This window comes from Pempheris klunzingeri, chromosome 18, assembly GCF_042242105.1.
Source record: "Pempheris klunzingeri isolate RE-2024b chromosome 18, fPemKlu1.hap1, whole genome shotgun sequence".
NCBI classification, from domain to species: Eukaryota; Metazoa; Chordata; class Actinopteri; order Acropomatiformes; family Pempheridae; genus Pempheris; species Pempheris klunzingeri.
In genome coordinates, this window is record NC_092029.1 from 8,252,854 (window position 1) to 8,397,032 (window position 144,179).

At 41.0% G+C, this 144,179-nt stretch overlaps 5 protein-coding genes across 13 annotated transcripts; 2 read left to right on the forward strand and 3 right to left on the reverse strand.

Moving 5' to 3' along the window:
• Positions 1 to 11,006: 11,006 nt before the first annotated feature.
• Positions 11,007 to 59,812, reverse strand: epb41l2 (erythrocyte membrane protein band 4.1 like 2). 8 transcript variants are annotated; one of them, XM_070849382.1, is made up of 25 exons: positions 49,843 to 49,930; positions 49,126 to 49,429; positions 45,118 to 45,356; positions 44,839 to 45,024; positions 43,430 to 43,687; positions 40,111 to 40,215; positions 39,893 to 39,935; positions 35,839 to 35,914; positions 34,270 to 34,366; positions 34,006 to 34,130; positions 33,705 to 33,792; positions 30,900 to 31,052; positions 30,698 to 30,795; positions 30,002 to 30,174; positions 28,845 to 28,924; positions 24,562 to 24,612; positions 24,328 to 24,360; positions 21,624 to 21,791; positions 19,727 to 19,795; positions 18,683 to 19,339; positions 17,330 to 17,458; positions 16,900 to 16,998; positions 16,588 to 16,668; positions 15,028 to 15,142; positions 11,007 to 14,681 (listed from the first exon to the last, which is right to left on the reverse strand). In XM_070849382.1, the coding sequence occupies exons 3-24, from the start codon at positions 45,340 to 45,342 to the stop codon at positions 15,038 to 15,040; spliced, it is 3,099 nt and encodes a 1,032-aa protein (XP_070705483.1). In that variant the 5' UTR covers positions 45,343 to 45,356; positions 49,126 to 49,429; positions 49,843 to 49,930; the 3' UTR covers positions 11,007 to 14,681; positions 15,028 to 15,037. The 8 variants fall into 8 exon arrangements, with proteins under 8 accessions (XP_070705483.1, XP_070705482.1, XP_070705484.1 ...); XM_070849381.1 differs by lacking the exons at positions 49,126 to 49,429; positions 49,843 to 49,930 and adding an exon at positions 59,700 to 59,812; XM_070849383.1 differs by lacking the exon at positions 49,126 to 49,429 and having other exon boundaries at positions 49,843 to 49,916.
• Positions 59,813 to 72,284: 12,472 nt separating this feature from the next.
• Positions 72,285 to 92,153, forward strand: itpkb (inositol-trisphosphate 3-kinase B). 2 transcript variants are annotated; one of them, XM_070849389.1, is made up of 11 exons: positions 72,285 to 72,432; positions 72,998 to 73,163; positions 73,918 to 74,202; positions 75,204 to 76,151; positions 86,743 to 86,842; positions 87,234 to 87,271; positions 87,383 to 87,558; positions 88,303 to 88,507; positions 89,949 to 90,050; positions 90,499 to 90,570; positions 91,237 to 92,153. In XM_070849389.1, the coding sequence occupies exons 1-11, from the start codon at positions 72,395 to 72,397 to the stop codon at positions 91,444 to 91,446; spliced, it is 2,340 nt and encodes a 779-aa protein (XP_070705490.1). In that variant the 5' UTR covers positions 72,285 to 72,394; the 3' UTR covers positions 91,447 to 92,153. The 2 variants fall into 2 exon arrangements, with proteins under 2 accessions (XP_070705490.1, XP_070705491.1); XM_070849390.1 differs by having other exon boundaries at positions 73,001 to 73,163.
• Positions 92,154 to 95,947: 3,794 nt separating this feature from the next.
• coq8aa (coenzyme Q8A, genome duplicate a) lies at positions 95,948 to 112,845 on the forward strand. Its single transcript, XM_070849459.1, has 17 exons — positions 95,948 to 96,000; positions 99,988 to 100,087; positions 100,335 to 100,417; positions 100,549 to 100,817; positions 100,915 to 101,107; positions 101,219 to 101,285; positions 104,018 to 104,092; positions 104,924 to 105,052; positions 106,428 to 106,513; positions 106,926 to 107,066; positions 107,436 to 107,517; positions 107,750 to 107,843; positions 108,343 to 108,484; positions 108,821 to 108,928; positions 109,088 to 109,153; positions 109,419 to 109,505; positions 109,879 to 112,845. The coding sequence occupies exons 2-17, from the start codon at positions 99,994 to 99,996 to the stop codon at positions 110,173 to 110,175; spliced, it is 2,013 nt and encodes a 670-aa protein (XP_070705560.1). The 5' UTR covers positions 95,948 to 96,000; positions 99,988 to 99,993; the 3' UTR covers positions 110,176 to 112,845.
• A 9,778-nt stretch (positions 112,846 to 122,623) lies between these two features.
• On the reverse strand, positions 122,624 to 133,561 carry stum (stum, mechanosensory transduction mediator homolog). The gene is made up of 3 exons (XM_070849873.1): positions 133,090 to 133,561; positions 122,747 to 122,929; positions 122,624 to 122,634 (listed from the first exon to the last, which is right to left on the reverse strand). Exons 1-3 carry the CDS (start codon positions 133,298 to 133,300, stop codon positions 122,624 to 122,626), a joined length of 405 nt encoding a protein of 134 aa, XP_070705974.1. The 5' UTR covers positions 133,301 to 133,561.
• A 4,483-nt stretch (positions 133,562 to 138,044) lies between these two features.
• Positions 138,045 to 139,612, reverse strand: LOC139218165 (C-C motif chemokine 4-like). Its single transcript, XM_070849723.1, has 3 exons — positions 139,444 to 139,612; positions 138,782 to 138,896; positions 138,045 to 138,445 (listed from the first exon to the last, which is right to left on the reverse strand). The coding sequence occupies exons 1-3, from the start codon at positions 139,523 to 139,525 to the stop codon at positions 138,349 to 138,351; spliced, it is 294 nt and encodes a 97-aa protein (XP_070705824.1). The 5' UTR covers positions 139,526 to 139,612; the 3' UTR covers positions 138,045 to 138,348.
• Positions 139,613 to 144,179: the final 4,567 nt, after the last annotated feature.

The window sequence follows — 144,179 nt, forward strand, 5'->3', positions numbered from 1 at the left end:
AATCTGCAATATATCCTGTGACATAAGAGAGGATGAGTCCAATAATGCCTAAGAACATTGCCTAGAATAGGATATATAACGTCAAACCAATTTGGCAGTGATAATACAACAGTCAACAGGTTAGATTCGACACTGAACTATAAATCGATTCCCATGCCAGGGGCTTCTACAGAGAGGCCACCATAACACCTCCATGTGGGAGCATAAATCCACCTTAAAACCCCTGACGCATTTACTGACAGCAGCTATTCGGCAGGCATTTGGCGTCACAGAAGTTGGTGTTTTTTTTGCCTCCTAGCTCTCCTTTGTGTGTGCATCAATACCCGTCAATATCTTAGTGAATGCTTACTCCAGCAGAGTGCCTGTGATTGTAGGTAAATGTCACACATACACGTCTTACATAATGCTGGAAGCATCCGAATCTCATTAACAAAGCCCCGGTAACTATGGCAATGAGCATCATCAGCGATCCCCGATGTAACTTATCCTAAAAAGGCCAAGAGGTTGCTATGACAACTGGAAGGAAAACAAGAAAGAGATGGAGAAAGTTGGAGCCGGTTTCTTGAAGACTGCATACGTTCACACTCACACTCACACACACACACACACAAAAACATCTCTAGGCATGCAAACAAAACAAAAGGTACTAATTACTGATAAAAAACAGTTAGCATGGTAGTTTTATACTTTCAGTCTCTTTTTTTATCATTATGTTCTGCTTCAAGTCCATCCCCAAGCATGTACACACACACACACACACACACACGCAAACATATTTGTACTTCTATCTTTGTGAGGACACTCTTTGACATAATCTATTCCCCAGGCCCCTAACCTTAACCATCGGAACTAAATGCCTAACCCCTAGCCCTAGCTCTAATCTTAACCTAAACCTAATTCTAACCTTTACCTTAAAACCAAGTCTTAACACTCACACGGCCCTTTGAAGTTTGAAGTAAAATGTGTGTCCTGGTCCTCACTATGTAGCAAGTACAAGCACACACACACACACACACAGTGAGATTGTAGTGACAGCCTGACAGCAGCTGGTTAGAGCAAATTCAAATGAATGCTGATTAGGAATAATATATGAACATTTTGTTCTGCTGTGAAAGAACCTGCTCCATCCTGTCACCTCAAAAAGTGTGAGTTTTCATTTCCTGGAAGCTCCTCTCTCTTGATCTCTCTGCAGTCTCTCTATATCACTTCATCTCTTACATCATCTTTATGGTTGCCGTTCTCCACTGAGCATAAATGACTCGTACTCTGTGTAACGTCTGTGCTCGTTCTGTGTCTGTTTCTGTAGAGATGTATCACAGACCATCCAGAGGCCTGTCTGTGCCTAAACATCCAACAGCCTCCTGCCAACTGTTTGTGCTAATTAAAAGATACGGTAGTGACAGAAGTCTCTCATCTTTTATTAATGGCCTGCCAGAGAGTAAGCTATTATAGGTTATAACTGGACAGGTCATTAATTGCTGCACCAACCCAATAAAACCAATAACGCTAACTTTAGTTGCTCGAGCATGAATTCAAACACATGTAGAGACAACTAAAGAGAAAAAGAAATAAAATCTGCTACAGCGGACGACAAACACCAGACACAGTCATACCAACGAGAGGTTCCTCCTATGAAAACAGAGTATATTAAGTTAAGAGATGTAAATCAATTAGGATAAGTGAATTTACAAAAAGGATGGTAGGGTGTAAATGAATTGAGTCAGTCTGAAATAAAAATAACAGATACATGGATGGATGGATGGATGGACAAAGCCCAACAGCTAATGATTAGTCAATGTTGATCAATCTGCCAATAATAATTTCATCCTGTGCCAAAGCTAATATTTTCAAATTTGTTGTCGGCTGTCCAGTAAAACCAAAGAAAAAACAACACCAAAGAAAAGCAGCAAATCATCACATTTTGTTTTTTGATAGATGGACAAATGGACGGAGAGACAGACAGTAACACAGACTGCTAAACAAAACCAGTACTTCTGCCATTTTCAAACGCAAACTGCCTCATGATAAATAAATACATGATTCTTAATAGGAATTAAGGATGAAAATACTATTTGATTTTACATCCTTTTACAAGTCTTACTGTTGCTGTTAAAGGCTTGTTAAATGCTTACACATTGTGACAACCAACCCCACGATCATGAGAATTTGTTTCCCCAAAGTAATCAATGGGGTTTCAGTAAAATCTTTTGGATTTTTTAAGCTAGAGACACCAAATCAATTTTAAAATGAATAGACTCAAAATCTCTATAATACTCATTGTATTTGTCTAATTGTTTAAACAATTAATGTGAATAAATAACTGACTTATTCTGTATAAGAAGCACAATGAAAATACTTTTATTAACGCCATAATTTCATGACAGCTCATAAATAATGTAACTTCTAATGTGACATGTGACTACCAGCCCCACCTGACCCACTGACCCACCTTTAGCTAGCAACTGAAAAGCAGATTAAAATCAAAGCCATTAGCTTCCTCTTTTTAATAAATGTTTTTTTATGAAACGCCTCATCGCCTACAAACATAATATGAAATGATATGAAAAATTACTGACCCATAAAAAGTCCTAAATTTCTTTTCACCTCGGTGTTTTTACACAAAATGGCCTGACAGCAGTGAGCATGACATCGCGCCAAATGTTTGATATCAACATGATGAAACAGCGCCCTCTAGTTTAGCTGTAACCAGCACTGTCACAAGCAACCCCTTTCTCCCCTAAATAATCTGTGAAAATCAAACCTATGTGATCATGTGAGCCCAAATAACTGTTGCAGGGAATTCTGCCTCCCAAAGAACTCTCAACACTGTTGTCTGCTCCATTTAAAATCTTCATTACATTTTGAGTCCAGATTGGCTCCTCATCAAGTACAGATAGTACAGAGAATCACTCAAAGTGGGAGCTCCTCTGTACTTGATGAAAAGCAAGTTTGGGTTACAAACGTTGTCACTTTCCTAAAACAGTAAAGAGCACATTGAGGGGAGGAGATCAGAGTACTGCTGGTCCTTTGTGAGATGGAAATATGTGATACAGTTTAGGCATTTATTAAACAGCCAGATTCTCTTTAGTGCAATTTGTTTTGGGCATTTATGGATTTGGAAGCAACGCATCACTAACACGAATAATTTTCAAGCACACAAACATCTTACATAACCAATGTCAGAAACACACATAAATTGTCCCATATCTTTTGACAGATGCGTATTTGCAACAACCATTTTTTTCCCCTGTTTCCTACCAATTAGAGAGCCTTGGTACCATGAGAAAAAGAGAGTGTTGAGCTGTTTTCATCTCACTGTACAATCAATGAAACACAGGATCCGTTCCCACAGTACTGACGACACACACAGACAACCACCCACCCACACATCAGACCACACTAACACACAAACACATACACACACACACACGCTCGCACCTACACTTATCAAAGTGGATGCTGTCTCATAACCATAACAGCCAGACAGTGGGAAAGAAAGATGAGGGAGAATTTCTGATTCTGAGTGTTGAAAGAAACATACAGGAGGCAAAGCATCATGGGATACAAAGACCCAAAGTGTTGAGATTAACACTCAGGACAAGCCCTCTTCCCAAAACCTTAATCCTTCCCTGATGGAGCTCTAGTGCAGCAGCTCCCCGTCTGTTGATTCTCTTCTGATCTCTACCGATTCGATTTGTTTTGCAAAAGTTTATCACTAAATAATTGATGCAATATGGTCCTGTTTTGTGCTTGTGTACATTGTCGGTAAATCTTATGAATATCTACAAGTGCTTTGGCAGCATCAGTGCACATGAGAAAATGAGAGATAATGAGCGAGAGAGCAAACTAACTGAAGGGCTTGTTAGCCTGAAAGAAATGCTGGTGCTGCAAGGAGCCAAAAGCAATTCTTTTCTTTTTTTTTTGATTTTACTGGTCGTTCCAGGCCAGCAGAAGATTGCAAAATGATCCAAACTTCCTCCCGGGCATCAGGGGGCCGTCTAATCAGATCTGGAGGAAACATTTTCCCAGAATTATGGCTGCTCAGAGGATGCAAAAGATTTCAAACTAGAGTTTCACTTACCACAAGGGCCACTCAGATGTTTCATCAGTCATGTATAATAAATAATGAGCAGCTGTGCAATTTATCTCTTATATGTTTCTTACTCTTTTTTTTTTTTTAGCTATTTCACTTTGTTGTTCAACTGATTTGATTAAGCATACCGTTTTGGAATATTAAGTAAACTTATGAGTAAAAAAAATCATATTAAACCAATATATAAAATACCACAAAAACTTGGATGTGATGACTTCAGAGATGCCTCTGTCTTTCTCTCACAAGCCTCCACAAACTGATCAATTACAAACACGCACACACATACAAGGTGGTATGTGTAAATTCTTCAGAAAGAGCTGCACTCTCGGGCACATAAACACACAAAAAGACCGAAACACACACTCACTTCTCCAAAAATAAGCTCATTATCTCCTGATCAATCAGAGAAACAACAAAGCCTATCAATTCTATTGACGTTGATGACAGCATCACTCAATTAGCCATTACTTCTCACCGGCCAGAGCCAAATTACTCTTGTGATTTTATCACCTATAGCCTGGTTTGTCTGTGAATACTGGAGTGTTTAACCCTTCGGAGTCTAGGACCGCCACACAGCGTCAAAGTCACATGTCGCACGTTTGAAAACGTGAAGCTGTGACACAAGCATGCAGGTGCTCAATTCAAAGACTGTTGGAAAGCGGACACTTCAAACTTTTTACAAGTGTTTGAATTTTGTCGATCGGCCTATTAAGACTAAATTTATGAAGAGCCGAAGTCGCGCACTACAGCTCTTCTACAAGTTAGAAGATGCTGAATCTGGGGAAAAACTTTCTGATTCTGAGGAAGACTCCTCCACTGGAAGACTCTGACTCCAGTTTCAGAGGATGAAGTGGATGCTGCGCGTGAAGACGAACGAGCGGAGGTGTCCGCGCAGACCCCCGCTCCTCCAAAGATCCAACTAGTTCCTACTCGGATTTTGTGTTTCTTTTGCACTTTTACATACAGTGTGTCCATATATTATGTCAAAATAAATAAATACTTGTAGAATCACATAGGTGAGGTTGTGCTGAAAAGAAAGACACAAAGAAAGGCAAGCTAAGCAGTTTTAATGGGAAACACAAAGGTAAAATGAAAAGTAGTAAAAAACGCCGTTTTACCCCAGACTCTGAGGGGTTAAAGGAGTCTCCACGTGACAGCAGCACTGATGCTGAAGTCTGAGTGAGTGTCAGACTAAACTGAGGGCTGCGACACTTTTGTTTTTCCAAGTGAGAACAAAGATGACATAACATCAAATAAAAAACAACAGCCCTCTGATGTTTACTGGGAACCTCAGAGCAAACACAACCTGCTTTTGGTTTAATTCCAGCTAATTACAATCAAATAAAACTGCAGGTGAAAACATATGGTTTCTTGTAGACTTAAAGCTGCAGTTTGATTGTTTTGGTTTTCACACCCACTGCTTTACTGTTTTGGTTCACTCTCAGCTCTCAGAGCGTCGTTTTCAACAAAAGGCTCTGAGCCTCCCTGTACACTACTTTGTCTGTCTAATGTCTCACTAGACAGACAAAGTTAGACACACGCTGGTGGACAAAGTAAAGGATTTACCAGCTAAAATGGTGGAGACCAAAACAGAGCTAAAAGGAGAGTGAATATTGGACAGAAACATTAAAACACTATTAAAAAGTTCGCCTACAAATCAATTCATAATACCACAGCTGTGTTTACAGCTGTTTTCCACTGACCCCTAATGTCCAAAAATCAGGTGTAGTGGGTTTAGTATGGGGAGTTGTGTAAAAACTCACATTTAAGCCCTGCAGTAACTGTCATACACCTTGAAAGTCATGTACTAAAAACAAAAATGAGTGTGTGTGTGTGTGTGTGTGTGTGTGTGTGTGTGTGTATGTGTGTTCTTCCAACAGGGGGCGTTACATTACAGTTTGGACTTACTTCAGTATTGAACTGATGGTTGTCTGTCCTCATTTTGTTGAAACAAAACAGTCAAGGTTGATGCTATCAGTTCCATTTTAAACTGATCAATAAAACCACCGATCAGAAGGGCATCAGTGTCTGTTGGTGAAGATAAACAAAGAGTAGACAGAGAGAGAATAGTTGGAAGAAGAGACGGAACAAGATAAGAGAAATTAGAAACTCCCCAACTGGAGAGTCGAGAAACCCTGTGAGTGTGTGTCAGTGAGTGGTGTGTGTGTTATCTGACATACTGAGTGCAAAGGTCTAAGGTTCGATGATCAAACTTTTACTCCAGGCTCGAATGCACACATACACACAGGATGAAAAGCACACACACACACACACACACACACACACACACACACACACACACACACACACACACACACACACACACACAGGCCTGGCCAGTATGGCTAATCTTCTTAGCAATCACAAGGTTTGACTGTTGGAACTGAACAAAGTTCACATCGTCAACACCAACAGTGTTTGTATTTGTACCAGTGAGAGGGAGACGGGGAGGAAAAGAAACCTAAAGATAAAAAAGAAGGACTGACATAATAGAAAGACGAGGAAACATCAAGAGAATGACAACTTTTACCTGTGGACTGAAACGCCCATATGTGTTTCTCTCTGGGGAATTATTCTGTGGATTATATCCCGATAAGCTCAGCAGCAAAACCTGAACTGGAACTGACTGAATTGTAATTTAACATCATTTCAGCTATATGACTGCCAGCGACAAAACTTCACCTTTGACCTCCACTTCTATCCCGGCTGGTGAAGACAACTTAACATCAGTGAGGTCAACTCCTGGGACAACTGTGTATTAACTCACTGATAATATTTCCACCGTTTTGGGGATCCTGAAAACTGTAAGTAATCTTTTTTTAAAAATATACCATCTAATAACTGTGGTGCTGTTTTTGGACAGTCTGACCCTGCTCGAGCGTGTTTCACTATATTTGATTTTAGCTTGAGAAGTTTAGCACGTCACCATATTTTCCATGGGTTCATGTATTCCATGAAATTCCACACATGCAAAATCTCAAAGGCTAGCTGACTAGATTTCAATGTGCGCTGGCATTCAAAAATGATCAAAAAGGCAAATGTGACTTCATCATTAATAAAAACTGGAACAACCCTTTCTGAAGTGCTGCACCCTCAAAATCTGACTTGCTGTTTGAATTAGGGTTGGATGACATGGTTGGAATGAACATCATGATAAACATATTTACTCAAAATCAGTGTCACAGTATGTTTCGTGTATATATAAAACCGCATAGTAACATCCAACTGATGTTCACTGGACTGAACTGCATGCTGATGTTAGTTGACTTCAAAACAAATATGATAATGAATTAATTTAAAATGTTTCCTACACTTTAAAAGTATGTTTCATCTCCACAGAAAACCAATGATCTGATGGATTTTTGCCAGTCCCCTGATTCTGCATTTCTCTATACTTTCTACATCACTTTCTACTATCAACATAGTAGAGATGACACATAGCTTTTCCTACACTTCTAAATCTATTTCCCCTGTCTCACTTTGAATGGTAAATCTGGTGGTTTTCACAGTAATAAAGACCATATGTGCCACCCTCTGACCCTTTTTCCTTATTCAACAATCATTGTCACACTGCTAAGTAACATTTATTTTACTGAAGTAACTTCAAAAAGGGATTTACTCCCACCCTACTGTCCTTTTCAATTACTACATCTCAACATGTAGGAAGGACCTGCTTCACTCTAAAATACAGACATCTGTATGCCATTAAAACACCTGTTATGTAACACACGGTGGATGTCTGAACATCTTTGACTTTTCAAGCATCGCTTGTCTTCACATCACTAAATTGATGCTCACTGATGCGGTATCTGATCATGTCTCAGGTCCTCATATTATCACAATTATCCTGACTTCCTCTTCGCTTCCTCTCATGCAGAAGCAGTATGGAGGTGCTGAGTGGCCCCTGGGCTAATCTGGCTCTGATCCTTCGACAGACCCTCACACAGACGGACGGAGAGACAGACAGCTTTCTTCCTCTCTGGCTGTTTAGCCTGCTGCTGTTCCTGTCTGTCTGTCTGCTGCTGCTGCAACTGATCATCTACCTCAGCTGGAAACTCAGACAGGGTAGGCGAGTCATCAACTTTTCATGTCTAGCCCATGTGCAGACCTCTTGCTATGTTATATTTACTACAGTGTTGTGTAGCTAAATGCATACTGTAGGGAGATGCTGCTCCTCAGGACCATGCTTACTGAACATGTTTCTGCATGAAAATTTTGTCCAAAGGGGAGATTTTACTGCGTGCTATGAATCACTATGGCTACAACTTCACACCATTTTGTCTATGTCAAATGAATACTCTCATTTCAAACCAATTTCAACAGCAAAATCAAACACGAAACGCACCGATGCATCTGCAAGTGCACAAACAGACATATTCAAATTATGTTTTGAGCAATATCTGACAGCTCATATCGCTCACAGGTAGAAAAACTGACAAAGTGCCCTGAAGCCAAGCAACACTTGAAAGAATGAAAAACATCCAGAATATGCCACAAGAAAAAACAAACAAAAAAGAACTTTGAAAAGCAGTTTTTAGGTTGAAACTAAATTTGACTGGGAAGATACTGAACGGTGAGACAATGAGTTATAATGGCCTGGTGTGTGTGTGTGTGTATGTGTATGTGTTAATACACACATCACACAAACAAGATCATAGGTCCACTTTCACCATCTGCCCCCACTCGTACTGGATATATGAACATGAACGACTGTTGCACAGACTTTCCTTACATAAGCCTTTTAATTTTGGGATGAGTTTGTCACCAATAAGAGCTGGCAATTTAAATCCACATTTATTGTATATTTCTTGTTATTGTGAACAAATAGAATAAAAATACCAAAACCAACTGTTCCCACTAACAATTATAGTGTGTGAATCCAAAGCCTGATTTATTTTTTCCTCCGTACCACAGACCTCCAAACTTTTAAAAACACGTGAATAAGCAACATTATAGGGTAACATTTTTCCTCATTAAAGTGTACAAACACAAACACTAGTTGATTTGAGTCAGTCCTTCAAACACAGTCCTCCTTCTGTGCACCCAAATGTGCATTAATCCACATCTGAAAATAGTCACCAAAAAAAAGGCATCTACTCCTGTTTTGAACAATGTTTGTTCAAAAACAACAGTGCCCATCTGTTTGGAGAAGCTTCTTTTTCTAATATGTGACCTGTTTTTAGAGATTTACGTCTTCTGTAGGAACGAAAGGGTTTGAATCAGTGAACAAGGAGGGAAAGCCAGAAAGTGTGTGTGTGTGTGTGTGTGTGTGTGCGCATCATCTGCTGTTTATTCTGAGGCAAATTATAATCAATTACAACTAATTTTACTCCTGCAATTTACTGCTCGTCAATGGTACACAAATTACAGAAAACTATGTTCAGTGTTTTACTGCCTTGGTGAGAAATACTTCAGTCTGCATCTGCCCTGGACTGATTAAATCACTAGCAGGCAGATGCTAAAGTTGCATTTGAGGTGAACTTTAGGTGAACACAGTTTTGTACTAATGAACTCACTCAGTAATGTGGTGGTCCTCCTCCTCCTCGCTGCCTTTCCCCGGTTGGTTTTTGAGAAGAGACATCCAACCATTACCAAACCTCAGGGGCAGCTTTGATGTAAACCATTAAAATCCAGTCTGGTTTTAATAAAACAGGCCTATTTCAACCAATTACTAAACTAACAAGTTAAAAACAATGGGACTGACTATTCAGTCATGTTTATAATAGTTCAGGCTGCATTTTATCTGCTAACACAACTTTTGTGTTAAGCTAATGCTAGCTTAAAAAAAAAGATAGCATAGTGGCGATTAATGCAATATACCTTTTAAAGTGAGTTAGCTAGCTCAAGCTTCTGTGGTGGCTTTCACAGGGGAACCCTTCCTGTTTAAATGTGACACTACAGTCACATTTAAAAAGTCAAACTATGCACATTTTATTAGCTGCTGTCTCACCTGTGGCAGCGGGAGGACGAGAACTCACTGCGCATGCGCTACTATTAATAGCCATTACTTAGAGTTTTTGATCATTAAAACTAAATAATAAAAAACTTTGCAGACCTAAAAGATGTATGATTATATATTTAAAAGCTAGACACCTAAACCATTAATACTAAAAAAAAGAAAAAAGTTAAAATCAATGGCTTACTACTACCAAGACGTCATGCTGCTTGAGCTCCAGTGCGGTGATAACACCATTATCCATGGGTTTTTTTTTTTTCTCGACAGCGTTTCAAACATTGCTCTTGGTTTTTTTCCTCTCATCCACAGTTGAGGCGGATCTGTCGGGGTTTCCACAAGACAGAAGCGCCATCTACAGGCAGGTACACAGAAGTGCACACCTGGGGAGGAGGAGGAGTGTTGGGTCGCACTCACACACCTGACAAGGACGCACGGGCCGAACAGACACTTAAAACCTGGTGAAATGAACTCCGTCCTGACGGGTTCGAGCAGTCCTGCCAGCCAACGTGAGCATCTGTGGAGAACAACGTGACCACTGTTGGAAAGATCTCTGGCAAAAAACCAAGGCGCCTTAAGAGGACGAACACTGAGGCCTGTAAAGAAAGGACTCAAAAGAAGATCTATGAAAATCACTAGTCTGTTCTACATCTTTAAAACACTCAATACAGCTGTGTCCAACCTCCTCTGAAGAGACTCCTGACATCATTATGAATCTAAAGGCATCTTTCAGACCTCTGTTTGGTTTTTACCCTCTAAGCTTGGGACAAGGATGAGAAACTGTCACCATGAAGTTACTAGTTTTCATATCTGGTTATAATAATAATTATACTATGTTTCATTACTAGACTGCCTGATGGGCTTAAAACTGTTCATTTTAAGTGCACGAACATACAGGACTTCAGTTTCTAATCAATGAATGAACCAGTGACTGAATGAAGAAATGACGTGACCAGCAGATTTCAGAGTATAACAATCCTTTATTTAAACAGTGTTACACAGGGGAGGAGTGGCTGTGTGGGGAGACACAAGACGATTAAGCTGCTAGATAGAAAAACCCTACCGCTGATCATTGGTTGGCTACCAGGGAGCGATGGGGCAGCTGTGGCTGGTTTTCCAACATTTGTTTGCTTACAAAGTTTTGAGTTTGAAGTAGTTAAAATACAAAACGGTGCTGGTATTAAATCAAGTCAGTCTCACCTGTCTAGTCTGTTGTATACAGCCTGAGATTTATTTGCAATTTTCCAATTTGTCTTTTAAAACATCTGCTTCATCAGCCTCATGCAGAAGGAGAAGTCATTGTGCGAGTTAGATATAATCTAATGGCAGTGTGTTGTTGTTTTTTTCTGTGTAGCATCGCCCTCCGTAATGTCGAGATCCCCGACGGTTTTAAAATCAGCTGGCGTTGAATCATCATCAGTTGCTTGGGGGTGACATTATGGAGTTGCCATGGTAACCACTGAAAACTTCATCAGTCCAACTCTGTGAATTGTTTCATCTTAATAAACGTTACTGATGGCGAGATGTACATTTTTGATTGCATTTTTTTTTGTGTGAGTAACCTCAAATAAAATTCATGAGACTTTTTTTTTTTTTTGGAAAACCAGACCTGGCAGCCCCCAAAGCTCCTGTGATTGGTTAAAACAGAGCCCAGACCCTCGGAGAGGAGGTTAAACCTGGGGCTAAAAAGTACAAAAAGCAAATGGTGGCAGAAAGAAATTTGATTTGTAGTGATGTTCCATCAATGTCAAAAACACTGTGACAATATTACAAATATCCAAGAGGGCGCACAATGAATCCCACCTTTCAACAACTAGATCAATTTCACAGAGAAAAAGACGACAAATTATGAGAAAATCTACAAATATATGTTGTGATATCACCCATGCTTTTTAAAACTGTTTTTTTTGGAACAGCAAATGCTTCCAAAGCTGCCTAGTGTTGCACGGTTTGTTTATTTTAACATGTTTTTCTGCTGTTTTGTCTCTTTGAAAGAGGGTTAGAGGTTAAAGCTTCGCCCTCATCTGGAATGTCATTTAACTGCATAGTAGAGGTCAGACCAGTGTTTTCCCAATAGAAAGCCTAGACAGTCATCACTGCTCCATTGTCTGGACGCAACTCAGTCCAGGGAGAAAGCTTTAAACTGGGGTTAAACTAACAGGCACGTACTATGTGTGTCGATACATCTGTGTAGAGTCAGACTGGAGGGTTAAAGACAAATCTAGGCAGGTACAGGTGGAATGTTTTTATATTAACCTGTGGCACTTCTTTGTTTACAATCAGTTAAAATTTAAGATTTTTTTTTTTTTTCTGTGTCAACTAAACGCATTAGACCAAGCATCTTGTCCTAACCGATTTAATGCCAAAAACATTTACACAAAGTCACCTTTTTTTGTGTAATTCTGCTGAACATTGTGTAAAAAGGACACAGAAAGTGAATAAAACATTAAAATATTCCATTTAGGGGCTTCAAGAGCACTTCAAACCCTCAGATACACTTCCCTTTAAGCTGCATTTTACTGTAATGTTGCGACTGTTTCCCTGTTTGTTTGCAGTGCACTGGCAGATCGAGTGTGTCATGTTTTTGCGTGGTAGAATTCTGTCATTTTAAAATTGGAAAAACATGTAGAAAATCACTTTAATGCTGAAGGTGAAACAGTTACGACACAGCCAGCGTCGGGTCAAAGACGGCCTCATCTAGACGTGCTGCATGAGCCGAGATAATCCGAGGTTATCCACACACTCTCAAACCAATCAACACAGTAGCTTTCTATCTAGACTCGCTCAGGTTACCCTTGCGAGATAAAAATGTGTGAGGACAAGCTGAATTTAAACCCAGGTTACATCTAACAGGTTGTGTTGCTACAATCTAGTCTGGTATGAAAAGAAGGTGGGAGTGAAATTAAGTGCTGAACTTAACAGGCTCTGACGTAGAGTTAGCAAACTGGTAGAAATGACATTATTCTGAATTCTAGTTTGTTCCAACTGTATGTCCTCATTTTGGTACTTCTTGAATCCTTTAAATTGAAGTTTATTCATTAAGTATTTGTCCTAAGAGTATCAAAATAGCTTTAACTCACTGCAGGATGCAAAGCAACATGAGTGAAACTTGCCCTTGCCGTAGAGTAAGGCCAACATGCATAAATGTTCACATTCCTCTTCACTCCACGGTTGTTAGTTGGCACCGCACAGCGCCACGTCTATCTCCCAATTATCCTACAGTTTACTGGTCCTCTCTCCCAATCAGACGTCTGCTCCCTCGCTTCCCTGTGGCCCAATAGGAATGGCTAGTGTCGTACAGGGGGCGGGCCCAGGGAGAGCGTTTAGCTAAAGACAAGCTGCATTACTGCTCCCGACTAATAAACTTCATCGTTACTGCACAGAAAGTTGTTTACGCCGGCTTTTAAAGTCGGCTCATTTTCAGCTCAGATCCACTCCCATTCTGTAAAAATGAATTCTAAAATACAATGAAACTAAAACAAATATATCACAACCTGCATCATTTGGCTTCTTGAGCTTAATTAATTAAACCCACTAACCCAATTAAGATTAATTCCGTTCCCACCTGGTAAAATGTCCTCTTTCCTTAGAGCCGAGTAAAAGTAAATTGAACTGAAAATGAACTCGTTCAGCCGCCGGTCAGCACACGAGGAATGTGGATGAATAATAACTATACATACAAGAAAAAAAAAAAAAAAAGAAAAAATTCAAAACCCTGGTTGATTGGTTTTTACTGCAATGTTTTAAGTTACAGCTCCCTATTTTCTGCAGTCATTAGTAAATGTGATCATGTGACACTGCTGGTTCTACCGTTCATCTGACTGTGAAGGGTTTTTTTTTTTAACGAGACGGTTTGATTCTGTAACATACACACAAAAAAAAGAAATACACCAAGTTATGTCCCTGTTTCCTGTAGTCCTACGTGTTACTGTAAAGTATTGAAATTACTGTTATATTATGTTACTCTCCATTTACACAATAATGAAGTGAGGGAGGGAGCTGTAATTTAACAAATAACTTCTCGTTTTTTAGGAATGCACCACTAACACTTTTCCATCGCTGATACAGATTCCAAGTGCAAATAAATCACTTTTTGACAGGAATGATGAAGATAAAAGCTCTCTCTGTAGTGAGAAAAAAAAAGCAGAATTTGCCTCGAGTGTTACTGAAGGTCACTGGCACAATAATCAGTTTTAGCCTTGCATCTCATCAGGATTGGTTGTCGGTGCATCCCTACAGCGTTTATGTTCGCAATACAAGACAGACACACTATCTTCTCTCTTTTTGTAAAACATACAGTTAAAGAAAAAAAAAGAAAAGAGAAAAGAGCACTATTAAAAAAAATAAGAACACGCTACAAATGTTAAGCTAACAAAGTGGTTCTTTTTTGTTCCCTCAGGAAGAGTGAGGATATTATTTTTCTTTCGGGATTTAGATGCACCACAGACATGTAAGAAAGACCGACTGGGAAGAGATTGGCAACTTCTCTTCGTTTGTCTACCCCTTCTCCTTCTGTTTAATCACCTCCTCTCCTCCTCCTCCTCCTCCGCTTCAGTCAGTCAAGGTTGGTTGTCGTGGGGTGATGGAGGTCGTAAGACGGCAATGGAGAAAACAGTCACGATGGGCCCTTCAGCTCTGGGAAAAATAGAGGTGAAGGCAATCAGCCTGGGCGGTGTGATGATTGGCACTCAATAGTTTCCTACTCAAAATATCTCCTTTGTACTCCACACACAGACCTCCAGTCACTGCCTACCTTCCTAAGTTTAATATTCCTTTTTCTTCGTTCAGCTCTTTTCACGTATGTGATGATGTTTTAGCAGCTTCATGTGTGGGAGTTTTTAATTTCAACTCAGTGATTTTGTGTTTTTGTCTTCAGTAAATAAACCTCTGTGTGCACCTCCACTGTTAATAAAGACCTCTAATATTACTTTCATCATGAATAATAATAATAATAATGATGAGTTACTATTATTATTATTACCTGAGTTCAGTCAATCCTCCTCCTCAGCCAGTTCAGTTTCTTTATGAACCACCACTCTGGTAACAGACATGTCAGGATGTTGCTCTTTGGCCTCCTTAATGGCCTGGGCCAGTGCCTGCAGTACCGAGGGGCAGCCACACAGTGGCAGCACCGCGCACAGCGGGCAGTGGAGGACAGGGAGGAAGGAGAGGAGGAGGAGGAGGAGGAGGAGGAGGGGAAAATGGTGGCGTTAAATGAAAAATTAAATAAGAAGCATAAAGAAAATGACAAGAATGCTGGATTTACAATTAATGTGCTATTTTACTTCCTTGGGTTAACTGAGTGTGCGGGATGTAAAATGGGTGAAGTAAAATGGCCTCAGATGGAGCGGACACATCAAGTGGAAAAAGAACTGTTAAAAATAAATCCCATTTCCAGCTTCATGTGACACAAATCTGTTTCTCTTGTAAATCCAGCGACTCAAAACAGACAAGCAACTTAAACAAACCAGCAGATGAGGGATCATGCACGAAGATCCAGACCTGAGCCAAATGCTTTTTTTTGTTCCTTTGTCAAATATTTGAGGTATTTTGAGGACACTGCTTTGCATTTTGACACAGAAGTTCTTCTCTTTGGACTGTAGAGCCTGTGGCCGCGTGAAAGCCAGCCATTAAAAATTATCAGCAGAGTCCCATTTGAGAAATAGATATTAATCACCCATCACTTTAAATCTAAATTTATCTTTACATTTATTTGCATTGTTAATTGTAGGCTGGGGTGTATAAATCAAATTTTACTGAGCAGTCTGGATGTATAAGGACAATGAGACATTTCAAGACTATTTCAACATTTAAGTGACTATCACAAAAAACAGGGCTGGCAGAACTAAATTTATGGGTAACATGTGATTGACATGTGACTTTAGGGGAACTCATCAGGATGTAGAGATCCTTCAAGTCTGAACTTAACAGCCTCCATTTAAACTCCAATATGCTACTGAACACAACAAAAACAACGTCATTGTCCAAATACATTTGGACGGCACTAAGGCAAATGTGATCTCGTCAGGGCGGCTTTAGCATGTTGTATTCATCACATCTGGGGCACCAAAAGGTACACAATTAGATTTTCTGCGGAAATTTGATGATCAAAGACAAAAGACAGAAAAAAGGCGAACAACAAAATCAGACACAGCGTGGCAAAAAAACAAAAAGTTAAGACACCATTCTCTACACGTGAGGAGGATTAAACGAAGAGACAGATGTGCAGATTAGAGTGAGTGGAATCTGAGTGGGTCTAATGGCATGTGGGCTCCTCTAATCAGTGATTAATAAATTACATTGGGCATTAGAACTGCGAGCAACATGATAGACATGTCACCAGATGCCTATTTGTTCCCTTACGTCTAACAAACCAGAAGAAGCTGGGACTGAAGTTTCAGCAGCTTCATCGTTTCCCTGACAATGTTTTTGGACTCTGGATTACACTTTTGCAAAACTTCTGCTACTTGGGGACCCATTACCCGTGCTCCTGAAACATCAAATAGGGCGTAGGGACGAGCTGTGTGACTGGAAAACTGACCTGGTCGTGGTCGATGTCACAGTCGCCAGTGATGACGATGCGTTTCTCAATCCTCGTCTCCGATAGGCCGCCTTTTAACGTCTGCAACAAAATATAAGAACAGCGATGCTTTGATGGCGGTTATAATGGTCTAATTATGAACTACCAAGGCCTGCCCGGGTGCTGATGGAGCCACGATGAAATGCGTTTCTGTTTGCACAGCTTTCATACGTTAATGTGTATTGTGGTTATATTACATACACTGTTAGGGGGTGATTGTTTGTGAAGTCATAATGCTTTAAGATGAGGGTGTGTGTTTGTGGGTGTGTGTACCTTGGTAATGTGTGTGGTTGTGGTAGTACACAGAGATTCAGACGTGATTGTTTGAGCAGTCATCAACACTCCAGGCTCGCCATCACCGTTACCATCCAACTGATAACAGAGGAGAGAAAAGAAAAAGGGATCATTAGCTGTACATGACCACTGGAATATTCCCGGTGGATGCTCTAAATAAACTCTTTTGTCACGAACTTAGTTCTTCTAAAAATATGATTTTCCTGAGGGAGAAGGAATGAATCACGACAGCATGCACTGTTGCTAGAAAGGAAGCTTATTGGGACATGCTTTCAAGCACAAAATTAACATCAATAAGCCTTGAAATAACGATTTAAAAAATCTAAATGTTCAATACAAATACAATATAAATGCTGACACACGCAAGGAAAAACTAAATAAAAGCTCCCTGTGTTTCTCAAGTGTGCACCTGTGCGGCCTCGTATGTGATGGTCTTGGTTTCCGTATGTACGATGGGCACTTCTTTTGTAGCTATCTCAGTTTTCTGGGCTGCAAAGGTGTCTGATATAGTCACCATTTCTGTCTTTACCACAGGTGGCTGGGGAGGGAGGAGAGAGAGAAGTGAGGGGGGAGGAAAGAGGGTTAATACATTAAACAGTGAGACAGTTAGGGAACCATAAAGAAACATGTTTGTATCAATGCACTAGGGTTGGATATTCACTTCCTAGTCAATTAGTTACTAAACAGTTCATTTTAACTTGTAAATAGTATGTAAATATGAATGTGTGTTTAATTATCATCGAAGTGCAGATTCCAATTGCATTCAAATGTTTTGCATTGAAAGGGAAGTGATGCAGCAGTGTTTGTAGATGTATAAACATGGAGCATGCAAGTGAATTCATGCAAAAAGGAGAAAAAAAGGGAAAAAAATTAAAAGTGTTCATCACGAAACGCAGAATATGACAACTACTACTTTCAGCAATATACAAGCAACATCCACAACAGCAGCACGACTACAAAAACACCTTTGGTGTCAACATGCAACCCGTACGACACGTCACGAACATGCATAAAACATGAGCCGATGAAACAAACAACACTGGCAATCCAAACAGCAATTGATATGTAAGCAGCATGCAAAGATGACATTCAGATGAGCGGCTGGTATTTCCTAAGTGGTTGGCAATGATGATTTCCACAATACTGTTACCAAGGTGACCGTGACAAGCCAATTTAACAGAACGAGAAGCACCACTGCCAAACACATGAAGGACACAAACACACACAAACACAAAGGTGAAATACGGCGTGCAGAGCAAAAAGCAAATATACACCTAAAAGCATTTCCCGCCTAGGCCCCATTTACTTCACAACACTACAATACAATGCAGAGTAGGAGGCAGTAACAGCCACACACCACACTACGTGGGGAAGGAGTGAACTGGGCATGTTGGTGATGGTATGAAAAGTATGATAATAGTAATAACAAAGAAATTAACATATATGAATACGGTGAAAATCAAAGTAAAGAATGGCATTTATTACGTAGGGGGGTTTCGTGATCCCAACACCAAAACACTGGCAGTGAATTGGATGATTAAAGGGCTCTTCTGTCTGTTTATAGCTTCATTTTAGGCTTAAACGAGTTTTCACAGGAAAAACTTGAGTGTAAGGATGTACATGGGGCTTAAATATTCACACAAGCAGCAAGGAAACCGGCACTGAGGTAAGCAGGGAGGAGAAAACAAGTAGGTATTTCTATAGTTGGTAGGAGGGATCAAAGCCCAGGGAAGATCCGCAGTCGGCCCAGTGAAGACTTTACCTCAGAGCAACAAATAACCTGTGGCCGTGCTTCTGCTTCAGCCAGAGAGGCTTCTCCGTTTATTTTAGGCTCGTCCTCTTCCTCTGCAGGGGCGACCATCCCGGTCACACTCTCCTCAGGCAGGGTGAGACCATTAGGAGCTTCGTCTGGTGTCATCATTGGATCATCGGTGCTTTCCTCTGTCTCCCTCTCGCCTTCTTTCTCCTCTGCATTCTTCTCCTCTGCCTCTGCGTCCTCTTTCCTAGACTCCTCTCCCTCTCGACTGGGAGCCTCTGCAGGTTGGCTGACTTCAGCTGGGAGGGAAGGAGCATATTGAGCCGACAAGTCCTGCTCGGCCATCTTTTCCTCCTCTATCTTCTCCTGCGCCTCCTCCTCTTCCTTCTCCTCTGGTATTTGTGTATGAGAGATGGACACGGAGACATTGGGATGGTATTCTGCTTCTTCTTCGCTCTCGCTCTCGGATGAAATGCTCTCCTGCTTCACCGCTTTTGGTTCCTCCGCCGCTGCTACTTCCTCCTCAACTTTCACTGTCTGCTCTCTTGTTTCCTGCTCTGTAGGGCCAGCAGGGGAGCTGACTGTAACTGTGACAAGTCCAGGTTTGGGCGCTTTGGAAACCTCTTGGACGACAATGGTTTCTTCAATTTCAACTTCGGTTGTCTACACACACGCACAAACACACGCACGCATGTACACATCGTGCACAGACATACACATAATGAGGTGCACACACATACAGAACAAACGCATGGGGGACAAAAAAAAGGCATAAAATGATCATTGAACATAAATAACAAACTGCCTTAAATGAAAATAAATCAATACACAACAAAAATCAGGAATAAGAAGAAGATGAAGATGTTCAACTGTGGACAAAGAGACAAAGATGCACGAAAGTGAGCGGAACAACTAGGAAGACAAACAAGTAGTCAAAGAATGGCTGTAGTAAGACCACGAAATTTCAAGCTGGAGGTGTGAAGGAAACGATGGATGGAAAGCGTCATGAATGGAGGGCTGGATGAATTAATAGAAGAAAGTTAGGACCACCTTCGCAGGTTCTTTGGTATCAGAGATCGCGTTATCAGCAGCAGCTGCTTCCGTTTGGGGCACACTCTCCTGCGTGACAGAGAAGTTACCACGGTCATCAATCACACACCAGTAAGGACATCATCGTTTGTTAGCACTTAACGCCGCCTTAGCCATATTACAATGCTTGTTACACAGCACAGGGGAAAGGGCTAAATTTGTTTTTTTCCTCCCTCTCTTTGATTCTCCCTCTCTGTCCCTGGTGGACTGTCTTTCATGCACAAGTCAATTTCCATACAGTATCATCATCAGTGCAGCAGGCAGTAAAAGAGATGGGATGAAAGAGTTGAAAGAACATAAAATAAAAAGATCCATGGAAGATGGATTAAAGAGAATATCCCATCAATGAACATCGAATAAAAGACAAAGGACACATAGTATTGAAATCAGCAGTTTGTTTGAGATGTCTTTGCCCACAGAAAACATTGGAAACTCTAATGAATTTAGTTCAAAGTACAGACTTAATATCTTATGTAAAAATGGTCAATACATTATATTTTCTTGGTTGTTTTCCATGCTTGATGCAAACTGCTGCTTCAATACTTGGAGTTATTTTTTTTCCTAAAGGAGCTGGTAAAGAGCAGATTCATAGAAATGCAGAGCAGATTATTGCATTTGCATTCAACCCACACACACACAATTAAAATCACAAAACAAACAGATGACATCCTCACATCCATGCCATTCACAGCTGTTAGTTGTTTTACATTGGAGCTATCATGCCCTTAGGATGAATGGTCCCTGATACAAAATGGAGGATTAGTGCCATTCATCCAGCATCCACAGCAGGCGTTATGGACGGCTCGCATCCCTTTAATATAGTTTGTGTACACATCTGGCAAGCATCCTCAATTAACTGCAGCATTAAAGGATGTCAGTTCACTTTCAAGGTGACCCACGTTTGGAGAAGACAAACTGTCCACAGGAAGGTTTCTAAATTTTGTCGGTGCAACATTGAGTACATCACTGGTTAAACAGTAAATAAGCAGGGTTGAATTGAAAGTAAACTGACTCCTAAATGTCCAGTGGTAGCAGCAGCACCTCAGTGGCAGTGAGTGCAGCAGTTGGGGAAGTAAGCAGCCCATGCAGTGCAGCCGCACTGCAGACGGCAGTGGAAGTGGTTGAGCATGAGGTTGTAACAGCATCTAGTGTCGACTCAGGAATACTGCAGGCAGACGCAGCAGTCGAACAAAAGCCAGTGCCAAAGTGTCTACTGAAAAGTACAGAAGCTATCTCCTCTTCAAGGCTCTACAGCAACACACAAAGAAGTAGAGAAAAAATGGGAACATTTGAGAGAAGACAGAGAGAAGAGAAATCTCTATAAACACAAAAGACTTAATCACACATACAGAGGAAGTTTAGCACAAATTAGACGGAATGAAGTGAGAACCGCCAAAATATCGCATGGCATTCAGAGAAATGTGATATGAGTCCAGCTGAAAAGGGATAAACGATTTAAGCAGTGCGACGGTGAAAATTAGGTCAGTTTAAGGAAAGAGTTCCCACAGAGGAAGGAAAAAAACCCATAAAAGTGCATCAAGTGATGAGTGAGTTGTGAACAACAGGTAATGAAAACCCCACCGTGGCAAAAGCATCAAATGAACGTGCCCAAGAGAGAGGAGAGGAGTGAAGATGAGACGAGAGTTTTAAATCTGGTGTACACACATGTGGGGACAGGTGTGCTTCTTGGTATCAAAACCACACTGTAGTTTCTTTGCAGCAAATTGTGTAAACCAGTTTAGAAAGACTACAAACATTTGCAAAGAGAGCATTTCACCTGAACAATCTAAGTAAAATGCCCTGCAATTCATGCATCTTTTCTCAAGCTGCTGACACAGAAACATCCAGACAGACGTACCACTTGTTGCTGTTGAATACGTATCGTTGGAGCGGGAGAGGAGGTGAGACGTTTCTCCCACTGGTTGGGCTGAGGAGGAGAGGGGGGTGGCGCCTCCATAAAGGAGCGTTTTAGCTGGCTAATGCTAGCTTGGTGTTTCAGAACCTCGTCTTGGGTCTTATCATGGTCCTAATGAGGGAGTGGAGGGGAGGGAAGAGGGAGGGGGGGGGGGGTAAAGGTGGAGAGTAAATGAGATAAGTATGGGTAAATGAGGGATGATGGGTTGAAGGGATGGGGGGGTAAAAATAAGGGATGTGGGGCAGAGGTGAGAAGGACAAGAAGGAGAGGATGAAGGAAAGGAGAGGGGAAGAGAAAAAAGAAATAGATAGCAGGGAAGTGTAAGAAAACATGAATAATGATAAGAGAGTGAAACGGAGGGATGGCAGAGACAGAAATGTAACGTGAAAAGCAATAATAAAGGAGAAAGTAGGAAGGAGAGGGAAGAAAGAAGGGAGGATAAGGGGAGAGAGGGATGGGGGAGGGGAAAAATTTGGTTCAACAGGTCAAAGGAACATTAGTCTGTCAATCAGGAGGAAAACAAGATGGACGCCATGTCTCACTGAAGCCTTATTTAAGGAGTCTGAAATTTCAAATTTGTCTTGTCACACATATTTTGTTCAAGTGTTTGTGTGTGTGTGAATTTGTGGGGCTTTAGGCAGGCTGCAGTGAAATACAGCCTCTCCATCTTGTTGAGGAGTTTTTCCTTATAATCAGGCCACGAACAGCAGTGCACACAGCAGAGCACGGAGCTGATAGTGATTCATCCTGTTTTCTCTCCTGTTTCTCTGCTCTTTTCTCAGACTGTCTTTCCATTTCAACTCCATCTATATTTCTACTTGGCTGTCACTCACAAATATTACAGGATGCAACAGTGCTATATAAAGTACTGTACTGCAACAGATACCTGCTGGCAATGCATCACTATCAGCCCCATGTTGCATAAAAAAAACATGTTGTTGTTGTTTTAGTAGGTTATCAAACCACGCATCACTCAACGCTGGCAGCCAATCACCAGAAAACAGGAAGAAAGCTCCTCGTGTGGGTTAGGGAGGCAGGATTAGTCAGGTTAGACGCAGCTGCCTGGCAATAATCAAACTCTTTGAACAACTGAGATTTGGAAATGTAACACAATAAAACACAAAACAGCGTTCACCATGCACAGAGCATGCATAAAATTCATGTTTGCACACCGCTGACCATATGCACAAAGCAGTCGCTGTGAACACTCGGCTTGGGAAATTTCCCGAAAGGGCAAGTCTCAGCGGTACTGTTGTGTAACAAGAAGCATATCAAGTAAATGTTTTGCATTTCATGGATTCGATACTGAAAACATTTTAGCTCTCACACATACTCCTTCAAAATGACATCTAGTCATTTGATTCATTGTTGACAATACTGATAAGTGCAGCTTTAAGTAACATTTGTTTTATTCATATATCATTTATGAGAACGCTCAGTCAAGCTTCCTAGCCCATGTGTTCACAAAGGCTGCCATGTGAATTGGTACAATAAGCACTGAAACCATTTAATACCAAAATCATACTATAATTACTACGGGAAAAAACAGCAATAGCTGGAACTGAGTGTAGACTTGATATACAAACACCCACACACATAAGCACACACAGGCATGCACACAGAGCCTGAGAGTGCGAGAGGGCAGCAGTCTTATACAGTATAGTACAGTACAGAGGAAGTTGTAGTTCTGATGGCGTCAGAGTACACAGAAACATGTAGTTCTTTTTTTCAGCCATCAGCTGAAGCCAGTACCAACCTCCAACATTAAATTACTGTGCCTCACATAAATATTGTCCCCATGCACTCTCATTGGACTCTGGAAGGTAGACATACAGTGAAAAATTAAATGGAGGCAGCAAATTTAAAATGTAAAAATAAACTTAACAAAATAAAATGTAATGAATGGACTTTGTTTTAACTCTACAAAATAAAACTAAATCTGGAACAAAAATAACAACAATTTAATGAAATAAATAATTAATAATGAAAACAATCAAATAAAATAATGGAATATAATTTTTTTTTTTTTTTAAAGAGAAAAAAATAGGTGGTGACACGGCTAAAACTGTGAGGAGGGCTGGAAAATGGGCACAAGCACAAATTAAAAACATTCTAGTTTTTCTCACTAAATGTTAGCACTTGTGCCCATGTTAACACATACAAAATGTAAAGCTTTCAAAACATCACAGCACCAGCAGACACAAACCAACAAACCCAAACGTGCTGTTAGCGCAACCCCAAAATAATGATGAACCACGGATATGAACCAGACACCAAAGTGAACCTGTGAAACCATAAACCACAGCAAAGCAACCAAGAGTGAAGTTTTTGGGTGAAAGTGCCCATTCAAGATCAGTTTTTGCACTCAGGCCCAACCTGAAAACAAAGTGTATGACTGAAGACATATTTATAACTAAATATTCTTTGTTTTAGATGTAAATATATATATATTTTTTTTTTGTACAAAATCCAGATTGGCACTGTAGTAGCTGAGAGGCTCAAAAACCGACTCTGTATCATCATGAGAGGGCAACTTCACCCTAAAAGAGTGAACCAAACCACCAAACCAACAAACCAACCAACGCATGTAGAGCAAATGATTGACAGACCAAATACACAATCAAATAACCAATAACAGTGTATGAACCTGAGAGGGAGCAAGACCACTGGCTCCAAGCGACTGTTGAAGGAGTAAAGTGAGGGAGAAGTTAGGGACAGGTTAGGTTTACTGCACGTGTGCTCCACTACACCACAAAAACCATTTCCATTCAATATCCATCTTTACACTCATCCTCAGCTAAGTTATATCACCCTTTATCATTCCTATATTATTCTCCCAAGAATTTGCAAAGCATGCTGGGTAAAGACAGGCCCTACAAACCTGGGTGGGAGTGGCTTCGGCATCACCAGGGCTTAAGTCCACCTCCTTAACCTTCAGTGTCGTAGTCATGGCGATGGCAGTCATGACAAAATGAGGAGGGTGGGAGCACGAAGAAAGAAACATGTGAAATGGATGATGGGTAAAGCTAGTTTTCTTCCCTGGCAACCTTGGTGTCAGGGAGTACTGCTGGTCATGTGACCTTTTGCGCCAAACCCACGCACGCAGTAACACGAAAGGAGTCAATAAAGGGAGACAGCTGGTGCTACTGACTGCTCTAGTGCTGTATTAAAAAAGGGTTCACAGTCTGTGTCTAAGCATATCCTATGATGTGTTTATGTTTTTATATCTACAGCTGCAAAACATCACACCTTGCCAACTGCACTGCTGCTGACGAGTCTACAATACAAACGGTCCAAACCCAGGTCAGATTTACTGTAACTACAATGAGTAAAATGCAGTTACTACTATAGTTTTCATGTAGGTTTTTAGCACAAAAATGCTACTTTTTATTCAAAATGACAGACTACAGAGCTCTGGCTAATATGTGCTGCAGTGTTTTCCAATGGAGGCCAGCTTTTACTTCTTTCCAATCTGCCTTTTGATCACATATCTGTTCAATAAGCGTCCACAGCTTCATACAACCAAGAAAAAGCCACATAGCAACCTCAAAAATGCCACTATCGCTCGGCTTAAAACAAAACAAACAAGGTTGAAGAGAGAATTCTGAACCCCAGGGATCAGGGTTAAGTGTAACACTGTTTACTGTTAACATTCATGAGCAGTAACACACAAACCCAAATGTTTTAAGTGCTATAGGTTGAAGGGGTTACTGTGTTTATCCTGGGCATCTATCTGTATGCGCAGTAACATCTAATATACAACTAACCTCTCAGTGCTGCCCTTTCTCTACACTACAAAAGGCAAAAATGCAGCAAAGGTATTAAAAAATAAAATTAGTTTGCTGCTTAAGTGCTCATTTATTTTTCATATTACAGATTTATGTCATTATGTCACTATTAGTGGGGATGCCTTCTTGGGCATGACAACTGATAATGACACGTTTTAGAGAGTTGAAACACTGGTTATAACGACTCTGCACAGCACAAAATACTATTCTATTTTGCCATTTTAAGTTAAATCCTGCAACTCTCTCTCCTTCCCAGGCACTCTCTGTACAGTATTTAAATCTCTTAATAGTAATAATATTTTCTCTATATTAACAATGTAATGATAATTTCTCTATTTTAACATTGTTTATCCTTCATCAACTCTATATACTATGTTTTATCTTATTTATTCTAATCTTTTTTCTGTATAATAAACAATATAGTGAGGTTGGCAGGGTGCAGGGATGGTAAGAAAATATCAGGTAAAGGAAGTGGTGGCGGGGGGGTAAATGTGGGGTGGTAACACTCACAGACAGTTTACACATTCAAACATAGAGGGGGGAGTGGAAGAGGGTTTAGCGGTGTGTGGTGTGTGTATCTATGCGGCAGGGTCGCACATCTCTTGCGTCCACGTAGCGCTGTTGTGAGTGTGGTGCCTGATGCGTGGAGGTGTGTGTGTCGGTGTGAGAGGAGGAGCCTGCTTGTTAAAACCAGAGCTTAGCTGATTGTCAGGCTGATCGCCGGGTATTTCACTGATAAACATCGGCAACACTGCCCTCCGTTGATTGGAGACCACGTTCTCTAGGTAACAGAGGGTCAGGCCGAGGGGTGTGGCTAAAATCAGGGCCAAGACTAAGGACTGGCTTGCTGTCAGCATCACAACTAATAGGAAGACGACTAACAGGCAGGGCAAGAACAGGGGGGAAGGATTAAGGAGGTAGCGATGTATAGATGGCGTTAGTTTGGAGCAGGAGAAGGGGGAGGGAGTGAGGAGAGAGGAGCAGGATGTGATGGGAAAGAAATAAGAAGGCAGGGAGGAGAGAGAAGGGAATGAGGAAAAGGAGGAGACAATTGGTGGGCAGGAAAGAGAAGAAATTGAGGGGAAATGTAGTCGTGTTGGGTGCAAAAGTACAGCAGGAACCCAACTAATAAATTTAATGGGCAGATAGCTGGTAAAAAATGCCACAAGATTAGTCAATTTTAATGCCAAACTCTTTTGATGTAATCTGGGTGTCAGATTGGAACTGACAGAGAAAATCTTAAATTTCCCTGCTGATTTAGAAGTGAGCTTGGACACAGTGAGAGTTAAAAAGCTCAGTGTCTTTGTTAATCCTGAGAACAGCTTTGTTGGCAGACACCTGTTTCCACTCTTCCCGAAAAGGGAGAGAAAACACAGGATGAAAGAAACATATTTCACCGCACCCCTCACAGAGAACCAGCTCCACCTATTTGGTAATCCAGCTGTTGCTCTGGTTTCAGCCTGGCGGCCCTCCTCAGCTGCCAAGAGCTCTGAGCTGCATGTTTGGGAGCTCGTGATTGAGTAAGAGGCAGGAGGGTTTTGTGCGGGGTACTCGAGATCGGCCAACTGCTGATCAGAGAGAGGAGAGGTGTTTGAGGGGAGGGTCCAGAGTGTGTGTGAGGCGGTCGTGTCGTCGATGAGGTCGTCGTCTTCGGAAATGTCTGACAGGCCGTGGTCGAGCTCAGATATTGAGTCGAGGGAAGGGGGGAGGGAGGAGAGTGAGGATGACGAGGAGAAGGAGAGAGGAAACATGAAGATTGACTGATGGAGGTGGATTGCAGAAGAGAACACACACACACACACACAGACAGACACACAGGGAGAGAGGAAGAAAGAAAGAGGGAGGATAAAACAAAAAGAAAGGAGAGAAGGAGAGAGGAGAAAGGAGACTCGCACACACACAACCACAAAGCGCAGGAACAAGCAGTGAGGAAGTAAGTTAAACAAAAACAACCGATGCAATGTGCATTAAAACATCATTTCATTTTCATTTACATGAAATGATGACAAAAATGAGAGCGTGCCAGAGGGGAGTGATAAAAGTAAAGCAAAACAAATGGGAGCGTGTGAAGGAGAGAAGAGAGAGGGAAAGAGACATGACATTAGTCAGTGAATAACACAGCAACAGAGGTTAAACGTGAACACAGCAGGGCTGAGCATAGTGAAGAGTACAGTTGTGTGCAGACACGGTATCAACAGGGTGCCACCACTGAACGAAGGCTGAGACAGAGGTCAACTCCACAGTGCTGGGGTGCGAGCGTGGGTTAGGGAGAGAAACGGGAAAGCGAGGAGTGGGCGGTGCAACAGGAGGCATGCATAACATACTGTAATACTCCATTTAAATACTCCGGACTGTCTTTGTTGGGCACAAGTGGGCACAATCCCACTAGTGGACATAGATTCTTGCTACGGTAAGGACATTCAGCAGAGTCGAGCCAGAAGAGGTAGAGTCAATGTCAAATCGACGACACCTAGCTAGCTGCAGCCGCTAAGGTTAAAATCCAAAGAAAACCATTAAATCTAAATCATATTCATCAGGTAAGTGAAACACTTGCTCCGTCAGCCTTGTTGGTCTGTGTGCCCCTCTCACTCACACACATATTCACATCTTAAACGGAGGCTCGAGTGTGGCTGCCTCCAGGTCCAAGAGGAGGCAAAGGACTCTTATCGTCTACATCTGTAGCTGATTTTAAGTCTTCTTTTTAATAAGATGAAAGAACTGCAAGTCTCCTTAATAACCCTGGTATGGCTGTGATTCTGTTAATTGGCCCTGACAGTTGAAGGTCTTGAGGGAATTTTTGGTTGTGGACGACAGTGAAAATGGCTGCTTACAAAGCCATGACTGTAGGCTTTCATTTCACTTCTGTTGCCAGTTTTAAAATGTCATTGTTCCTGCACAAATTTAAGCTACAGCCCATCACAACTTCAGATGGTCCTGTGAGACAAGCCCTCAGCAATACTGCCACATGATTGTTTTCATGTGTTTACCATCAGTGTACAAACCTAGAAAAAAATGCTTGTTGTTATGTTAGAATTAATAAAATGTTGACTTAACACACACGTGAATGCAAAACTAAGCTGTGAGATGCTTGTATACACACTTTGAGGAAAATTACCACAGCTACAGACATGTTGATTTTTCCATCACCCACATACATTATGCCTCTTTGATACACACATGAACCGTTCCTGTGGGACAATATGGATTTCCAGCATTAATATGAAGACAACAAAGTAATGAGAAGACTTGCTCACCAATATTAATCTTACATATTTTCTTTTTGTCTTGTTTTCTATTTTCTTCTTTTTCTGTATGCACAAATCCACACACGATGAATGCAACAAATATTTACATATAATGTGGTATACACACACACCTTAGAGTCAGAGTGGAGCTCCAGGTGGGGCTCACGTCCGTTCTCAGCTGTGCTGGCCTCGGTTACACTGATCATTGGTGCTAAGGAAGGAGGAACACGGACAAAACAAATTAATTTAAAAAAAAAAAAAAAAAAACATACTCCTTAAAATTCTCTTTACTTTAACACGTAATAAAAACTGTGATTATTCCACTGAAAACTTCTGAGTTAACTTGTTCAGTTCGAGATCTTCGGTTTGTTTTACTCCAGGTGCGTAAAACACTTTCTGCACATGAAGGTCAGAGCCGACTCTCAATTCAATCCCACACAGAGGCAAACTAAGGGGATTCCTTTCCTCTATTGAATGATTTGCAGGTACTGTATCTTCTACTTTGGGCAAGACAGGACATAAATGTTACAGCTGTATTAAAAGACTTAGTTTGAGGTACAAGACGACTCGACAAGGATGTGTTGCAGTGGTTGACTTGCAGTGGAATAATGTGTCCAGCAGGGGACAACGTACGACAGTGGAACAACCTGACATGTGAAACAGAGGTGCACAACTGTATGAGGTGGGATCTGTAAATCAAATCCAGAAAACCATGAAAATACAGTGTGTACTGTTTTCCAGACAAGTCAGTAAAATATGTATTTGACGTGAAAGTAGCTCATTGGTTAGGTAGAAATTAGAATGATATAAGTTAAATAATTAAATGTGATCAGTGATTTCTGAATTTTGTGCTGCCCACGACGAAACATATAAGGATTTGGGGAACTATGCTTTAGTTTTCCATTTTGTTTTCTGCCATGACATGAAAGTGACATGAGACCCCCTGACTGTACATTCTGTCTAGATGCTGTATTTGTTTCTTTTTCTTTTTGAAAACACACAACATTCTTTCTTTCCATCTCTTTCTTTCTCCTTCTCCGTCTCACTGTGTGACAGGAAACATATGCTGCAGCTATTTCCTGTATCAGTTCAGACACTAGTGTTTAATATCCAAACACACACCGAAACACAGACACAACCACGTGCAAACCCTCCATCCATGGCCCCCCACTGACTTCCCATCATTCCCTTCACTCCTCTTCCCATCTATCTATCCTTTCATTTGATTTTGTTTAGAATCAAGCTGGAGCGTCTTTCTGTGTCTCTCTGTGAGTTAAGTGTGTGCTACCTCCATCCAGACTGCGGCTGATGCGCTTGGATGAAGTGCGTTCAAAGCTGGGTGCAGGTCGGTCTATGAGGGAGCTGGCCATGCGGGTCTGGGCTTGGGTTCGCCCGCTGTAGCGGAACTTGGAGCCCAGAGTCAAGAAGCGGGCCTTGGTAGGAGGTTCTGGTGCGTTTAACCTGGAGACAAGAGACAGAGATAGAGGGAGGGAGGGAGGGAGGGAGGGAGAGAAAGATGGGGGAGAGGAACATGAATTCGAAAACTTATTCAGAGGGTTTAGCTTGCAATAAACAGTCATAACTATACAGTATGTTCATGTGCAGGACAGGCAAAAATGTTTCCAGGGAACTCAACAGGATATTAAAGCTTATTCCTTTCCACGCTTACACACACACACATACCTGCAAACATGCCGACACAGCACACATAAACAACAATGATGGGCATCTGGTTCACCTTTGTGTGTGTATGTGTGAGCTTATTAGTGTGCGTGTGTGTATTAGCCCTGGGCATCAGACTGCTTAGACAATTACAAGATGCTCTCTTGACTTTCTGTCTGGAAAGAGACCCAGCTGAGCTAAACGCATTTCTTTATTGAACGTTTCATCTAGCCAGCCGTTTCAAGCACTCTACACTCTGAGATCCATATGCATACACAGCATGTTTGCTTCATAGTGAATACTTGATTGTGTGTATTTCTACCTGAAGAAACTGTGATTCTCCACACAGACTTTCCACAGCCTTTTGGCAGATCGATGATTCTGGAGTTTGAATCCCACCGTGCTCTCAAACTGCTCCGTCTAAAAGAGGAAGAGCAGTACGTTATGTTTACTCTGTTATTTTATCATTATGAGAATAATTTCATGTGTTGCATTCTTTTGCGTGGGGTGGGGAGTAAATATACCTCTCCTGGTCTGATCTTGATGTAGAAGTTGTTCCTCTTGTACGAAATCTTGAGTATTTTGGGCCAAGCAAATCGGTTTATCCGAAGTCTGTCTTTGTAAACCAGGAGTCCGTTGGCACACACACCTAGCATGATGTCCACACCCTCAGAATCCTGTAACAGTCAGATTCAAATGAATAAAAATTATCATGAAGTAACGCATTCATCTGGGTGAAACATTTGTATATGCTGCTTGTTTGTCTAAATCTGATCTTGATGTACATCAATTGATTTCTACAGAAGTCTGCTAAAGTTCTACAGATTACCACGCATACAAGCGCTGTCACTCAGTACAACTCTAACATGGTTAGCTGGCAGACTAACTCACTGGCAAAGCTTTTAAGTCCAAGGCATGTGGTAATGGTAAGGGGGGTATTGATTACAGTAGCAAATTAACAGGAAAAATCTGTTGGACTAATGGAGGATGCAATATATTGATAATGGACAGTTTCACTTGGATGTACAAACATGTCACATGGCCTTTCCATGCTCTCAGCTGGTAATCGATCTCTGTGCACCGAGTCGAAATACATTTTTAGCACTTTGGATTGGATACACCGACAAAATGGATGTATTAGTGCTTTTTGTGGTTTCTGTGAGTGACTGCGGTCTTCAGTGACTCCAGCAAGAAGTGCTTGATGCAAAAGTTACTTGTGATCACTATCACACAGTTATTCACTCCAGAGGAGTGGGTCTCAATTTTGAAAGTAATGCCAAATAACTGAACGCAGAATTAAAGAGGTCAGCCAGCTATGTTGTAACAGTCCAGGCTGACTTTGAATAAATCCTAATGCATACAAAAATGAACTGAAAGCTACAGTATCTGAACAATCCACTCAAGAATACTTTTAGGTATCATACTTTGAATTTTTATTGGATTCAACGATTCTGTGAAGTGTTGCAATGTGCTTTATCAAAAGGTCCCATATTCTGAAGTTCATACTTTATACGCATTATCTTTATGATAGCAGACGTGGCTGCAGCAGCTATTTTCAGCCTCTGTCTCTGCTCCGTTTTAGAAGAACAGAATCTGCTGCTCAACATCTTTGTGTTACCGGGAGCAGACGTTATGACATCGTAAGGGGAGCCAAATCTTAATGGAGCGTTCTCACACAAATTTAGTGAAAGATGGAGCAAGAGAAAAAATGAATGGGTGGTCTCTCGGTAAACCAGCATCACACATTTATGTTGAAAAGAAATTAAAAAGTGAACTTTGCATAATATGGGACCTCCTGTATCCAGGTATTTTTGTCCCTGCTGCTGCCAGACTACTCAGTGGACCAAAACAACAACTGTTCCCTTCTGCAGTACGGCCTTTGCACCATCAGACACATGCTTTACAAGTAACCTTGTTTTTTGCGGCTTGAAGAGCAACAAGCATCTTTCTTACTGCCAACACCCGATTAAATTCCCTTAAAAGTTTTGTTCAAGTTCAATTTTTGTACATAATTGGTTTGCAAGTTGCTTGTGGTCTCCAGACTTTTGTGACTATTTTTTGTCTCAGTACATCTTAACCCTTTCATGCACAGAGGTCACTACAGTGTACAGCTATTCAAAAGCTGTTTTCTTGTATATGCATGAGTTTTGATGGCATAGTTGCACATCAGCCACTACAGTGGATGCTATTGCATCATCTCATACACTGCTACCCAGCGGCAAGCCATTGCAAGTGAAAAAAAAAAAAAAAGAGTGAATCCAAGATGGTCAACAGAGAGCCAGAAACACCAAGTTGCTCATTTTTTTCCGTTCAAACCTGGATTAAGTTACGGTATTGTTTAATGCCAGTGTAAAATGATCCAGAAATCCAGAAATATAACACAACACTTCAGTATGTAACAATGAGGCCCCATGCACAACACTAGGACCTTACAACTGGAGCAGCTTATTGGAATTCAGCCATCACGACTTTTATTATTTATACCTGTGCTTTTCTTACTCCATGCCAACATGTCTTCCATGAGAAGGTCTCGTAACACTAAAATATCATCAACATTTTATTGTGTCTGTTGTTAATGTGTCAAATTTTGTTTCAATTAAACCTCTTTTCTATTGAATGGCTCTGATATACAGTATTTGACATACAGTATTTGAAATGGTTTCTTTGTGGGCCTTGGAGTCATGAAAGTTGCACAACATATTAATGGCACAGGACAGAAATAGACCTGCCCCTTCAGTTCCCACAACTTTGGTATGCCAAAAAAAAAAAAAAAAAAAAAAGATTTTCAACATTTTGAAACACACTCTCTGCTGCTCTCATCTATCCCCCTGGTCCTCTCTCTGTGTTGCAAACAAGTGGAGCATGCCATTAAAGGGGACTCGCCTCTTTCTCTCTTTCATGAATATGTCCCCGTCTCACCCCAACCTCACCTCTGTCCTCCACATCTTTGTCTTCTCTATATCCTCAATCTCACATCCTCTCCTACTATTTTCAGACTCGCTCTCCCTCCCTCTCCCTCTCTCATGCATATTTCCCCCATTTTTTCTGCCCCTCTTACACAAAGACACACAAACGTGCTCAGACACACATGGAAACTTGCATGCACTCTGCTGATGACCCGCTATCCCAGTGAGAGAGACTGGCTGTTCCCATGGCAATGGCCTCCCTGAGTGTTTGTACAGCTGACACACACACACACACACACACACAGATACAGGGACACAAACATGCAAACACTCTTCCCACATCAAAGAAACAGTGCTAATCCCCTGATGTCAACAACAATGGAGATGAGAGCAAAAAGAGAGGATTCATTCAGTTATTCATACCTTAGCATGGTGCAGATCCACCCCGTACATGGACAGTTTCTTGGCATTTTCTAGAAACTGGGTGTCGGCTTGTGCTGGTGTCATTCCCCTAAACACAAAAAAAGCTAATTACAACAACACCCTCAGATAAAAAAACAGTATAATGGTATAAATCCAGAGTGTTTGAGATATATGGTAAATAACATGACTTACTAAAGCAGTTAGAAACACAACCAAAGAGTCCACAGCCTTTAATGACAAGAAAAAGCCATATATACTTGACCCAGACTACTTCTGATGGCATGACCCTGTTCTCTCTAACCTGTGAGACTTGTGCAGTTCAAGAATCTTCTCCTCCATCTCTTTGTTCTGATTGGGCGCAAATGTCCGCTGACTGATGTAGTCCAGAGGCCGAGGCTGGTCAGGTTCAAAGTCCCCAAACTCTGCCTGTAAACCAGAAGGAGACAGACCGGTTCATATACACTACAGAGACATATAGGCAGGCCAAGTCACATATGGAAACAACACATTTGCTAGCTTCTTGCCTACATGTACATACACCAGCACAGACACGTGTGCGTTGTACCTGCAACGTGTATGACCCCAAAAGAGCGTGAGTGACAAAAGAGCAAGGCAGTCGGCCCGAAGCCACGTCTTCACGGAGCTGCAGACATAAAAGGTACCTACAAGAGAGAAAAGGGGAAACAAATTGGGTTTAGTCTACTCTCAGCGAGAAAAAAAACCAAACTCATTCTAAGCCTTTCTTTGATCGGGAACCAGTTTCATTGTTCATGATAATAGTAAGGCAATCCCAGTAGCCAAATTGCCTCTCCTCGTGTGAGGGTCAGCTGGTGCGGATTAAATGTCTTTGTTGGTGCAGTGTTTGTTGTACAATTTTAGTGAGCCAGTACACTGGTTTGCTGGTATAACTTTGTTTAATCCTTTCCATGACATACCGACATAACGTGTACGTTTGCGGCTGTGTGTGGATTTACGTTAATGTAAGCTGTCCTCTGCAGTGAATCTTTATGGAAGAATTCTTGATGTGAATGGAGCCTCTGTGTGTGAATGGCTAAGTCAGACACTTCAGGGTGCTGGTAAATGCATCATCCTGACTCCTGAAAAATGTCATTCAAAGCCACTTCAGTGGGACGGAAACTAACTGACATGGAGGCTTAAACCCCAGTCATCCAGTTACAAGGTCTCACTTCACTGGACAAATATATTGTACCAAAACAATACTGTAGTTTACCATGTTAATATGGGTAATTACAGAATAACAGAAGTAAAAAAATCTACTATGTACATGAATACATATAATATGATACATAATATATAACAATACAGTATTTGGCAAATTCTGTGGGAATTCTGTGGCAATGAAATTGCATTTAATCTGTCTATTGAAATTTAACAAAAGATAAATGAGCACAATTACACACCTGTAGTGATAAAGGATAGCAGTTAATGTAGCCACTCAATGCAGGGGAGTTGTTGGTACTTGTCTGACTGAGTGTATGCACGTTAGTGAGTGTGTGTGTCCTTGATTAGCCTTTAGCTACAACCATCAGAGAAGCTGTTCGCTCCATTAGACATACACTCCAACCTAAATGCTGTGTGCTGGGAGCATGCCCGTGTGTGTGCATGCATATGTTCAAATACAAGTGATTTAACAATGTTCACATTGCCAGCTTGTCTTTTTTCTTTTTCCTTGTTCTGTTTTTACTTTTGATGTGTATTGTCGGTCTTAGGAAAGCAAATCAACTTTCCAAAGTGAAACTGTAATTTTACAAAGCTACACTAATCAGTATGTTTATATCAACAATAAGTCAAGTAATTATATGTAATGTGAAGGGGGTCACTAACAGTAACATCACCGCAGAGAACCACCCAATGGTGCACTTTGCCTTTCAGCATCTTTCACGTCATTCTTTTGTTTTAGAGCCCAAAACTTGAATGTTTCAGTTCACTCTCACTGCTCTCAGCAACCTTGTTTCCAGCAGCAGTTGTCAGCGGTTTTCAGCGAAAAAAAACCTCAGACAAACAGACAACACCTGCCCTGCAAACTCAGACACAGATGGCAACTAGGTGGACAAATTTGTGTGACATTTTGGACAAATGCCATTTAAAAAAAAAATAACGCAGGTTTAAGTACCTGGTAATGTCTTCAGTGAGCAGGGAGGGGTCAGGAGGGTAGAACTTGACGTTGAAGGCAAACTGCCAGTTGTTACCTGGATAAAAAGAGTGATTTACAGCTTAGTAACATTACATATGTACAATAAGTACAGGAGTTTTCTGTATTTATATGGAATTCCATCCATCCCGCTGCCCATCTCACCCATCAGTGTGTGTGTGTGTGTGTGTGTGTGTGTGTTTGAGAGGCACTGAGAGAGAGACAGAGAGGTGGGTGTGAGTGAGGGCAGCTAATGCAGAACAGCTTTTAGCTAGCGCTAAGCCTGGTACATCACACATGCATGCATGCACACACACACACACGCGCACACACACACACACACACACACACACACACACACACACACAAATACACAAGCAGATCTGGTATTGCGTAACCCCATTCTGGCTTGACCAAATACCAAACTGTAATCTTTATCATCATCATCATCATCATCATCATCATCACAGACACGATCATCACCAGAAACATCGCCATAATATCTGCATCATAGTGTCACAATACGGTTTCCTTTCGGAGAGCACTCACTTCACATCAAACATCATTTGGCACCAATTTCCTGTTCTCATTCCCACAGGAGACCATATTGCTGTGCCTGCCACCTTCTCCATCTGCACTCTTTCTGTACTGCTGCCTGGCTCCACCCAATAACACTCATGCACATGCACTCAATATAAGATGGAGATCACATCATCTGGAAAATTCTATCCGGGAAAAGCTGACATCACATCGAGAACACTTCCTCCTCCAAGGTCATACACGCATCCGCATGTACACACATGCAGTGACAAAATCCCCCCCCACACACACACACACACACACACGCACGCAGACACAGAGCCATTACAGCAGAAATGACGTGAGGAAAAACATAGAAAAGGTGCAACACAGAGGTGAAAATAATGTGCAACATTAATTTTCCATGTCAGTGATGTGCTGCTTTTTCTTTTTCTTTCCACAGATTCCACTTTTGTAACTTAATGTACAGAAATGGAAACTCCTCGGTGCAAACCTACAGCACCCTGCTGTGTCCAAGCCTGTGTGTCTGTTGGTGTGGGGGTATGGATGTGTGTCGATGCGTCTGGCAGTGAGATTGAGTTTGTGTGTCTTGTTAGCAGCACTAAGTGCTTTGGGAGTCTCTCGTGACTCTTTCATCTTTCTACACAACCACGTGTCCGCCCCATGATGCATAGAGTTCATACATACTGATAGATATACACATCCTATCCCTCACCTCGCTCGCTCACTACACTCTGTCTGGCGACAATTCCTCACCTCTCCTCTACTCCTTTCATATTAGCACTTTCCCTTTACCTCAACCCAGCTTTCTTCTTATTTTTTCAGTATCTTATTCCTTCAAATGGATATTTTTATATACAATACTTAAAAACATGTTTCAAAGGGAAATTTCGCCACGTTTACAGTGGATGTCCAATCAGCATTGATGTTAAATGTAGTCAATTGAGCCAATAAGGCCCACATGGCTAACACAGCTGCAGTTTTTCTTTAGCCATATTCTCGAATAAATATGGTACCCAAGTCAGCCAAAACATTGTAAGATGCATCCTCATCCATAACATCCTCACTCTTGGAAATTTAGCCAGTTTGCAATACAAGGGAAGAGAACAGGGAAGTTTTGTTTGGAGCGGTGTCTGGGGCACATCCCTGTTCTCCCCAGATTGGAAATCAAAGCTGAAATAGCTGGAATTTCTTCCTGGTCACCAATCACGTCAAATGACGCCGCTGGGGACCTGGAAGAACCGCTCAGCTTTCTCAGTCAATAAGCACGCACTGAGGTTTTTACTCCTTCAATTGAATTCATCTAACATCCACACTGATTGGACAGCCACATAAAGTGGTAAAATGTCCCTTAATCAAACGAAAGCAGGAAATTGGCTATAAATCAGAAAATATGCTAAATATGCCCTTATGATCCTATTACTTTAGCAGCTGCTGTTTGTTTTGATCATATGAGTTGTAATGGCTGCACATGTACGATGATAATACTAGTTAGTTTGACTATGGGGAGAACATGTAGGCTGCTGTTGAACATTAACAGAAGCCACAAGCACTGCAGAGGTCCTTTGACTGGACTGAATCCAGGCTCTTCGGACTTTCTGCTTCCAGTGACATTCAGCCCGACTTAAGAGACGGAGATGAAATCTTTTTCTCATTTTCTATCAAAGTGAAACCTCGGACAGTTTTACTTTCAGTGGTGCTTATTCTGGTATCATTGCGGGGCAGCTTTATTTGTCCCGTCTGTTACGACTGCAGACAGCCAAGATTTTTGGGTTTAAGTTTCATTTTTATTGGTTCTCCAGCTTCTTGGAGTAAAACTGTCCCTCATATTTTGCTCCTTTTTTTTTTTAAAGTGCTGTCACAATTACCTAATTTTCTATTATCTATTTTATTCTGATCAGATTTACCTAATTTGTAGTTTTTTCCCCCATTTTTTTATTCCACCATCAAACCACGGACACAAAGAGCAGACACACCCACAGTTTTGGCCGTACTAAGCTGCATTGTGGGTGGGAGTCTCTCAAGATGTAGGAGCATACACAAACCTCCATACCCACAGTACAAAACAAGGACACACTTCACTTGTTTGTCAGACATGTTTATCCAGCCGAAGTTTAATGTTTTGTTGTATCTTTTTGCCTGTGTCAAAGTACTCCATTTACAGGTGATGAAAGCAACAGCTCTATTTTAGATCTTCTTTATATTACGGGGTGAGATAAAGCACATCACATGCAGCAGCTCTGATCTTTCCAAAATGATTCAGGGACACATAAAAAATTTTTTTTTAATGTTTAGGTGCCTGGTATGCAGAGCTGTAGAGTTGTGATGGCCGAGCGTACGCTGATGGAGAGCAGAACAGGGTCAAACCTGCCGTTTATGTGGTGCTGTGTCTGCACAAACACAGACAGAGGTATCCAATTCACATGATACAGTCTCTTTTTCACTATAAACATTCACACACACACACAGAAAACTGTACACAAATGAACACATGCGGCCAGTTGAATACCAGTCATCCATGAACCACAGGCACACACAGCGACACAGCCACAAAAACACAGGCATGCATGTTCACCACACACTCTGTGCTGCTGACACATACAGATGGAACTACGCACAGTATGCACACACCCAAGCATAACTACCTCACACGTGCTAACTAAAATAAGGCTTTATGAGCCAAAATGATATGTTTTTACTAAGCCTGCCTCCTAAAAGTGCAGCCTGTGTGTTAAATCCTGGTTGGAGTTATATTGTAAAAAAAAAAAAAAAAAAAAAACAGAGAGAAGGGAGAAATAAACAGCAAAACAGAAAAAGAAAAACTTTTCTTGAAGAAATGTCAGCTAGAGTAAATCAGAAACCCTCAGAAAAACAATGATGTAGGATACTATCAAGTAAAAATGACATAAACAGTCCAACCACAAATGCAAAGACCTCTAATTAAACACATTAAACTGGAGAAAGAGCAACCCGATTCATCTAAATTCTACCCAGATCCTGTTTATTATTGAGCTCAATCATGGACATCATCGCAAAAGGAGGACAACTTTTCTAATTCCAGGCACATGCGTGCGCTCAAAACCAAGATGAAGGTTTAAATATGCTTGTTGTTCCACACTCTTGACTGCTGTATATTAACAAAAGATGAGCGCCTTGCCCCACATTTATAAATTAACAAGTTAACAAAGAGATCGATAAATAATGAAGTAGAGCGATCACACTTTGGTAACCTCTTCCAGCTCTGGCAAGACTGCTGTCGTTTGGTTTCAAATGTCTCTGTTTGACTTAATTGTGATGCTGTTTTCCCTTTAATATGGTGATACTTAAACTCTTTTGTTAATTCAATATCTATATTAATTTTTTTGCCATGTAGCAAGGAAGTTGGGGGTCCTATATTATAGGAAACATCTTGTTGAGGCAGGCTGAGGGATGGATGGATGGATGGATTTGTAAAACTATAAGGCAACAGATGTTTGATTTGAGAAATAAAACTTACTGCGTATCTGTCTCTTGATTTCCTTCGTGGGATCCAACCAACACTGGAGTGAGCAGGCCAGAGGTAGCGAGACACAGAGCAGGAAGAAAGTTAACCTCTATGGTGACACCGTGTCACAAGACACTATACAGACGTCCATGTCTGGAGTTTCTAGATGTGTACATTACTGACTTTTTTACTATACAGTACATCCTGTGTACGTGTGTATGCATACATACCTTCTGTTCATGGCTGTCTGTGTATATCAGACCGAAGTAGTCTTTTTCCATCAAGTTAAGGTGCTCACACACCTTAAAGAACAAGTACTGGCCCTTCGCACGTTTCTGCAGAGAGAGACAGATTTAAAGAGATTAAAGTTTGTATATTACTGCACATTTTGACAGAAAACGATATTGAAAGCTACTACTAAAGCTACTTTACTGTTGTCACACATCAAAAGGTCATTTTAGAGCTTGAGCAATGTGATCGTGAGAATATGAGTACCATATGGTTAAACTGTACATTTTGTACAGTGTATTGAGACACTTATAAAGTCACTGTTCAATCCTCTCTATCAATGCAGCTCTGTTTCTTCCGTTTCATCTACATCTGTTCCATTATCCTTTTGCGCTCTTTCTCAGTCTCTCGGTCTGTCTCTGAGCAACACATTCCTTCATAGGCCCGATGGGAGCCTTAGCTATGAAATCCTCCACACTCAACTATGACAATGACATTTAGCACACATCCATGCACGCGGGCACGAGCGTGCGCACACACAAACACACAACAGTGCCCTTTAGTTGGGCAGAAGGTCAGACAGAGAGAGGGTGGAAATGGGGGAAAAAAGTGGAGAAAGAATGAAGTAATGAAATAATACTCGTTTCTTTTCGATTAGTCAGCGCAGCCTCAGTCTGACACACTAAATGTGAGTGAGTGTCATTTCACAGACAGGCTCCGGGAGAGGGCAGGGAGCGTGGTGAGAGAGGAAGGAAAGAGGATGAATGAGTGCATTTTTCTTCTTGTCCTAGTGCAGCTAAAAACATCTGCGGTATTTTCCTATACTCGGTCAAACACATGGGCAACATACACAAACTCCCAGCGTAGTTGCATTCTGAACGCCCAAAGAATGTGAGGATGTGACCTTTAAGGGTTTGCCCGTGTGCCTCCGAGCAAGGCACTCCATTAAAAGAACTGTCACAAAAATTGCTGGATGCCTGTCCCACAAGGGGCATCTGCTTGGCTGACACTTTAGCTGAGTGACCATGGTTTTTATATATTGACAATATTAGTGTTGATCCTGGACAATAAACTTTTAAATATGATCCCATCGCACAGCATGTATCCCCAGTAACATATACTGTCAACCCCTACATCAAGTGCCAAACTACTATAATTGCAATAGTCAGATGAATGAAGTAATATAAATAAAATTATGAGGAAGAATGAAACCATATAATGATCATGTAAGAGCTAGAGAAATGCAAAGTGCTTGTCTGCATCTTCTTTTTCTGTGAGGCAGCAAATGCACTGCTCTACGCGTCAAAACCATCGCAACTCTGCCCTAATTTGCGAATACAACTTGACTCACGTCTGACTGAGACCTAATGAAATTCTATAAGACGGTACTTAAACCGTGTGACACTAAAATCCTGCTGAAACCAATACTAATGAAATTCTTAGAAACAGCTTTAAGCCCATGTGACACTAAGACTCTCCTTTGAAACACACCATTGAGGAGAGTCAGAAAGATTTTCATTCAAGGAACTACAGCTAATAAGATATGCATGAAATTATTACACTGAAATAAATGTGATGTCATCGGTTAATAAATAGGACAGAGTGATGATACAAAAATGGACATGGAGTTAAAGTAAAAAAGTAGTGTGTGTGTGTGGTATTGTGTGTGTTGGAGGCCTGCTGGGCAAAACAGAAAATTTAATCTCTGGAATGCATTGTGCATCTCTCCCTCTCTCGCAACCTAACTATGCCAGTGAGGAGGGAGGGATAGATGGATACGTGTGTGTGTGTGTGTGTGTGTGTGTGTGTGTGTGTGTGTGTGTGTGTGTGTGTGTGTGTGTGTGTGTGTGTGTGTGTGTGTGTGTTCAGGACAATAGCAGTTCGTTGCAGATTCAGCGATTTCTGTTGTGAGACAAAGCAGCTACTGTTCCAATGGCCGTAGACACTCACAGGCACGCTGATGGGCGTTGGCATATTGTAGATTAGAGAAAAGGGTTCGTGGTGGTTAAGTTGCCAGTTGAAATCCCCAAACCAAAAAGCAAAATCTAGACATGGAAAATGATCACTATGCTCACAATCACTATTCTGTCGAGGAGCCCTCGAACCAGGCACTTAACTGGTGACATCTCTGCATCAGAACTATTCTAATCAGCTTCCCACTGATTGGGAGAGTGTGGTGATGTTGCTAACAAAAAAAGGTGGATGCTGCTTGGGAAACACAGGTTTTTAGCCATAAGCTAACACTGGATACCACTGGATAATAAGCAACAATTGAGGGCCATTTCTGCACAAATCATTTATTCTTGCCTCACAATAAATTGATATTTTCCACTTAAGTAAAATTAAAAGACAGCTATTGATAATAAACAGTTTCAGCACAGCCTGTGACACCAGCATGTGATGTGAGTATCTGTGTGAGTATGTCTGAGCGTGTGTAGGGGGGGGTGGGGGGTCGGGGGCACGTGCTTGTTGGGAGTAGCAGATGCAGAAAACTAATCTGGTGGGACCCCCATAATCTGGCAGGTTTGTGTGTGTGTGTGTGTGTGTGTGTCACCAGACAAGCCCCTGTAGCGTGCTCTGCTTTGCTCTGCATTTATCCCCTAAACCACGCCCAAACAATGTGAGTGGGCGCTTCTGCCGTAACTGCACTTTGTGTGCGAGTCATTTAACTTTCTGACTCACACAGACACACACATACACACACACACCAGATCAGATCCTATTAGCGATTACATCATCAATACACTGGCTCTCACGTGTGGCCTACTTCAAATGCAAAAAGAACATAGGACGGAGAATGTGTCAGTCCTCTATGTTAGTAGCTTGTTAACATTTCCCTCTTTCAAGCAACTTGGTGATTAGCACATATGGTGTATGTCTGTCTGATCAGTCTCTCATACACTGAAATACGTCAAAGACAGAAATGCTGATGGTTATCACATTATTTTATCTGGCTTCATGGCATTTTTCCAGGACAACATCAAAGTGGAAAGCTACAAACATTCATGCTCTATTGCATTCTGTAATTTTATATCAGCCAGGACACCTTGGTTTGATCCCATGTGATCAGAACAGAACTAACGTCTATTCACGTATTTGTTCTTTCTAAACAGATGTATAAAAAAAGTGGAAGGACTGCTTTAACAATTTAGTGGAACTAACCAAAATGTATTTACTAAAACAGGAAATAAAAGAAAATGGATATCCATGAATGCTTAAATGAGCTGCAAACAAGACCTTTTAAGCTATTACTGTTGCTTACCCCCCACCGACATCACGTTCTACATCCTGTGTGTGTCTGAGTTTTTTGGCGAGTCTTACCTCCACCTCGCAGGTGAAGTCGGTCCCATCCAAGAGGGCCACGCGACACACCACCAGCTTCATCTTGGTCTTCCTCACCAGGCGAAGAGGAGATTGGAAAATGGAGGTCTGGCCTTCTTCTCCTCCTCCCCCCTCTTCACCTTGTACCGCTTCCTCCTGCTCCTTCTTCGGCTCCTCTGCTCCTTCTCCCTCTGTTGCCACCTTGGTCTCCTCGGGGCCTTTCCCTGCGCTCTCTTCCACTTTCTCCTCCTTGGCAGGCTGGAGTTTGCGAGGTGTGAGAAAACAAAAAGGGGAAAAATGATTGTCCAATTGCAGCAACACACAGGGTTCCCCGCTTAAGATCCTCTTAAAAGAGTCATTATTTGTTTGGGAGCATGAAGGAACATAAGTAAGAGTGAACACTGTTCTCCTTTTGTAATTCCCCTCTAGTCTGGATCTGCTCTTAGAAACTGCAGGCGTTTCTTTTGGCCTGTTTACTGAGATGTTGATGTCACTGGGTGGGCCTGGGTGACTTAATGTGATCAGTGGATGGAGCAGTTTCAGTGAGTGCATGTGTATGAGGGAGCATGGTTTTGTGTGTGCGCGTGTCTCTCTTGGCTGAGCAGCAGTTTTTAAACAGACTGCTGATGATTGGCGGTGTACCTTTACACTGTTTGAGCACTGTGAAAAATGTCATCTATCTATTTAACAACTCCTCATTACTGAGTTTGACGTAAATCCAATATTTCTGATGAATACACATATTATGTTGCCTTATCAAATGCGAGCATTTATGTAGCAAGAAAACAAAAAATATAGGCGGGTCCTCTAAAAAGCGGTGCAGTCATAGGCGGCCTTCACTGGCACTGGTGCTCCTCTTCTTCCTCAAATGATGAAGCAAAGGTTGGGCATTTTGGTGAATTCACTTATTAGCCTTTCTTACTGAGGCCTGGATGAGAAGGTTGTGGTGACAACAAGGATCCAGGAAGCGACAGTGCACGGCCAAGAAATAGTCCAGTACTAACCCCCTCCTTTAAAACCGCGACTTGCTGTTTTTACACTTCATGTATTAACCAAACAAGATATGATGTAAATAGGTGAGTGTTCGAGGTGCTGGTAGGTGGATTTTGTTACATTTGGACAAGGCCAGGCTAGCTGTTTCCCCATTTCCCATCTTTATGTTAAGCTGCGCTGCTGGTTGTAGCTTTACATCTAGTGAAAAGATATGATAGAAGTATCAATACTATCGGAAATGCACAACACTCCTTTAAAGGGGTGGGTGTGTTTCTAAATGTACTGAGAACTGACATCACCAGGCAGTGGAAGCTTTTAGTGAAGAGGTTCCCAAACCCTGGTCTATGTATCAGTACAGGATCTCTGAACATTTTGCCACTGGGTCACAAGGAAACTACATGACGCATGTCGAGTACCTCAGTGTCTGCACTGGTGTTAGAGTCAGATTCGGCTTCTTTTTCCTTCACTTGCTCCGACTTTACTGCCTCCTTCTCTTCCACTTCCTCTGCGTGACCGTTCACTTCAGGGGCAGGCCCCTCTGCTTCTTGTGCCACTTTGCTAACGACTTCGTCTGTGGCAGGGACCTCCTTGGTCGGAGAGGTCTTCATGGGTCAGGAAAAAAAACCACACATTTAAAAAAACAAAATACTTTAATCAGATATGACAATACAATAGGTCTATAGAAAGAATTGTACCTGGCTCTGAGACTTCTGCTTCTTAAGCCATGTTGGCAGGTATCGAGATATTCCTTTTCCTTCTTTCCCCTCTTTCTCCTTCTCCTTCTCTTTTTCCTTCTCGTCTCCCTCAGCGTTCGCGACTTCCTGGGTTTCTCCCGTGGCCTTCTCTGAGTGGTCCGTCTGAGCAGCTGACTCCTCGGCTTTCTCCTTCACCTCCGTCTCAGAGCCCGCTTCTGTTGTCATGGTGACACGTCAACCTGCAGAGCGAGAAAGGACAGCGATGGAGGCGCATGAGATTCAATTGCAATTCAAGGTATCACATAGCGACAAAACTATGAAGTGCTTTTTTTTCCATTACTATGGTTGAGTTTTTAAATAAAAAAGGAAGAAAAAAACAGTGTGCATAATTACAAATATCCAGTTTTATTATAATAATATGAACATATACATGATATGTACTCACATAAACTGAAAAAAATGAAAATTCTATATTAGAAAACAGAGACACTTATTCTAAATACTATTACTATTATAAATATGATAAATGGATCTTATTGAGGTTTTATTTGATTGGAGAGCTGAAGGAAAAAAATCAAACTACCACACTGAATTTGGCACAAATATAAATTTTTCATGGCACGCAACTTGGATTTTAGTCTGGAGTATCTTTAATAAATGAGCCACATGGTCCTATGTTTTTCTTCATTGAGAGGGATCAATGTTCCCCTTTACAATGGAGTAAGACAGGATGGGGGACAAATAAAATACAAAACTGTACTTAACTCATGACACAAAGGGGATATATCCCTAAAATTAAATATATTGGGGTTATATTTGTCAGCTGGATCAGGCCCTTTGGCTCACAGCTGTTAGCACATGAGCTCATGGCTGTTTAAAGCATTAGCTCTTGGGCCGGTGTCGTCCAAGTCTCTTTAACACAAGCACACAAAAACACAAAAACACGAGAGCCTGGGTTGTCATGTCACAAAACGAGTTTCATCTGGGTCAAAAGCTCAACAGCTGGTTGTGAGCAGTTGTGTGTGCACCACACATGCACGCATGCACGCACGCACACACGCACGCACACACACACACACACACACAAACACACACTGGAAGAGGGGAAATTACTCGAGTCTTAATATCTGAGTCATTGGTTTTACCCTGCAGCTGTGGTCAAAACACGCGCGCGCACACACTCTCTTCAACCCAAATACCTTTGGCAGCACTGTCCACACACACCCTATCACAGCAACAGACACAGTTATTCAGCGTGACACTAATTTGTTGATGACGATAGCAGAAGTCTTGAGGGGAAGTTGAGGTCAGAATGTGCAAACCTACCCACTAAGGTTGTCTACCTGCATACACAGTCTGCTGTGGTCTGGTATGTGTGTGTGAAACCATTTCTCCACAAGCAGATTCAGGCTGAGGGTTAAGCATGATGCATTCATCAATAAGGCACTGTCGACCACTGTCCTTTCAACTGCTCCAAATCAATCTCAGCCATTTTTGCTCACGCGATGTCCGTCTGACTCTCTCCCTCTGATTCTATTATTCATCACGTCATCTGCATTGTACTCTCTGTCCAGATCTCTGACTCTCTCATTCCTGCCCTGCCACCTTCAATAAGAGAGGACACACACACTCGCAGTGCAGCAGTGGCGTGTAGGGAGGGGGGCGGGAGTAAAAATAGAACAGGTCTCCTTACGCATGGTCGGCTAATGAGGCAGGGAAGAAGGGAGGGGAGATGGATGGAGAGAGGTGCTTGTGTAGGTGGTGTGCAAATGCCAAAGATAACGCTGTATGTGCTTGTGCAGTAAAGGAGAAAAGGGCACATAGAATTGACTTATATTTTATAAAGAGGGATGCCCTGTGACATTACGCAACAACCAGCGCTATGCCCTCCTTCCTTTAAATTAGGTCACTAATGCATTTTTAGCCATGCTATCGGTGAGGATGTCGGTATGGATATATTGGTTTGTCGGTCAGATGGTGGTTTGGTTCACCACTTTGGACTGGACTGAAATATCTCAATAACTACTGGATTGATTGCCATAAACTTTCCTACAGTCATTTCTGGACCAAGTGGATGAATCTTAATGACTTTGGTGACACCCTGATAATTGCTCACCATAAGATTCACAGTTTTGGTTTTGAGCTACATGTCTTGACAACTGGGTGGATTGCCGTGAAATTTGATGAAGACATTCATGTTCCCCTGAGGATGAACTGTAACAACGTCATCAATCCTTGTGATCACTTAACTTTAATACCCTTAATAGGCCAAAATTTCAATATGTCTAATATTTTAGTTTATGACACACCTGCAAAATAAATGATATTCACTGCTTTGGATGCAGTCTATGTTTAGCATGTTAGCAGCATGCTAACATGGTGAACTAAGCATGTTGCTAAGCAGTTTTGGGGTAAAAAGGTTTAGTAATTTCAAATGGTTTAAGTGGTAAAAGAGTAAGGGAGATTGTTTATCATAAATTGGGATGTGATTGGGATGTTCTGTGGAGCATTTGCTATGTAAATGAACACATATGTATCAGATCAGGCACAGTCAGTGTGATCAGACAGGCCTGAAGCAGAGAAAAATTCAGCATACATAGTTAAGTAACAACATGCACGTGAGGCCAATCTCTGCTAAATCAATCCATGCTGTACCATGCTGGCACTGCCTGCATGATACACTGCTGTGTACCATGCAGGCATGATGACAATGTTACTCAGGGTTTAAAATGTGCAAGAAAGGAAGGTGTGTGTAATGTCTAAAGTCTGCAGGCTGCCATCTGTCCAGGGAATTCAAATACATTTCAAATCAACTTGAGCATATTTTTGTCCCTGTGTTTGAGGCAATGGATTTGGTTTATGCTCTTCATTCATCTAACCCTAGAGTAGAGTCGTCAAAACGGGTCTTTTACTACCGACTTACTGCAGTTCCCACTCCTCAAGCCACTGTGTTTTATCAATGGACTCGCTAGCAGTGCGAGTGTGTGTGTGTGTGTGTGTGCTTGTGTGAGCTGGCAGCTTTTTGCAAGATGTTCGTCACGGCCTCTTAGGCCTGCTTTAAACCAGCCCTCTCTCTCTCTACAACTGCTTAAACACCGGGAACCTTGTTCTACCTCTCTCGCAACTTTCTAACTCACCCTCTCCTCTCTCTCTCTCTCTCTCCCCGTCTTTCTATCCATCTTTCTCTTCTCTACTCTCCAGCCCAGGGTGCCTCTTTCTCTTTTTCACTAAATCTCTGCACTCATCTCTCTCCTCTCTCAATCCCTTTCTTCTGGACCCCCTTTCAATCCCCTCCAATCGTCCACTTGCATTATCTCCCTCTAAACCCTTCTTCTTCCCCTCTTCTTCCCACAGTCCATGTAAACAACAGCAGTAACATCATTACAGCATTATGTATACATACTTTATATGGTTCAAATAGGAAGGACAAAAAGCCTGCAGATTCATAATAAACACCACCTCATGCGCACAGAAAGTCTTGCCAAATTGAATTAGATTATTTCTGTGTTTGTGTACATACTTATGAGACGGATACATTTTTCTGATGCAAATGCACTGATCTTTTGCCCCCTCTCAGTTTCTCTCACCCACTCAGCATATCTCAACTTATTTCCTCATCTTATCGTTATCTACAAGTTTACATATTTGCTGGCTACTTGCTGTTGAAAGCAGCTTATCAGGACTTATTTTAGTTTTAGTTTGTATTTTTTTTAATCTCATTATTAGCTTGACTCAATCAGATTAGGACGTGATGTTTTTTTTAATACAAATTCCACCTGCTGTAAGTATTCAGTGAGCAGCTGGTGCACATGACTGTCACAGCAAAGATGAAAAATTAACTTAACTGACAATCACACTGGCTGGACATTTTAACCTTTACCTTAGTAAACAGCTCCTACAGGCTCTACTGCTGCACTACACAACACACCAAATCCACCCTTCCACCACATGGTGTGTAATGGTTGACTGTATGGATGAATGAATGATGTACATAACTAATGACCTTACCTATCGTTGCTTCTGTTCTCCTTCTCCTTTTCCCTGTAACTCCTTTCTCTGTGCCTCTTCTCTTCTTTGTCTGACCTTTTGTTTCCCTTTGCTTTCTTCCCACGTTCTTTAAGCTCTTTTACCTCTTTCGTTTTGCCTCTTTCAGTTTGACTCTCTTTCCTTCACATGCGTTCCCCACCTCTTAGCGAATGCCTGCCCTACAAACTGTCATTGCCATTTTCTCTCCTCCATCCTCTCCCCTCTCCCTCAGAGCTCTGCGCCTGCTTCCCTCGAGACTATCGCTCAGAGAAACAAGGGCAGGGAGCTGGAGAGCGCAGGGAGGGTGGGGGTGGAGATGGTGGAGAAGAGTGTGCGAAAGAGAGGAGCAGAGGAGAGGCAGAGGAGGAAGGCAGAGAGATGGAGAGATGTGAAAGATGGATCGATGAAGGAGAAGAGAGAGAGAAAGAGGCCACAACTTTGCATGTGCCTGCTGTGCCAGATTACTCCTGGATAACAGCACTGACAATCGACGATCCCACAGAAAATCTCTACAACCCTGAGCCGTTACCTCTGGGTCTTTGGCTTGCAATACATCACAAGAAAGAAAACTTTACTGAATAAATAAACAGTTAAACATGGTAATCTCAGTAACACCAAGGAAGATGCTTCGCCCACCAGATTTTGGCTAAAAATCCCTGTGGGGAGAGTAGACTGATTTTTATACGCACTTCTACTCACCAGATTCTCAAATGACAACATATCCTTGTTTCCCCATTTAGAGAGCAGCCATTTTACCCCTCACACTGTCACAAACACCATACTGCAGTCGCACCAGTCACACAAGTATAAACACTGTAGCTCGCCCACTTACTGCTTTATTGCTGTCTGTCTGAGTTTTAGGGGTTGTCGTCATAGCAACAACAACTTCCTGACCTGGCCTGTGGCCGAGAGATAAAATTTTATGAGAGGCAGACACGGGAGTGGGTGCAAAAGTAAAAAAAAATGGAGAGAAAAGACAGATTGAACTTTCTGGCCTCACTGATTTGCACATTTGTGTTCTTTTACTATCTGAGTGATAAACCAGATGTGACATCTCTCGCTGTAATACAAAAAAAATACATACCCGCCCATCCTACTCTATGGGGCAGAGAGGGGAGGAACTGGTTTCCATGGCAATGACATTCATGGACTACAACAACAAATCCCCATGGAGACAAGAGATTACCACGGCAAAAATACAGATTAGTGGACAAGCGTAGAAGTGACAATAGAGATTACCGTGCATAAACCCATTTCAAACCACATCAGATTTCCAGAATATATTTCATGCTGGACCTACAGGAACTACAAGGGCTACCCTCCCCCTCCCTCTCAAGCCCCCCAGGAAGTGCACTGTGCTTTGAAGCCAATTTGACATAGTGGTCAAAGTGTGTAATTATAACTTCGAGGTCTGACAGGAGCCCAAAAATGCATTTTTCCTACAGTGGACACTATTTTTTAGAAAATCACAACCCCCACAGAATGACTCATTTCACTATCAGAATTTGATCCGTTCAGTCAGATAACATTTGGAAAGTCTATAAGTGCCTCACAATTAACCCCTTTTATCCCCATTCAAGCTAGCAGAGGGCTAAACTGGAAGTTAGCATGTTCAGCCAGCTGAACTCTCTAGTGTGCATGGCGCACTATGCATTCATTCAGTGCAAAGTAGCTTTTTTTGGCTTCATGCGCCACTGAGCAACTTTCATAGGAATGAACGGCCTCCAACACTGTATCCTGATCTTATTATACATCCATGCTTCCTCCTCTCATCCTCACTCTATGTCATTTTCCGTCAATCTGGACACAGTGTCAGCTACAGTGAGTGGCTGTCAACTTGTTTCACGTTGTGTCGAGTCATTTCATTGTCATGGTGAATTTCAAGATACACAACCATCAACCAAACCTCTCAGCTTCTAATACTTGATCCTCCATCAAGGCAATCAAGAACAGAACGACTATAATCACTGCATCCCTCCAAACCACTTCACAAATTACCAGGAGCCAAAGCGAATGGGCAGAGAGAAGCAAAAACATCCTACTTGTTTAGTGGCTCTCGTGCCATTAGATGTAATTTTCAGTCCCACCTATAAAGGCTCTGATTAAGCTTTGCTGTTTTTTAAATGAGGAGAATAACACAAAATCTTGAATCATTTGATAAGATCTGATATGTGGGCAGTTCACAGGTCTGGAACAAGAATACCAGCCTGTATGTCAAAGTAGTAACAGGTGTTATTATATCACAACATTAGAAATCTCATCCAGTGATGAGAATGAGGATCATTAATGTAAAAAAATGTCAAGACAATCCATCAAATGTTTGCATCCTGAGAGTCATTAGCATGGTTTAATACCCCTAAAACACCTTAATACCTAATGTAGCACTTTCTACGAAACAGACCTCCAAAAGTAAAGAGTTAAACTTCAAATACAGCTGTAAACCACCAACAGGAATACTTCAGAGTAAAACACAACAATCTAAAGCCTTGTTGAAATAGATGTAAAGAAAAAGTGCTGCAAAAGTAAAGTTGCAGCACTTACTGTCAGAGTGGATATTATTGATGGCTGTTTATGTCATTTGGTCAATTAGTCATTTTGGTGTATTATGGAACAGTTGCAGACCTTCAATTGAGCTGCAAAGTTTGTTTCTGACAGCTGGTGTGCGCCGAGTGCAATGGGTTCCAGTGAACAAAGCACTGGAAATCACTTGGCCATCATACAGATAAGACTAATGAATTAAAAGTCTGATCCAGCAGATCTCCCTGGGACATCCCAAATGCTGAAAACTGACGCAACAAGCTAACAGGCTTTTCAAACTATTCCACTGCAGCCCAACAGCTGACAGTTACTGAGCCCCAGTTTGGTTTTGAAAGAACCACACACACATACACACAGTATGCAGAGCCCTAATCTGTGCTGTTCCCTTGTCCATCTGTCACGCATGCATGCACACACAGATACACCAAACACACACACACACACACACAAAGAGAATCTAAAACATAGGTAGACAGACACACACAGACTCACTGACAGACACACTAGCTATGGGTTTGTGTTGGCAATCACACAGACACACACACACACAGACAAAGACACACACACATAAGACACACACACAGCCAAAGACACACACACAGACAGACACACACACACACACACTCTGCTGGTGTGAAAACTGTGAACATGCCTGTCCCTTTACGCTGCACTCTGACCCTCAAACTGGGGATTACACAAAGGATAATCCCTGTGTATGCTTGTGTGTCTGTCTGTCAGTCCGTCCATTCATCCCTTCGTCTTGCTCTCCGTCTCTGCCCATCTCTTCCACTCCCAGCCACACCTGATGTCAACACACGCATGGACACCAGTCCTCCCAAGTGTCTCTTTGCTGCCTTCAGTTTGAGCTTAGCAAATGAATGGTCAGCTCCTAAGGTATTCTTAAACGGCCAAATACTACGTCATTACATTTGTTGCCGTATTATTACCATCAGCTCATAACCACCATTGTCAGTCGCAAAACTACATGGCAGGAGAGTTTAACTCTCACAACACAATCCACGCTACTATAACTAATATTAAACCACTTCACAAAAGTAATAATACAGCAGGTTCTGCTTCCACCACTGAGTGTCTGATAAGGTATAGATGATATGTTTTACTATTCCTTTGTATTTTCATTTTACTTAGCATTTGGGGCATTTTGTCAATGCTTTTATCACAAAAGACAATATTCAGTCAGCTTCTCTTGCATTATTGGCAAGAAATGTAAATACACATATGGGAAAACGGATTGGTGAAAATGAACAAAAAAATGGTTGCTGATGTAAGAAAAGACATGTATTAGCAACTACTAACATTAAATAAAATGCATCTACATTTTATGAATCCTATCTTCTAGCATTGTGAGTCTCACTCTCTCTCTCTCTCCGTGTGGGAGAATAATGGGTCAGCTCATAACTACTTTTGTTAGCGGCTAAACTCCCCTATTCAGCGATTAAAGCAGTCAGGCGCAAGTGCCCTGTCTGTGTGAGTGTGAGTGACTGTGTATGTGTGCGTCCATGCACCGTGTGCATGCGTGAGAGACAAAGAGTGAAAGTATGGGTGGGTCACACGAGTGCACATGAGTGGAGATACAGTTTACTGTATGTGAGAGAGAGGGGGGGGTGAAAAAAAATGGGAAGGAGACAGAAGGAAAGCAGGCAATAGAGAGAAAAGGTAAAGAAAGGCAGCGAAACTCGTTGCGAAAACACCTAGCCCTCGGCGTTTCCTCTCCTGTGTGGCAATGGGTGTGGTGCTACTATGGCAACGTACATCCCATAGAGGGTGGTAGCAACAGGTGCTTCAGCAAAACAAATGACTTCATGGGCATCAAGGCTCATTATTACAGCTGCCTACAGTGGCAAGTTGATGCGCATGAAGTGAATAATATCCAACTCCTCTGTCACACAACTGAAAGCAGATATATGGACCAACAAGTGTTGACTACAATAGATTGACAGCTTTGAATTATGCAAGCACACTGTCAAAACATGGTGTTTTATCTATTGTAAGGGCAGTCTGGATGCTTTGCAGTCCTAAGTGACAGCCTTCACATCTTTTCTTAGCAGAATAATCACCATTTCTCAAACTGAACAGTCAATGCATTTTTCACAGGGTGTCCCACAGGGTTTTGTAGTGGAAGTGACCCACCTCTCCTGGGATAAAGAGAGCCTCCAAAATATAAAATCAGCTTCAGGGAAAACAATGTGTGGCGCTACGTCGTGCAGTTGAGACCACATATTTAATCATCTAATGAAAAGACGGAATGCTTCTATTTGATCTACATCTACATCCATAAATACAATGTAATGCATAATGTAGCAAGCTTAGTCAGAGGCACGTGTAGTGACGCAACAGTGAGAGGGTAAAGCACTCCGACACATTTACCAACTCACAGCTGCCTGACATAGCACTACCTTAACCCCGAACTCTAAAATTAGACACTCCCCATGTGAATGCCATATGATGTCCTAATTTTTAGAAAATCATCCCGTTTTCTCAATTACTCTGAGGACATGCTGCCTCTACAGTCCGGAGCCACACTCACACGTCATTATGTGAAATATGTTGTGACAATCGGCTCTTCTCGGCCATCAGGTCAATGACATGACCAGACAGATTATTTAGACGCCCAGTATCAGTTAATCCCAGACCAGTGACCCCTGACCCCAAGCCAGGAAACAGGAAGTGTGGCATGGGGGCAACTTAAAACCCTTCTACTGTTTCACTCTGTTAATCTCCCATCCCTCCATCTTTATCTTCAGTTCTCATTTTCAGCCACACTGTCTCGGTCATCTCATTAGGAACCTGTCAAAATAAAAACAGGAAATGGCCAGGGGCAACACATCCGTACAGTCACAGTTTTGTATCTCTCTCTCCAAGCATTCGTGTTTTCTGACTGATCATAAGGAAACCATCCCCCTGGACCTCGTCCGGCCCCTGTGTATTTTTGAGAGGCTGCTTTCCGCGCGTCTGAATCTCCCCCTCGCACACTAACACACAGTTCACTGGGTCCTTTACACTCTTTCCAAAATGTTTTACAAACTTCAGAGCTTTTCAAAGGCTGCTAATGAGAACAAGTTTGCCGCTCTGCACTCCCTCTCGCCCCAGACACTCCTCTCCTCTCACTTCCTTTTCCTCCCATCATCCCTTCCTCTTTATCGCCCTGCCCTGGTACCCCTCCTCCTCTTCTCAGCCCTTCCCTGACTTTTTTGACGGCTTGAATGAAAGAATGAATGGTCAACACATGATGAATGAAGTCAATAGAAGACTGAATAAATGAATCACTAATAAAAACGAAAATGTTTCAATCACAATATTATCAATTTTCCTGCTCATATAAAGCTCAGTGCCAAACATTTCCTCGTGCTGCTCCTCAAGATGTAGCCTTTAAAGATGAAGGCTGTGCCCTGTCCTGCCATGCTCTGTTCAGCCTCTCTCTGAGAGAATGTGACCCTATGCTGATTAATCTGTTTTTAACTATGTTTGGCCCCCTGCCAAAGCCACAGGCCCACGCTCTCTCTCCGTTTTTTATTCTATTGCTTCTTTCAGAGCTGGACACTTGCTGGGGACGGCAGTTTGCCTTCTCTTTCTCCCTCTCTGATGTAAAACACTCCCCTGTTGTCTATTCTCCTCTAACAGACCCTCTTATTCAACAATATGGCTCTACTGATCTCCACTATTCAAACATGTCTGTCATGTACTGTCAAACTTGATTCTTTTTATCTCTATTAGGATTGTTGGTTCAATGCAATTAAGATGATATCAACACTTAACTTAAAAGCTATTACAAAAATAATATTTTCTATTCTAAACTTTAGTTTTCACATTTACATTTTGTGGCATTTCAATGACCACCTTACTCAGAGAAACTACCCAACCTCCCTTTTTATTCTCTACTCTTTATTCAGATCCCCATTGGCTGCCACTGGGGTAGCAGCTACTCTTCCTAGGGCCCCACACACACAGAAAAAAAACATGCACAACAGGACATGTAACAGATGTAAAATCCCACTCCGGTCCATCACGCACATCCTCTACGTCTCCATCCCTCTCTCACTCTCCCGCCCTCACCCTCTCATTTTCCCGTCTCTGTAGCAGTAATACGCTGAACACTGCATTACAGTTTCCATTCATCCATGTCCCTCTGATCTTCTCTGCGTGAATGTGAGTCCTGTGGTGCCCGCTGGCCAAGCAGCTCTGAAAGCTAGAGGCTAATAGTGGCCGGTCACGGCTGACTGCTACACTGTAGACATGTCCACCTTAGTAATTGTTGTAACTGTCCCTACATCAGTGCAATCATGGAGGGGATGACTGAATTGTGATTTGGAATTACACTATAACACCACTTTGACAGACTAGAAGAGCAAATGGAGTTTTTAGCAGAAAGAAAGAAACATTTGTGAAACTATATGGGAAAATGATGTTTCAGGACTAATCACTCAGTTCGATGTGGGACAGTAGGGCTATCTGTGTGTGTCTGAGTTGATGTGACGTGTTTCGCTTCTGATGAGCCGACAGGGTCAGGATGAAAACACACACACACACACACACACACACAAACACAGGGATGTTCCCATAGCCTTTCCGAATGGTTAAGCAATATCTCTCACTCTCTCCGCCGCTCTCACTCTCTTTCTCCTCATGTCTGACTCTTACTCACTTCCTCTCTGCTTGTTTTTTTTTGTAGTCCTTTCTTTTGTCCTTTTTGTAACTCCATCTTCTCTACTTTCCTATTTTTGTCTCAAAGTCTCCCCAACTTAATACCCTTAATACCCCGCACAAGGTGAGAGAGAGAAAAAAGTACAAATGGAGTACAGTGTGTGCATTTCTAGAGTTTTCTTTAAACTAATGCAACAATGACAACATATCTCAAACTGTGAGGAAGTTGTAAAATTTAAAGGATCTTAAATGTAACCCAGCCCCCTCAGAAAAAAGTGGCATGTATTGTGACACTATTCTCAATCCACCTTCAGCTTTAAAACGTCACCTGTACTACAACTGTCACATTGTCTTGTTTGCTTATCAAATATTCTCTGACATTCAAGTTTTGAGACACTTGATAGCAAAATGCATCTGAAAATGCATTCAAAATATAATTTCAGGGACAATATTGAGAGAAAAAAAAAAAAAAAAAGAAATCATGCACTCATTCTGGCTAACCCCAAGTTAGTTCCAGCTACCTTTAATGAGCGGATTCTCCCACCAGAACAACCAATTAAGGCTTCTCTCATTAGTAGGTTTGACAGAGCCGCCACTGTTCTACACGTCCTGAGAGTCTGAGAATGAACATGGCCCTGATGATTATAGATAAACTATACTCACAGAGAGGGGCCTGACAGGAAAAGCACACCACAGTGACAGACATGCTCACTGCTGGATTTCCCTTTCAGCTTACCAAACCAAGAGTCCTTCCTGCTTACGCTTTTTCTATGTTGAGTAAAAAAAAATGTCCCGGTGGCTGAATAGCGTGAAAACTTTAACCTCTATTGAGGGGGATTTTCTTGGACTTGAGTGCAAGTGCACCAACAGTAAATGTGCTGCTGTACTAAACAACATGACCACATGTAACCCAATACAATATCACACAATAGCACTGCAGGAAATAATACCTTACCTGAAGCATGTGATGTTCAACTGCTGCTAAGACTTTGTAGGGAGACGTGTTAAATTAACACTTTTTGGGTGCTTAGTTCTGTGCTATTGTTGCACTGGGTTGATTTATTTATCTCCACTTTTAAATTGATCAGTAGGAACTCATTTGTAATGCCAAAGAAATCTTAGAAAGCGTCCATAAAAATGATTGGGCGTGTAGCTCTAAACCTCATTGTCTCGTTAATATAGATGGCGGGCTGTGTGGCTGGACGGGAGATGACTGTTGTGTAATTTATTCAATAACGCAGGGCTTCCACTTGGCTGTTTGAGAGGTTTAGGCTCAGCAGGTACTCTCAGGTATTTCACTGTGTAATATCATTAATGTAATACAATCCAATACAACTGTTGCAATGACGCACAATAAAGCAGATAAAAGACATATTGTCTTGTCCTAAAGTCCTGCATACTGCACACCACTACTCTCCATGACATTGTCCATGCCCTGATTTCTCTCTGACCTACCTTTCTTTCCCTCAGAGGAGAAAAGACAAGATGATGGTAGGCACCAAAGCGGAGTTGTGCTGATTAAGATGATGAGTAGTTGGCCACACACACACAAAGGCACATAGAGTTAGACTAGGGGTGATAACACAGCCCTATTATTAGCCTGCTGTGTTGCTCTCAGTCATGTAATGCTGCAGCACAAATCAAACACTGATCTGCAAAATACAAGACCATATAGCAGAAATTGCTTGATAAGTAGCCAAGTGCATTATGACAGACACAGGCACTGTGCAGACATCAGTTTAATTCATCAAAATTGAATTAGGTTGATGTAATAAATATGCTGCCAATAGCCACTGACTTTTTACACGTCAGCACAATCTAGACTCAGTCCAGTCTGTCTGACGGTTTGTCTGCGTGCCTGCCTATCTGCGTGTGAACTAGTTGAACCCTTGCCATCTGTCAAACAAAGTATGACTTCTAAGGCTCTGCCCGGGAAACATGTAAACGTGTTGTATGTACACAGTTCAGTCCAGAGACAAAGAGTGGTAAGAGTATGATGAGAAAGTAAGACGCATTGGAAAAGAACTGTGGTGCAAAAAGGCAGACCCATCAAAACTGAAACAAAATCTTGACTTTAAAGAGCTTAAAATCAATTTTAAGTCATAAAAATCAGGAATGTGCAGAAATGTGCCATGCATGGTGCATCATCTTCTACTGGCATGATCAAATCAAACAACAGCTTAGATTATAGAGCCACTCTTCACGTAAAGCAAACATTTGCTGATTACAACCTAAAAAATGAAAGAACTGCTGCCTTTTCTGTTTCAAATCTTTATAAATTGAGCACAATCTTTTCTGGAGGCCAGTCAGACTGAAAGCTGTTTATCAGCTTTGGCTCTGATGAGTTGATATGGGCGATTCCCTCACCAAATTATCTTTAAATTATTAATAAGATACACTTCAGACTAATTGCTAATGGATAATGTTATTCCATAGTTACTGTTACCCCTTAAACTGGGTGGATGCTCTTAACTTCTCGGATGCCACAGTCCCATCTTCTATTGTGCGACTAGCTTACTTCCTGAACCCATCTTTTAAATCCAGGAAACAAACGTCAAGCAGATGGGAGTGCATTTCCCAAACATCTCTGTAATAACAAATATTAAACAAACCATTTGAACAGTAAAACAGCGCGTGATAGTGTGTTCACAGCTGGAAGAAGAGACTGCTGGGAGACGGACACACGAATAACATCGCTAACAGTTAGTTACACAACAACAAATTTAAAAAAAAAAAGGCCTGAAATTAAATAAAGCTTGGTGCTTTCGATCAGTTCCTGCTAGTTGAGCTGGCGGTGGGAAGCAGCTACATGAGACGGATGTTTGAATAGTCTTTAAACGCAACGATTAACGCTAGCATGATTAGACGGAGCAGCGGCCAACGATAACTCACCGTTAGCGGTTCAATTCACCTACAGCAGGAAATAAAGCCAACAACACCACTGCAGTGGGGTCTATTCATTCAAAATAATGACTTTTAACCGCGTCAGGTAGCGCTGGTTTTACCTAGCTAGGCTGCTTTAGATGAACTCTTTGATGCTAGCCACATCAAACACACCCGAGGGGGACAGAGCGGGACCTGAAAGTACTTTAGGTGATGATAACAGGGATAATATGGAAGAAGATAGGCGCCATCGAAGGTAAGTCTGCTCAATATAACTGGTTTCAGGAGAAAGCGTGCTGTTTTCTTGCCCGTTTCAGCAAAACCGCCTCTTGTTACTGTGGTCGTCAGTGCAGGTTGAGTACCTTTGATATATTAACCGCAACTAAATCGACAATATATCCGCTAAAGACACGAAAAGCATTCAACCGCCGTACACATCACGTGATTAAAAAGGTGGTAAAATCAAACGTTACCTGTTGTGTTTTTCAACGATGCGTGTGGGGAACTTTTCCAAACGTGGCCGCTCGCTCCGTGCTCCTCCAAAAAATAGCGTACGTCCCACTATCTCAGCCTCCAAAAATCTCCACTAGAGTCCACACCGAAAATCTGGCCGGAGCTCAAAGCAAGACGTGTCCATCATCCCCCAAGGCCCGCCCCATACAGTGAAAAACATCTTTTGGCCGTCTCTGATTGGCTCAGAGGGGTTACTGTATTAGATCCTGGGATGTGATTGGTCGCCCGCGCTGTCCATCCGCGGTGGAGGGACGTTCGATGCGGATGTTGCAGTGCTATCGTGGCCGGGCAGCTCCCTCTAGAGGACGAATGGGTGCACTGCAGTATGTTGATGTAATTCACTGATTTTTGTTTTGAAAAACATCTTTTACATCCAGATCTTTTTGTTTAGTTTTAGAGTCCACAATTGTGACTACTATTGGAATATGATTTTGGGCACCTACAGTGCAGGTTGCACTTTTATATTTAAATAATAATTTGGGGTGAAGGGGCTGCTTAGACCTCTGTGTCTAAATATCCTTTTTATGGCCTCCTGTTCAATATATTTAATCTTGAAAAGCTAGTTTGTATTTATTATTGATATAAGTTGATTAATCTCATCTGTTCATTAATTTGTTTTCTTTTCCCATTTTTACTTGGCAAACCATATTTTCTCAGCCTGTTCAGAAAAAGCAGAAAGCTTTCATTGCACTAATATAAACAAATATTGTGAATATGAATTGTTATGGTCGGTTTTCAGCGATGACCTCTTGCTGAAGCTACCTTTGATAACTGGTAGGTGTTCTGCAAGTCACAGTATAGCAGGTTTTTAATCTCTGAGCGTGGCATAAAACTCTTAGGTTACAGTTTAGAAAATTACAATTCATGCTTAACATCCCTGTTTAGAATTCACACATAAAATCTTTTGTGATCAAAGACAAAGGAGCTGAGCTATGTTGATTACTTCTTCCACATTCAGTTCCAACTCATCTTTGCTCTCTCTCTCGCACACACACTGGCCATTGCATAACACAAAGCACTACTTCCACTGCACACACACACACACACACACACACACGCTCACACAACTCTTACATATATACCCACACCCAGATTAAGGAAGCTCAAGTAATTGGCTTATAGTGACAAGGCAGCGTGGAGACTTGACATCTACAAAAGAGGAGGAGTAAACCACATAAGAACAGCATCACAGTCGAAGATGAATAAACAACTACAAGAGAGCGCTGGATGAGAAAAGCAGTAATAATGCAAACTAACTAAAATATTTTGTGACAAAAACTGGTGTCAGGAAAGGACAACGTGATTGTAGAAAGAATCTGATTGATTCAGCGGCCTCGTTTCCCAGAGGCAGACAGGGTGTGTTTCAGTGGACTCACCATTAGCAGAGCAGCATGGATCCAGCAGAGAGGCACATCAGGCCAGTGCAGAGCCAGTAGAGCGTGCACACACAAACACAGAGGAACAGAAAATCAGAAATCACATGGACATGTTTATTTCATGAGCTGCATCTGCTCCAGTTGCAGACCTCGGGTTTAGATGAGAATCAAGATCAGGTAATGAGGGATTATAATGTCGGTTTGTGCAACTGCCTTACACAGATCAGATGGATTTTTAGTTATACGTAGCTACAGGATCCCTACATTATGATGAGAATAAGCAGCTGATTCCTGATCGCCAGTGACAGCAAACAGTCTAGTATCAGGCTACTTTTATTGACATAATATCCGCATGTTAGGAGAGTGGAAGGAAACACACCCACACTGGAACATTTAATCACCACACGAATACTAACAGGGCCAAGTGAATTAAAGTCACCTCCCTCTGTCTCTGAAGTCTCAGCCCCCGTGGCTTAAATCGAATTGCTACCTGATTGCAACCTGTTGCGGAGGACGAACACAGAACAGCTCGACCTTTATCGGTCAGTTATCAGTCGGGCCTTTATTAAGGCTCATAATAGAAACAGCCCTGGGTGCCTGGAGGGTAATGTCACTTCACAAATGCTGAAAATGTGAGAGGCAATTATCATTTTCAAAAGCGAACAACAGATAAAACCCAAATCAAAATGTAAAATCTGATAAACAAGTCATAACAGACTATTTTGTACCCGATGTCATCTGTGAGCAACCACTTGCACCATGAAAGGTTTTGGTGGTTTTTCTTGGTTCCCTGGCAGTTTATTTTACCATCCGTTCCCAGGATGCAACACTTCTAACACTTATAAGGCCACAATGTAGACAATTAGCTGCCATTAGCTACTCCTCCATGCTTTTCTAGATCTCTAATGACACAAAACAGTCAAGAAAGTCAAAAAGGTGTACCTGATCGTCAGAGATCCCTTATTGCATAAATAGTTCTCACACTGAGTCTAAGTCTTGACTCTACGCCTAATCAGCCTGACATGATGTAAGGTCTCTCTCTCTCTCTCTCTCTCTCTGTCCTTGCTCTCTCTTCTCTGCTATGTCTCTCCACCTCCTCGCCCGCCTCACCTGCCGAAACCTCTCAGTGCACACAGCAGCCAGTGGTCTCTCGGCCTTATGCTGAAGTATGGAGCTGGGCAGCTACGCCTGCAGTGTCCTCGCCGTATACCCACAGATTGTGCTAATGCCCGTAAAGTTAACAGGCTTGGCAGAAACACAGCGTCCTACAGCCAGGGAGCTACAGTAGGCTAGCTGTTCGCTTTCCCATGCAGGCATGAGATCAAGCCAGTACAGATTCTCTGGAGGATTAGTGACGAGCCCTTCTGAGGGGAATTACCCTGACACAGCCATCTGGACAGCAAGGCATTGCCCACTGGACTGACTGTAGTGCAACCAACTCTGTGCCCTGATCTGAGGAGCAGTCAGCTACAGTATCAACCCTTTAAGAAAACAGTAAACTATGGTTCATTAAACCTTAAGATCTGATGTTACCTGTAAACCATCCAGTCAGTAGCTACACAGTGCATGAAAGTGAGCTTAAATGAAGTGGCTAAAAGCTGAATTTCATGTGCGATTTGTGATATTTTTGCAATTTGTTTTACATTAATTGAGTTGTTTCATTTTAAGTTAAGTGTGTCTGCATGTAGCACATGTCATCAGTCATTAATTGGCCATTTAAATAGTGATCCATTATCAGTGTGAGGTTATTGACACCAGATCCTACTGACTGTGGTCTAGTATTCCAACATTATAAGGCTATAATGATAAACAGTTAGGATACCAAAAATGATAATGCTGTTATTTTCACATGCTACATCAATTCCCATTGACTTTATTTGTCATCTAATTCCTATATCAAGTTTCTGTTTCTGTTTTATTGGTTGAATTTTAACTGCTGCTATCTCTTTGTGTATGATTAAGTCTATCCAGTAAATCTATTTTACCTCAGACACCACTATGTTGGAGGAAACACATGTCTGGTAAAGTAAGTACAACAGATACACACTGGTGCTCTCACCACATACGTCAGTGTTTATAATGCAAACCACCATTTGTGGTCAGCCATGGGAGAGTAACTCAGGGCTAATTCATTTTACCACTAATAACCATCAAAACTGCAAACTAAGTTGTGTTTGATATAATCTCATGGACAAAGCCTGTGTCCTCACAATTATCTGAGCCTTATTTAGACATAAATCATAAAAGTATCACATTGCACTGTTGCCTGCAGTCGGCATGGATACACTAACACAAGTACAAGTGCACACACACCCAGCCCGAAGACATGCACAAGCTTTAACCCCTGCACTAAAGACATGACAACACACAAACACACACACACACACACACACATCAAACTGCACGTTTACCTGACAACTAGGTGATAATCAGCTGGGACAAACTGCTTGACTGGACAGTGTTTCCTGGTACGACCCCACTTCTCTCGCTCTCTCTATCTTCATCTGCCGAACAAACTCCAAGACATTGAGCAAATACTTCACGCCTGTTTGTTCTATGTCATGTCAGCCCCCAGCTCCCTCCCTCACTCCCTCCCTCTTCCTCTTACACTTCTTTGTGTGTGTGTTTGTGTGTGGTAACTCTAAACTCCAGCATCAGGTGTCAGCCCAGGAGGAGAGGAAGAGGGAGGAAGATCATTTAAGAAAGACAACCTGATAGTCAGAAATGCAAAGAATACAGTATGGAAATAGAGACAGAGTTTTTTGCAGGGTGCACCCATGGGTGGCAGCTCTACCTTATCACTGGCAGTAAACGGTATTGAGTAATAAAGTGTTACTTTACGCTGAAACTTGTTCTTCAGATGCATTACAGCTGTGCTTCATTAGTATCCATTTAATTTAGGCTTTGGTTAAAGTAAGAGCCAAGTCTGCATTAAATCAATATAAGGTCATACAATGTCACCCTAAGATACGAAAGCAGGTGTGTGTGTAATGGTGTTAACATAGGTGTGTCTTCAATTATGCTTAAACAGGAAAATACACAAAAGTTTGTTTGTTTTGTATGTTCACACGTGGGAAATGTCTATATCTCGCCACTCAAACCGGCTCTGTGTTGCCCATTTAAATACTGCATCGTGTTAACATGTAAACCAGCAAGCAATAAAACACAACCCATGGCTTATGGGGTTTTGTCTGTCTAGTGACTTTGTGAGCTTCACTGGCTGGACACACGAGTCCTGGTTCCTGAATGCACCACAACAGAAGGGTTTGCATTCAATGGGTGATAAGCTTCGCTGAAAGCTGGCTTCAAGCAAATGAGCTGAAAAGATCCTCACTTGAAGAAAAGCAGATATCTGTGACGTGCAAATGATATCTTTTAAACAGGCTGTCTGAGAAGTGTAGACTGCACATTGGATACGGTGTGTTATGTTGATTTTTAGCTGTACGCATTGAATGATTTTTCACATTTTCTTTGTGTTTACTCAGAAAACCTTTTAACTCAAGTTTTAACTTTTTTAACTCTTTTAACTTTAACTTAAGTGTCCAGAAGGCCGGTCCAGTGGGAAAGGTTGATGCCTCCCTGCCATGATGGCTGCTATGAAGTATAATACTGATTGACCACTAGAGGTCAGCAGCGCCTCTTTGCATCCAATCACTCAATCTGAATCTATGACAGAAAAAGGAGAAAAACAGCTTTACAATGAAACTACATTTAAGTGTGACAAGTATAATCTTGAAAGCACCTTGATGCTAGAAAGAAGGCTGATTATCTTTATTCACAAACAAAGATTTGAATTGCTTCGCCCGTGATAAGAAGAACCCGTGTGGTAGACCAGTGGATGTGGTCTTTCGCAGGCCACACAAAGTCGTGCAGTCATACTGAAGCCCTGCAGGAAAAATGTGAGGAATTTTGTATATTTCATACAAAGAGAGCTGAGAGGAACCGCATTTCACACCAGCTAAATGCTGCAGCAGATTGTGCTTGAAAAGGAATGTGATAAAATGTCCCTGTTACAGACTCAAAATGTGATGAAAATAAATCTTAAGAGCATTAACACTGTTAATGTCATAACTAATTACTGTGACTGTTACTTAATATGGGTTTGACACATGACTCTGACCTTTTTTCTATATTCTGATAACATTACTTGAATTAAAACTTCATTTTCTGTGTAAGTTTCCATCACTTTCAGTTTGATTCCAGTTTCATACGATTGCTTTGTTTATATTCTTACATTTTAAATTCTGCAAACAGAGGCACACCGATGACTAAGCTTGTTGATTTAATTGTTCTGGCAGGAAAAATTGTTCAGTGCTGTTTATTTCAAACATCGTTTTTTTTTTTTCTCCAAATCATTTCAGAGCTTGAGGAGAAGATTTCTCCAGCGAGCACCTGTTGTCCAGACTCTGCCCCCACATGTCCCAGACAAACTTGACGTGAGTGTTTCCTGTCTCGAGTGGAGACGTTGGAAAGACTCTCATCCTCCAGTATCCATGGCAACAAGCTGATCCGTTGTTGCAACTTCCACAGCCAGGATGTAATCTTGATTCTGGTCTTTAAATACCATAATACAGTACTATGATAATAATAGGGAGGTTGCAGTGCGACTGGGATCTTACTAGTCATCCTCTTAAGAACCACTGTATCAGTGCCTATCTGACATATCAACAGCACACACTTGAAGAGGTGTGTTAGCCCTGATAGCATTCAGAGAGTCCTTCACCATCTCAGCATGTCGGGTACTTTGAAGTGTTCCTTGCTCCAGAAGACTACATCCACACCCGTGGACAACATTTCTCCACCCCTGATAAACAGAACAGCACCTAACTCGATGGTACACCACGACCTCTTTGAAGCTATTATGTGGCCCTAACATACAATCTGTGCGCTACAATCTGTGACTATACTGAGGTCCCTCAGTATAGTCACCTTAAAGTCCGTACTTACCCATAATTCACTCACACAGACGTTTCTGCTGAGGATGCCTGATTAGACCTCTTCTCACGGCTACAGACTGGACTGACACCTCCTACACTCCTATTACTTTTTGACACCTGTAACGTCAGGACAATTTACACTATTATCATCATTATTGGTTCATAAACTTTGGTGACATCATCTAAGTCCACCCTGTTTCAGACTGACTCTGATTTGTTTCTGTGATTGAAAACCCATCTGTGGAAGTGCAGAGCTTTTCCATTTAAATATGTTTTAATCACTTCATCAAATTACCACAAACTACTCTGCCACGCAATGAGCCTGGGACCCTCCAGCCTCATTTTATATATACACCGAGCTATATTACACTAGTGTGGTACTGCAGTTGCATAGATAAAAGCCTCTAGTTGTGGAAAACAAGAACATTTACTCAACAAGTGTACTTGTACAGTAGCTGAGCACAACAATAACACTTATTTGGCCAGTATAGTTATTAGTTGCTTTTTAAAATAATGATTCTACATCTGAAATACATGATCAGTTTATAAAATGTGACATGATGTTATCTATTAAACCACCCAGCAGTAGTGAAAACTGCTTTCATGTTAATACAATGCTAATAATAATAATACAATAGCATAATATATATAGTAATACAACACTTTAAAGGAGGCCATTCTACAAAATGAGTTTATCACAGTATATACAAAAGTACATTTCACTGATAATAACCTACTAGTTGGTAGTGTGGGACTACCTTGTTTAAGATGAAGTACTCTGACACTGAGGAATTACTTCCTTGAATGAATTATCTATGCACTCGATCCACCACTAGCATTCCTGCTCGTTATGCATATTAGTTTCCATTGTTTGTACATCCTGCTCGGGGGTGTGTGCTTCTCAATAAAGCAAACTTGAATTAGACGACACACCTTCCTGCCTGCCTGTCTGATCCGCAGATGAGCACTTTTAATGTGCAGTTTCACTTGTATTTCACTTCTTATTCTAACTCACTGTTGTTCCCTCTGGTTGATGCGTGCACAGGCGTGCGTAATGATTATATGAGGGCTTTCCCCGCGACGCACGCGCAAACTGGTGACTCCAAACTGACGCGCGCAGCTTTTCAGTTTTTTTTTTTTTTTTTAGCGAGAGAGAGAAAGAAAGAGAGAGAAAGAGGGAGGGAGGGAGAAAGGGAGGGAGGCTGTCTTGTTGCTTCCGGCTTGAAACAGTCGGACTAACTGCGCTTTACTACCAAGCCAGAGGTGTCGAGCAGCGCGCATGACAACAGAAACCTCCCCAGAAAACATTTATCCTAAGAGCAAACTGTAAGAGGACTTCACCGAATGCTTCTGAAGCTTCCCAGACATAATCAGAGAGGAAACGCACGTTTTGTATCTTCTTCTTCTGTGGAGGAGTTTTCTTTTTTTTTTTTAGTTTTTTTCTTTTTGTGGTGAAAAGGTGAAGAAGCAGAAAGGAACCGGCAGCAACAGAAGCAGCAGCAGCAGCAGCGTCGAACTAGTTCGTTAAAGGGAGAAAGTAAAAACACACAAGAGGAGTAGAGGAGAAGTTGTTTTGGTGCACAGGGAGCCGCATCTTCGCATGTTTCTGGTGTGAGAGAAGAATCATCCCTAAAATCAGTCCCGGGGAACTGGACGCAGAGGTAAGATAACACAGGGCCTGCTGTCATGTCAGGACCTCCATGTGAGGATATTTCACTCTAATACCACCTCCTCTACAGCAGATGAAGGGGCTGCTGTGAAAGTTAGAGGCCTAGACATCCATTTAATAAGTGGGGGAATAGGGTACCCAACCATCTGAGTAGTTTAAAAGCAATTTTATACTTATTTTAATTAATAATAGTCGTTTTGTGACTTCTAAAGAATGACAGTCTTCTCGAGTCTTGTGACCCTCCTCCTCCTTTAATGTATATTCATACTCAGCTGCTTTCCAGTGATATACAGCATTATGCAATACTCCACACTCATTTCCAGCCATAGTATTACTTCAGTTAATACATACAGTTGGATTTGGGCAGCATTTTATTGTATATTAATCCATAATTAGTCAGAATTTATCAAAGCCAGAACATTTCAAGTAACTCATCTACTACATTTGTGTTTACTGTCAACAACTGTATGTAAATAAAGTTAAATATGCTCAAGAGCCGAAACGCAAATATTCAGATCCAGGTAACTTTTTCAGATTTTGCATAGATTTGCTCTTCAGCTTAACAGCTATGTGAATGTTTGGGGCATCTCTCATAAAAATAGCTGGAGGAGACAGAAAGAAGATTTGATTTAACGAATTGTTTTACCAGACTGCAGTCAGATCCAAAATGGGTCCAGCTACAGGAACACTGGGATCATACTGATCAGCAACATCAAATAGATTGCATTAGATTAGTGGTTACTGCTAGATCTGCAATTCATGATTATTTTCATTCTTGAATTGATTGTTTGGTCTGTAAAATATCTGAAAATAGCAAAAAAATGCCCATCACATTTTTTCCAAATGTCAGCGCACATCAGCTTGTTTTGTCCAACCAAACAGTCCAGAAGCCAGAGATAGTCAGTCAACACTAACGCAAGAGAAAAACAGCAAATCCTCACAGTGGAGAAGATGGAACTGTCGAATGTCATGTGCTCAGAAATTACGTCAACATGTAATCGATCATCCAGACAGTTGTTGATTCACTTTCTGTTGGTTCTGACTAATGATAATAGACTAATTGTTGCAGCTCTAATTATTTCTAATTTATTTGGCTCCACTAGAGCCCCCATTACAGGCCTTTTTCCACTCTAGCAACCATCAAGCTGTAAGTGAGGGTCTCTGCTTCGAGTATCCCCTCTGCCAGGAGTGGGTGGTGTGGATAAAATCTCGTGCTGTGATGTAGTAACTTTAGATTGTGATATTGACATGTATTGTGATAGTCAGGAATGTCTGTTTTTGGCTAATTTAATTTTATGAAAATCCAACATTACCATAAATTAATCCTGTTTATTGATGCGTAACATTGCTCACAACAGCCTAATACACCCAGAGATATTAAAGGGATTCAAATAGCATTAACAGTATGACAACAGTATGATTAATTTACATTACCTAATCGTATTATATTGTCAATTTGCTGTATCCAACCGTCTGCTGATGTACGCTTCAAGGAACCATCATCATCTTCTAAATTTTTCTGTCAGCTGAATTGTTTTCAGCGCACTGTACAGCATGTAGGTTTATTGCCCACTTGTGTAGGCAAGTGGACAGTTTGAATACTCACACAGTCCCACTCAATCTGACATTAGGCTGCACCGAAACACAAACAACATTCGGAGGTAGTTTACATGTGCGGTTATACCAGAATCATCACAGCCAGTATTTGTTTAAGCTTTGTTCCCCTTTTATTGCAGCTTTTGGTGCAATAAAGGCAGTATTTGATTATGATGATGGCATATCAGAATGGTACAAAGTCATGATTTGCTTCACAATCCTGCTTCATGGTGCTGTTAACTAATACGATTATGACATTTTAAAATGATTAGTGCTCATGGCAAGTCTAGCATGTATTGTGCAGACACATGTATGTGTTCGCATTTTTGCTGAGTGTTTGCTGCCGAGATGTGTACTGCATTTGCTTTTTAAGCTGGTGAGGGTGCAGTGGATGTCCTCTGTTACAAGTAATCCCACTGTCGAGGCCCTTTCTCTAGTGAAGCTGCTTTAAATGGTTCATTGACCCAAACTAAGAGTCAAATCACCCCATGGTTTGAAACGGCACACATTTTTGTTCTTTTCATGCTTAATCTGATGAAACCTTTGACAAAATCAGACATTTTGACGAGCACAGAATTCAGAGAATCCAGATCTTTCCTTTAGCGCAAAGAGAAATTGTCTGGATGCAGCTAACCATGTGCAACATGCAGTGTGAAAAAGGTTCCCGATGCCCAGTGCTGCTTCATTACAGCAACTGAGCCGTTGCTTGGAAAACAAATCTGCTACTTCTGCATGAAAGACTCAGAATAGACAACTAAACCAAAATAGCCTGCAAACACCTCTCTTTCCATTCTCGCTCCTCTGTCTTTCACCCAGCTCTCTCTGTCCCTGTCCTGCAATGTTTCTCTCTCTAACTCCCTTTGTCTACTCTAGGCCTGAATCATGTTGTTTCCCCTGAAACTTAATGGATGTTAATGTCCACTCCACTGAGGAGTGATTATACAATGTGAAACAAGTTTCTCTGGTGGATAGAAAGCCACTCGAGTGACACGCCATTCAGATTGTTTCCTGCCTCTCCGTAACTGCGTCACTCCCCAACAAGGAAATCCCATGTTTACCCCGTGTTCATGTCATGATGTCTTAACATGTCTGGAATCAAAATACATCCCAAGGCAGTTCCCGGCAGCTCAGTACATGACAAGAATGCCGGTCTGCTTGAACGACCCCGAGAAGTGGACTGAAAAGAATTTCTATTCCAGACGTTAGAGCTTCGCTTTAGTTCTGCTGACAGTTGTAAGTGATTACGTGGTGTGAAAACATATATCTGCCTCTGTTAAGCCGTGCTACACACACACACCATTTCAATGCCAGTTTACTGAAATGTTTTACTCCAGTATGAAAGTAAAATGATTTGCCTGTAGTTCAGACTTAAAGTTCCTAATTCTGCACACAAGTGATGTTTTGCTCATGCTCATATCTCATGTCATACAAACCAGGTCTGGATAATCACTCACCTGTCTGAGTCAAATACAATAGAAGCTGATGTTGGACATCACTACAGTTGGTATTTTTAGGCTTAAGAAGTATTTTTTTTGTTCTCAGACCAGATCTTTGTCCATAATTGTCCATCTAAATCTCTTTTCAAATAGCAGATTCTAGAGTAGTTCCTATTCCTGCGGTTCACCTCTCTATCTTCGTCTATAAGGAGCTGAAATAACTTGTTTTGGTGCTTGAAGGCCTGTTTCTGACAAGGGTATTAAACCCTTGCAATGATGCACAGCTAAATTAAAAAGCCCAGTACATTGCTTTTCTTTAAATCACCCATAACAGGTTAAATCTGACTCTGTATCGTCCAAGCATGGAAAGATGAGGCTTTTTCTAATTTTCAAAGTAAAAACCATTTGACTATAAGAACACGGCGACTAAGTCTCATGTGACATGATAATGATTTACAGCTTCTTGATTAATCTTCATATAAAACCAAAACTGTGCCACAGTACAAAGAGAAGTGCTCATTCAGTGACCTCAGAGAGTCTTTATTTGCGTCACTTCAGATTGAGGAGATTCCACGGCTGAACTGTTGCCTTTCCTCCATCTTTTCCCCCACTCTGTGGCTTTCCTTCTCCCTCCGTGTCCACTTTTTTTTTTTATCTGAGCTTGCCTCTCTCTCTACCTCCTGCCCTTTCTCCTTCTCCCTCCTCAGTATGTTTCTTTACATCTCTATCTTTCTGCCCTTTTCCATTTTCTCCCTGAAAGAATGTTACCTTGAAGTCGTTTTATTTTTAGACTGAAGCAAATAAAAAAAAAAATAAAAAAACAGTGTGGAATTACAGGAATCAAGTAGGGTAAAGGATTGTCACTGTTTGGTCAGGCTGAACTTTGCTGCTTCTTTTAGAACAAAGATATGCTGCAGCTATGAAACGAGCATAAAAATGTTCACACAGTTAAATATGTAAAACAGTTTTTAGTTCAGGCGTTCTGGTGTAGTATCACATAGTTGGGTAGGAGGAAAATTAGTTGCCACTGAAAAGACATACATTGTACACTACATTAAAACGGCTGTTTGAATCAAATGCGCATTATACAAATCTCAGCGTCTATGAAACATTAACAGGAGAAAAGGCAGGTAATTTGCATTGAGTGGAACATGCTCATTTTCTTAAAATATTCATCTCTATCCCTCTGTCTCTCTTCTTTCCTTTTATTTGGGTTTAATCCCAGCACCAACAATGATATATTTCATTTTGAGTTAACTACAGGGCTACATGAATAATCGTCTTTGTCCATGACGCAGTAAGGGTGGCTTTCCAGGAATGGAAAATTGAACTTCCAGTGTCTGTTCTTTTTGAAAAAGGACCTTTATTCCAGTTTTTCCTCTTAAGGAATGTCTCTCATTTTGATTCTTACTCTGTGCTTTTTAATAATTAGGTCCAGGTGAGGTCAGACACAGTAAAATGAACTTGCCTGATCTTTTTCTTTTTTCAGCAGTGGCTGCAGATTTTCCAGCGGTGTGGAGCTGCCGCTGCTGACTGAATGCAGAGGAAACACTGAGAGTCGTTCTCCAGACCTCCCTGCAGTTTCAGGGGAGACCGTCAGATGTGTACCCAGAACTCAAAGCCCCTGGCTTGGCCGCGGGGATGGCAGCCTCTGCCCTGAACCTTGGCGTCATGAACAGGTCAGTGTTCCTTCCACAGTATATGACACATTTTCCCTTTTATTGTTTTAAGACTACACGGATTTCCTGAAGCGTTTTTGTACAGGAAATGCATACTTCAAACATGTTTGGTCAGTGTGGTTTTTTGCAGCTAAGAAGCTGTTAAACTGGACTGGTAAGATTACTTTTTAATCTATAATACATTACAGAACTAGAAGCCACTCTGCTGCACACCGTGTTGATGATTTACATGAAAGTATTGTATTTCTCTATTCTTTTGCATCTGCAATCTAAACTTTTGGAGCTTCGCACTATGAATGTAAGATTTACATCTTACATCTTGTTGGTTTGTTGTAATAAATTTAATAACCCATGTAAATACTATCCAGTCCGAATGCTCAAACATATGGTTTTACTATGAAATGCTACCATTTAATAAGTTTTTAAAAATGTAACCCCAGTATGATATCTTTAGGTGTATTTTTATATTTTGTAAATAGGCAACAAATTTATGTTGCTATGACAGTTTTAGCCTTTATTTTTACATACACATGGACCAATCAACCCTCTCCTCTTGTCTCCGCAGCAGTAATCAGTTTCACACCCAGCCAGGCTCCTCTAATACCACCTCTGGAGCTAGAACCAGTCCAGTCGGCCGACCTGTGCTACCCGTTCCAGATCGGAGCACCTACTGTCAGTTACTGGGTGGGGGAGCGCTGGGTGGAGGTCTCTACAGCCCAACCAGCCCTACGGTAACTACCACATCCAAGCTGAGAGAGCACACACAACATGTTCTTTTCTAGGAGTTCATCCTCTACGCTAGAGCAAGAAAACAACAGAGAAATACATAAAAGAAGAATTAAGAAGAATAATTAAAGAATTAAATCACTATGTGGTTAATTCATATTCTGCATCATAAGCAATGTCAAACTAATGGAAGTTACATGAGGAAGGTGCTCTTTAAAGCAAGGCTATGTAACTTCTGAAATAAGAAATAGCTCATTTATTCTCTAACAAACGACAAGTTGAACCCATAAGTAATAAAACACATCCCTGCTCAGCTCAGTACACTCAGGGGCTTTGCTGCTAACACCTTACTTGGTCTGGTATGACCAGTAGCTCATGGTGGCTAATGCTAGCAGACTTTAGATAGATTTTGTTGTGTGACTGACATCACTGAGTCCGTTCACTGACAAAACAACTCTTGCCTACTTGTGCTACTGTTTCACTGCGTTTTAGCTACATTTTAATGGGATGCTGTAATTTCTTCTCGTGGCAAAAGTGGTCGCTATTCAGTGCTTATTGTGCTTTAATGGGAATACGGAGTATACAAAATTAAAGAAAAGACAAATAAGCAGCTGCTTTTGTTTGTGCTGTTTTCTTTCTTTGCAGTATTTTGTTAAATAACTGAAAATCATTGTCTCTTAACTGGTGTATTAACATCAACTGATAAGAATGAGACGTTTTCGGAGCGCCCCTAATCCCATCTTCTGTGCCTGCTCCTAGACGAGCCCGCGAAACCTGGGTCGAACCTTTGTCTTCTCCCCTACATCCTCGCTCTCCCCCAGCCCCACCCCTCGCGCTCGCTCCCCGTCCCCGCGAAGCCCGGAGCTCCTAGGCGTCAATGTGGGCCAGCGGGTCCGACGACTGAGCTCGCCAGGCGTTGAGGAGAGAGGGGAAGGAGAAGGGCAGGAGGAGAGGGGAGGAGAGACGGGAGAGGGAGACAAGCGGGAGGAGAGGAGACGCCAGGCGCAGCTGCTGCAGATACACAGAGAGCTGCAGAACGTTGAGGTGATCTTGACATTAGCCTCTTATTCTTTGTCTGTTTGAGTGCATCTCTGTCTTCACATGCGCCTCTCTTGTCTCTGTCTTATTTGCTACATCTACCCCTCCGTCTGTCTTCAGCTAGGTATGCAGTCATTAACAAATATAGAGCAATGCAGTCACACACTGAAGGATTTACTACTTTATTTTTATATGTTTGGCAAGTCTGAACAGTGCCAGTAAGAACTGCTCCCATGTTGGTGGTTCCAACATGCAACAGTTACTAAAGCTTTGAAAGCTGAGCAAAAGAAAAGGAAAAGAGGTTAAACCACACAGTGTTTGGACTGATGCTTACACAGTATTCTGCTGTTTCTTCTATGATTTTATACTAGTAAAGTCTGGAAAATTGGACTTTCACTTTGTCATTCTGGGAAAGGGCTTTTATTCTGATACTTTCATCTAAAAACATGTCAGTTTAATACTGTTTCATATATATATATATATATATATATATATATATATATATATATATATATATATATATTATTTCGATTTAGCTTTTTCACAATCATTCATCATGCCTCAAGTCAAATTATAGTCTCTTCAGTAATCAAGCTTGAGAATCTATGTGACTTTTATTTATTTTTTTTTAAAGATAAGATGTAATTTTCAGGTTTGGTATCAATATGTATTATTTGGAATAATTTGTTTAATTTCTGTTTCGATTTTGTTTCTGCATTTGTACTCAGTTTGAAACTTTGTAGGATGCCAACAGTTCACATTTTTCAAGCCTGTTTTCACGCCAAAACAGTAGTGTCGAGGCTTATTTATTTTCACTTTCTTAATACTGGTAGTGTATTATGATTATATTTAGCCATTTTTTGTTACATCAGTTTATCTGATACCAGTGCACCTGTGGAACGATAGGCAGCCAAATATGGAGAAAATAAACTGTAACCTACTACAGTTAGACCAAAGAAACCAAACTGTGGCTGCATTTAGACGCATATTCTCTCTGTTTCTTTCAGGTCAGGGGGAAAGTGGGCATTTTTGAGGCCCACATTTCCGGAATTCGTGCCCAGGTCCTTAACAGTGAGCTGCAGCGCAGTCCTCGGTCTCCAAGACGATCAACTAGCCAAACCCCCTCCATCCCCTCCCAAGGAAACACAGCCCTTGAATGCCCAATGACCCACCCAAAGGAGACTAAAGTTCCCCCTGTTATCCAAAATGGAAGAGAAAGGGAGGAAGAAACAATGGAAGGAGGGAGGAGAGAAGGAGGAAGGAATGAAGGGGAGAAAGACGGCAGTGCTACTAAAACAAACACTGAGAACAAGACACTGATTGGTCAAAATGGCCGCCATTCAGAAACAACCGTGCAATCTCCTTGTTTAGATGGACCGTTTGTCGTTCAGGCTTCCCTTGAGACATTAAACCCAGATACAACAACAGACAGAGAGAACAAAGAGGGAGAAAAAGATGGCGGGGATGTAGAAAACAAACAAATACTGGGAGTTGAAAGAGAATGGACAGAGAGAGAAGTGAGGAAGGAGAAAGTGGAGCAGCTGTGTCCTGGGATGCTGCTCCAGACAGAGACTAACAGGGTGGAGGCCAACCCAGAAACCCTTGCTCCTCCTGGTGCTCAAAGCAGTGAGAGCTCCCCTTGTTTACTGGACATCACCGGTCACACTTCCAACCACTCTCCCTCCATCCCTGCAGTCATAATAACTGACCACGGTTTGGAGAGCCAGCCTCAAACTTCTGAAGGCTCAGACCAGGGATTAAGCTGCACCCCAAGCCCCAGCTCCAGCCCAGGGCCAAACTCCTCCACCCGCTCCCTCAGGAAGCTGTCATCCTCCTCCGCCTCCTCAGCCGGTTTCTCCTCATCTTGGGAAGAGTCGGAGGAGGATGTTTCCAGTGATACGGAGAAAGGAGAGCAGCTCCTCAACCCTGCACTGCTCACTTCTAAACAGAAAGCAGTAAGTAGAGCCAAGCGAGAGTGAGACTGTTAGTGTGTATGTGCCTGCATCTACAACCTGCTTATGATTCAGTCGACCCTCTGTAGTTTGTAATGGCAATGACTCTAACTCTGTTAGTTGGGATCGCCAATATCATCCACGTGGGAAAAGAGCAATAGGTGGATTATGTGGAAAAGTCAAAGGATAGTTGAGAGACAAAGTGTCACTTTAGAGTAATACACCAAATAGTTTGTAGCTCTCTGTAGGTTGGTCATCAGTCCACTGCTTTGGTAAGCATTAGATGGATTGAAGAGGCATTTTGTACAGACGTTCATGCTCCCCAGAGGATGAAGGAGAGGATTTTTACCTGTCCTGTGAATTATCTCAACATGTGCTACATGGATTGGCACAGCATTCGGTGCAGTACTAATTATGCTCGAATTATTTTAGCATGCTAAGACGTTCAACTAATAGGGTGAACGTGGCAAACATACCTGACATCAGCATGTGTGCATTGCCCCAGTGAGAAAAGTAGTGTGCTGATGTTAGCATTTAGCTCAAAGTGAGTGTAGGCTGCAGACTCTTGCATGAGATCATAGTTTTCAGCTGCTGCTGTACAGGTTCGTTTTTATACCAAGTCCAGCTGCTTTGGAATACAGAGGACACATTTTTTGTGACTGTCATTTATCAGCTCAAATCTTAGCTTGTGCAGAACTAGTGATTTTGCAACTTATCTAGCCAGATCTGGGAAAGAGTTCGTCTTGACTCAAGGGTCTGTTAGCAATTGTGCCAAAGGTAGAATGTGTGTGTGTGTGTGTGTGTGTGTGTGTGTGTGTGTGTGTGTGTGTGTGTGTGTGTGTGTGTGTGTGTGTGTGTGTGTGTGTGTGTGTGTGTGTGTGTGTGTTGTGGCTTTGAATGTGCCTGTGCATGTTGCTGGGTGCTCCTGTGGCAAATTGGCCAGAGAGCTGTGCCTGAGTAATGGCTGACATTCACAGTAACAAAGCTAGCTCTGTGCCCCGACCTGTGTGTGTGTGTGTGGGTGTGTTTTTAGTGTGTGGGTAATGTGAGGGTGTGTGTCAGAGAGAGCACGGGTGATAGAGAAAAGGAAAGCAAGAGAATTTGCCAGTCACACACACTTAGTCTTTGCCTGTATTTGGATGGCGTTCAAACAGGAGGCTGAGGCCTGTTTGGGTATGTGTGTGTGTAGGTGGGTGGGTGGATGTGTTTTTATTTGTAGCCAGGATAAGTTCACAAGGCCATCTCACTCCTGCTTTGAAACACGATTTAACGAAGGATTGTGTAACCGAGTTTCTTATAAACAATGTGCCAGTCCCAAAAGTGTCCCTTTTTTAGGACTTCAAACTGCAAAAAAATCTTTTCTTTTTGGGTTTGTTGCTTAAGGAGGGAAGTGCTTGTATTCACTTCTTCAGTTAAGTAATCTTGAGTCACATGTGTGCTTTAAAACCAGGCAGTGCAAGAAGTGACTATGTAAGTATTTAAATACTGATGACTTTGCTGTCAATATGGTATCTTCATATTTCAACACAATCTAGTCTAATATTTTGTAAATGTGGTTCCTCTAATCATTAAAACATAATTTCCCATGTTTGCTTTCATTACGAGAGGCAGCAGCAACAGAGTAAAATGAAATACCCTAGTTGGGATCATATTACAGAGCAAAATGTATGAGACTCCAGTTTACATATAATGGATGCAGTTTTCTTGCATATTTAATTGATCTAAACCAATGACCCAGCTCTTCCAGCTGACATGGATTCCAAACTATTTGCTTAGATGAATTTGGCTGGTGGATTTGAATAGTGTTTGTTTTGCTCTTTGCATATTTCCGGTCATTGTTTTTAGCTTTAGCACTTGCAGCTGACTGAAGGACAGGGTTTATAGTTACTAATAAAAGTCTGAATTTCCCGCATCGCAGCACAAAAATGCCAAAAATGCAGGTTACTCTTGTGTTCTTGTGTGCAGCCTGTCAGAGCTCCTGAAGTAGTTTAAGGGAACCTGGTAAATGTGTGCAAGAGGCAAACATGCAGATACACAGAAAGCATGCCGGCTTGTGTGGGAGGTATGTAGGAAAGAGGAGAGGGAGAGAGAGAAGAGCAGTGATACTGAGGGAGGAAGAGAGTGATACTATCAGAAAGAGACAAAAGAAAGAGAGCAGGAGATATATAGTACAGACTTACTATACATCAGCCATGTTATTTTACAGTGACATTGAGGGAAGCACATCTCCTCTTCTCGTGGCTAATTATCACAGGAGATTTGGCATATAACAGTGACTATCAGATCCAGAACAGTTTAAGGACATTTTTCATACTGAAATACACAGATATACATAGTATAAGTACTACTATATACACGCCAAGTTTGCAGAGAAAGACAGATAATACATGTGCAAGGAAAGGACAGTTTCCTGCATTCATGGTGGTGAAAAATCAAAAAGACCAGCACGCTCTGCAGAATACATTCATCACAGTTATAGGTTTAAATTATATTGAGGTTTAGGTTTCCATTCACCCTTCACAATGATTTTAATTATTAATGCTCCTTATTCATAAGGATATATGTGATGCTTACTTTGGTGAATGATACATGTATCATTCACCAAAGCAAGCATCATATCAGTCAAACACTTTTGCTTTGTTATGGTCATTAGCTTTTGGATTATATCAACTCATTTTTAAGAGTGTAAGCTTAACTGGCAGAGGCTGGAATCTGAACAGAGCCTTACATGGACACCATTTGGCTGATCTTTTGACTCTTTGGCATCTCTCCAAGGTTAGAAGGCACATATGTGCTGCCAGTGTTTTCCTAGTTCTAGCAAATTGGCAGCCAAAGGGCACCTGCAATAGATTGGCATCTGTGTTTTTCTTTCTACAAAATGTCTGTTGAGTTCAGGGGAATGAAGAGAGACGAAGCTGCCCGCGGCAGAGCTTTATCTTTGGTGAAGTGACTTTCAGTTATTTCATTTTCTGTGCAATTTACCTTTAAGCATCACCACCACACTCGTCAGAATAGTTTCAAACCAAATAACTACACGTGAAACCTCATAGAGATACAGGCAACTGCAAACCACATAATAAGATATCCAGGATCTTACAGTATTAAAGGATGTTTGACTACTAGGTGAATGTGTTATCAAAACAGCTGATTAAATAGCATCTCAAGATTTTCTGCTGCTCTCTGCTTGATATATCAGAATGAATGTCTTTTTGTTGATGGACTGTTGCACTGACTAAAAAAGAGATTTGATCAGCTTAGGCACTGGGTAATTGTTATTGGCTATTTTTCAGCATTTCTACAACTCTGATTAGTTTTTTATATGAACTGTCTGTCAAATCTCAGTGGGAGCTGTGTCTAAACCTGTACAGTGAATGTACAGAAAACCCCAGACTCAGAAAGACTGACTAAAGCTAGTGGCGCAGACGCCACAGTAGAACAGAAGAGGGACAGGACTTATGATGATCTCACCATAAATGATGCAGAAGGTGTGTTGTTACACACACTGTCTGCACTGTAAGTAAAGCTTGGGACGCGTTACAGTTTCGGACACGCATCACTACCCCAGCAGCTCTTGAAAAGATGCATCCGATATATAAGATGTGTCTTATGGAAAGAAGACTGCACCCACACTGCTGCACTGTAAAACACACACACTCGCATAATGCTAACACTGGCACTCCCGCTGTACACGCCACCCTACACCTTTTGCTGGTTGCACTTGTTGCAGAACAGCACAGCAGTTTATAGACACACAGACTGTTTTTCTATCACAAACAAACTTTAATGCATCATATATCACACATCCCTTCTCTGTGATCCTTTGAAATGCAGCCACGCATTGACCTAAACATCAGTCTGCACCTCCACTTGTTTGTCCAACAACAGAAGCTCAGGTCCAAAACCAAAGAAAAGTTGTTTTTTTTTAATAGTTGTGGACTTGACTGGATGAAAACTTTTATTTCTATGTCCTAAACTGTAACTCAAGTTGGTCGGCACAAAATATCAGCTCACACACACACACACACACACACACACACACACACACCGTGTTTGTACTGCAGTGGAAAATCTTCTCTACCACGGCGGCTGGTTGCCTAGCGACCCTGTGACGTCAAACCGAGTTTCCCTCTCAGCTGTATGTGTGTGTGTGAGACAGAGAGTCTCTAAGTTTATGGGTGTGTGTCCAACTCTTGTTTGTGTGTGCTACAGAGTGCCTACTTGATTTACTGTGAGAGGGGAAACACCGGTCAGTTCTTTATTTGGTGTTTCTGTGTGAGGTCGCTGGTAAGAGGCCATGCGTGTTCCCGTTGCCCTGAGGAGTCAGGGCGGCCTGTAGCTACTGAAGATGACATTTTGGTTGAAAGAGTGACTAGTACTGGATCCAGTACAGGAGTCAAGTGTGGTTTCACATGGTTTCAGAGTTGGCAGAAAGACACTGGGGAAACCCTGCTGGATGTGATACTTGAATGCAAGCGTTTGTGCAGAAAAAGGGATGTAAAGTGCGCATCATGGACTGGAGATCCACAGGTTGCACTTCTAAATGTAATGGCTATATTAAGAGATTTTGCATACAATTTATGGCTATTTTCGTTTTTTTTTGCTTCAGATGTGATAGTTGCATATTAACACGAGCTCTGCTTCTGCTGGTAAGTAAAACAAGCGACCTGCAGAAGTGCTTCCCACTAGTTTAATTTAATTCAGTGTTTTGGAGTTGAGGCTAGATCTAAAGTCAGATGTGCTCTTTAATGTTCCACAGTGACCTCAATTTGGTCTTCGTGATCAGAGTACAGCATTTAGTTAGAACATCACTGAACAGCCACATCACAAACATCTAATTCTTGTTTTTCTTTTGAGTGTCCCTTTTTTTCACCTTTATACAACCGTCAGTTTCACAAAGCTATTTTTCCGCCGGCCAGCCTTGGTTGCTAAGAGATTTATCGTGCACTCCCAAAGCATCTACTGCACATTGTATAGCCTGCATTGCACTCCCTGCAGCTTAATTTTGTCCAAGTGTGTGTAAGAGTGTGATGTATGTGTGTATGTGTGTGTGTTTGTGCGCCTCTCAGTCTAAACTTTGCAGACTCAGACAGTTGCAATATTTGTATGTGCAAGGGGACCTTGTGGTGAGCGATATCAGGCTTGTTGTTTCCTCAGTGCTTCGCCGTTGAAAACATCAGCGTGCATCAGTGTTTCCCCTCCTTCTCATTACACATTTGTAACCCAGAGTCACCCTTTGCCCTGAGTATTTTTACCATTCTCACCACTCTCCGCCTCTTGTCATTCCTCCCTACATGCAAATGAGTGATATCTGATTTTAAAAAAAAAAAAACAACAAAACATCTCGATACGATATGGAAAAACACTAAAACAGACACTGACAATACCTCCCTACATGCAAATAAGTCATATCTGATTGTCTTAGCTATGCTTGTTCTAAAAAAAAACAACAAACAAATAAAAGCATCAGTTTTCTTACATATTGTTTGGGGCAACATCTGCTTAATAATCGACTTGTCTAATGCAAATGTTTGTTGCATTAAACATGTCTGCAGATATCAAAAAACATGATGCACATTTCTAGAAGATGATGGCAGAAGGGCCAATAGAAACTCTTTGCCTCAAAACTTCTTTTTTGCTCCGTGCTCTTTCTGTTGTTTACTGAGGGCAGGGCCTTTTTTCTTTTTTTTTTTTTTCTTTCTGTCTTTTGTTTGTAGTCAGCGGCGGATGTGGAAAATACTGTCGCTGAGGCAAGCGGCAACCCCCCCACTTCCTGTCTGCAAGAAGTTCCTTCTCTTACCATTTCCTCCCTCCCTCTCTCTCTCATTCTCTCTCTCTCTCTCTCTCTCTCTCTCTCTCTCTCTCTCTCTCAATGGAAACTTTACTGTTTTTCCTGCTCTCCGCTTGTCATCCAGCTGGTCTGGTGATAGAGATAGGAGAGACATAGAGACCGCCGGAGAGCAACGAGCCAGAAAAAGATGAGAGAGAGACAAGAGAGGCCGACTTTGAGGGAGGTTCTAGGCAGAGAGAGAGAGAGAGAGAGTGAAAGAGTGTGTGTGGACTTTTTCCAATTCGAAAACAAATGCAAATGTCATTTTAAAACGCTTTTATAACAAATTAAAGGTTTAAGAGTTAAAGTTTGAATAACAAGTTTCGTGGAATTATTTCTTGGTGGAGACACTAAGAAATAATTCCCTGAAGGGATCTGATGATAAAATATTGTATGCACTAATATGGAAAAAAAACACTAAAACAGAGACAGCACCAAATTCAAGCTTTTCAGTTGTCTGGATGGATCATCGAGGAGAGGTAATTTTCAAGTCTGTCACAGTTAGTTTTCAAACTGTGCAGGAATGTACAAGCAACAAATGGCTTCTGTAAAGGAATCAATGTCCAGGATGACTGTAGTGTATATTGACAGTTTGCATAGAGAACTGATGTAAAGGTGATAAGATAATCTTAGTAAAATAACAGCGGTATTATCCTTAAATTTTATTAAAAAAAAAAAAAAAACTGGCAACAAAATGGCAAATTAGACCTACTTGAAAAGAACAATTTGCCTAATGATTGGACCGACAGATTGATTTCAACTGGACAGTAAAACTTTCTGATGGGACATTTGATATGTAGTGCTCTCATTGCATGATTCACCTCCAAAGGCAGGGTTAAAAATTTGGATTTGGATTTTCACACCTGCTTTTCCTGCTTTGAATCTGTACTCAGGTGGTTATAAGTGTGTCTTCAACCTTTTGTGTATACTCTAAATACAAAAAATGAATTTGTTAAAACGTTTCCACTGTTTTTCTGCACAAATCACCTATCAGCACAACGCATTTAAAAACCTGACTTTCCACAAGCATTTTTTATCTACATGTCACACATTTAGACACATTTATGCAAATTTTATCTTCACAGCCTCACAAAAGGCGACTGTCATCTGCCAGCTGTGAAATGGTCGTTTCACAAGCTACGGCAAGAATATCTAGGACCCAATGTTTAGTAAAACCCTCTCAATATATTCATGCAAAAAATCACACATAGAATTTATTTAATTAATTTGTTTGATTTATTCATGTATGTGGCTGGTTTTTACTTTATAAAAGCTCAGATGTTACAGACTGAAAGCGCATCGCAGTAGCTGCACCAGGGCAGCATAGAGTGTGTGAGAGCTGATGTTTAGGATGTTTCCTTTCATCTAATTTAGCTTGTGTTGTAATTTCTGTCACAATCTCTCTGCGTCTCACATACAGAGAGCCATACGCAAGACAAGCACACACAGGTTTACACATATACTTCCACAAACAGACATGCATATTATATTAGTAGAAAAAAATGACTGCATGACTGTTAAGTTTGCTCTTTCAGCGAAGTGTCTACATTTTCCCAGTACTTGCATTCACACTTACTCACCCACACGCACACAGCTCTGTTTGTGTCTTTTAAATGTTGTGACCTGAGTTGAGATTTGCATGTCCAGATTATGCATGTCCTCTGTTTTGCCAATCAAATTATCCACAATTGTTTACCCCCGCACACACCCAAACACACACGTGTAAATCTTGTGGGGCGTGCAAAGAGGAGCATGCGAGCCTAAGGGTGGTAGTTTTTAAAGCAGACACACACAGAGTTTTGGTGCAGGAGAGCTGGACAGATAATCAGCCCTGTCAGTGTGTCACGTCCCCGGCTGACAGAAAGCCCATCGGCTATGATGTGGCCTGCATGGCTGTGTTCAGTGTGGAGTGTTGTTGTGTCAGTCGGAGCCATCTTTATCATTACCATCATCCACCTCCGCACCAGCAATGCTCAGGTACTTTTATTTCAGGCTTGCATTTACTGTCACAACATGCCTTTTATAGCTGGATTTAGTCCTTGTTTAGTGATGTTTGACAGCACTACTTTTGGAGTTAGATTTTATTGAGCAATAATAGTGCTGGTAATAGTTATAGTCGTTTTTTTTTTCATTACACACGAACCAAATGTCTCCTTTCCTCTGATCGCATTGTAATGTCTCTAGCGACTAAATCTACACACTGTGACAACGTCTGTTATTACTCACACTTGAGATAGTCCAGACTTTCCTTTTTCACTCTATCTCTCTCGCCCTCCACAGCTCACACACACACACACACACACACACACACCAGCTGTAAGTGGGCAACATGGTAGATGGATGACAGGCTGAGCTGATGGAGAAAGTGCAGACACTGGCTACTTACCAAGCTGTAGTCTGATACTCTTGCACTCTTGCTAACTGGCTAGAGATGGTGGAAAATGAGAAGGGGAATGCCATTCAGGTTAACTTATTTGTTCCTAAAAAGCTCAATCATTTCTGTATTCCCTTAAACTAGGAGCCAGAAGTCTGTCTGCTGATCAAATTGTGGAGCTACCAATGAATCAAAGGCAAATTTAGTTTTGAATTTCCTTTATACCTTTATTTATTCAGGGAAAGGTGACATGCCTACACATGAGGATTCCCAAAGCTTTTACTTTATACAAGTCATTTTACTTTATACTGAATCTTCTCATTGTTTGCAAAGCTGAAGCTTAACATGTGACATTTCAAAGGACGTGTACCGAAGAAATCAATTGAGTTGACGTCTGGCAATACTGAAGGCTGCTGACAAACTTGCAGTTGCTTCAGTTTCAAAAAGCAAACCACAGTAATCATCATGATGTCCCAGCATCAAGACTTGCCTCTCTCTGAGACCCACTTCAGCTGACCCAGCTTACAGTTAGTTTCCACCATGTGATCTGTACACGTGTGTGTGTGCGTGTGTTTTACTTTTTGCAGGGGGTGAGCTTTTTTTTTTTTCTCTGTCAGTGGTGCAGAGAAAACCCCTCAAGTGACTCTTCACTCCTTCAGAGAAAGGAGATGTGTGCGTTGCCATGTGTGCACATGTGTCTAACCATAGATAGTAATACTATCAACTGATGAATTTTCATCAGGTCCAGATTATGTGACATGGGTTATATATCTCCTTCTATGGTCGTCTTCTCTCTTATCTTATCCTCTCCTCTCCTCTCTTCTCCTCATCATCGCTCTTCCTCTGGTTATTTGTAGACATAATATTATTTCTCTTGGTATTTGCAGACCAGAGGAAATCTTCTGTGTGACATCACACCATTAACATGATGAAAATAAATCTGTTTCACATGTGTAGGAAAGGAAAATTTCATTATAAATGTTGTCTCTGTATGATTATTTTTGTTATGTAGTTTATGAAAGCATTAGGAGAGTGTTTTTAAGAGGAAATCTCTCAAAACATTTTTTAGTGAGGCTGCATCCACTGGTGGCTCGGTAACAATGTTGCACAGCCAAGCATTGTTTAAACCCACAATATGAGACATCTGGAGTTTTTCCATGTGATGTAATGCTGTCGGCATAAAATCTTTGTCTTTCTTTTGAATATTTTATTCAATAAGAGTTTGATATACTGTGGCTTCAATGAGGAGGAGGCAAGATTAGCTCATAATAGATTTGAATCTACTAAGGGTATAATTTATTAGAATTATAGGGCTCATAGGGAAAAGAAGGGTTTAGATTTTAAGGAAATGTTAAGGGGCAATAGAGAGTGGTTTCATCTCAATATGTCACACTTTGTTTTTCAGATATTTGTTTTGACCTGCCATGTGTTTGTTCAGAACAGTTATTGTTATGCAGAGAACATCCAGTGAGATGATTTAGATTAACAGTTGAATATTAATATTTCTGTAGAAGGAAAGTCTCACCATTGCAAAGACTGGAGAACTGGACTGGAGAAAGCGAGAACTAGACTTCAATCAGTCTGTGGTCACTGCGATAAAAGCTGTTGATGTTGAAAACAGCTCGCTGTGTGTGTTTGTGTGTCTGACACAGCATATGTCTCACATTGTGAATGACTTTGTGTGTGTGTGTGTGTGTGTGTGTGTGTGTGTGTGTGTGTTTGCGTGTGTGGCAGGAGTCCCGCAGTTCAATGTATCACTGCCAGGGACAGGGAGAGCCCTTGGAGAAACTGTGTGTGTGTGTGTGTGTGTGTAACCAGGGGAAACCCCAGCTTGATCCACCAGAGTTTAGTTTAAGTGTTCTGAAACGGCTAGAGAAGAAAAAAGGAGAGTGTGGGAGAACCTGGCAGAGAGAGATTGAAAACAACTTCCCCAGGGTCAGGGATGCCCCACTTTGTGTGTGTGTGCGTGTGCGTGCGCTTAAGACTTGTTTTGCTCATTGCCATTAAAGGAAACGCTAAGAAAGCTCTGGAGCAGCCAAAAGTTTCAAAGATGAACCTAAGTAACAGGTACTCTGTAGTCTGGTTGAATGCACACTGCCATCTGAGGAATTTATTATTTACTTGACTCCAAGCATGAGCTTGGAGTCAAGTAAATAATAAATTAGAGAGCTTTAGTCTTCAAAAGGGTCCCAATAGTTTGCATGTTAGTGGATGATGAAAGTTTAACCATGAATATGGCTAATTAAAGTTAACAAGTCAGGCACGTAGCTTTAGAGTTCACAAAGAGTAGATTCTGATGTGATTCTGATGGATCATATGCATTTTAAATTCTTTATTGGTCCAGTGTCATTCTGAAGGGCTAATCTCTTATGTTTGTGTGTTTGTGTTTGAAGCACAAGTCTTGGAAGAAGATCAAGAACATGGTCCACTGGTCACCGTTTGTCATGTCCTTCAAGAAGAAATATCCCTGGATACAACTGGCTGGACATGCAGGTATGTGTGAGACTGAGACTGAAAACTTCCCTTTCTGTCAGACAAAAGGCAAAAAGAAGGCTTTGTCCTTGAAGAAGATGTGTGTTGACACATTAGTCTTGTGTTTGTTGGTGCTAGTTCTTTGAGGTCAGGCCCATTAGGGGTAAGTGTGTGTTGGGATGGTTAAACAACAGGATTGGGAAACATCAGGCGATGCCTCCTTCCATGTGGTGTCTTGCAGGTTGGAGACTTGACCAGTACACTTGTGTGAAGTTGATTAACTGACTAAAAAGAAGTGAAAAATCACAACAATCACCTCTCTTTAAACCTGAATAACTTATAAGGATACTTTTAGTGCTGTATCTTAACACTTTCTACAGCTGCTTCACAGTAAAAGTTCATCTTTCCACAGGGAGCTTCAAAGCGGGAGCCAACGGCCGCATATTAAAGGTAAGACGTCTTGTTTCTCTTCGCCAAAAAAAGTTGCTTAGACACATTCTGGATCGGAGAGGTTCCACTTGCTGTTAATGCTGACAGTGGCTTGTGGTTGATATCTGTCAGAAACACTGTGATTGTGAGCAGCGCTGTCTGTCCCTCCTGATGAGGGACGTGCTGCGCCCGTATGTCCCTGGTTACCATGGAGACGTAGAGAAAGACGGCCAGAAATACAACCAGATGGAGGATCTGCTGGCTGAGTTTGACTTCCCGTGTGTGATGGACTGTAAGATGGGAGTGAGGTGAGAAGACACGTCACACTCTTCTTTGGACAGCAGGGTGGTGGGTTTTGAATCGTGTCACAACAGACTCCAAACATTTCTGCATTTCTTCAATCTGCAATGAGATAGACAATTAAAGGTGTATTTCAAACTTTGGTCTTATTTTCATAGTTTGGGCAATAACCTCATATGATATTATTGTGCTGACAAAAATAACATGTTATAGCATGTTATGACAACGCTACAGCAAAGTGCAAAAGGGCAACAAACTTAAGCTTCTCAAAGGGTGAACGCTGTGTGAACTATGGCAAGTCAAAAGGGTCAAAGTTGAGCCAGGAAGTCAGTAAACTATGATGGATGTTTACCACAGACAGTTTGGGAAATGATTTTAGCACCCGCATTTGTTTTCTCTTCCAAATAAATTTTCTTTAAAACCCGTATGATTGTCTCACTGTTCATGGTTCTTGCTCAATCAGACTTCTTTTTAAAGATCTTAGCATTTAACTTGGTGAGTACAATAGTTATTATTAGTGGCCCAAACCACAAAAATAAGACCCAAGTTGCAACAAATGAAAATGATTCTTCATTAGACACTAAGCAGCAAAAAGCTCTGTATTAAGCTGAAAGCTACAGTGAACAGCTGTGTCACACTGTTTGGAAAGAGATGTCTTCTTCACACCTTCTCTTTCACCTTCTCTGCTCATCTCTACCTCTCTGTGCTCATGTCTGTCACCCGCCCATCGCCTGTTTTCTCTCACACTTCAGGACTTACCTTGAGGAGGAGCTGACCAAGGCTCGTAAGAAGCCCTCTCCGAGGCCCGACATGTATCAGAAGATGATCGAGGTTGATCCTGAGGCGCCCACGCCGGAGGAAAACCACCAGAAAGTGGTGACCAAACCCAGATACATGCAGTGGAGAGAGACCATAAGCTCAACAGCCACCCTGGGATTTAGGATAGAGGGAGTCAAGGTAAGACGCACAAAGAGAAAAGCGTGTGTATGTGCCCTTCCTTCCGTCTTTTCTTCTAGTATTGTCTCTGTGTGTGTACGTGTGTGTGTGTGTGTGAGAGTGTGTGTCCTTCAGAGGCATGATACAACTTTGTGTTTTGTACAGAAACTTCCTCTGAAGTACATGTTTGTGCATGAGTTCCTTTGTCATAGATGAGGCCTGTCTGTGGCAGCTCTGTATGCCTCGGCATCTGGCACTGACATTGTAGACACAGACACACACACACACACACAAATCTCTCAGTCTCTGCTGTCTTTATTTAAGGATTGTGGCTATATAAGGACATTCACGGCCACCTGGTGGTCCGTTGCCATGACACTGAGGGTTATCCCCAGAAACAGAGAGAGTGTGTGTGTGTGTCCACAATGTCAGTGAAAAAGTCAGTCAAAGTCAAAGAAATACAAAGTGTGGGCGTGCAGTTCATGTCGTAATCAGGTATGACGTGTGTGTGTGTGTGTGTTTGTGTGTGTGAAAGACACAGACACAGAGAGACAGGGCCCCAGCTGTGCTCAAACCTGAACCATAAAGGGAAAAATAGTTTTGGCTCCAAATAGTACCTTGTTGCCTGGCAGCCAGCAGAATGAGAAAAGCTCATTTATTCCACCCTGAACCAACCAACTGGTTCGCTTTCACTGCTGGTTCTGCTTCTGATGCTGATATACTGTCCTACTGTCACTACACTGCACACGCTCATGTTAATGCTGGACCTCCAGTACTGCTACTACTTCCACTTTGCCATAACCAGAGTGGCAGGTAAATTTAATATGCTTTTCTAGTTTGCTTGATAATTTTTGTGAGACTTTATAATTTGATCTTAATAATTAATTAGAGAGGGAGAACTGTGCATCAAATCAATGTTGGTATATTGGAGAAAGTCAAGCCTGCAGGTCACACGATGGCCTCAAGCCCATAAACAACGGCTGTAAAGGCCCAAGCAATTACTAATCAGTCGATTAACAGAAAAAATAATTTGCAGCTATTCAGATTATCAGTAAATTGTCATACCAAAACCTGTAAAATGGCGACAGAAATGGCAGAAAAGTTTGCGAGCTTAAACCAATTGTTTCTGTGTATGCATCTGGTCAGAAAACAGAGTCAAAGACCCTCCCCTGCTTTAACGCTCAGTCTCTAAAAATATCCTCTGCTCCTTCCTTCCTTACCTCGCCTCATTGTTTGCTCTGCTTTTCTTGTCCATCCTCTTCTCTGCTCCTTCTTCCTCCCCCCTTCCCGTCCTCTGCTGCACTCCCGTCCTTCCCAGCTCTACAAGACGCCTGGGAGTTGTAGTCCATGAGAACAGAGAGTAGATATACCAAACGTAAATGTTTATTTCCATCCCAATAATCCCTGAAAGTATATTTTGTCTTGTACTTCCCTGTCATCTCCTCTCCTCTCTCTTCTGCAGAAGGAGGACGGGACAGTGAACAGAGATTTTAAGAAAACAAAGACGAGAGAACAAGTTACTGCAGCCTTCCACGACTTTGTCAAAGGAAATAAGGACATACTGGTGAGTGTGTTTGTACTCAACTGTGTGTGTGTGTGTGTGTGTGTGTGTGTGTGTGTGTGTGTGTGTGTGTGTGTGTGTGTGTGTGTGTGTGTGTGTGTGTGTGTGTGTGTGTGTGTGTGTGTGTGTGTGTGTGTGTGTGTGTGTGTGTGTGTGTGTGTGGGTCAGTAGCCTTGACCACTGTGTGGGAAAAAAACAAAAAAACAGACAAGGAATTTTAAGTTGAACTGTTCTGAGCTGTTTTAACAACCCCATGAGACACACACAGATGTACAGAGATGCACAGATTGACAATGTGACCTTGAGCCTTCTGGGCCAGAAGAAAAGGGAACTCCCTGGGCCTCTTTCTACATGCACATACACACTTGTAATATTTGACCATGTACATGTGTATACTTGTGAGTGTGACAAAAAACTAAATGTAAAAGTTTTTTCTTTTGTTTTTTTCCAGAACGGTTATCGAAGCAGGCTGAAGGAAATCAGAGATACTCTGGAGATCTCCCCATTCTTCAAAACCCACGAGGTACAGACACAAGTTCACAGATGGAAACTACATTTAGCCAAAAAAATAAAACATTATTCACAAAGAAATCATGTGAAAAATGCACATGTATGTAATATCATGTGTGTTATGTTGAAAAAATATGTGAATAATCTACTCTGGCCTCAGTGTGTGTGAGTTTTAGCACATGTGAGGTTATTTTCTGCTTTGTTGTTTTCTTTTTTCCTGCAAATGTTAAAATGACACATTTTTAGGCTTCATAATGTCCATTTAAAGCCAAACTGTTGGAGCATAAATGCTCCCAAATCTCAACCTATATTTGAGTGTATTTGGACCTGAAAGCTTTAGGACTGGGCTCAGTTCAGGATGTGTTTAATTTCTGCTTTGAAATTGTAATTTATTGTAGTGTAAGTGTAATTTAGAAACACTAACTCATTTAAGCAAACACACCAGTGCAGACACAGAAGGTCTCATCATGGAAATTGGACAGCAGCAGCGCTGACCACACGCACGCATTCAGTTTCACACTCAGATGTGAATATAAGAAGTTGGTTAAACAAAACAGGATGTGAGATCATGTTTTTGAAGGACACTAATAACCATGTAAAGTTGAATTCAAATAAATATGGCTTTAGTAATTCTTAGTGTTCTCTTTCCTCCCATTGTCTTTATGTCTTTATTCTGCAGGTGATTGGCAGCTCCTTGTTATTCGTTCACGACGGCAAAGGACGGGCCAAAGTCTGGATGATCGACTTTGGGAAGACCACGCCTCTTCCTGACGGGGAGGAACTAACCCACCGAGCAGTGTGGTTAGAGGGCAACAGAGAGGATGGTTACCTTTTTGGACTAGATAGTTTGGTGGACATCATTTCATCCATGGTGAACTCTGAGACTTGAAGTCTGAGGGTTTTTTTTAATCCACGTGAACATTTGGACACACAACAACCACTTCCATTCACTCTTCCTTTATCTAGGGAACACTTTGTACTTCCTCAAGGATTCCTTTACTGACGTTTGCCCTCCTGTTGGAGAAAATGTCATCCCAATCAAACAATTCATGGATGCAGCCTTTATATTCATATCCAGTGGATTCCAAGATCTTGATCTGCCCCATACAAAGTCCTATTGATCTGATCCTTATACCCTCAAAGGTAATAGACCTTTTTCACAGCAGACATTTCTTACAACTTCTTCACACAACTTATCATAGCAGGAAAATCACAGGTGAAAGTAATGACATTCAGGATGGCTCAGTTACATTAAGTTTTTCTGTGACCAGCATGCACAATATCATTAATGCCATTCATTACACCTGTGTTTTTTATTGCTATGGCCTGTTGAAATGTCTGGTCTGAAAAAAGGGTCTATTTTAACATTCATCACACCTGAAAAACCGTTTTACTACAGAAATTCTCCAATTAAAAGCAAAAAAATGTACATTGTCAAATACAGATTCAAGGTAAAGGCTGGAAATATCAAATCCCATAAAAGTACCAAAAACAATAATGTGTTTTTCAATATCTGCCCACTTTTTCATGCTGAAGACAAACATGTTTAAAAATGAATCACAAATATGTAGTTTTATTATTTAACAAACAGTAATAACTTTCCACAACAGCTGCCCTCTCTTTACATTACTCAACAGGAGGAAACAGTGAATTTAATGGGGACTATTTAATTTAATGTATATTTGGTGCACTAATTAGCATTCCGGATCAATTTTTTAAAAAAGAAAAAAGAAAGAGTACCCATGTTCATTGAAATGTCACCACTCATTGATGTGTCCTTTTATATATAAAAAGTATATCAAGCTTTGGCTACACAGACAACAGTTGGAGGGATCAATTCATTGTTGTTTTTGGTGTTTTCATGGGATTTTTTGATAGTAAAAGGATAAAATAGCATTAAAATGATCATTTAAAGCCACTATGTGTGGAATTGAAACATTTCTGACCTGATGGTAGAATAAAAAAGACTGTAAGTGTCTAATTTTTCTATAAACTAGCACTTACGCTACCTGATTTGGACACACCCCAGCAGTTAGACTCCTTTCTGTATCTGTTGACTTGACTTAGATGTGTCTCTGTCAACCAGAGCTAAATTGTTTTTCTTCCTCAGAATAACAGAAGTAAATTTTATTGCCTTTTTTATCTGTTCGACCATCACTTCAGCACATTGCCCACTTCTTCTGAAAACCGATCTGCACTTATGTATCCACTGTTAGAGATTGTACAGTTGAGTGTGTTTCTACTCATGTGTGTTTTAAAGTGGAAAACAAAACTAATGTTTTTGCTCTTTTTCACCTCTGTTTAACCAGTCACTGAGCTGAGTCTGAGCTGTAGACAGAATTTAGATACTGTAGGTTGGTCAGTGAGGTTTTCAGTGGCAGCCATGTTTGCTCCACGATAATCTGGCAATAACTGGCAATTATGTGGAGCTAAACCATACATCTCACAGTAGTTTCAGTATGTTACGAAAGACATTGTTTTATAACATATCTGCAGCAAACGTGGTGCCCGTAGTACACTTTTCACTGTTCTCACTCTTGGTGTTTTAACAATGTACAGATAGATTTATTATGTTTAACGTTATTTTAGTCTACTCAAACCCTGTGGAACACTTACAGCCATGAACAATCTTATTTAAGCTATACAGTGCCTTGACATTACAAAGCCAAGTCAGACATCTGAAAATATCTTCTTACTTTAAATGTTATGATGGAGTTTCTTAGTCTTAACTGTCGGTTTCTGTGCTTAGTCTGACATGGGTGCATGTTTATTATCCTCTTAAACTTTGGGATTAATTTGTATTTCATTCTGTTTTTATTTATAACATTATGTTTTGTTTTTTTAGTTAATGGGATACTGTGACATTTTGGATTTCGGGCTGTTACGTTTTATCTTCAAGCATGTGTCACAGAAAGAGTGAAAGTCAAACTGTGGGGCACGTCGCTGACATTGTGGACGTTATTCAAACCATTGGATATGACTATAGAAAAGACTGATTTTGTTCACTTGACTTTGAAACAGTTTGGGCAGACAAGGGGGATGGGGGGCTGTCCCATAATGTAACATGTTCTTGATGAACAATAAAAACTAAACAGTAGGCTGTGTAGGGTTCACTCTACCATAGATGAAAAATGCCAAGGTTTACAGGTGATGTTTGCGGTGAAAGTAGACAGAGAAAGAGGCTGATTGTATGCAGTATGTTTCCATGCAGTGCCTTCTGTAAAGAACTAGTTTGACATTTTGGGAAATATTAGCTTTTTTGCAGAGAGCTAGATGAGAAAATTGATACCACTCTCAAGCCTGTGCGCTAAATATGAAGCATCCACCAGCAGCTGTTAGCTTAGCTTAGCATAAAGACTGGGAATAAGGGGAAACAAAACATTCTGATTAAACAAACAAGATAAAATGTGTTCATACATGTGTTTTAGAGTGGTGGATGGACAGATTTTGTTAGCTTTGGACAGAAGCTAGCTTTGAAAAGTAAGCAGATAGCGTATTTCCTAAAATGTCAAACTATGCCTTTAAGTCCAACCATCTTGGCTATTGCTTATGTTCCCAAATGTGCACTTAACGGTTGTTTGTTAGTAGGTATCATATTGTTCTAGTTTTGCCGGCTTGTGTATTTATTTGGATTGTTCCTTTAAATAAGTGTGTATTTGGTGAAACAAAAAAAATCCTGCCTCCATGCGTGATTTCTGTGAATATCTATCTATCTATCTATCTATCTATCTATCTGTCTATCTATCTATAGAGAAAATGGTTTGAACAGGTTTGATCATAGCAGCAGTCAGTGAATCAGCATGGGTCACAGTGTTTATTTCGCCCATAAGGACACAACCTCTTGTCCTGACCCTGAGGAACCCCGTGGACTCCTCGGCCACATTGATCAGGCTGTTTGCATGGAGGCCATTTACCATTCAAATCACACCTGTCCACAACAGCAGCAGCATCCGGAGCTGGTGGGAAAGAACGGACATGATTCAGGAGCAAAGAGGTCGGGGAAGGGAAAACAAAGATGAGATGTGATTTTTAAAAAAAAATTTTTTGTGAAGGTGAACCCTTTAGGGCTCCAACACATTTCAGAATACAGCTCAGTGTTTCCAGCTCTTTGACAAGGGATTTAATCACTTAATAGACCAGTGAGTTTATTTAGGCTGGAAAAAAAGTTAAAACCTGCTTCCTGCAACATAACATAACATGGGCTGATCTGTGGCGCACCCTGCTGTCACTTTACTGACACTGAGATAGATGCCTCACAAAAAAATCTAAATCAGGAACCACATTTGCCTCATGACAAGACACTTGTTTAATCTACCTTTTTTGGAAAATTGCTTTTGACTTGTCATTATTTATTTTTATTGTAGTTTTATTTGACCAATTTTACTTAAGTAGACCAACAGTTTAAATCTCAAGTACAACTATGTTTAATATTTTGATTTAATGGTCGAATCACAACACTTCTCATGTTATAATTTAATCTGTTAACTCAGTAGTAACATCAGTCAACAGTGTATGGGTGCTGTTCTTGCTCCAACCACAGCAGATGGCGGCAGAGGCCCATTTAACAGCTGAGATACGTTTATTATTAAGGTTTGCACGTGTGGTGTATGTGTTTAAAAGTCATGTATCACGTAAAGGCCACGTGTCCCCTGTAAAACGCCACTAATACAGCAGCAGACTGCATTTTGGAGATGCAGCACGAAGCTCTGTTGTTGTTTTTTTTCTCTTTTGTTTTTTTCTTTTCTTTTAAGACTCACCAATGAGGAGCCGCGTTTCAGCCCCACCTGCTGTCAACAGACTGCATCCACCAATGGGAGCAGAGAGTGGGCGGGAGCACGGAGAGGGACCAGAGCTGTGCAGAGGTGGAGTTCATGCAGGAAAACTTAGTGCATGTGGAGACTGTGCGGCCTCCTAATGTGTGGTGAAAAGAGGTAAGATTGGATTTAAAGGAGAGGAAATTAAAGATACGAGTACAAACCAAGCTGGTGATTTCATGCATATCTGCAAAAATCAAAATAGCTTTGAGACGCATGCACTTTTCCAAAGACTTTCTTCAGGATAATGTGCAAAATGTGCGTCTTTGAGTGACTCTGGGCCTTATTCAGTCCAGGTCTGTCACATGTGAGGGAGGGTTGCGTCTAAGCGCCGCTCTGGCTGCTCGGTGAAGTTGGTAAATAAGGTTTGACCTCGTGGTGGAGAGAGAGAGAGGGAGGGAGAGAGGGGGGGAGAGAGAGAGAGAGAGAGAGAGACAAACTGGATTAAACAGCAGCAGCGGCAGGAGGAGGACGACCAGCAAACAACCTGCATCTCCTGCTGCCAGCAAACTGTCCTGAGGGAAAGAAAGCTGCTGTTTTTATGTTTTTAAATCCGTAATAAACAGTGACATCAGTCCGACTCGTCCTCAGCGCTGAGCTCTTTTTGGAGAAACACGCAACCGCTGCTGGTGAGTGTCTGACGTGCTTGGACGAGTTGGCCTGCTTTATAGACCAAATGTAGAGTGTTTAATTTCTCGGTTTGTCCAGTTAATAATCGCTGCTTCGACCTCCACGAGCCAAATCCTGAGCCGCGTGCGCACGCGCCCGTGGTCCATGGCTGCCACCTCTGCAAACCTCAGCAAAGCTCAGCCAGCAGGGATTCAGCCAGGCACCTGCAGACTAGTCAGCAAACCTGCTCAGTCTGTCACAGGAGGTTTGATCACAGTTTATGTTGCATTGTTTATATTCTGCTCAACGTGGCTCGCGTTTGTTGTTGCAGAGTATCGTGGTTTCACGCCCACGAGGAAGTTAATGATCAGATCAGATTTTGACTAAAGGGCCACTTTGGTTAGTTTGGAGGTTGTTGTTTTTTGTGAAGTGAAACTGTGGCACAGTGTTTGTGTATTTAGTGTTAATGAAGAAGTTGATTGAGGAGCATTGATTCCCTGTGGCAAAGTCAGCTCAATATCTTCACTTAATTTCAGCCTGAAAGTACAATTAGTACTTCCAAGTACTAATAAATAATACATAAGTGTATACACCTTTTTTTTAAAAAAAAAAAATATTATAAGTATCTGCACAGTTTTTATCTCTATCAGTGTCACAATCAGTGTGTAAATTCTGCTCAGGGACTGTTAATGGAGAAAAATGGCCTTAGATTTAGACTTAGAATTAGAGCACAGACTTACCAAGAACACAGTATGTTTGAGATGGTTACATACGTTTACGTTATGCTCTGACTTATTGTTATTGGATTTCTTAAAACGGGAGAATATTGATATTAAAAATCAAGTATTGATCAAGCCAATTAACTGATGATAGTCCCTCACCCACACAATGTTATTCTTGCAAAGAATAAGTTTAAAAGCAAAGTGAGGTCTAACTTTTTAGAAAGAGCAGTTTATTCATTCGCTGCCAATCTAATTTTTCCAAACTAATTAAAGTAGTTTAAGAATGGCCATTTTTATTGACATTATGATTAGTTTTTCTCTATTCAAGTCCAACAATTATCAGTTAATCTATCTGCCTGTGATAATGTTGTACTTTCTGTGTCTATTTATAGTCCTGGAATAGTCCCAGTTATTAAGGCTTTATATTATTAGACACATTTATCAACAGTTTCCATTACTGGGTTGATAATGAGGTTACTTATTCATAGAAGGATAATTAATTTGACGGCATATTGTGTCCTGCATCCCTGCCTCACATGTTACAGTACTTGTTGGGGTTTTTTGTCACAGAAAGGGTTTTTGATTAAGATAAAACACGGACTGTTTCGTAATCTTGCAGGAAACGTGGTTTTATTCACGTTTCCCTCGTCAGTGTTGGTGAAGCTGCTGCTGCGGTGCACCACTGCGCTGTAAGGGAGGAAATATTTTCCCAGTTTTGGCTCAGGATCAGTGGTCAAAGGCAGCAAGTTGTCGGTAAGCAATGAGGTGGACTGGATGGCATTCAGATATAAACGCACACTCAGGCCGCAGTGCATGGCTATTTTCAAAGCAGTGAGTCAACAGCTTGTGGAGGGACAGGAGTAGAGCCCAGACAACGACTGAGGCTTAGGTGTGTTTGTGCCTGCATTCGGCGTACATACAATGTGTAATCCCAGTCAGTGTGCTTTTACAAATACCTTGTAATGACCTCTCGCCCACTGGGCATCAAAACTGACCGTTTAGCCCTTTTGTTATCTAAATTTTGATATGCAAATAGTTTCCTCTACTCTAATTCTGATAGTTGACTTGTGAGAACTAATGAGGGGAAGAAAGCAGCTTGTATAAACTTACTGAGGCAACACACCCACATTGACAAATGGGAAGTTGCTCAATAGACTTCACTTAACTTCTCTCCAATAGTGTAGTGATTGTGCAAGTGAAATTTATTCATCTAGTGTTCACAACACATTGATTGAAGTGTGTTTTACCTTTGTCAGTATTTTGTTGAAGCCATACATGCAGCATAAGATTGAATATTTCCCATGAGCATTCTGCAGCTCGCTATGCAGCTCTGTGTGTTTGTAGGTTTCTTTGTCTCAGCACAAACTTCCAATCGATGGTCTCAGCCTACCAAGAGATCTTGTAGGATCTTGCAGCCATGCTGAGTTGACTCAGCACAACACTGCGATCATTATTATGACAATAAATCATGAAGAGTAATCATTCTGAAACCCTGACATTTAAAACGTGCTATATATGTTAGTAAATGTTAATACAAATAATTCAGTTCACATTTCGATGCATAAAAAAGACAAAATGCTTTACATGAGCCTTAAAGGCATTAAGACAAGAGTCGGTTCAGTTGGGTCAACATGCCAAAATCACAGACAATAACTGCCGAGTCAGATTCAATGCAGATGATAGACAACTGTTCACTACACTACAGTGTGTAGAGTGTTTAGGTGGCCTGCATATGAGGAATTTCACTGAAGAGTGATGTCTTCAAAAGATGCAAATTTTAACACAGTTAATACAGGTGAAATATTTAATTATTTAGCATTAGAGTGATGCTCTTTATGTCTTCCTTATTTGTGGCCTATTGTTTTTCGTCGTCTTAGTCGTGTTTTAGGGAACTAAACCTATTGTGCAAGGCTGCAGAGTCAGTTATCATCCAAGGGTAAATTAATGATAAGACACAAACACATGCACATAAATGAGACAATAATAAGATACTGATCAGTGCCAGTGTTGTTTTAAAAAAATGACACATCTGTCATTGTGTCTTTGTTCTCTTTGCTCTGACTGTTGGGTCTTTTTGTCACAAAGTAGGCCCATGTCCACCCCGGGTCTCCAGTCCACCGTCTGAAAACGCAGATCAGCCCAAAAGGAGGGCAGCTGACCCACTTACCAACTCGGTGTGTGTATGTGTGTAGCCATACACACACTCTCACATATTGCTTCTTTGAACAGCAGCTTTTTTCCACTGGCCTGAATCCCAGCTGAGCTGTGTTGAAGCTTGTTGTCACACCCACAAAAGAGCACCTGTAAAGCAAACACACTCTAACAGAGAGGAATGCACTGGGTGCTCTGATATTTAGATAAGAGTCAGAGAGATGTGAGGGGAGGACTCAACTTTTATTCATGTCCTAAATAGACCTTGAGTTATATTCACAAGCATTATCTGAGTGTGGTAATGCGCCGACTGTTTCCAGCTTGTCCAGCTTTGTAAGAGATACCCCAGATTTATTTTTGGAAAGAAATGGTGTAATATTTTGAGATGGGCCGTAATTAAAAAACAATCTTACAGTCCTATCAGTTGCAGAGAGAAATGGGGAGGGCTAAAGCGTAACAGCAAACCTTGTACGTGAGCCAAACATGTACACCCACATGTGCCCATGCACAGAAATAGCTGGAACAGGCGAGAGCCAGTAACTCTCGATCTCCCCCCTCTGAGTTTCCAGTGACATTTTCAGATCCAGTTCTGGACCACATACGCATAACCTCACAGCGTAAATGCATGCATGGCATGCCCCTTTCCTTTCTTGAGAGTGTGGCGCTCAGACAGGGATTGCAGGCCATAAGTACTTTTAGGCAAAGTATTAAAGTCATCTCAAGATGTGACAGCTGTGTGTGTGTGTGTGTGTGTGTGTGTGTGTGTGTGTGTGTGTGTGTGTGTGTGTGTGTGTGTGTGTGTGTGTGTGTGTGTGTGTGTGTGTGTGTGTGTGTGTGTGTGTGTGTGTGTTTGGCAGCAGAATGTGTGTTTTGACGACAGGTTTTATTTACTTTCCAGCTGACCTCTTTTCCAACTGTATGTCTTTGTATCTGTTCCTCTCATCTTTACTTACAAGTTGATTTTATACATTTGTTCATCTCACTTTGTTGGTAAATAGTACGTACATTTCCATGGTACTAGGCCTACTATGTATGGAATGAAATGTAGCATAAGTAGTGGTGATATTCACCCCATACTTTTCTGTTTTTTGGCTCTTTTTTTCTTATTGTCCTGCCGTCTGTCTCTGTCTTTAGTCCATCATGGCTGGCGATATGAAGCTACTGATGCGCGGCTTGGCTAAGCTGAGCCAGGCGGTTGTAGAGACTCAGAGCAGCACTCTGCGCAGTGGAACAGGTGAGTTCAACACACCTGTATTGTTCCTAAATTTGATCCATTCAGGTAGTGACGCAAAAATGCTAGCAGGCTGTAAGTGACGCTGTAACTGTCACAATATGTTTTGGGGTTTTAAATGTGAATTGTAACACAGCGAGTAAGTTATAGTTATTATGGGCAACAGCATTGATAATTTTGCTGTATGGATAGTTTTTAGTGTACTTAAGAGCTAATAAAGCTAATATCTGTATTTTTTGTTATCTGTAAGGAGTCCCAGGAGTTGGTGCTACAATCCAAAGTGTCCAATCAGCCGCTGAACAAGGCCTCTCTGCCGCTATGATGACAATCCAGGTGTGTGTAGGTGAATGTATTAACGCTGCTGGCAGCATAATTTGGTGCTGATAAAGAACTCTACATTGAATTAAATGTCAAAAATACTTTGAGTATGTTCTCATTTTGTTGTGATGAATGTGTGTGACTAGGGGCTGTCTGGCCAACAGCAGACCTCCTCATCAGAGGAGTTTGACTTTCCTCCGGATGACGCTGCATTTGCAGCTTCAGAGTTCAAGGAGGAAGGTGTGGACTTCACAGTGGATCACACAGGAAGCAGTGATGACGCAGCAGCAGCCCATCACAGCACAGCAGCAGCAGGTGCCAGCCATGGCGGTGGGAAACAGTCGCTGTTTGAGGGATACAAAGATCCCAGCAAACAATTTAGTGGAAACACCAGATCTTACCACCAAGATGCCAGGTATACATTGACTCTTAGTCAGTTACACTCCACAATGTACATGTTTTTGCTGTTGTTTGGAGGATAAAGGTAATAACTTCTGCTTTGGGTGTTGCAGACATTTCGTCGGACATCGTCTCTACAATCACAGTCTGAACAGGCATTTGTGGGGACAGCTATACTGTCAGCATCAGGTCAGTCAGCTCAGGAGCTACCACCAGGACCCGACCACAGTTGGAGGGCTGACGGCAGAAGACATTGAGAAAGCAAGACAGAGCAAGAGGGATGAGATCAAACCGCACAAACAGATGGTGACTCCTGTTCCTCAGTTCCTAGTCTTAAACACACACAGACAATGACGTAAACATGGACTTTTCCATTAACACTACGACATGTAAAAGAAATGTATCTGTCTTCTCCAGTTGAGTGAGAGAGCCAGAGAGAGGAAAGTTCCAGTGACTCGGCTTGGCAGACTGGCCAACTTTGGAGGTACAGTAATGCACCACTCTTAGCTGATTCATCGGCTGTTTGTCTGACTTTATCTGTTGGCATGTGTGTCCGCGTCACACAATTTAGTTTGTGCAATTTCTCGACTAAAGTCTATAAAATTAAGCATTTTGTGAACATAACCCTCATTTTAGTATATAGAGCAGATGATGGAGCCGACCTCTAAGTTAAAGTTCATTGGCTTCTGTTAGCCAGAAATAAATAGCCTTGTAATCTTTAGTCTAACTGTAATCTACCACCCTTGAGATTCAGAGCAGTTGGTGTTGTTGTGTCTTTCATGACCTTTTCAAAGTCTATACAGCGATTATTATCACGATGTTTTTGCCAAAAAACACAAAAACATAGAGACTTAAAGGAAAAAAGACAAAGATAATGTACAGGAATATAGCTATCATGAGTGTTTGTCCTGTGTCAGACCCTGGACCTGCATTTAAGCAAGCACATTAAAAACAGAAAGCAGGTCAAGCGTGTCTCTCCCTTATTAATGGACAGATAAAATCAAGGAAAGAGAACAGATGCACTTCAGCCACACTAGTAATAAACTCTGTGAGTTAACACTTCAGATTGTTGTGTGTTAGATCATCTTCTGCTGGACCTTGTTGTCTGTCCTCTCAGCCTATTAGCTCAAACATATTTAAAGACAAACATCACTGCCAACATGATTATAAAAGTAAACTGTAAAAGGAGTGGAAGAAAAGTGAAATGGTTCAAGCCAAACCAAATGGCAATAAAAAGAAAATTGTCGCAATTCTAAACATAAATGAAAAGCTTTGCTGCACGTGTTGCATTTTAATGATTATTTTTGCTCATTTATATGTCAACCAGGACTGAAAATGCTGAATGAATGTGGGCAGACATAGGCAGGTACAGAAATGTGGCTCTTGTCTCAGTGGCAGATCTAGACGGGATGCTTTTCAGCGATATTCAAAGTTTAAAATGTTCACACAAGGATAGTGAAAACTCACAGGTCCCAGACGTGATTTAACTCGATAGTTCAGAGCTTATGAATCAGCAGCTTGTAGCTTTACTTCGGACAGATGATGGATAAGTTAACAGGTGGCTTAAAGTTGGACAGAGAAACTAGAGACACAGCGTGAGAGAGAGAACTTAAACTGTGCGCAAAAGTGAACCTAGATTAAAGTCACAGATGAGTCACACTGGACCGCCAACACAAATATATATGCAGCAGAATTTAGCCGCAGCTCATATCAAAACAATGGGACTTAAACAGGCTACAGTGAGACGGAGAAAACAAAGCTGAGTTGATTCAGCATGTTGACAGTGGTAACATGTAGAAGGTGTCAGAGCGCAGAGGGGGGCGGAGGAATGTGTCCTCAGTCTGCCCTTCACTCTCCTGCAACATTTGTTGACAAAGTTAAACAAGTTGTACAAGGTTTAATTCAGGGCAGAATGAAAGACAGCAGAGTGAGGATAAAGACTGCAGAGTTTAGGTTGAAAACAAGCAGCGGAGTGACTTAAAGTTTCATAAATTTTTCAGCATGTGTCCTGGCGACAGCAAACCCTTTGCTGTTGCATATCACTAGTTTGAAATGGTTTACTGTTGTTTGTGAACAAACTGGACTTTATATTTTGAGTTTGTCCTGGTTCTGAACTTAAAATACAGTAACGGGAATCCTTTTTTTTTTTTTTAAAGCTTGTGAGTATACAGTCAGTCTGTAACCACATGACGGACAGACACTTGGTCACTCAGAGGTGCTGCAGGAAATGCTGATCTCTGTTTTGCTGGAGTTGCACTTATTCAGATCAGACAAATACATGCATACAGTGACACCATGGTGGTGTATTTATGAGGTCAAATTTAAATTTACTGCTGTTCAGATGAAAACAGTGAGAATGTAGGAGGGGAAGACTGTATCAGGTTACACAAGTTAACATGTGCAGTACAAAGGTCAACTCATTTCCTCAAAGCATTTTGCCGATCGTCATTCCCTCTCCCCTAAAAGAGAGGTGATGACATGTTTTCAACTGATGAAGAAATGCTCAGTGAACTTACAAGACACTGTGTCCTGATTGTCCACCTACCGCTGGAGCTCAGATTTGTCGCCTCAGAGGCCGCTGACTAACTGATTATGTAATGCATAGTTATGTAAAGCAGAGAGCAGGCTCGGAGGAACTTACTGATAAACGGTCCCAAACTGATGCTGGCCTTCTTCACTATCTGCCAAAAAGCCTTCCAAACCTTTCGGAAGATTAAGCATTTCAGCAGCTTAATTGTTAATATGGTTAGATGATTGATATAATTTGTGTGCACTCTGCTGAGTTGGAAGAAGTGCAGCTGTTACAGTTCTGTATTTGCACACTACTGAGCTGATCAAAGTGCTTGTCTCATGTCTTCTGTTGCATATGTTATTTTGATGGGAATAACAGTCTTCAGGGGCAACAGATGGCTTCATGTAGTCCATTTATTTATAGACATAGAAACACCACTGAACACAGGTGAAACATTTTGACAGGTCTGTAGTGAAGGTGCCCTTAAGACAGCTGACTGCCAATACACTGAGTCAGTAAAAGGAAGGTTGTGCAGCCTCACGACATGACTCTGTTGACATGTTTCCCTGTTAGTGTGGGTGTTTGGTTGTCTTTATGATGAACAACTTTCGTTTTACTACTTTTTATGTTCTGTCACATCAGTGCTTGTTTGTGCATTAGGACGCATTTAGTCCTCATTCACTGTATTGTTGTTCTGTCACCAGGTCTAGCTGTAGGTTTGGGAATTGGAGCTCTGGCAGAAGTTGCCAAGAAGACCATCAGACACAATGGTGCAGAAGGTCATACACACACACACACACACACACACTTATTGAGGTATTTATGGACTTGTGTTAGGTCTGATAGCAGGTATATGTCATTAATGTCATTACACATGGAACGCATTGAACGCTATGGATTTGTTTATCCAGAACAAATGGAGGATAAAAAAATAAACATGCTAAGCTTTAGTGCCTGTGAGAACAGGTCTGTTGGAACTGCGTTCCTATTGAATAGCACCACTGTAAAAACTTTTCAGTACCCATCCTCCATGCTTGTTGTTACATGCTACACACTTTTTGTGTGCCAACAGAGCACAATTAGGCCGCCTCCCTCACCAACCAAAACAGACACTCCTGCTCTGCACTGTGAGCCTCCTAATCCTAAAGCTGAAACAGCGTACGAACGTAAATCTGTGCGCGTTTGTGCGTCTGTTTGTGGGATCTGTGTGTGCGTTAATCCCAGCAGGGACAGTCTGAACGCACTTGTAAGTGTATGTGTGTGCGTGGTAAATCTCTGTTAAAGCCTCTGAAGGCAGCTTCAGACACACTAAAACACACTAGCTGATGACCTACTGGCACATAAACACACGGACACACACGTCTGCTGGGGTTTGTGCAAACTAATGCACATATGGTATGAAAACATGAGCTTTAAACTACTAATATAGATATTTAACAATCTTAAGTGATTTTACGTGGCCATAAAACAATAAACATTACATAGTTAATTAAGACATGTAAATAAAGTTTTGGCTCTTAAGTTTGACTTAAGTGTTGAGACTCAGGTGCAACAGGAGGTATTGTTTGTAATAAGCTCCATCAAAATGCTCTCTCCTTTGTGGTCTGCAGGTGAAAATAAGAAAGGAGTTCTGGACTCCAGCCCCTTCCTGTCCGAGGCCAACGCTGAACGCATCGTCAGAACCTTGTGCAAAGTCAGGGGAGCTGCATTAAAACTAGGACAGATGCTCAGCATTCAAGGTGTGCAACAGATACATGCACTGATTCACAAAGAAAAGAAGATGTAGACAGAATGAGTTGATGTTACGAGGCAGAGAGGTAGAGCGATGAGAGTCTGCGTGAAAAAAATGAAAGCAACAAGGGATGTATGGCAGCAGGGAGAAAAATAGAGGAAAAGTGAAGAGATGGTTCATTGCTTGATGGTTTGACTGTATCTTAGTGTTTACATTTCCATCAACAAATCTTTATTGTTGTGCCACAAGTGTTCAAATGCAAACTATCTCATGAGTGAAGTCACTAAAAATGCGGAATATAGTTGTTTTAGGTCAGATTGCACAGTACAACAAGCCCTGCATTACAGCCAGTTTAGGAACCTGGCACAGAAATCTGATTGTTGTTGATCAATGTCCAATTTGGATCAAGTTTTCTGTGCTGGCAGCTATTTACGACAGGTGGAGCTACTCATTGCAGATACAGTGGAGTGAGCTGTTGAGCTGTTCTACATGCTCTGACAGAGTTGTGACATTGACCTGTTACTGCCCACAGACACAAACATAAAGGTAGCAGCAGCTGAGAATAAGTTAGAATGTAAGTCGATGCTTGTTTGTGTTCTGCACACATACGCCAGATAAAGCTAAAGGCTGGAAGGCTGGAAGGCCGGCAGGCCGGCGGCAGTAAACATCCTGGCACAGAGCTAGGACAGCTGGGTCGGGTAACAGCGCTAAACACATCATACGTTTTGTTTGTCACTGTTGCCCCCGCTGCCTGCCCTTGGCTGGTGACCCTTGTCCTTTGGCATTCATATACAGAACATGTAAAGGTAAACTTTACACAGACAGAACGGTGCAGTAAATGAAATAAGCCACAAAAATAGTAAAAGGAGAGAAAAGGAAATTGGCTGCTCGGCTTTTGCTAAACAGGTTTTCATCACAGTGGATTGACCTTGTGTGTGTGTGTGTGTCTGTGTGTGTGTGAGATTATTTGTAGAACTGGCATTGCTTTACTGTTTCTCCAAGGTGGTGACAGGTTAATTCTTAAAGCGTGGACAGAATGGTCACAGTCATCTTCTGAAGACTTTGAAAAAGATTTATAGTCTTGTATAATTATAGTCACCTGAGACCACTAAAACATCGCTAGAGTCAAACGTGGATGGGCCCACTGCTGACATTTATCTGTCAGGCCAGGAGTGCAGTTGTGTTAGGATGACTGCACATCCATCCATTGTAGCCTTTAGCACCAGTCCAAAATAGTGTTAACCTTGAGGGATCTGAAACTATTTTAAAACGTCTTCCATATCATTTGCAATGTCAGTCAATGTCATATTTGCAGCTGCCAACCTGTATTTGCTTTTTATTGCAATGTTTACATGGTAAAGTTGTGTGTGTTTGTGTTTCAGATGATGCATTCATCAACCCTCAACTCGCCAAGATCTTTGACCGTGTAAGACAGAGTGCTGACTTCATGCCAATCAAGCAAATGACAGTAAGAGTCTTTTCTCTCTCTGTTTTATAAATCAGAGCCCTTCAGCTGTCGTCTCATTTGCAAGGGTAAATGCTTTGGCACTATCCAGATAACAGATATTTAGGCCAAGACTTCCTCCACCTGTTGCCACACAACCCGACCCCGGATAAGCGGAAGATGATAGATGGACTTCCTCCTCCATGCTCCTGTCATTGTTGTCAATGCAATTGCACTTTTAAAAGCTAATAAAAAGCTCTATCGCTGTCAAACAACAAATGGACTACAAACTACTACTTGTTCCTTGCCTACAGATTCTGTATTCATATGCAGATTGAATCATTTTAACTGAGGATGTAATAAGCTCTGTCTGATAGTATTACATTGTTATTACCAAGGCCACTGTAATGCATAGATATCGACTATTTGTCTGTAGAAAGCGTTGAACAGTGAGTTGGGTCCTAACTGGAGGGACAAGCTGGAATCATTTGAGGAGCGTCCGTTTGCAGCAGCGTCCATCGGCCAAGTTCACCTGGCGAGGATGAAGGATGGCAGGGAGGTGGCCATGAAAATACAGGTAGGCTGTGAACATGTGTGTACACATTTCTTTCTCATGTTATCAGGATAAACAGTGTAACTGGAGCGTCTCTTACATTTGTGTGCCCCCTCTATTTGCCCGAAACATGCATGTAAAGAAAAAACACACAGAATCTGATCCATCTGGTCTGTTTACAGACTTTGTTTACAAATCAGAGCTGAGATATTGTAACTGAGACACATCTGGGCTGATGTTGTTTTATGCCTTTACAGTATTCACCAATAATTTGTCAGATTTGCCAGAAATAATAACTAAACAGTGAGATTAAAAAAAGGATCAAGTTATGAACAAATTGAGTAAAAAGAATTTGAAGTTTCTTCCTCTGTGTGTCTGGTTATTTGTCCTCAGTACCCCGGTGTGGCTCAGAGTATCAACAGTGACGTCAACAACTTGATGACAGTGCTGAATATGAGTAATGCCCTGCCTGAAGGTACACACTAAAACAAACTCCCCGTCATGCAAGGAAACACAAGCAGGTTCACCTTGTAATTCATACACAAACAACACACACGTGTATGTTTTCACTCAGCGTCACTCTGTGTCTTTTCTGTGACTTCGCTTCTCCACGTGCTCCTGTAACACTTAGTGCTCCTTTTTATATCATTTAATTGCCATGTGAAGACTTGCCTTAAATTGTCTCTTTCTTGTTGGTCTCCCTTTAGGACTGTTTCCAGAGCACCTGATAGACGTGATGAGAAAAGAGTTAGCACTAGAGTGTGATTATATTAGAGAAGCTCAGTGCGCAAAGAAATTCAGGTGAGTCTTCTGGAGATATGTCATATTTGACAGTCAGTCCAACAGAACTTTTTTTCCATTGCATTAATTCATATCAATGCAGCGCTGAACTACATTCCAGAACTACCGTGAATCCAGGCCCGGCTGCATTGTAGAGCTATATAACTGTATGCAGGGCTTACTACATTCTAGAACTATATAACTATATGCAGGGCTAAGTGTATTCTAGAACTATGTGATTGTATTTGCAGGGCTTATTCCATTCTAGAACTATATATGCTCTAGAACTGTATATGCAGGGCTTATTGCATTCTACAACTTCTGACTGTATATGCAGTATTTTAGTCAGTGGTCTGTATTCTTGTTAAAAGCATGGTCATGGTCTGTCAGCGTCTCTCTCACAGAACACAGAGTAGTAGTGCAGAGACACGTAGAGGTTCATTAGGTACGGGCAGGTTTATTTTATTCCCTCTCAACCTGTATTTATGTGTCTTTGTATCTATTCATGTGTGCGATCTAGGGAGCTATTGAAGGACCATCCATTCTTCTATGTCCCAGAGGTGATAGAGGAGCTCAGCAGTAACCATGTCCTGACCACAGAGCTTGTCCCCGGGTTTTCTCTGGATCAGGCTGAGAGCCTCACACAGGAGCTGAAGAACGAGGTACGGCTGACTAACCAGACAGATGAAGGCATCCATAGATATTTAGCTGCCTAATGAGTGCATCCATCCAGGGAGAAAACAGTTAGAGAATCAGTTAATGTGTTCAGAGGGGTGTCTGTGGGAAACTAGTTTCTCTCCGATCAATGAATACATCGATAGATGAATGGGTCTCTCTCCACTCCCCATCACATTTCTCTCCTTCTTAGTTTACCTCAGAGCAGCAAACTTAATTTGCAAGACACAGAAAAGCATTAAGACACACAAAAATAAACATAGTACGATCATTCAACCAGTGAACATTAATATAATTTTTATATGTGTTTGTTTCTGTCTAAGATCTGTCAGAACATCCTGATGTTGTGCCTGAGAGAGCTGTTTGAGTTCAGGTACATGCAGACTGACCCAAACTGGTCCAACTTCCTCTATGATCCACAGACACACAGGGTGAGTCTGTCTAGAGGCTAAATACCACTGTTACTACAGTTACTTCTACTACGATTATTGATAATAATAATAATAATGGTGATAATGATTATATGGCATTGAAAGTGAGACTTGAGGGCAATGAAAATGATTAATGTTCTTTGGATTTTGTCTCTCTAGGTGGCACTGTTGGACTTTGGAGCTACACGAGGATTTGATCTGAGTTTCACAGACGACTACATTGAGGTAAGACCACTTTGCCTCATTCTTCTTTTTTCATGACTTTTCATTACTGTGTGATCCTAGTCGATGTTGTTTGCTGTGGTTTAACTTTGCGTGAATGATTAAAGTTGTGAAAATCGTACCTGTAAAAGATTCATGTAAGCTTTGTGTCAAGTCAGAACTCGTGAAAATACCCGAATTATACAGATTTAGTTTGCCACGCATGAGATATTAAAACATGTCACAGAGAGAAAAGACATCGAAGAGAAGAACCTATTTGTGATTGCAGGTCATCCATGCGGCTTCAGTGGGCGACAGAGATGGAGTCATGAAGAAATCTATCAAGATGAAGTTCCTGACTGGTTATGAGTCCAAGGTAAAAATCTCTTCATCTTACTGTCTGTCTGCTCTACATCACAAACCATGGCGGTACATTTTGCCACTAGTAGAAATCAAGAGAAATGGGACATAATGGTGACTAAAACATTAGTGGTTGTAGTAGAAATAACACAATTAGCAAATAAGAGATAATGGATTTATGGTGCACATTTTGACATAAAGGCTCAGCGGTCTGTGCCTCAAATCGTTTTTTGTTTTGCTATACAAGTCAAAAGTGCGAAACATGTCAGTATCATATTTGTTTCTGTTGTAAATATTCCTCTTTAGTTGGTAAAAGTGAGTCATTTTACTACACAGGAAGGTTATTAGCTGAGACTAAGTGTGCAGTGTGTTTTTCCCTTTGTGTCCAGGCAATGATAAATGCCCATGTGGATGCGGTGATGATCCTTGGTGAGGCCTTCGCCTCCACAGAGACCTTCGAGTTTGGCTCCCAGTCCACCACCGAGAGAATTCACAACCTCATCCCTGTGATGCTCAGGCACCGTCTCACCCCGCCCCCCGAGGAGACGTACTCGCTCCACCGCAAAATGGGCGGCTCGTTCCTTATCTGCTCTCGGCTGAATGCCAAGCTGCAGTGTAAGGACATGTTCGAAACAGCATATCAGAAGTACTGGGAAGGCCGCACACGGCCCTCTAACTCAGCCTAAGCCCATCCCAGGTGTCAGGTGTTTAGATGGACAGATCCCGGCACCAGCAGCGAAGTGCAAGTTAGTGGTAAGGTCAGGGTGTGAAGACGCAGGACTGCAGAGTGGAGGCCATGTTACCCGTCCTTAACTGGTCATCGAGTACCAGCTTATCTTTCCCATTTTGGGCAACCCACTACAATGAGTTTATGAAATGCACTTATGCGTATTTACAGCCCTCATTTCTTAGTTTGAAAGGGAGCAGTAACGTGGTATCTGGAGTGCTTCAAGGCCAAACTCTATATATGGCCCCGAGAGGACAGACTGAGAGGAGGTGGATGTAAGGAAGGAGACCATCAGCCTTGCATAAAGTGGCTCAGGTATAAAATGAATGTAATAAGGTTGGAATTCTATTTTCTTGTGTTTTTTATTGCTGTGCTTCGTTGAACTTTTGGAAAATCACACCAACTGTCCAGTTTGCCATTTGCAAGGTATGTCAAGAGTGAAAACATGAACACTGATTGTTACAGAGAAGTGGACTGAACACTTGTTTGTAAACCCACAGTCACAAAATCATGGGCTTATGTGGGCAGTATGAGTCACAGTATTGACCAGGACCAATATGTCTGGGTCACAATTATTTTTGTTTCTGTTGCTTTTCAAGAAAGTCTGATTAGATTGTCTGGATATGAATAATATGGCTTGGTCTAAATATAGGCAGCAAACTAAATGTAACTGTTTATGAGAACAAAATAGTTTAGAGACCCCTTTGGTGTACAATTCAAGATGTGTCCATTCAGTTATGTTCAGGTTAATTAAGCCGTTTGGAAATGTGACAAACTGGAATTTGTCAGCATTTTCACAAAATGAGGTCTGACTTTTAACTGATGTATGTGTAGTGCATTTTCTGTAATAGTGTAGCCATCCAGATTTCAGTTGCTGTTTATAGCTTTTAGCTTCTTAAGGGGAAATCTGTGGGCAGAACATTAATTCAAACTACCAGTCTGTTTCAAGTGACCATTTACGTGACATTCAGGATCTACATGTGCTGATGAACCTGATTTTACTTAGTTTGACTCTAAGGATAAATCTTATTGTGCTTTTGCTTTACATTTTTATCCTTCATGTTCCATCTGATGGTTTGTCTTCAAACATTGTCCTTACGGGCCAACTTTAGCTCACAAATTCTGCTTGATTAAGAACAAAAATGGTTAGCATTGTGGTCCAAAATGTAAAGGATACCTCTGGTGTTTTTAAACATGGGCCCTATTTTTTTTTTTTTTTTTTTTTTTTTTTTACATATTTTGGGTTCAAAATGACTGGTAGGTATAAAAACTTGGCCGAGAAAAGCCGAGAATGGGCTGTAATGGCTGCAATGTAATCCTTTGCACCCGATCAAAGTGCGTCCACTAAAAGTGTGTTTTTTATATTGACAGGCTTAGATTATTCGATTGATTGATTCAATAGAAGTGTCTGACAACACTACAGAACTTATCCCTACAAATGTAGACCTAGAAGATAATTTTCGTTTAACTAAAATAGCTGCTGTATCTTGTATTTTGCAGCGTTTCAAAGCCACCAGACTCCATTGGAGAAAAAAAACAATAATTACAGTAATAATTTAACCTTGCAGAACACTGGAGTGGTTCCCTGCTGCCACAGTTGGTTTGTTTGTATTATTGTGTGTTACACAAATATTGTGTTGGATCCAAACTAACCCTTTAAAATACCAAAGTAACACAAATAAGCTAACTGGTTGAGACGGTGGTAGATTAGCAATTACTGTGTAAAATCGCTGTTTTTGTCAATGGAGTCTGGTGGCTTTGAACCACGCTACACAACCGCTATTTGTGGTCAAATAAAAAGGAACTTACCGGTCTGTCTCTGTAGGAATCCTTTCCCCATTGTCACACACTTCAAATAAGAATCTGAGCCTATCCATGACAAAAACAAACACTTTTGGTGGATGTGCCTTGATTTGACGCATTGCCCCAAAGGATTACATCACAGCCATTACAGCTTGTTCGCTGCACATTCTCAGCTGACTCGACCCACTGAACCAACTTCAAAAGTGTTTGTACCTACCAGTCATTTCAAACCCAAAATATGTAATGATACAGGAATTATCCTTTAAATTCTGTCAGACATAAATCATATTCAGCTTTTTTTCTTTAGTACCAAAGCATGATTTCTTTTCTCTATTCCACTGTGGGTGGGTAAACACATAGAATTGGAACCATATGGATCCATGTTGTTTTTTGTGTAAGACAATGAGGTCTGACATCAACTCTGGGACTGTGCTTAGTCATGAATGTTAGCAAACTACCAGGGTGGAAGAAGCTCATCCTGATACTGCAAAAGCTAATCTCGTTGGGCCCACCTCGCTTCCACAAGTCGTAATCTCTCCGCGCCTTCTCGGGTGTGAAATCCTCCATAACCTGGTTGGCGTGCGACTGTGAACGTTTTCTCTACTCTGCTGTGTGAATCCAGTTATAATTGTCGCTGGAGTGAAGCTGAAAAAACGAATAGGAAAAAAAAAAAGGTGCCTGTAGTTTCCAGTGGAAGATTTTTAGCTAGAAATTTCGACTTTATATTTCATATCAAGGCTCAGTGAAAGGATGGTCTAAATTTTCCAATCAAAATGCATTCTTTACTGAAAGTTGTGATACAGATGTTATATGAAAAGAGTAAATGTTTGATCTATACTTGTCATGCGGCTCTGTTTGATTTTGTGAATGTGATTTTAACGCTTCATTTTAAAGGGCTGTAGCTCTGCAGAGAAACGGCCCAAAGTGGTTGAAAAACACTTTTCAGTGTATGCATAGCTCAGATTCTGTCCAATGTTTCCTGGTCTGTAGGCTGAGGGGTTGTAATGTGTATTCAGAGGAGACAAAACACTGGGTAAATACAGTAGGGAGAGGCAGAGTGAGGTTGACTTCCTTATTTAGCAATGCCTTGGCCAGCGATGAGGGTAATGGCAGAGAGCCTGGGAAAAGTGAACACACAAATATTCGCCAAACATACACGTGTGCACTTAAATATCTGGGCAAATGAATCATGCCAGTATTCACGCACAGGAGCTCACGTGTTCTAGGGTGCGTGCATGTAGACACACACGTAGACACACACGTTTCCCCCCTTTTTTCCTCTCTGAGTCACCCTCTTGATTGTAATACTTTCTGTCTGTGCTTGGAAATCCAACATTCACACTTCCCCCAATTATTCAGAGCTGTTGTCTTTCAGTGTTAAACTCACAGCCTGTTGCAAATTACCTGAAAGTCCAGCATGTGGCGCTGTTGTGTCTCCGCACGGTGACTAACAGGTCACTTTGAATAAAGCTCCAGCAGTTCCTCTAATACTGACATCCCAATAACAGCAGAAAACATAACCAGCCTGAAGCCAGACAGATAATTATATGAAACTCAGCTGGCTGCTGGATGTTTACTGTGTCTTTTCTGCTTTATTAGACAATATCCTGGAGAGAGGAGGGAGATATTAGAGTGGGGAATGATCGCACAGTGCAACAGTGTCATTGGGTGCATCTATAATCATATATTGATTGTGTTGTAGGAGAAGCCACCAGAACCTTCATTTGTATACTCAAACACGTTAAACACTGAAGGCTAAAATTATATGTTTGAGGCTGAACAAGCTAATTAAACAAAATGCACTTGTGTGGCTGCCAATCTAATATTCTACAACATTTATTAGGCTAAGTATATTTTGGACTGCAAGGATTTAATATTCTTATGGAAGCATAAGCTTGCCAACAGATTCATGCAACTTCATTAATTCCAGTCAAATGCCATCTGCTGTTTTCCCTGAATATATTTTTATCCAAGCTGTATTCTAGGAACCACACTGGACTCCTGAGGATAACCGAACCATGAGGTCAGGACCTGAAATTGTTGAAACGTTGATGAGATGACTGTATTTAATCCCATATGGCTACTGGGTGGAAGCGTATGCATGATGTCACTGCATTACGTCTTGATGGCCTGAGAGTGTTTTGACGTTGCAACTTGCTGAGCTGAGATGGAAACAACTCAGCTCTGGTTGTGTTTACACGATGGAGAGGATGGTTGGAGTATTTAGGGGTATGTTGTGTGCCTAATAGTCGGGTTCAAAAGAGCAGGCAGTGAGAAATCCTTATTTGGAGACAGAGGAGAGTCAGCAAGTCCGGGCACAATCCTTAAAGACAAACACTAACTCCACCAGCTTTCCTCAGTGTGATTTGCATCTTTCTTATCCTCATTACCACCATATGCAGATATTTAATGAGACTATTTTCATTATTGCTATGGAAACAGATTTTGTCTATTTTGAGTATGGAGTACTCAAGAGATGCACTTTTGAGCCTTTAAGGCAAATTTGAGAACTGTAAGGAACCTGAACAAGGCGGCACTCAGCTGGGCTGTGGATCTGCCAAGATATGACAGCTTTACTTGAGAGAATGACACCAAACGCTGTTTTTTAGTGCCTAACAGTGAACTAGAAATTCACACATCCTGCTAATTCAACCTGGAGTGGTAATCATTGAAACTTCCCCTCTATCACTGCTCTGCATCTTTGGGAAACTGACCAAAGATACCAAGTCTAACCTAGGAGTGATCTCTGCAGTGTCTCATGGTGTTTGGTTAGGAAAATAGTGGTACGTCTTTTAGTGAGTGAATAGAGTGAATACAACCAGAGCGTAGTTCCCACAGAAACATATGGACTCAGTGGTGTAGAATTAACTAAAGAAATGTACACACTGTAAATATGTACCCTTAAAATAATCATCTGACAAAGTAACAGCCTCACGCTTGCAGCACTGTGAGGAGCTGCTATGAGCTTAATGCGTTGGCATGCTGAGATGGTCACAATGAAAATGCAAACATGATTTTTAGTATGTTTAGTTTAGTATGCTAACAATTGCTTATTAGCAGCACTAAACACAGTAGGTAGTTGACGCTAATGGGAATGTCATTAAATTTACATGCATTTGGTCATAAAAAAATCTTGACCTGATGATGGTGCTGAGGGAAACCAAGTGTTTAAAGGTTTAGAGTCATGTCAACCTGGTGACAAAAAGTCAAGAATCACCAAAGTCATAAGATTTTTTCCTCCATTCAGTAGCTGTTGAGATATTTCAGTCTTGACCCAGTTGAGGGTCTGTCCGACAGACATTGCCTTCCCCTCGGGCCACTCCGCTAGTGTGGCTAAAAATGGTGTTTAGAGAGATGAATGCATCAACATTGCTTTAGAAGAAATGAAGTGTTCTCCATGCTCACTGAAAAATTACTCTAGCTTCTGAAAAAGAAATTAGTTTGAAACCGATTGGCCAAAAAGTGAATTTGGAGCAAATTTTACAGCAAAAGGAAAATTGCTAAATGTCAAGCCACAGTTACAGCAGGATTGACAGCTTTCATGTCATAGTCTGTAGCTTGCTACAGAGAAACATGTTTAACAGATCTGAATTCACACCGTTTATTTGCATCAGAAATGTGCACATATTGAATCCTACCAGGATAAGCGCTACTCCGTGGTTTTGTTATGGAAACAGTGACTGCAGAATTCCTCGGCTCCACGGGGTAAACAGTGTGCTCATGTCTGAAACACTCCCCCCTCCTGCCACTTCTGAGGACCCCTTGAGCCGGGCACTAAATCTGCTGCTCTGGTTTGTGAGGGGTGAGAGTGCAAACTTGTTGTAGAACAGCTCAGCATCAGAGATCTCACAAGCATTCAGTCAGTAGAACCAAAACTTATTTAATTGCAAGGTTTTGTATTATTATCACCTCAAACGGCTTCGAATAAAACCAATGTTGCAAAGTCACAGAACTAAGCTACAGTCTTAAAATAGTCAAGTCTGTGTGTGCATGTTACTCTATACAGTGACTTCACACCAAAGCGATGCATGCAGATAACTGTACATGGCAGTATGTTCATTCTACAGTCGCAAAGCTAGCACGACACCATCATCATTTAAAAAACAGTCAGTATTCCCCCTGAAACACAAAGCAGAATCCGTGTATAGGACGGAACAGTTGATTATAATAAAGTGTCTAAATAACAGTTATTTCAGAGCTATAAATTGCACCCAAACCCAAATAAAGCAAAGCAACTCCAGCGTCACTGCTACAAAAAACACTTGCAGGAGAACATTGATCATTTGTAAGGCATAAAATACTATCATCATCTGTCTCACACACAAACACAATACAACATAAACACAGTCAAAACATACAATCGTTGGTGTTGTCATCAAAAATACGGTAGTTATCTTACAAAAATTGGCTAAGATAATGAAGATAATTAAATGTAGCGGTATGATTAAAAAAGAATCAGATCTACATCACCAGAAGAAAATCAAATGAAGAGGAGGGTAAAATCACATTTTGAATTATGCGCATTAAGTCTGATTTCTGTAGAGGCACGATCAATATAAAATTGCACTATCAATAGATTTAGCTCCACTTTCTAGAAATGCTGCACGACACTTGCTGAATCTGCCCCATTTAAGAAGAGAGGTAATAATTTGCATTTCTGTAACTGAGCCGAGCACTCTTTTCCTGCAAATCGCACTCGCAGTGATTTGGATTTAGTGCACCACTTTCCATTAGTGTTACAGCTAAGGCTAGCTGGTTTAATTCTCTTTCTTTAAGGCTCTTTAACTTTTGATACTCTTGGATATTTTTCAGGGAAGTGAGCCAATGATGCAGTGCATGAGAAAGCTGATATGGCATCCTGGGAAAAGCTTTGTTTGGATCAACACTTCCAAGACAGCTGTCTTAACTATTTCAACATTTTGGACATATTATAGAATTATCCGTCTTTTCTTGTTACCTAAAGACCCCCCAACATAGTTATACTCAGTCCATTACTTACACATTAATATGAATACACAATATGCATGCAAAACACTGAATTCAACAACCTAGAAATATTCAGATTTCAATATTAATTACTCTGTTTGACTGACTAATTTGCAATGGATGTATGACCCTTATCAAACAAACCCAAAATTTCTGTTCAAACAATGAACTTCAGGTGCAAATTTAAATGACATTAATATAACTGAGTCTTTGTCATAATCTGACAGACAGCTGGGTAACTAATGGTACCCCAGAGAGACCGATATTAAAGCCGGGGTAGGCAATTTATTTTTAGTGTAATTGGGCAAAAATTACACATTCTGCATCTCCTCTTGGCTCTGTTTTCAGGTTTTAGAAAATCTAAACGCCTAAACTTTGGCCAATCACAGTCCTCTCACAGAGAGAGAGAGCGTTCCTATTGGCTGTTCTACAAAAGCAGATGTGTGTGCATGTCCTCTGATCCAAAGATTCAAAGAAAATCCTGACAAATAAGTTGCTATTCCAGCATTGGAGCAACTGCCAAAACTGCAAAGCAACCATAACAAAGGAAGACTGACTTATCGAACAGAGAGTCTAAAAGAGAGGCTGACTACGAACGCAATAAAACACGAGTCGACATCGTGTTATTGTGTCAATACACATTTCAGAGATGGAGAAAACTTTATGATAAAGCTGCTAACTTCTTTTTCCTCTAACATCTGAACGTGTAAGAGTAGTTTGTTTGGTTGAGCCATGGATACATAATACATCCATGCATTGTGTATGTATGTTAAATGCTAATAGTTTAGCCTTCTGCCAACCGTAACGTTGGCCAAACGCTCGCAGCTGTGACTAATTCAATTTAATGTTTCTGTAACGTTACATAACGGTATCCTCATCATCATCATAATCATGACTTCACTTTACTGTAATATCTAAATGTGTTGCAGGTTTGTTAAGTTGTGGATGTGGATTTGCCATGAAAGCATGTGATGAGTGGCCATGTTGAATGTTGCTAATGGTTTAGCCTCCTGCTAAACTTATCAAAGGCTTGCAGCTAATTCCAGTTCATTTTCATGTAACATCCAAACGTTAGAGCCTTGAATCACAGTATATCATCTCAAAGGGCTTTACAGACAAGAAAACAGGATGGTAACTCCCATAGAATTGGAGCTGTACAATCCAGATCGTTTGAAGCTGCTAACTTTGTTATCCTGCACGTATGAAATGCTGCTCATCTGGTGTGAAAGGCTCGGCACAGAGAGGGGAGAGCTGCATTTTTTCAAATTCTCTGGAAAAGGCTTTTTTTTCTGGCCTTTTCCAGAGAACTGCTTCCCACAGCTTTAAGAGCGGATATTTAGAAAACTATACATTCGAGACAATGCTCTCATGTGCAATTTCTCTTTCACACTGATTTACACATTTAAGAGATGGGAAATTTTGAATCGAGTAATTATCAACAGGCATGAGTCATTTTCAGCACAGTCCTTTGATTGGCAGTGAGATGCAGCATGTTAGAGATGTGTGAAAAAATACAGTACCTACAGTAACAATAGACTCATAGATGGGTCCCAAACACCTCCATCATGATCAGATTATCAAACAAACTCTCTCCCCTGAATACAAAGTGACAGAGCTATTAGCATAGTTTGATGATATGCTCCTGTGGACGATGTTTGCTGGAATAATTTCTCCGTGATTGTCAGATTTAGTGGCAAGTTACTATGATTTTGTGAATAATAATTTAGTTAATAATCTAGACAAATTCGGCTATGTTTTATCATGAGAGCTATTTGTTAGTGCAGCTGTGGCGTACGTATCTCTGTTTACAATAAGGGTAATGTTAAAGTCTGACATCTAACAGCGGCAGTGGGAACGTTCACGAGCCCAATATGTGTAATGCATCATTCCGTTGAACACACCTCTTTCAGCAGTAATTTCATTTACAGCATTTGTGAAGGTTCATTTTTTTTCATCTGGCGAGCCAAAAATACAGAATTAAAGTTTGAAAATCAATATGTTCCTACCCCGACATGTTATAAACTATTTATGGTTCTTGTCAGATAGATCAAATATCAAAAGACAGAATTCAAAAATCACTGTAAGAATTACTCAACAAAATACAAACATGTTTTCTTATCCACTGTATTTGTTGTGACTGTACAGCTTTATTCTCTTTTCCCCATCCCAAAATTCAAATGTAAGTGTGGGCCGGTATCAACCAATCAGCAGCTTGCAATCAGAAGTTTTCTCCACAGATCTGATCCTCTCCTTCTTTCTTTCTCCATGTGGCTAATTTATTTTCACGTCTCTGCTTCTTCTCTGTCGTCCACCGTTTGAAAGAGACAGACAGCTACAGGTCGTCACAAAGGTAACGCTCACCATCAGGCTTCAGGGAGGTTAAAGAGGCCAAACTGTCCGTGTGATCAATCAGCCAACATGAGAGCGACCTCGCTCAGACGTCCTGAGGAAGACCCTGGTCTCTATAGCCTGAGGAAGAGTGGGGGGGCAGTGGAGGAGGGGAGATTAAGAAAAGAGAGACACTTTTAAATGCTTGTAGAGAAAACAATTGTGCAAACCATTATCTGGCTTTTATTGCCCCAGTTAAGAGGTTTTTAAAGAGCCACATGCAGCTGCTAAACATTTTGTTTGAACTTTCAACAATAATTGCCTTTCTGCATTTCATTTAATTGAGACAATTGAAAGCAAAGAGGCTAGCAAGAACCTAAATGCAGCTTGGCTGGAGCATTAAGAGCTAATGCTCCATCATGTGTTGGCTGGAAAACAATCCATTACCCAAGTTTCCTCAAAAACGGAAACAATACTAGTCTGCCTTGAGTTATGGTTTCCAAAGCATTGGAAACTTGATCAGTGATGAATAAGAAACTCTTCTCTTAGCTCTTATTAAACATTTCTAAAAATAGAATTGTAGCAGCCTTTGGGGTCTGGTTAGGATCAACAGGACCAGGGCCAGGACAGGTGTAGATGACGGACCACCAGTAACTGAAGCATGAGGATTTTCCTCCATTAATCATTACCTCCTATCTATTTTTAAAGCTATCCTGGGGAGGTTTTGACTACCAGTTGCTCTATGGAGCAATGTTTTACAAGTGGGTCCCCGTTTTGTTAGCATTGCATCCACTCGCATGAGGTCACATATGTTTCAACTTCCTCCAAAAATCTTCGATGGCAATTCATTTAACATGTTTTTTGTTTTTTTTTACAGCTCATAGATACACATTTAAAATGTGAACATAACTTTTTTTGACAAGTCAACAACAAATCTTGACAGCTGAAATTTTCATCCAAACCATGGACAACTATTTCCAAGGTCAATAATGAACTTTAATGCTTGAGAGATTTAGGCTGACTCTGTGAAGATACTAAAAATAATATGTGTCCTGTACAAACCAGATGAAAGATCATGAGAAAGTTCTAAATTCATCTTTGTAAGTTTTTCTAAGCCTGGGAAATGTGGTTATTTGTTTTTGCTTATTCGGCATCTAGGTTAAATTCAGCAGAGCTGACTATTCACTACTTCTGCGTTTCTACACAATTTTATCAACTCGCTGTGGTGGTGAATGGATAAAAGGTAAATACTTACCATCAGAAACTTTGGTTCATGAAAAAGGAGAACAGAGACAAAGAAGAGGGGAGAAGAGACAAGAGAGGCAGTTAGTGATGAAAAGCATGAACTTCTTTGTTTTATCATTTTTAAGTATAATTACACAGAAGTTGGCTGTTTTAAAGTTAGAAAAAGCTATTTGGATTAAAAGAGACATTTATAAAGAGTATTACAATTACAAGAGTTAAGAAAAACCTTCTGTCAACATGACCTGACCTCATTTTGATTCAGATACATTACACAATCAAATAAACACAAATACAGTAACATAAGCCTGGCTCGCTGGATCGATAAGCAGAAATATGGGAGACGGGAACGGAGGGAGACGGAACAAGTGAAAAAAAGGCGAAGAAGAAACTGAGGCGGAGAGGAAGACACGGGGCGGGGGTGGGGGGCACAGAGTAGGAGGAATAATGTGAGAGAGGGAGAAGGAGTAAAGATATGACGAGATCAAATAGGAACAATCGTTAGAGAAAGAGGCAATGGGAAGGCGATCAGTGGGAGGAAGATAATATGATCATTAGATAGATGGAGAGAGAGAGAGAAGAGAGGGAGTGGGGCAGAAGACAACGTACAAGAGTGTTTGTAGATGTGAAGGTTTGGAAAGACAGGAGACATTAATCATATGCACCACAGGCTCCTTCTCTTACAGAGGGAAGGAGAAACCTGATAAACATGCCACATTATCAGAGCCATTCAGTGCATGCAGGAAGAAAGAGGGAATAGCTGAATAAGAGCATAACTGCTAAAGCTGCATGTATTGCATTATGGTGTTGAATAGTTGAATAACAATTGATCTTCGAAGCACATTTCATGCATGATTTCACTCTGAGAATCTGGCCTCGAACAGGAGTATAGATTGTAGCAGCAACAGTTGAATAAAGCGTGTGCCCAGAGGCCTGAAAAACAGTAGGGGGAGTGTTTGGGGGGGCAGTGAACAAAAACACACCAGGGGGGCCGCTCACTCCCACACACACAATTACTGTACCTCACACACAAACACACCGCAGACAAGATTCTCGCAGGCGTGTGTGCACCAACACACATTTTGCGCAGCAATTACCTCACATAGGCGCACTGACACACACAAAGGAGAGCTGTGGTAATTCAAAGGCTGCCTCGGTGCAACGAGAGAGTAGTGACTGTATGAGTGTGTGTGTGTGTGTGTGTGTGTGTATACACTTGTTCATGCATCAATGCCCAAGGTGAAGACACTACTTTCTGACAGAGAAGGCGGTAAAATTACCCAATCTCTCCATCTCAGTACTTTGCATTTACCTCTACATCTTTCTTTCTTTCTCTAAACAGGGTTGTGCAGAGTGCTGTTATTCCACATATTTATTCATCTATATATTCATATATTGGTTTACTGTCACCAAATCCCATGAAGAGACAGATGTCGTTGGATGGTTGAACAGCTTCAGACCCCCTCTCGGTTGGGTCCAGCCATTTCTGTGCCTTTTACGCAACCAGCAGACCCACATTCACACCCCTTCACACCGTGACTGGACAACTGTGTGGAGGTGACAATGAAACCAGGGTTTGAACGTCTCCCTCCAGCTCTCTTTTCATGAGATGAACAGAGCGCAACACTATGAATGTCTTCCTGCAGTTTTCCCTAAACGTTTCCCAAACAGGAGTAAGTAGGGTATTTGTCGGGGACTATTTTCAGCTGCGGATGATTGCACATTGGGTGCATAGTGAGTATTTATGGCAGCAGGGTGGTGTAAGTGGGACTGAGTCAAAATAAACTACAGTGCCCACGTTCATTGTGATAAAGTAACTTGTCACTCAGTGCACCAATGTGTTTTTAATAGTTTATGGATAACAATAGAGCTCTACGGCAAAGAGGCATAAGATATCAGGTTGACTGTGTCTATGATATCAAAGACAGATAGTACTTAGTTGGATCAGTTCATTGATGGTTTTTTAATGGGAATTAGAAAATATAGAATATCTCCAGACCCCCCCGGTGTTGATTTTCATTTTTCTATAGTTTGGATAGACGCTGAACTCAGCCATCTACTGCATGTCACAAGTGAGACAGACAAACAAAAGAAAAGCAGACAAGACCAAAAAAAAAAAAAGAAAGCAAACTGTCAGACAGAAAGACAAACACAGCTAGACAAGTACTGACTTGCCAGGATGACCATGTCCATTCCCCAGAAGATGCTCATGATCCACCCAACCATGATAACAGCTGTCAGTATCTGGATGAGGGCTGCGGCCACGTTGAGCCAGAACACGCAACAAACACCTCGCTCTGAGATCAGATCACTGCGAGCTCCGCACAGCACCGTGAACGCCGAGATGAAGGTACCTGTGGAAAAAAAGCAAAACAACACAACATCCTGTTACCAAAAACAAAAACTACACAGTTCATTACAAGGTTTGTTTGTTCCTTTCACAGTGCTGATGCAGTACTTTGCTATTATAAAGAGCGTTTGGCTCCATGATGTGTTTCCCCAACATGAAGCAGAGGAATTTTCCTCTCTGGTTAATTTCTACTGAAGAATACTACACAGCAGACACCAAACTTTCCTGTGAAATACGCAAGAAGAGACACGTGGAAACAACTGCTTGCCTCTGCTGGTAACCTGACAGTAAACTCCAGTGTGATTCACAGCAGTGTTTTGAGCTAAATGCTAACATCAGCATGCTCAGAGTGACTGTACATGCTGATTTATGATGCAAAATGCACTTTTTAATGTCTTTTCAACATAAATATGTGTCCCCAGTGTGCCTACAGACCGTCAAACTATGAGGAAAGACCATCCTCTCTCTTTTTCTCCTGCTCCATCTTTCAGTAAATGTTGGTAAAAACACACTGTTTGGATTTGGCTCCCTTTATGATGACATAAGGGGATCTGTTGATCATATGACCTCCTCCAGCCCCTCAGCAGGCCGACTGTACCCACCCGCTGAAAACCTCCTGAATCCACCTTGTGTCTTTCCTCACTATCACCTGCCTCCAGTAACACGAAGATAAGACAACAACGAAGCAGCAGATTGTTCTGTTCTTCTAAAACAGAGCGTTCAGACAAGAGGATGAAAAGAAGCTGCAGCAGCCACGTCCCCTAAGAGAAAAATAATGTGTTTTTAGAACATTAGACCATGTAAACCTGTTCTAGTAGAACCTCCACATACAAGTATGATCTTTAAAATCATAAAAGTATGATCTTTAAAATAAGCAGAATATGGGACCTTTAAGTGTGTTTGTGCATTTGCTAATAGCACTAAACACAATGACTGACACCAAAGGACGGATCACCAAAGGACAATTGGATAGAATTCACCACACTATTGACAACAACATGCTTTTACCCCCAAAAAATTGAATTTAACTGTAAACTCAAACTGTAAACATTTGTTTTGTTGCCAAGCCCCGAATGGTATCATAGACAGCAGACAGCCATGTGAGTGATGTCCACGTATGTAACATAAGAATTACGGTCAAGCATAGCCCAGAGTTGCAGATGTCCACTGCCTTAACTAAAAACATGGGAATAAAACTTTTCTCTGCCCAGAAGAAATAACAGGTTGAGCACAGTGAGACAGATCGTAGACTGAAGCTTGACACAGCGATACCTCGCACGGTCCACTCAGCGTCCCTGAGTAAGTAGGTCAGTGAGTGGCCACTGTTGATGAGTATCTGGCTACGGCAGCAGTGGATCTATGCCTTGGAAGAGAGCACTGAAAGACTCTGAATACAGGATTATCTCTGGGGACAATCCTTGTCTGCCTGAGTGAAATTCAATATCAGTCCTTATCCTGTTATCTATCTGGAGACCTGGACCTTCCCTGGCCCCGCTCATTGTACAGTAAATGCACCGTGTGTGTGTGTGCTGTGTTTGTATCACACAGAGCAGCACGTGTGTGTCTCAGCGCACACAAATGGGATTACTTCATTACAGGGTGTTTCCATGACAACATTTCCTCAGGAATATATAGAATATGATTTGTACTCTGTATAGGTCTACCTCATATTATCAATGACATGTTGAGATTAGCCTACTTATCTGTCATTTTGCCAGCCTGCAGTCTTTTCTTTGGCATTATTTCACACTGGCTCACTAACAAAATACTAGCTGTTGTTTAAACCCATGTCACATCCATACATTCATTTTTGTGAATAGGACGACCACTGTTAATGTAACAGCCACAATCTTCACACTGAGTTTGCCAACAGCCATTTCTAGGGATTACTGACTTTTTAATTGTGCAATTTTTTTATGACATTTCATTTTATTTTGAAATATAAGATACTCTAAAGCAGAATTTGTCCCAAATGTCCCATCTCCCCCCAAAATGGCTTTCATATTAAATGAGAAAAAAAGAGATGAGAGATGAACAAAAGCAGAATTCGCACATGGAAATAAATTCAGTTTTGTCCCTATATGATATTCTTTCAACATGCAGGAAGTTTTCTGAAGTCTGTTGTCAACTCCTGAGGAGGAGGCCATCAACGCAGCTCCTGAGAATCATTTTCCATCCAATCATTTTTCTCATCTTGGTCCAGTCTTTCAATGATTGCAGAGAAACATAGAATACCTCCTCCTATGATATGAAGCTCTGGACAGAATTGAAACTTGTGAGGTTCACAAATATAACAGTGAATCATCACTCAGATTGGATGGATTTTGGGGCATGTCCACATTGCATGCACAGTACCAGTGTACCCTCATCTCCCATCTCCATCTTCTGCAGGCTACAGGATGCTTTAGACTGTATCGTGTTCGTCAAACGATGCACCAAAATCTGATTCCCCAACACATTGAACTGCTGTAGTAGATATTCTCACCTCATATTCTAACAGCATTCTCTAATTTTTAACAGCATTACAACAATCACCGTTGATAAAACTGTCATGAAACTGGTTAAGATTAGAGGAATGACACAAGATATAAGTCCGTCTGTAGTGTTTCCCCTCGTCTTTATTTAGTTAGTATTTATGCAGAAAGTGTCACTGAGCAGAAACCATCTGAATGTGAGGTGTGTTCTTAGCGTTTGAGTCATTCAGTCAAAGAAATGTTTTCATTCGTACAAAATCATAAATTATTCACAGAATTAGCTGATGTTCAGGGGTGTCTCTACGGGCTTGTTGAAACCCTTTTGCAAATTCTGAACTGAATACTGCAAATACTGAACGCGACACAAGAAATGCCTGGTGGGCGTTGTGTGCATCATGGCCTTGGCCCTTCTCTTTCTGTGTTACTAGTCACATTGGAGGAATTCAAATATCACAGCAAGCCAAGCAGGTGGGGGGAGGGAGGGACAAGAACGTCCGGGATGCCAGCTGCATCTCGATTCTCCGGAGCAAGAAAAGGCCAAAGTCGACTCATATAGAAGTTAGTTTCTTATCACTTTTTCTCTCTTGGTCTGTTCCTCTATTTTTCACTCTTTCTGACATTAGCTGGCAAACTGAAAACTGAGAGCTCTGTCATGATGAATCTGTCAATAGAAACACAAACATACTAGATATACTCCATTTGCCCTGTTATCTCTGACAAACCTTAATGTATACTATAATATTTACTTTCACATGGCCTACACTGCCCTTATCTGGAATGGTTTCCAAAAACTCTGGGACAGACACAATCCCAGAATAGTAAGCAGCCCTGGAAGAATGGCAATGTTTACATGTGGAAGAGGAGAGATGAATTAGATATTACTTTTCCGTTCAAGCTTTGAGCTGATGCTCATTTCAAAGCATCTCACAGAAAGAGCAACAGTGGGCTAAAATGAGATTCCATCCAAGGCCGATATGGTCTGATCAGACAGAGAAATGTTCAGGTCGCGGAGGCCACACCCACCAGCAGATGCTCTGGCTGCCGTTGGAGTTGCCCACCTCCAGACATGAGCCGTGATTGACAGCAAGTTGGTGGCTGAATGGTTACACATCTCTTCCGTCTTTGGCACATAAAGCAGGATTTATACAGTCTGGCTACTTCTCATTATTCTGGTAGAAAGTCATGTGTGTTGCATTCACTGAGCAGCAGGTTTTTATCATTGGATGAAATGGGTGTTGGAAGAAATGATGATCATCATGATCATCATCTATGTCTGATAGGGCTGCAACTAATGGTTATTTTCATTACTGATGAATAATAAAATAAATAAATAAACTCAATTTATCGTTTGGTCAATAAAATTTGAGGCAACAGTTCAAAGCAGTTTTGCAGAGCCCAAAGTGTCCTCCTCAAATTGTTTGTTTTCAAATCTGAGAAATTGGAGCCAATAAACTTTTTATGTTTTGCTTTAGAAATACCTCGAACTTGCAATTTTTTCTCGAAAATGCGATTTTTTTGGCCACAACGCAGCACCAGAAATAATCTGTAAACAGAACACTGACATATTGTCACCTTTTAGTTGACATGGTGAACCTGTTAGAAAACAGTTTTCACACATCAGCAAACAGTTTTCACACATCCGGCAGATGTGCAGCAACTTTATTTATTTGGAGTGGTGTTTCTGGCTGCCTGGTCAATATAAGTCCAATATTCACTCTACTTTTAGCTCTAATTTTGGTCTCTACCAACTGCTGAGGGAAATATCTGATCTTTAGCAGCAACATGCTATATTCTGCTATTGTAGGCTCACAGCAGGGCATAGTGGCTGGACAGCATGGCTTGATGCGACTACCTCTATTACTTGCTGGTTGTTTGTTGCAGGTCAGATAGCTACAACGTAATGTTTATAGCAGAAAATAGCTGCCCACTGTACCTGAAAACAAATGAATAAACAATGAGCTGAAAGACAGTAAAGCACTCGAAAGAGCCGAGCGGAACTGCGAAGTCAGTTGATAACTCTCTGCGAGTGATGTTGATACACTGCTAATGTAAAAATATCGATTAAAGCAGCTTTAATTTACCATTAGATTTATAAATCAATTAACCATTTAAGCTCTAATGTCCATTCACTCTCGGGGAAAATTCATTTGATATGTGTCTGACCAGTGAGGTCTTTGCAGAGACCAAAAGATCAGCATCACGTTATCTTCCCAGTGTCTTTGTTTGACGAACAGAAGTTAATGAAACAGCGAAACATCCAAAATCATTTGATGGAGATTTCCTGTTAACAGGCACAGGCAATATCAAAGCAATAAAAAAACTGAACGACTCCACTGTTCCACACTTTGTGGCTGCTGACCATTTACAGCACCTTTCAAACTGCCCATTATTGATTTGAACTAAGCAAACCATCAAGGAAATATCTTGCTGTCTATGAATATGTGCAGCTGGATAAAACATTGACAGATATGTGCTCAACAGTCCCCCACTGCAATCATAAAGGTTTAATAATTTTTTAACCCTCTCAGTTTGAGAAATCTACTCTAACAATTCTCCATGTGTGAAAAGCTCTTGGATCCTCTGTATGTCACATGTGGGAGATTTTGTGAGTGTGTGTGTGTGTGTGTGTGTGTGTGTGTGTGTGTGTGTGTGTGTCTATGTGTGTGCCTTGATATTAGCCAGACTAATGACTATAATTACACAGAGAACTCTACAGAGCACCCACTGGTAGTGTGGGAGGTTAATGATGGAGTGTAAGAGCGTGAAAGACAGAAAGAAAGAAGGAGCAGACATAAAAGGCGACAGAGGGGGAAGGGAAAGAAAAGGAGAAATGAAAGGAGAAAGACAGGTTTACTCTAAAGCAGCATTACTTGAAAAATGTGACAAATCAAATTTCATTGATTGTGAGTGAAGAAATAATTAGCTAATTCATTTTCTTGATGTACATTAGTCACATGATGTAACTCTATAGATCCCTAAAGAAGGAGAAGAAGACAAAACAGTTCGGCCAATTAAATTAGTTCAGGGTGTGGCCAAGGCAAAATCACCCATCTATACTAATCTATACTAAATACACAGAAATAAAATTGCTTGATAAATGTCATAGCAACAGAGTGTTTCAGGGATTGGAAACGCAAACACAACAACTACATTTCACATTGTAATCCTTTACACAATGCATTCCTGAAAAAATACAGTTAAAGAGAAACTTATTTCAAACATACTGTAAGTAAAGTTTATACTGTCTAGGATGCATGGACATTACAATCATCTTTATAATTGAAGTATTCAGACATCAGAGGTCTTCTACATTCTTGGAAAGTAAAGGGTAGAAAACACCTCCTGAAGCTCAGATAAGCTTCCGTTTGCTGCTGAGATGCAACAACATTTCACCAGCTGTTCAGCTCTTTTACTGTGGCCAATTGTAAACCCACTGACAGTCAGTGTGAACATGTCCAAGGCTGCCAAATATCTGTATAACAAAGCTACATTCACATCCCAGCTCACTGATAGATGCGACCAGGGACTGATCAGATTATCAGAAAATAAAAAAGCTTCATCCGTGGCGGTGCTGTGGTCAACGCAGTCGCCACAGCTGTGGGGGCCTTTCTTTGTGGAGTTTGCATGTTCTGTTAAAAGTACTCCGCCTTTTTCCCACAGCCCAAAGACATGCAGGTCAGGTCAGCTGGTGACTCTAAATTGCTAAATTGTTAGCTGGCACTGAATCCAGCCCTTCCGCAACCCTGTAAGGGTAAGCAGCAGAGATAATGGATGGATGGAAAAGCTTCATCCATGTGTCTCTACAAATTAAACTTCTCTTTGGCCTTCTTTTATAAAAACAACATCAGAGGTGTTGAGGCAACACGTGGGAATATTTGCACATGATTGCACCTCTTGGTAAAATTAAATTAAATCAACAATACAGTGATGTTGTGCACTATGGAGCCCTTTAGAAGCCATCCACCATATGAGCATGTGTTGATTAGAGACAGATTACACCATGTGGGTTCATTCATAACCCTAAAACCAGACTTAACTCTAACCTAACGGTGACTTTTCAGCCTACAGCTAACACATAATTAATTCGAATAAAATGAGGACCAGCAAAAATTTCCCCACTTTTTTCCCCCACTTTTTCCCTCATTTCATTTTCTAGGCGAATCCATTGGGTCCTCAGAACGGCTGAAGACCCGAAGCATACACAGACACACCCACGCACAAACATCCAGAGGCAAGATGTCAGCATCTCCAATATCACATACCATCAAACACACACACTCAGTCCCACACATGACCCCTGCTGCCCGTATACTCACACTGAGGGTTAAATCAGATATGCACTTTAGCTCTCTGTGTCAAAAGATTGTAACACTGTACATTACCTTCACTATAAAGTTGTGTGATTATTTACAAGCCAACTGCTCTTAATCAGTTCACACTGCACTGACTAACTGCTTATGTGGTACTACTCACCACTAGATTTTCACTCGGCCTCTACATTGTGGACACAATCTGAAGCTCTGGCAGCATAACGTCAGGCAGGATTAATGTAAAGTTAAAACAAGCGAACCCGGGAGAAGGAGGATGTCACACTGAATCCTCCAACTTGCTGCAGAGCTCTGGGTGAAGAACATAGGCCCTATATATGCTATGGTGTGGAAATACACCCTTTTTTCCCCTCACATTTGAAACTCACCGGCTTGCTGATTATATATTTTAGATTTATGGCCCATTTTATATTGTTATGAGGTTTATTTTTTTTGTTTGGAGGAACATTTTTCTCAATCTAAGGAAGCACATGTGAAATTCTGTCTTGAGAACAAGAAATGCATTTAAGTGAACCTATTATACTATGAGTGATGAAATGGGGTCTGACGTTAACACTGCAAACAGCACCAACAGTCAACGTTTGTTTCCTTTGATCATACCACAAACTTTCCCTAAGAATACTTTTAAGAAAGTACTTTTAGTTGCCAAATCTTAAAGGTATCATTTGACATTTTGGGGATTATTCTGATTCACTTTCTTTCCGAGAGTTAGATGAAAAGATCGACACCAGTCTCAGTGCTATTGATCTTTTCATTTTACTCTCAGCAAGGAACTAAATATGTGGATTAGTCAAAACTATTCCTTTAAGCAAATCTTAGAGGTGTCAGATCAGAAAATGATCATAAGAGTAGTTCCTGTAACATAATGGGCGCACAGCATCCTGTTGACAGCAGAGACCAGAATTTAAAATTCTTTTCAAATTTCCTTCCTTCTTTCAAATTTATTTTGAAGGAATAGTTTGACATTTTATGAACCTTAATTGCTTTCTTGCTGAGAATTAAGTGAGAAGATTGATACTACTCTCTTAGTTTAGCTTAGCGCTCAAAAAAGAGGGAAAAAGCGGCTCCCTGTAAAACTGCAACATCATCAGTTTTTATACAGATTTAACATAAATACCGTGTTAATTTGTGAACTTTAGAGGCGCTATTAGCTGTTTCACCCTGTCCCTTTAACCATGACCACGAGGCACACTAACCTTAACCAAGTAGTTATTTTAAACCATGATCTTTCCTTCAACCTTGAGTTTTGAAAGATAGTATTTCCAGTTCAGGTGAGTTTTTAGGTTTTGGTGATCCAGTAAATGTTTCTCAGCAAACAGGTTCTTTGTCCCTGCGATGCTACAGTAGCAGACGAGCCAGGTGCTGTACCACACAATGTCCTGAAATAACTTCTGTAGATCTGTTGTGCAATAAAAGTCATTCATTATTTTGTCATTTTACAGTACTATGTAATGTGTGTTCTCTTTGTATATGTGCATGTTTGTGTGTGTCTTTGTTCATACACCTGTGTGTGTGTGTGTGTGTGTGTGTGTGTGTGTGTGTGCATGTCTGCAGGAGATTACGTTCCGCCTTTGATTCTTGTCTGAATTCAATTACACATTTATCAATTTTACTTTGGCTCGAACAAGCTGCTGTTTTCAATCTCCGTCAATTACACCCAAAACACACTGACGCTCACTCACACACACACACACACACACACAGACACCCGCATTGTGTTCATTTCAGTCAGTGTTGTCATGGCAACTAGCCGCAGCTATTCAATGAAATGTCAAGGCATTCAGGCCAACCCACATACACACAGAACACACACACCTAGTTGAGGTGATTTTCATACATTTTGGGGACAATTTGTGTTGCGGTTGTGTGTCAAGGCAACATTCCTGCCAAAAGGGGAGAAAACTGATTATTTGGGCCATGGTGTTTGCTGACCTTGTTTTCTCACACAACTGTTTGTGACATTTTCAAGCAGTCAATGATTCGACATTTCCTCTAGAAAGGTTGCAGCAAATAGACAGCTGAATTTGTGCCAGACAGAGAGAGAGAGAGAGAGAGAGAGAAAGGATGAATAGGTGAGAGAAAATATTTAGAATTTGGTAACTAAAGCCTTCTTCAGCGGGGAAAAAAAACCCAGAGAAAGCAGAAAGAGAAAAAGAGAAGATTGAAGTGATGAAGAGGAGAGGACAAGCACACAGAGTTGTGGCCAATAGATCAGAGGCAAGGGGCGGATCATAGGCTATTTAAAGAAGGCAATCAGCATACTCTCAGTGCCCACTTTTGTTAGGTGCACCTATAAAATCTAATGCATTACAACCAGTTGTAAATTCCACCTTCTACATGGTGACATGGTGGTGCAACCAACAGCTCTTCTGTTTATTCTTTCTACTGCTTTCTATTCGATATCTCTTAATGCTGTTGAATAGTTTTCAATGACTGAGATGACTGCATTTACATGTATTTACTTCTGTATCGATGTATTGTATATGTTGTGGTGTTGAACTTAAACTACAACAAATGTCGCCGTTAGTTGGGGAGTTTTAGTTTAGTTTAGTCAAATGATCCTTTACCTTTGCGGCAGAGCGGATCATCTTCTATGATCCTCTAGGAGGCAACACATTGTGATTTATTTCAGACTTATTTCTGTGATGTTTTATACCACGAGTGATGACATTTCTACCTGCAGTGATAACATTTAGAGTCCACATTTACCGTGTGGGTTAACACCTGTCAGACTGACGCTGTGTGTATTAACACCCCGGAGCTCTTATTTTAACACAAGGAGTGAATGGCATCTCTTAGTGTGTTTCTTGACCCTTTTTTCCACACATGTATGCACTCACACAGGAAAAATCCACACACCTAAGCAGATTGAGAGCAAGTTTAATGACGGCAGAGCTTAATTTTTGTTACCCTAAAGTTAGAGGGCAGTTTGTTTCTTGTGTGTTGAGATATGTGTGAAAATGGCTGACCAATAGAGAGACAACTAAGGAAGCTGGACAGTTTATGTTCCAAACTCATTTTGTCTAGTCACTAACTGCAGACTTCCCATTCCAACACTTTATGGGTACTCCACATTCCCCACTGATATTTATGTAATTTTCTGCCTTCATGTTTGTTTATGTCCTTATTTTCTGGCATGCCTTGCACCACGTCAATAAAGCCTCCTTGTCTGTGTGGGTCTTCCAGTTTCACCACCACCTGCTCTCTTTTTTCCCTTTTTTTTAACCCTGCATGAGTACTTTGCCCCGTGTTTGGTCACGTTGTTTAATTGAGTTTACAGTTTTTACGGTTCCTCTGGTTTTTACCGAGAAACTCAGACATAATGAATTCTGAATCAATAACAGATGTCATTCCAGACTTACCGAGTCCAGGTATGAAGGTGTTCAGAAACAGACAGATGACAGCCAGAGGGAAAGGCATTGTGGGTATGGCAGCCCTCAGCTGTCCCTTCTTCTCCCTGACCTCTACCACCACTCCCCCTCCGGCTGTAGGGGCCCCGGCCATGGCTTTGGCTCCAGGATGGTCCCCAGTCTTAACATGGCCCTGCTCTGTTCCTCCTTCTTTCTGAGCCATCTCTGGTTATTTCTCTCTTGTCCTCTGTCTGGTTTATGTCTTACGACTAAACAAAGTCGGTGAAGTGCAGGTAAAATAATAATGTTGATTAATTTTGTCCTTTGAGAAATAGATAAAATAATATTCAGCAGTGCAACTTGACAGTTGGCTCACAAGTCACATTCACTTACAAATAAATAACACCAAGAAGTTGTCTAAAAGTAGTGTAAATATAGAGTCAATTGGTAGTAAATAATGAGTCAATATATTTCCACAGAATAAGCAGAGATCTTAACTTCGATTCCAGAAGGATACACTGACATAACTTAACTTTGAAACCCTTCAGACTGATCTGAGGAATATCCTGCTGCTTAGAAGGTTCTCAGGAATATTCAAGGAAATTTTCAGTCCTCTCTGGGGAGCTCTTATCTCCAATAATTTCCCTTTTAAAGTCACTGCACAGCTTTTTAAGTCCCACCAAAAAACAAGTCTGAAGTAAAGAAAGAATTTTGCTTGGACAAATCTCCTCAAGACAGTGGAGTTATCCTCATTTAAATCCCCTTTTCAGTCCTTAAGAGTGACCAGTGTCTCATCCGAGGTCAGCGATGTCTGCCATTAATGTCCATGTCCAACATGTTCTTAAGGAGTCTTGAATCAGTAGCAGTTCCTCCTTAAATTGTTATATATCTTCAGAAAAAAAAAATCCTCGAAAGATGTGCAGCTCTTTTCAGTAATTTCATCTGAAATCTTTCTTTCTTTTTTCTTTCTGTCTTTCAGTCAAGTCATGTTCAATCCACACACCTCTCCAACACAAAGTGCACACAACCCCCCTTTTTCTACTACATCTCTCTCTCTCTCTCTCTCTCTCTCTCTCTCCCTCTCCCTCTCCCTCTCTCTCTCCCACCCTGTCTCTCTCCCTGTCTTCACCCTCCTTCACTCCCCATCCTCTCCCTCCGTTTAAAGGAACAGTGCTCCCCATCTAATGTTACTGTTTAAATGAGATCACGTTCAACAAGCCGTTAGTCAGTGGGTCTGAATCCGATAAGTGATTGATGCAGAGAATAAATTCTCTCTTGTTCAAACTCTTGTTCAAATTATTCACGTATATTATTAACATGAAGAGGACCATTGAAAGTGTTTGCTGTGGCTTAATGCTAATAGTTTAAAGTTCTGTTTACGTTTATTTAATTCATTAATACATTCACAAGAGATTTAAGTGCACAAGCAGAGATGATGGCCTACAGAAAAGAAGCATTTGCAGACAACTCCTGTCTGTAATAATAGTTCAATACAGCTGATGCTAATGTAATATTGGAAAGCATGTTAATGAACCTAATTGTTGCTCATCCTGAATATATAACCAGATTTATAGCTGTAAACACAGATTCTGGTGAACAAAGACAGAAATGTGAGAAGCAAGAATGACAGGGAAGGCACAAAAGAAAGAAAGAGAAAGAAGGAAAGAAAGATAAAAGGAGGAATTTGGGATCAAAATAAGGCAGACCCTATGCAAGGCAGCAATGTAGAGACATAAATCAAGACAGGGAGGAGAAAGAAGTAAAAGGAAGCCAGGACAAAGTGTACGTGTGATTAGAAAGGATAAAACCGAGTGGAGGGCAGTCAGGACGATGGACGATGAAGAGACAGGCAGTGTCAATATCTCAGTAATTATTCATGCAACCCAATCCCCTAAAGATCAGGCATATCGTTCTGTCTCCTCCTCCGCTTCCCCCAACTCTATCTGTGACTTTTCTTTAATACGCTCTATCTCACTTTTTCACCTTCTCTTTCTCTCCTTCTTCTGCATCCTCACCTCTCTTAGCATGAGCTCCATCTAAGCACAAGAGGCAAAAACACAGTGAAAATCAACGCAACCTTGAAATCATTCTCAGCTTTTATACGTGTCTGCGTGTCTCTCTCACTCTCTCTGCCGGTCTCGTCTTCCTCTTCTTCTCTTTCCCTCTCTCTCATCTCTATTTGGTCTCCTGGCAACTCGGGAAGCTGTGGATAATTATACGGAAGATATTGATCACTCGGTTTTTGGTCCCTTCTCTATCCCCCTGTTCAATTCCCACTTTTAATTTCCTTTTAATCTGCTTTGAAACACACGGAAGATAGCTGCCAGAGAAGGTGGCTTTACTTTTTTTTTGTCATGCAAAGCAGCATTATCGTGTGTCTGACAAGGCAGGAGAAAACTGGACCGCTGAACTCATTCATCATTGGATTGTTCAGCCAAAGGCATGCAGTGCAATGTGCTGATGCTTATTACCATGACAACGTGACAAGAAAAGTTATACGGCAGCCGTCTTTGGTTTCGAGAGTTAAACTGGTGACTCAGAAGTCTCTGTTGTTAGGTTGGTGATGAATGACCAGAATTGGACAGATGATTTAGTCTTATTTCCACTTCTGCATTTAATGGTGACCATGATAATAACCTTCTAATAATGTGTGTATGTGTGTGTGTGTGTGTGTGTGTGTGTGTGTGTGACAGACATTAATCTTGCTACATGCTGTCACACTTCTTACACATTCGACTTTGTGAATCTCTATGGCTCTTTCTTCACACACACACACACACACACACACACACACACCCTATGCCTCGTTCTCTCAGGGTTTAATTTATGTTGATCCCATCTGTCAGGAAAAGCTGACATCACACGCCGGTTATTTATATACGTATGTGTGTTCACACGTGTGTGTGTGTGTGCTCCTGATGACTTCCCACTGTGTGCATCACCCGCGGACTGTATCATCACCACCGTGACTGCACTGTTCACACACCCCTTTCCTTTTTACCCCTTCTTTTTATTTCTCTCAGTCTCGCCACATGAATTCCCTACACAAGTTCAACACAGCGGATTGTGTTTTCATTCAGCTTTTTACGACCAAACATTCTTTCATTGTTAGGATAAAGCAGCAGGAACATTTGGTAACGGCAAAGACGCTCTTTGTGCTCACCAGCATGGGAGCTTTTTCTGTGCAAGGTCTCTGACTCATGGCTTCAGTGATTAAAAAAAAACCCAAATATCTTGGTTGACAGACACAAACATTGGTAACTCATTTCTGTACAGAAAGTAATAATGTCCTCTCTATCACTGCAACTACAAAGTACTTTATGTGAGTATTCCTTGTTTATGTCTGGTTTGTGCCGATCCCTACAGTGGTAAGCCGCTTGTGATCCACAACTTCAAAGTGGTGGGCCACTGTCAGCCTGTCACACCAAAACACACTAAATAAAGGAGTGTAAAGTGTCTCTCGTCTGTTCAGTTTTTGGAATTTATGCAATGTAACGATTAGCTAACATGGCTATTGTTAGCGTAGCCCAGTCGGACTAATCCATTACAGAAATTTAGAGCCAACTAACCAAATAATACTTTTATTGGCGAATGGCTAATGGTTCTCTATACAACATTTAGGACATTAATATAGGATTGAACAGCTATGTTGTATGCATGTGAGTCAGTGAATCGTAAACATGTAACACAGTGAAACCGAGCCAAAAATGTAGGATTTTAGCCAAGGACTTAGACTAATGTAGCGACACCTAAGTACAGGGTGTGAATACTTTTTCCACTGGTGACTGTAAAACCTCAGGCTGTTTACTTGTCCTCATTTCTCTCTCCTTCAGGTAGGTCACACTGCCATGCTTATATGCAAATTTGATAGTACGTCTCCAAGACTGTCTTTGTGGTCTCATGAAAGAGTATTTTCAGCAAATGCAAAGCAGTGAAGTGAGATGATAGTGAGATATGGTGGCCTTTAGTCATTGTTATTCAATAACATGATTGTTGATGATCATCATAATTGCAAAGACGAAGCACTCTGCCTCAGCAAGCTGCCTCATCTCCCATCTCATTTTTTTTCCTCATTAATATGCAAATCTATGCCACAAGGTCCTCCAAAATCTAATCAGACCATCTTTTCTAATGGGTCACCTGTGGCGTGAGTGTGAAGCCTTTGTCACAAGCTTTCATTGAGTAACTGCGCTCAAAAGATTGTGGATACGCACACACACACACACACACACACATATGAAATAGCATGGTGCAATGAAAACACAAATCTGGGTCTGAAACTATATAAAGACAAGCTGCGTGATGATGTCACTATATTTACGTCATTTGAGTTGTCGTTTTAGGGCAGGAGGAGATGTTCGGGTCAGTTTGTTGAGAAATGTCAAGGAACTCTAACAAAGTAAGAGAACTGAGAGTTAAACTTCTCATAATATCACATGTTCTCTCTCAAGTGTTTAATTTTGTGCAGACAGAGGATTTCAGTCGTCACATTTGACTGGGTCTGTACCTCCATAACTGACTACGCTGTGGTTAAGCTGATGAAAAACAGATCTGAGATCATTTTTGGGACCTGCAAGAATGTGAAAGAGAGAAGAGCAACATCTGCTGGCCAAAAAGGTGCATCAGACAATAAGCTACAAATTAGGACAGCTGAAATAGAGATCATCATCATCATCATCATAATCAATAGAGGTGAATAAAATACAGTGGTGTTATTTTTTAATTCCCAAAGGCCTAATTTGCTCTTTTGTTTCTAAAGCTTTAACCCATTTCTTTTTGTGTCTGACTATCAAACCTTTGTGGTGCAGATCTGTATTTCCTGTGGCTTTCTTTGTCAGAAACCACATCAACTTTGATAATTCACTATAGTTTGACAGAAGTGTGATGAAGCATTGAACTGGTTGATGTGGAATTTATTTTTTTCCAATCAAAGTCTGGTTTACATGGTAAAGCAAAACAAAGAGAAATTAAACATTATAACACGAGTTTATTATGATATATCAGCAAACATTTTAAGCACATGATTAACTGTAAAATAGCATGTTCGTATATCGAATGGTTCAATATGTCACTTCACACATTAAAACCGCATTAAAACAGAAGAAATGACATTTATTTGTTAAGCTCATATTATATTCTGCATTAAAAGAAAGAAAGCAAAGAAGATGTATAACAAGTTATCACTACACCACCACGTCCACTTGGCTCAGTGAGCTTTAAAGTGTGGCGTTAAAACGTACGCCGGCCACTCAGATTCTGTGGGCTCTTCATTTATTCAGTTTCCTGCCACTCTTTGGCCTTGATGATGTCCTTGACCCACTGCACAGACGGGCTGGCACAGACTACACCACCTTTCTTCATCTTAAAGCTAAAACAGAGACAAAGATTAATGATGCTGTTTTCAGTGTCACTTTCTGGTGACAGCTAGTGTACGGTGGTCTTTTTCATTTAAAAACGAACAAACAGACTCTATTTCCAGTATATTTATATTAACCTTTGTTAATAATTTATAGATGAGGTACATTTGTTCCATTTGTTGTTTATATGTAAATCTATTTACATGTCTACATCTAATTACATGTTTGAACTGTACAGTGTATTTGTGTTTGCTTAACTTTTTGTAGCTCTGTTGCCTTTGTTTGGCATCGTGTCTATATGTGACTTTAGTTCACTGTGTGTGAATAACAGGAGATGAGACACTCACATCACAGCGCTCTGTGACAGGCACCGCTTGTCTGTGTATTTGTAGCTCACCACCTTGTTCTTGGGCAGCCTTGTGCTGTGAAAACTAAAACAGCACTCGACGGGACCAAACCCATCTGGGAAACCAAGAGGGAAACAGAAATGTTATGTGCATAAATAGAGAATAAGTGGTATTCAACACAAATCCATCAAATCAGTATAATTATAACAATACGTATCTTTTATTCCCTTTAGAAGAAGCTCACAAATACGTTACGAGACCTCTAATGCAGCTGAAGAAGGCTGTGGTTTGATTACATTTAAAGGCTCTTAACATACCATTATTTATCAAAATACGTAAATCTAATGAAAAATCTTCACATTTTCATTGTTTTTAAATGAGTGCCTGTTGAATGCTGTAATTTCTGAGAAGCTTTTAGACTTTAGACCAACACTCAGACCTAATAAACCTTAAAGGCAGACTCAGCCTTTAATGAAAAGCTTTTGTTTGTTTTGTTTGCAATTTCTTTTAAAATAATGGAATCATATCGTTACTTATTTTCACCTTTTATCAGATAAGATTACACTTCATTCCCCAAGAGAAATATTAATAAATGATTACAAAAACCTCAGCATTGATGTGCATTTTGAGAAAATAATAACTAGAATGCAGTCAGATCTTACTCTCAGATGCCAGGACGGCGACAGATGACATAAGCAATAAACAGGTCACCAGAATGATGGAGTTCTTCATCATCATCGTCATCGTCTCAACTGCTTCAAGCTGACCTGCCGGTATATGTTATCGTCTTCTTTCTGCCGCCTCACTCGCAGTCCTTTACTTTTATTATGCTGTGTGTATGCGTGCGTGTGTGTGCGTGTGTGTGTGTGTGTGTGTGCGTGTGTGTGTGTGTGTGTGTGTGTGTGTGTGTGTGCGTGTGTGTGTGTGTGTGTGCGTGTGTGTGTGTGTGCGTGTGTGTGTGTGTGTGTGTGTGTGTGTGTGTGTGTGTGTGTGTGCAAGCACGGGAAGCAGAACAGAATGAAATACCATAACCTGAAACTACCCAGCATGCATACAAACAAACAGTGGTCATGAGGTCATGGCTTCTCAGTGAAAATACATATCAGGGGAGAGAGTGAGGGGCGGAGAACGGAGAGGACGTCGTGGTTGAGCAGATTCTATGAAATAGAAAATGTTTTGTCAGTACTTCAGTCACTTTGTGTGTGTATGTGTGTGTGTGTTTGTGCAGCGTGCAGATGCATTGTGGTTTTAAGCACCCCTCACTGCTGCTGGTTCATGTGGGGTTTTTTTTTTTTAAAGGATATGGTTTAAGATGATGAAACATGATAACTGAGATTACATTATCTTTAATGACAGTAATACATGTCAACAAAGTAACAAAGCCTAATTAAAAAGTTTAATTAATGTCATTCTTCTTGAACTTTAAAGTGTGATGTAAATGTAGCAGGTTAAGAACTAAAAGTTTTACTAGTTAATTTATCAATTATTTCCTCATTATTTCCTACTTATCGAAACTCAAGGGCCTTCAGTATGTCCTGCTCTCTGACTGGTGAGTTTTCATGACAATGTATGCGTTTAAAAAAAAAATCAGCATCTCTAGCTGATAACAGGGAACAAGAGCTGCATTTGTGCATGAATCTCATTCTCATGCCAAAAGAGCTGCATGTCATTATGTATACTTATATACTACTTATATATACTACATATGTGCTCTGTACAGGAAATGAGGGGACAGAAATGCAGCAGGCAGTTTAACCTCTAACACACAGGAACGTACCTGTGTGCCCATTAAATTCTAATATGTAGACTGTGGTGTGCTGAAATAGTTTAATTTTCTCAACCACATACCAGAATATCCATAACTTACCACATAGTAGTTCGATCAAATGAAATCATTTTATCATGAGAAAAGATCATAATCAAAATTGGTTCATTTGTGACAGAAATGTCTCACTGAATGCGGATTGTATAGAAACAATGATTTCACTACATAGTTGTGTTGCTAATAGTTTGTCACTTAAATGTTTTAGTGAATGCACGTCTATTTCTTTTCAAGCTGCAGACGGATCCTTCTCAATCAGCCTGTTAGCTCAGTACAGATGCGGATGGTTGTGCATTTGTACAACTTGTTGCATTTAAGGTGTGTTATATCCTACATTTGTTACTGTGTCTTGAAATTTGCATTTAAACTTCACTGAATATAATTTACATGTGAATTTTTGCAGCAGTCAGCCTCCAGACAGGGGCTGACGACTGCAGAAATCCACCCTCAGCGAACTAAAGCTGAAACCTGTGGTTTGTACCACAGGCACGGCTACGATGCAAACGCACAAACGTAGACATGTCTTAACCAACAGAGTAAAAAAATCTCCCTCAACAATCTAATTTGACTTTTTTTATACCTCATATTAACACAGATACAGTTTATTGTATGTACAGGACTCAAAGTGGCTTTTAGGAAAACATCTGCAAGTAAGACCCTGTGACCAAAGATTTTAACATGAATAGAAAACCTAAGATAACTTCATGTTGTGTCTAATCCAACCCAACCAAATGTTCTCAAGTAGTAAGTGTGCAAATTTTGCAAATAAAGGTCTGTTAGATAATGCTTAGCTGTGACAAAGTTGTATAAATCCTTCTGTGGTGCACAGACAGGGACATTTTGGTTTGGTTTGGAAACAGTGACATGGAACGTCTGCCTTTCAACTTAGGGTGGGTGGTGGAAAGAGGAGGCCGTTCTTTACCAGCATCACAGATCAAATTATCCGTACGTACAGCCTGTATAGCATGTACGATATTTTTCAGATTTATGGTGACCTCAGCAAACTTCGGGCAAAACGTCCAAATTCATCAGATAACTGAACTAACTGGCCCGAAGAGTTTAGCCTACTTTTTCAGGAATATTTAAAACACTTGTCCTGTGTTGACAATGACAACCCAGCAGACTCTAGAGGTACAACTGGTTAGCATGTGATTGTGAAAAAGTTTTGAAACTGTTGGACTTCTAAACTTAGGCGTTGTAAGGTTTCTCTTCAACATTTTTAGAGGATATCCGGACATGAAATTCTGTTTAAAACGTTTTTAGACTGACTAAAGTTTGACTCTGTGATACTGAACCTCATGGTTCACCCCTACATGTTTCTTCACTCACTGACTAATTGGGCCCTTCTTTGAAGACTGTGTGGGTGTGCAAAGACTAAACCTGGTTAACACTTTTTTTCATTCGGTTGCAAAGTAACCACAATGAAATACAGAGCAGCCCTTATAGATGTTAAATAAATGAATGTAGATGTGATGTAGACCTCTTAATTAATGGTCCTTATAGGTGCTGGTAGGTAAAGTTTGCTGCCTTTGGACAGATCCAGGCAAACTGTTTACCCGTTTCCAGCCTTTATGCTAAGCTAAGCTAACCCTCGGCTGGCTGTAGCCTTATATTTAGCATGTGAGAGTGGTATCAATCTTCTTAGCTATAAACTTTCTGCCAGAAAGCAAATGCTTGTGTCATGGTATTTCTTTAGGTCAATATCCCTTGCCAATCCTTTAAAATTTCAAATATATAATGAATAATCTAAATGTCATAGACAAACCCTTAAAAGAAACATTATTGCTGATTTTTTTAATTCATATCTCCACCTTGTGAAATTATAAAGGACTTAGAGAAATTGAATTATTAAAGATTTAAGAAAGATTGAAGAATTAAAGAAAATACTCTGAACAGGATTGGATTATATATATTATATATATAATAATATATATATATTATATATCTGCTCAAATAATGAGTGGGTTTTAGAAAACAATTACTTCATCATGAATCCCCTCAACTTAATACTGATCAGTCATTTTAAGTGTAAACAAAGCAAAATCAACTAAAAACACAGTTAATAAAATTGAGTAACAGAAGTTAACTTTACCACCACAAACATATTTACTACGGTAAGAATAAAATAAAATAAATCAAAAACTATGGTACATGTTCAGTCACAGTTAATAAGATAAAATTCAAACAAAGATCAGAGAGGTTGAAAGTGCCTGAGAGGGATATAATTCATTTTCTTAATAAAGCCAACAGCTAACTGAAAAAGATAGATTAGTATGTTGATACAATATTACTACATACAGGCCATGCAGCATTTATTCTTATAATGTTGCATGTCCTGTAATAATATCACTATAAAAAATAATCTCTTAAAACTATTAAAAACATATTCTGTGACACTTGATTTACACTATATTCACCTCATCCACCATGAAAATAAGATATCAATAAACTGCCGTGGATTTTTGAAGCCTGAAATGTTGCAGTAACTGAGTGACCACTGGGTGACAGCAGAGCCACACAGAGAGGAGAGTGAACTGAAGAAGACTTCAGTCTGTGGTTCCTCTTTTCTCTGTCTATTCCCATCACAGTTTATTGACGATCTGTATCTATATGTGTGTTAACTTTAACACCAGGAAGGCCAGTAGATTAGGCTGATCTGAGTGACAGCATGTTTTTCTTTTTCCTGTGTCAGAGAAATCAGGGACATTTGAAACCTCAGATATTTTCACTTGGGGTGTGTCAAATATGGATTCCACAGTAATCTTTTTAGGGATTAGGAAAAGGATGGGAAATGATTTCTTTATGTCAGGGATGAAGAAAAGCAGATGGGTATGAAAGTTATTGTATCCTTTTTCTTGTTTATTTAGAAATACTGTCAGGCTTTTCTTACCAGTGTGTTTATATGTAAACTTTGTCTTTTCAGAGAAATGCATCCTGCCTGTCTGTTAAAGAGGAAAATGTTTAGCAAACAATGACCACCGTCTCCTCTCTGCACATCCTCTCCTCATCCTGGCCCTTGACCAGTTCAGATAACAGACGCTCATTCATCAAGCGATGCAGTGTTGCCTCCCTTTTCCATCAGCGTGTGCTGCCTCTCCAGGACGACCACCACCCCTGCCGGAAAAATGCTCAACCTTTACACAGACAGACAACAAAGTAAAATGAGACAATTAAAGCACAGCACGTCCATACATATTAGGCTGCAAAAGTCTCAATAAAAGCAAAGTTAAACTAGGAGTGGAGTAGGAATTGTAAGAGTACAACGCTTTAATACATGGAATGAAATAAAGGGGCAACATTTCATCTTTGACATTTGAATTTATTCTATGTTTTCACATCACAGTACACAATATAAATAAATTGATGATCTCATATTGATTATTCTCCTATGGTAAATTATGATAATGAATAAGTGCAGAGATAGAAAAGTAACATAATGTCCATCTTAAAAAGAATCATTGTTTGTATTAATCAGTTACATCGCTTTAGTTGAAAACTACTAGATAACCCAGTGTTACAGGTGGTCACTGTTGAAAGGGCTGCTGTAGCATCCTCCAAAGTGGAGAAAGAAGAAGT

Excerpts from the sequence above, each read along its gene's own strand:
- stum (XM_070849873.1), bottom strand. The coding sequence starts at position 133,300 with ATGGCTCAGAAAGAAGGAGGAACAGAGCAGGGCCATGTTAAGACTGGG. Across the intron at positions 122,930-133,089 it reads CACCTTCATACCTGGACTCG|GTACCTTCATCTCGGCGTTC; the intron begins GTAAGTCTGGAA and ends TTTTTTCCACAG.
- coq8aa (XM_070849459.1), top strand. The coding sequence starts at position 99,994 with ATGGCTGGCGATATGAAGCTACTGATGCGCGGCTTGGCTAAGCTGAGC. Across the intron at positions 104,093-104,923 it reads CAGACACAATGGTGCAGAAG|GTGAAAATAAGAAAGGAGTT; the intron begins GTCATACACACA and ends TGTGGTCTGCAG. Across the intron at positions 107,518-107,749 it reads GAGTAATGCCCTGCCTGAAG|GACTGTTTCCAGAGCACCTG; the intron begins GTACACACTAAA and ends GTCTCCCTTTAG.
- LOC139218165 (XM_070849723.1), bottom strand. The coding sequence starts at position 139,525 with ATGACGATGATGATGAAGAACTCCATCATTCTGGTGACCTGTTTATTG. Across the intron at positions 138,897-139,443 it reads CGCCGTCCTGGCATCTGAGA|ATGGGTTTGGTCCCGTCGAG; the intron begins GTAAGATCTGAC and ends TTGGTTTCCCAG. Across the intron at positions 138,446-138,781 it reads CTGTCACAGAGCGCTGTGAT|CTTTAAGATGAAGAAAGGTG; the intron begins GTGAGTGTCTCA and ends TCTCTGTTTTAG.
- itpkb (XM_070849389.1), top strand. The coding sequence starts at position 72,395 with ATGGCAGCCTCTGCCCTGAACCTTGGCGTCATGAACAG. Across the intron at positions 88,508-89,948 it reads TTAGGATAGAGGGAGTCAAG|AAGGAGGACGGGACAGTGAA; the intron begins GTAAGACGCACA and ends TCTCTTCTGCAG. Across the intron at positions 90,571-91,236 it reads CATTCTTCAAAACCCACGAG|GTGATTGGCAGCTCCTTGTT; the intron begins GTACAGACACAA and ends TTTATTCTGCAG.
- epb41l2 (XM_070849381.1), bottom strand. The coding sequence starts at position 45,342 with ATGACAACAGAAGCGGGCTCTGAGACGGAGGTGAAGGAGAAAGCCGAG. Across the intron at positions 34,131-34,269 it reads TGGGGTCATACACGTTGCAG|GCAGAGTTTGGGGACTTTGA; the intron begins GTACAACGCACA and ends TCTGGTTTACAG. Across the intron at positions 19,340-19,726 it reads ATACCAAAGAACCTGCGAAG|ACAACCGAAGTTGAAATTGA; the intron begins GTGGTCCTAACT and ends GCGTGTGTGTAG.